The 130,444-nt window shown below is 44.2% G+C and overlaps 1 protein-coding gene, 2 long non-coding RNA genes and 1 pseudogene across 3 annotated transcripts; 1 reads left to right on the top strand and 3 right to left on the bottom strand.

The window, feature by feature from the left end:
* Positions 1 to 2,547: 2,547 nt before the first annotated feature.
* Positions 2,548 to 4,133, bottom strand: LOC143960571 (uncharacterized). The gene is made up of 2 exons (XR_013270344.1): positions 3,811 to 4,133; positions 2,548 to 3,466 (listed from the first exon to the last, which is right to left on the bottom strand). It is a non-coding gene; the product is annotated as an uncharacterized LOC143960571 (long non-coding RNA).
* A 144-nt stretch (positions 4,134 to 4,277) lies between these two features.
* Positions 4,278 to 5,187, top strand: LOC143963417 (uncharacterized). The gene is made up of 2 exons (XR_013270957.1): positions 4,278 to 4,447; positions 4,550 to 5,187. It is a non-coding gene; the product is annotated as an uncharacterized LOC143963417 (long non-coding RNA).
* Positions 5,188 to 49,726: 44,539 nt separating this feature from the next.
* Positions 49,727 to 129,634, bottom strand: ETFBKMT (electron transfer flavoprotein subunit beta lysine methyltransferase). Its single transcript, XM_077469296.1, has 3 exons — positions 129,361 to 129,634; positions 79,417 to 79,547; positions 49,727 to 50,210 (listed from the first exon to the last, which is right to left on the bottom strand). Exons 1-3 carry the CDS (start codon positions 129,615 to 129,617, stop codon positions 49,867 to 49,869), a joined length of 732 nt encoding a protein of 243 aa, XP_077325422.1. The 5' UTR covers positions 129,618 to 129,634; the 3' UTR covers positions 49,727 to 49,866.
* LOC143964912 (5S ribosomal RNA) lies at positions 57,628 to 57,746 on the bottom strand (annotated as a pseudogene).
* Positions 129,635 to 130,444: the final 810 nt, after the last annotated feature.

Below are 130,444 nucleotides of genomic sequence, written 5' to 3'. Positions count from 1 at the left end.
GACCCTTAGAATATATTTTCATTCGGGACAAGATCATCCGGTATGCTTACATCTATCAAGGTGGTGGTACCATCATGAGGGTGGTGGCTCTGTTGAATTATAATTGGACTGTTCCTTTAAAATCCTCTTCTTATATTTTGGATTTCATAGGACTGTTCGTTTTTTTGTTTTTCAGTGTTATTCATACACATGATTTATTCACTTATTGATGTATAAGTAATATTAAGCACAAATATATATTTGTATTGATAAGACCCCTTGAGGGGTAGATCAACGAAAACTACACGAGTATTTCACGTACACGTTTAACTAATTTAAAATTCTTTTCACACAGATTCAGGCATCATTTATTTTACAAAGCACCACACTTTACATACTTTTCACTTCCTGATTCCCTTACTGAAGATGCTAGGCGTCTGCACCCAGGAGCCGAGGGACAGGTCAGCTTCGGGTGAGGACATTGCGGGCGCCCTGGACAGGTAAGTGTCTTTATTTTAAAAGTCAGCAGCTGCAGTATTTGTAGCTGTTGACTTAAAAACTATTTTTTTCACCGGAACTCCCGTTTAAAGTACTTTGATTATGAAATTGTCTAAAATATCTCAGAACACTACAATTGTCATATTTCCCTTCAATACTCATTCTATCTTAACCTATGCTGGTTCTTAGAGGTCTTTTTGTTTTATCCAAATATAGTGAAATAGATATTCTATAGATAGGCAACTCCTATCCTCATATTGATTAGTGATTCCAAATTAATAACTACTGCAGTAGGGAACAGACACAAAAGATACTCAGCATCTTTCCAAATAACTGTTCTCCTTTATTATGACGCATTTGAAGGTTTTATACACATGATTACGTATCACATTAATATTACAATTGTACGTTTATGGTAACAAAGGGTGTTACATAGGCAGGCTAATTCTAATCAGGACTCGAAAGAATGCAAAACATGTACTGAAAACAATTATTAGTGCCGAGTGCACAGTGAGGGCATTGTGCAATACATATAAAATAGAATACAATTATATACAGAACTTACAAATTTCCATTACAGTCTCCTCTCTTTTGATCAATATTTTGATCACTAACCATACCTGCTATCACCTTTAACCTGGAACCTCCACATGCTTAGGTGGAGGTAGTCCTGGCCAAAGAAGCAAAAACTCCATTGTGGAGAAAATAATAGCTAAGAAGCTTTTTTCATTACAAAATGACTTTTCATTGTGAAAAACAGATGAGTAATAAGACATATTTACAGAGTACTGGCTATACACTGCTGTGGCCAGAATGGCATTCTAGCTTAATTGTTGGTATGCTGACTTATTGGCATAAGTAAACACAGACAATTCTACATAAAATGGAAGAGGTACAAAAGACAAATATGACTTCAACATGGCTAAACTACTTTTCAAATATATATATATATATATCCCTTACAATTACAGTAATTGAATCAAAAAGTACCCTAGACTGTGATTGCAAGAGGGAAACAAATCAAACAGAGATTTCTTTCATTTAGAAATTTTTCAGTGTCTGGTGTGGATCCAGGTGACTTTTCCTTCAAGTTTTGCAAAACTGTACATGAAATAGATGCTGTATTGAGTCTCCAAACATTTCCTCATATATAAATGTCTCTTAACAATCCACAAGTCACCTGGCTTTAGTTTTAGATCCTTCCAAACTTTTAGGATCTGGAATTGGGGAGAAAACACATAAATGTGTTTTGTCAAAAACCTTAAAAGGTCAGCAACATTCTCTGTGAGATCCAAATGGAGGACTTCAGCTGCTGAGACAAAATATAAGCAAGTGAGTAACAAACTCCCAAACCAATAAGGAGAGAGTCCAACATCCCATTAAGGGCTTGATAAAATATAAGAAAACATTTAGGCAAATGTTTTCTAGTTTCTTACCCTACTTTGTCCGCTACATTGTAGACAGTAGGGGGTGTACAAAATAAAACCTCAAAACTTCAAGGACTCTCCTATAAAAATGATTTCCTCTGTTACTCTGTAGATTCTGCACTTTGTACTTTAAAACTACTTCTGATAACACTTTTTACTGTGGCCTTTGCAGTAGCATTTAGCACTGGACTTCCAGAAAACATGTCCATACAAACAAAATACATACTCATAAGATTCTGACTTGGGCATCTGGATATATTTTTTTGTTCTCTCCTGGGAGGGATGTTTAGCTTTTGGTAACACCTTTGGTAACAGGTAAATAAAGAAGTGGTATGTTAAAAAAAAACAACTGTGGAGAACCCTGGCTCTATCCCACAATCATTTACTAAGGCAGCCATAACTGCTTGTGCCTGATGACACGGCCCATGTGTCAAGCTGGAGGGAAAAGAGTGGTTGGCAGACATAAATGATCACCTTTTCCAAAGTCTTGCTTCGGGAAGAAGTTGCCCTCTGTGGACCACTGCAAAAAAGGAGGGGAATTTTGGGACTTTAAATGAAGCACAAGTATGTGCCTCCATCCCGGTAATCGGTACGTAATAGAGGGAGTTTGGGACTTTAAAATGAAGCACTAGGATAATGGAGGTAGGTTTTAACCAAATTGAAAAAAATATATATAATTTTTTATTGATTGTTCGGTAACAGATCATAAAAAATAATAAAGATCAAATTCGTAAAGTATATAGGCGTAAGTACAGTAGAAGCATGATATATAGTATTCACATATAGCAGCACATAGTAGTAATAAATAAAATAATTGGGTAATATGGCATGGTAGTGCCTATGACAGCAAAACCGACATCAGCAAGTACATCCACATAATACATATGCATCCACTAGATGTAAAACAAAAATAAATTTAGTATATAGTTAAAAAAGTAAATTCATAACAAATTCATAAAGTATATAGGCGTAAGTACAGTAGAAGCATGATATATAGTATTCACATATAGCAGCACATAGTAGTAGTAAATAAAATAATTGGGTAATATGGCATGGTAGTGCCTATGACAGCAAAACCGACATCAGCAAGTACATCCACATAATAGATATGCATCCACTAGATGTAAAACAAAAATAAATTTAGTATATAGTTAAAAAAGTAAATTCATAATAAAATAAATATAGTTCCATATAAAGTATAACTGGGACATCATTTCAAAAGCTCGACGCGTTTCGTGGGTGTCTCCCCACTCATCAGGAGCTGATGCGACCAAAAAATTCCTATGGAATAGAATAAAGAATAATATAATATACTAACCATATAAATAAAAATAAATTAATGGGGATTTAATGCGTGTAAATGGTTAGCCAGGGCAGACTCACCAATCCGGATGGAAAGTGCAGTGTGCGGCAGTGGGCGTAGGGTGGGCCATGGGCAAGATCCCTCCCCGGGAACTGAGGCGGCATAGACATGGATGCGATATCAGGCGAAACCAAAAAGATACAGCAGTGTTGAAGAGTATCAGATATGGAATGTGTGGCAATTGTTGAAAACAACATATCTAAAAACAAAATGTTAATAGTATGTATGATTAATGAGAATAATGTGATGCAAAAGTAATTGAAAATTGATAGTGACCCTCAAAGAGTACAGAGAGAGTGCTGGCCATAAGCCAAGTATATACTATGTAGTAAGTATATGCAGATGAATGTAAACAGTGAATGGTGTACAAAAATTAAAGAAATGTAATAGTGTAAAAGAAAGTGTGAGTGTGCAGTTTAACAAAAAGTGAAGAAAATTGATGAAGGGGTGTACATAGACCATGATAGACAAGGAGAGTGACAGAATTACCAGTCAGCAAGAAAAGAAAAAGGTGTGAGTAGTAGGAGAAAAAAGATTTTTCACCTAAACATCGCTCCTAAAACACCAGCAGACAAGATATTAGGATGAGAGATCCGTCCAGCCGGCGTCCTGCCAATAAGGTCTGCAGACACCGGTCAGGGTGGCTCTGATAATAAAAGCCCCTTTAATTATCCACAGCTGATACTGATTGCACAACCAGCATGGAGAAAAAAAAAATAAAAAAAAATATAAAGGTAAACTTCAATGATAGTAATGGTAATATTTATAAAAGCTAGTATAGTGGCTTAAGACAAAAGGTAGTAACCATGAGCATAGGCAGGGTCAAGTACAATCAGACCAGAGATGAAGTGTGAGTAGAAAGAGAAAAGAGATTTTTCGATTTTTTTTGGCTTATGGCCAGCACTCTCTCTGTACTCTTTGAGGGTCACTATCAATTTTCAATTACTTTTGCATCACATTATTCTCATTAATCATACATACTATTAACATTTTGTTTTTAGATGTGTTGTTTTCAACAATTGCCACACATTCCATATCTGATACTCTTCAACACTGCTGTATCTTTTTGGTTTCGCCTGATATCGCATCCATGTCTATGCCGCCTCAGTTCCCGGGGAGGGATCTTGCCCATGGCCCACCCTACGCCCACTGCCGCACACTGCACTTTCCATCCGGATTGGTGAGTCTGCCCTGGCTAACCATTTACACGCATTAAATCCCCATTAATTTATTTTTATTTATATGGTTAGTATATTATATTATTCTTTATTCTATTCCATAGGAATTTTTTGGTCGCATCAGCTCCTGATGAGTGGGGAGACACCCACGAAACGCGTCGAGCTTTTGAAATGATGTCCCAGTTATACTTTATATGGAACTATATTTATTTTATTATGAATTTACTTTTTTAACTATATACTAAATTTATTTTTGTTTTACATCTAGTGGATGCATATCTATTATGTGGATGTACTTGCTGATGTCGGTTTTGCTGTCATAGGCACTACCATGCCATATTACCCAATTATTTTATTTACTACTACTATGTGCTGCTATATGTGAATACTATATATCATGCTTCTACTGTACTTACGCCTATATACTTTATGAATTTGTTATGAATTTACTTTTTTAACTATATACTAAATTTATTTTTGTTTTACATCTAGTGGATGCATATGTATTATGTGGATGTACTTGCTGATGTCGGTTTTGCTGTCATAGGCACTACCATGCCATATTACCCAATTATTTTATTTATTACTACTATGTGCTGCTATATGTGAATACTATATATCATGCTTCTACTGTACTTACGCCTATATACTTTACGAATTTGATCTTTATTATTTTTTATGATCTGTTACCGAACAATCAATAAAAAATTATATATATTTTTTTCAATTTGGTTAAAACCTACCTCCATTATCCTAGTGCTTCATTTTAAAGTCCCAAACTCCCTCTGTGGACCACTTGTTCTTCTCGTTCTGGGGTCCTTAAAGTTGAATTATTAATCCCAGCTATACTGGGCCTGAACTAGGGTGGAATCTGTGAGTTGCACAGACCCAGCAAGTGTCCGGGGCTGTAAATGCATCATCCTTAGGCACCTGGCTGCTTCCATGTGTGAGTTTTAATGTTAGTATGGCTACCTCAGCAAGAACCTGGAAGGCTGAAAACAGCCGATCAAATTAACTTAGCATGCTTGATTGGTTTACCTGCCGAAATAAAACAAACTTCTGGCCCTTCAAATGGAACCAAAAGCGCTCTATATCTCAACTATCTATATAAATATACTCTTTTTATAGCTCACAGGCTTTGCTAAAACGTGGAGCTCTGCTTCTTGAGCTGGGGAAAAAGGATCCAATGACTCTGAATACAGAGTATCCTTCTGGGTGATAAACTGCATACTCCGTATGGGTATTGCCATCCTCAGTATAAAACCGGGACTAACTCTGCAAAAAATGAAATACTCGGGTCTTCAGGGAGTGTGATCTGCACTGGGCTCACAGAAGCTGATTCCTACACCATCAATTTAACATATGTGTTTTTTCTTTGTCTCCAGCCTCCTCCAATAGAGGCAATAAGGTGGCTGGATTCAAATGTACGCATTTTTCATTGTTAGATTTGTACATAAACAAACTACTACTTAATTTCTCTTTTTTTTAATGCACTGTTTCCACTTTTACAGGATATTCAATTTGTGTAAGACACAGTTAAATGTAACCTTTGTTTTACCATGTTTGGAAAACAGATTCAAAAATAATAATAATTGTGATCACATTGTTCATCATTAGATTCGTTAACCCGGCACATTTTGTTATAAATGTTTTGTCTAAAACCTGAAATTGGCATGGTGTCCTTCCAGCTTATCACCAACCTCTCATCCTAGCCATATTCTTTAATGAGAGCACAAAGGAGGGGGTCACATCTGCGTACATGACACACACAAGAGATAGAACTAAAGGTTCCACCATTCACAAACATACACCAATATCTCTCTAAAATCGCTTACATTTTTCCCATTTGTACACAACACATGCATATCATTCTCTCACTTTCTTTTAACTTTTTTAATACTTCCTTGCTAAAACTTCAGCTTTCCTTATTTTGTTCTGATATCCTTTGCATCCAATGTATTGTAATACCATACTTCACATACTGTACCTTCTATAAACAGACAGGCAGCCATAGTGCTCATCCCATCTTCCCTCTCTGACAACATATAAAGCATTCTGTTTTAACTCTCATTACTGATTCTTGACTTTACTAGTTGTAGTGCCTGACCCCAAATTCATCCCACAATTTAACATCAAAATGTCCCTTTCTGTCTAGTATTGTCACCCTTGATCCATCCTGCTCACATAGATAGCTGTTTCTCTAGCTGAATACTCTGCATGATTCTTAGTCCCTGTGGACTTTGGTAGTAACCCAGTTACCCATTGTGGATTCTTGTCCACTTCAACCATTAATCTAGGGGCTCAGTATAGGCGGAATTGCACCTTGGGTTCATATATAGCTCTCCTCTTGCGCTGGGCATTTTTGAGGGTCTCTTACCCTTCATTCCCTCACTTAATTGAATGGCCATAATGACTGGCCAGTCTTCTCTACGTGTGCCTATACCCTCTTGCCTCTAAACTACTTTATCTAACAGATGTACTACATATACCTGTGAACAGCACTATTCTTCCCTTTATTATCTCTAACACTCCGATGGACAGTAGACAGTGACGACATAACATATAGCCACCAATCAATACAATTCTATTAAGGGGAGCAAAATAGGTACCCTTTGTCCTGAAAATGCCTTACCGATCAAGGAATTCTGATAACTCAAATGTAAGCAAAAGGCTTACCTCAGCCGGCTGATTATCAGAAATTCACGGATCGTCTCAAACTCCTCGTTTCGGATACTCAGGGTCACCTTGAAATCCCTCCTCAGCAAAGCTCGCCACCTGAAATAGATATTCTATAGATAGGCAACTCCTATCTTCATATTGATTAGTGGTTCGAAATTAATAATAACTACTGCAGTAGGGAACAGACACAAAAGATACGCTCAGCATCTTTCCAAATAACTGTTTTCCTTTATTATGACGCATTTGAAGGTTTTTATACACATGATTACATAGGTATCACATTAATATTACAATTGTACGTTTATGGTATTTAACCACTTTCAGACCGGACCATTTTGCTGGTAAATGACCAGAGGTCTTTTTACAATTTGGCACTGCGCTGCTTTAACTGGTAATTGCGCGGTCATGCAATGTTGTACCCAAACAAAATTTGCGTCCTTTTCTTCCCACAAATAGAGCTTTCTTTTGATGGTATTTGATTGCCTCTGCGATTTTTATTTTTTGCGATATAAACGTAAAAAGACCACAAATTTTGAAAAAAAATGATATTTTCTACTTTTTGTTATTAGAAAAATCCAATAAACTCAATTTTAGTCATACATTTAGGCCAAAATTTATTCAGCCACATGTCTTTGGTAAAAAAAAAGTCAATAATTGTATATTTATTGGTTTGCGCAAAAGTTGTCACATCTACAAACTAAGGTACGTTTTCTGGAATTTACGCAGCTTTTAGTTTACGACTGCCTATCTCATTTCTTGAGGTGCTAAAATGGCAGGGCAGTACAAAACCCCCCCAAATGACCCCATTTTGGAAAGTAGACCCCCTAAGGAAATTGATAAGTGGCATGTTGAGCCCATTGAATATTTTATTTTTTTGCCTCAAGCGATTGAATAATGACAAAAAAAAATTTTTTATTTTTTTTTTACACAAAGTTGTCACTAAATGATATATTGCTCACGCATGCCATGGGCATATGTGAAATGACACCCCAAAATAAATTCTGCTGCTTCTCCTGAGTACGGGGATACCACATATGTGGGACTTTTTGGGAGCCTAGCCGCGTACGGGGCCCCGAAAACCAAGCACCGCCTTCAGGCTTTCTAAGGGCGTAAATTTTTGATTTCACTTCTCACTACCTATTACAGTTTTGAAGGCCATAAAATGCCAAGATGGCACAAAACCCCCACAAATGACCCCATTTTAGAAAGTAGACACCCCAAGCTATTTGCTGAGAGGCATGTTAAGTCCATGGAATATTTTATATTTTGCCACAAGTTGCGGAAAAATTACAAACTTTAATTTTTTTTTATTTTTTTTTCACAAAGTTGTCACTAAATGATATATTGCTCACACATGCTATGGGCATATGTGAAATGACACCCCAAAATAAATTCTGCTGCTTCTCCTGAGTAGGGAGATACCACATGTGTGGGATTTTTTGGGAGCCTAGCTGCGTACGGGGCCCCCGAAAACCAAGAACCGCCTTCAGGTTTTCTAAGGGCGTAAATATTTGACTTCACTCCTCACTACCTATTACAGTTTTGAAGGCCATAAAATGCCAAGATGGCACAAAACCCCCACAAATGACCCCATTTTAGAAAGTAGACACCCCAAGCTATGTGCTGAGAGGCATGTTGAGTCCATGGAATATTTTATATTTTGCCACAAGTTGCGGGAAAATTACAAACTTTTTTTTTTTTTTTTTTTTTTCACAAAGTTGTCACTAAATGATATATTGCTCACGCATGCCATGGGCATATGTGAAATGACACCCCAAAATAAATTCTGCTACTTCTCCTGAGTACGGGGATACCACATATGTGGGACTTTTTAGGAGCCTAGCCGCGTACGGGGCCCCGAAAACCAAGCACCGCCTACAGGCTTTCTAAGGGCGTTACAGTTTTGAAGGCCATAAAATGCCAAGATGGCACAAACCCCCCCCAAATGACCCCATTTTGGAAAGTAGACACCCCTAAATTTAGGGGTACACTAGTGAGACTAGGTAATAAATGGCGGGTGCCCTGAAACTATAAAAAAATAACTAACCAACCAGCGTCACCTGTAACAGTTATATGGTGATCACTGGTGAAAGGGTTAACTAGGGGGCAATCAGGGGGCTTTATGCGGTAGTATATGGGGGTCCCTGGCGCTATAAAAAGCTGCGGCGAACCTAAATACCTACCTGCCTAACTAGCGTCACCTGTGACACTAATACAGCGATCAGAAAAATGATCGCTTATTAGGCTGGGTTCACACTGGAGCGATGTGGGAACGCCACGAATGCGGGTCGGGTTCCCGCATCGCATGCCTCCCGGCGGCAGTTCACACTGCCCTATGCGAACTGCTGGGAGGGTCAGTGAAATGTTAATGACACCCCCAGATCAGTTCGCATATCGCAGTGCGATCTGCAAACTCGGATCGCATGGTGTGAACACCCATGCGATCCGATTCTGCTGCGGACCAAAAAAAGGGTCCCGTGCGAGTTTGCGGCGGGTGCGGCGGGTGCGACACGAATTCAGCCATACTATCTGTATGGCTGAACTCGAATCGCACAGAGATCGGATGTGATTTGCACTGCAGTGCGGTGCGAATCACATCCGTTCTCATAAACCGCTGCAATGTGAACCCAGCCTTAGTGACACTGGCGACGGGGGGTGATCACGGGGTTAAACCTTTATTGGGGGGGTTAGGGGGGTACCTTAGAACTATAGGGGGCTAACCCTAACTGCCCTAACAGTTATTACAGTCACAAATGACACCCGCTGGGCGATCAGGGGGTTAAACCTTTATTAGGTAATAAATGGCGGGTGCCCTGAAACTATAAAAAAATAACTAACCAACCAGCGTCACCTGTAACAGTTATATGGTGATCACTGGTGAAAGGGTTAACTAGGGGGCAATCAGGGGGCTTTATGCGGTAGTATATGGGGGTCCCTGGCGCTATAAAAAGCTGCGGCGAACCTAAATACCTACCTGCCTAACTAGCGTCACCTGTGACACTAATACAGCGATCAGAAAAACTATCGCTTATTAGGCAGGGTTTACACTGGAGTGATGCGGGAACGCCACGAATCCGCGGCGGGTTCCCGCATCGCATGCCTCCCCGCGGCAGTTCACACTGCCCTATGCGAACTGCTGGGAGTGTCAGTGAAATGTTAATGACACCCCCAGATCAGTTCGCATATCGCAGTGCGATCTGCAAACTCGGATCGCATGGTGTGAACACCCATGCGATCCGATTCTGCTGCGGGCCAAAAAAAGGGTCCCGTGCGAATTTGCGGCGGGTGCGGCGAATGGCTGAACTCGAATCGCACAGAGATCGGATGTGATTTGCACTGCAGTGCGGTGCGAATCACATTCGTTCTCATAAACCGCTGCAATGTGAACCCAGCCTTAGTGACACTGGCGACGGGGGGTGATCACGGGGTTAAACCTTTATTGGGGGGGTTAGGGGGGTACATTAGAACTAAAAGGGGCTAACCCTAACTGCCCTAACAGTTATTACAGTCACAAATGACACCAATGCAAAAAAAAAAAAAAAAAAATGACATTGGTGTCACTGTGACTGGGGGGCAGGGGTAATTGGGGGGGTGATCGGGGGGGTGTGAGTGTGCCTGGCATGTTCTACTGTGTAGTGTCGTGTTGGTGCAACTCACCGATCCTCTCTCCTCGGTGTCGGAACGAAAAATACCGACACGGAGGAGAGATTACATCACTTCCTCTCCTGTGTTTACATTACAGGAGAGGAAGTGATGTCACGGAGCATTTTCATTCGTCGGGAGCGATCGCGAGGGGGTGGCCATGAATGAATGGCCGTCCCCTCGTCCGGGATCGCTCCCGAACGAATACCGACCGCCGTGGGCACCGGGCGGGGGCCCGATAGGGCCCCCGACCCGCGGGAAGGCAGGGACGTACATGTACGCCAATATGCCTGCCCGTGCCATTCTGTCGACGTACATCGTCGTGCGGCGGTCGGGAAGTGGTTAACAAAGGGCGTTACATAGGCAGCCTAATTCTAATCAGGACTCGAAAGAATGCAAAACATGTACTGAAAACATTATTAGTGCCGTGTGCACAGTGAGGGCATTGTGCAATACATATAAAATAGAATACAATTATATACAGAACTTACAAATTTCCATTACAATAGTAAACTGTAAGGACAGCTGAGCCCGTATACCACAATAAGGGTAGAGATAAATTCCTTGGTATGCCTTGGTATGCCCCTTTCCTGGTAAATCAATAATTTCTATCTTCTGCATTGAAATATTACTTTGCTTGCAAAAATTGTTCAAGTTTTTTTAACCATTTAGCATTTTATTCCCTGTATGCAAACGCATAGTGTATTCAATTCCGTACACATCTAGATTTTCAATAATTAATACCTGTTTTTTGAGATAACATATCCCATACCCATGATAAATGATAAACAAGTTTTGCCACAAAAATTTGTGGCAAAACTTGTTGGGTACACTTTAGAGCACTTTAAAATATTGTAATGGGACCTGAGCTATATTGAAGGAGATGGAGAGAAATTATAACAACAAGAAATAAATACAACATGATAAGTGGTTTAGAAAAACACATATAGCAATAAATATAGAAACAATAAGATAGAATAGCTAAAAAAACAGTATACTGTAGGTGAAGAGAGACACTGCTAGTAAAATTGTAATTGTAAAGTTCTAATTTTTGGTATACATGGTATGATTTATGTGCAGAGAAAAATGACATGGTGACCAATAGTAGTCAAAGTAAATTATTTTTTTTTAAATGTGATAATGTAACAGGGGTTGTCCAAAGAAATATGATAAAGTGTGGGCCAAGTGGCTGGCCGACCCAACCACAGCCTCAATTTTAAATAAATCATAATACTCCGGAATTCCGCTAAGTCACTTTCTGTACTCGATATGTATAATAGAGGCATAGGATGTTCTGGTGATTTTTTTTCTTCATATTATTTTTGTTAACATGTAAGAAAAGCTTTTTTTCTAAGATGTGAGCTACTTTTAGATCTTTGCATTTAGATCCTTGCTTTGGACTCATTGTGGTCACCTAGATCCTGGAGTTATGTTATGTTGTTTTTTTTTTTTAAATCAGAAGAGAAGTTTATTGGAAAACCTGATAACATTACATACATAGACATATTCACGTTGTTATGCCGCGTACACACGGGCGGACTGTATGGCGTACTTAGTCCGTCGAAACACATTTCAGCGGACAGTCCGCTCGTGTGTGGGCTTCAGCGGACTTTTTCAGCGTGCAGTCCGGGGTACTAAGAATTTCGGATTTTTCGAAATTCTGTCAGTCATACTTTGGTTTCAGCGGACAATCCGCTCGTCAGTATGCTAGTTCGACGGACTAAGAATGGCGCATGCCCAGAAAGGATTTACACGGCGGAAGGGTGCTTTGCTGTGTATTGGACTTCCTATTTCTAGTCCCGTCGTACGTGCTGTACACGTCATCGCGCAAGCTTTCGACGGACTGTTTGGGTATCCGTGTGTGGTCAAGTCCGTTCAGTGGAAAGTATGACGGACTGTCCGTCGGATTGTATGACGGACTAAGTACGCCATACAGTCCGCTCGTGTGTACGCGGTATTACAAGTACAGAAGGAGCAGTAACCACTACATATAGCATATAACATGTAACCTACTGTCATATCTACAGAATTAGCTTTTATATGCATAGCGTATGCGTAGGTATAATAGTAATGTTGCCGTATGTATCGAAAACCAATGGGTTAGCAGATTCTTTCTTTCCCTATCAGGGCTAATGTGACCCGCAGGAGGTCTCTTCTTCTAGGTCTGCATTTATTCCAAAAGAGCATGAGAACCTCAGGGTGCATATAATGGTCAAACCAAACAAACCACATCAAAGAAAAATAAAAGAAATCAACTTCCTCATCGTACTCGTTATGCATTTATAGTTGTATGCCATGATCCTCTAGGTATAGGTACAGCTATTTCATATAAGCAGATTACCCTCTCATAACCAATTCACCGGCCCATCATGTCTGCAGAAGCCTATCCATAATCAGTTGAGTTGGAGCCAGTCCAGGTGTATCCAACCAGGGTTGCCACATCGCATAAAATTTTTTAAGAACGTTTCTATGTTGGTAGGTACGTTTTTCCCATATAAGCATAGTATTTACCAATTCGACCCATCCTTTCCATTTTGGGACTTTCAGAGTTATCCAGAATGTCGCAATGGCTTTGCGTGAAAGATACAGTAAACGTAGGACTGCGGTGTGGCCACTGGGCGAGAGAGAGGGGATCTCCAGTGCGCCCAGCAGACACACCACCAGATCCTGTGGAATCGGAATTTGATATACCTGGGATATAGTCTTTAATGCATACTGCCAATATCTGAATAGTTTTGGGCGTTTCCACATCATGTGTAATAGGTCACCCTCGTCTCTGTTACATTATGGGCATAGTGGGGAGTTACGAAACCCCCATTTAAGCAACTTGGAAGGAGTTCTGTATGCTCTATGTAGTAAAAATAAGTGTGACAGCCTGTGCGAAGTAGAAACTGAAACTACTGGGGCCGATGTCAGACATAATTCCCACTGTTCTCCATCGATAGGGCCCAGATCCCGCTCCCACCCCCGCCTGCAGGGCAGTTTAGAAGCATCATGTGTTGAATTAAGTAATCTAGCATATATTCTCGAGATAATGCCTTTCCTGTCTCCTGACAACAATACATCATTCATCAGGGGATGCGTCACTATCGCCAGAGAGGACAGCCGAAGCTCGCTATGCACTGCATGCCGAAGCTGCAGATATTGATAAAACTGTGTATGTTATGTTGTTTGATGGCTCCTGCGTGGGTAACTATGACATTCATTGTAACCTTTTGTTTTGTTTTGTTCTTTTAGTATTGCTGACTATAAGTAGTGGTTACTGCTCCTTCTGTACTTGTAACAACGTGAATATGCCTATGTATGTAATGTTATCAGGTTTTACAATAAACTTCTCTTCTGATTTAAAAAAAAAAAACAACATAACATAACTCCAGGATCTAGGTGACCACAATGAGTCCAAAGCAATAACAATAACAATAAAAAAAATGTGTGTGTGTGTGTGTATATATTGTAAGGGATCTTCCCGGGGTAGGGTGTGTTTGGACACAGTTCACAGCAGACTTGGAATTTATAAAGCAGATCTTGGCGTTTATTCGTGGTACAAACAGTCCAGCAAACAAAATATACAGCAACACCGTGCTTTCTAAGTACAGCAAAAATAAAAGTCCTAGCCCGGCTGGGCACTTACTAACAGGTTCTGCTCACCTATCTGACACTTACAAACACAGCGTCTTTCGCCTGGATATCGCAGGGTGAGTTTTAGCTCCAGCAGTGGCTGTGCTTGCAGCTTCCTTCAACACACAGATTGTTCATTCCCTGGCTGAGAGCAATCACCTGCAGACCCTGCAGTGCCTTTAGCTTCCCAGGCTAATTAGGATCAAAGCTCACCTGATCCCAAACCCAGAACTGGATCGGGGGATGTGGAATGACAGGTCCCTCTACCAAACCTACCTGCCATTCCATATAAACCCAGGCCCGGCAAAATTAAATAACAACTCAGCAGCATATCGCTGCTGAGAAACTGATCCATCCTGGATTTACCATCTCACACTGTGTAGGAACCTAGGTGAGATGTACACCCCCTCGATCACTTCTCCAGTGACATGTCTACATATCCCCCCCCTCTTTTTCAGACCGGAGGGCTGAGCCTTTTGTCCCCACAGACAACTTACCCTTGACAATGCGTCAGCATTTGCCTGTAATTTCCCTGGCCTGTGTTCCACCGTGAAATTAAAGTTTTGTAGGGAGAGAAACCATCTAGTCACTCTTGTATTTCTCTCCTTGTTTAACTTCATCCATGTTAGGGGGGCATGGTCTGTCACCAACTTAAATTTCCTGCCTAGCAAGTAATACTTTAAAGATTCTAGGGCCCACTTTACTGCCAAACATTCTCGCTCCACAATGGCATAATTTTTCTCGGCCGGGGTTAGTTTTCTACTCAAGTACGTCACTGGATGCTCCTCACCATTCACTACTTGTGAGAGTACTGCACCTAAGCCTGTGTTAGAGGCATCTGTCTGGACCAGAAATTCTCGCCTGAAATCGGGGGTAACTAACATAGGTGGTTGGCACAAGGCAGACTTAAGGCTTTGGAAAGCCTTCTCGGCCTCTGGGGTCCACGTGACCATTGCTGTCTTTCCGCCCTTTGTCAAGTCAGTTAGTGGAGCAGCAACTGAGGCAAAGTTCGGCACAAATCTACGGTAATACCCCGTAATACCCAGGAAAGCTCTAACCTGTTTCCTTGTCAGGGGTCTAGGCCAATTCTGTATTGCCTCAATTTTATTTAGCTGTGGCTTAATCAACCCTCTCCCAATAATGTAGCCCAGATATTTGGCCTCTTCTAGGGCTAGAGCACACTTCTCGGCATTTATGGTCAACCCCGCATCACTTATGGCATCCAACACGGCCTGTACCTTACAGAGGTGACTTTCCCAATCAGGGCTAAAAATGACCACATCATCGAGGTAGGCAGCTGAGTAATCACGATGTGGTCGCAGAATCAAGTCCATCAACCTCTGGAAAGTTGCAGGCGCTCCATGTAACCCGAATGGCATCACTACATACTGGAATAGCCCATCAGGGGTGGAGAATGCAGTTTTCTCTTTAGCCTCACCAGAAAGTGGAATCTGCCAGTAGCCCTTTGTGAGATCGAGAGTGGTTATGTACCTGGCGTTACCCAACTTCTCAATCAACTCATCTACCCTGGGCATAGGATACGCATCGAACTTGGAGATCTCATTCAACTTTCTGAAATCGTTACAGAACCTCCAAGTTCCATTGGGCTTTGGGATTAGCACAATTGGGCTGGACCATTCACTCTGTGACACCTCAATTACCCCCAGAGCAAGCATACGTTTTACCTCGGCAGATACGGCTTCCCTACGTGCCTCCGGTATCCTATAGGGCTTAAGGTTTACTCTGCTTCTAGGCTCAGTTTCAATGTGATGATGGATGAGGTGTGTACGCCCTGGGAGGTCAGAGAACTTGTTTTTGTTTTTCTGTAAAAATTCCTGAGCCTCCTGTTTCTGTGACACTGATAGAGTATCACCTACCTTGACTGGAGGGATTGGTTGTGCCAAATCATTAACAGTATTTGTCGCCACCAAGGATTCCCTGTCTTTCCAGGGCTTGATCAAGTTTATGTGATAAACTTGGAAAGGCTTCCTTCTACCTGGTTGGTGCACCTTGTAGTTCACCTCACTGATCTTTTCAACAATTTCATAAGGACCTTGCCACTTCGCCAAGAATTTACTCTCAACAGTGGGGACTAGTATAAGGACCCTATCGCCTGGGTTGAATGTCCTGATTCTTGCGGACCGGTTGTAAATTCTACTTTGGGCCTCTTGAGCCCTCTGGAGGTGTTCCCTTACCAGGGGCATTACAGTGGCTATACGGTCCTGCATTTGTGCTACATGCTCAATAACACTCTTGTATGGGGTGGACTCATTCTCCCATGTCTCTTTTGCAATGTCCAGTAGACCCCTAGGGTGATGACCATAGACCAACTCGAATGGTGAGAACCCTGTGGACGCTTGGGGCACCTCCCTAATAGCAAACATGAGGTAGGGTAATAAATGATCCCAGTCACGACCATCTTTTGCCACCACTTTCTTCAACATATGTTTCAAAGTTTTATTAAATCTCTCCACCAATCCGTCCGTCTGGGGGTGGTACACAGAGGTACGGATGTGTGAGATTTTAAATAGTTTGCATAATTCCTTCATTACTTTCGACATAAATGGCGTACCTTGGTCAGTTAGGATTTCTTTGGGGATCCCAGTCCTAGAGAACATATAAAACAACTCACGTGCAATTGTTTTAGATGCAGTGTTTCTTAAGGGTACAGCCTCAGGATAGCGGGTCGCATAATCCAGGACTACCAAAATATACTGGTGTCCTCTAGCTGACTTTACAATGGGACCCACTAAATCCATGGCAATACGCTCAAAAGGCACCTCTATAATAGGGAGCGAAACCAAAGGACTGCGAAAATGTGACACTGGGGCACTAACCTGACATGTGGGGCACGACTCACAGTATTTTTTAATGTCATCATATATGGCCGGCCAAAAAAACCTCTGGAGAACCCTCTCTCGCGTTTTGTCAGTCCCCAAGTGTCCCCCAAGAACATGGTTATGTGCCATGTCAAGCACCTGACGCCGGTACGGCTTAGGTACCAGAAGCTGTTCCACAATCTCATCTTTAACCTTATTGACTCTATAGAAAAGATCATTAGTCACCGAAAAATGTGGAAATCTTTTTTCAGCATCTGGTTCCTGAGGTACCCCGTTCATAACAGCAACCTGCTCTCTCGCATTTTTGAGAGTGGGGTCCTGTAATTGTGCAGTCCCAAAATTATCGCTAGACACCTCTAAGTCTAGTATATTTTGCTCAGTGGGAGGAGCCTCCTCCTCCCCAGCCAGGACCTGCAAAGGAAAACAATCATTTTCATCCTGCACATTTTTATCATTCACAGTGGACAAGGCAACCCCCTTAGAGGTATCCTCACTCCTTTTGGGGATTTTTCTTTTTTCCCAAAGAGCCCAGAATAATGGAAAATCGCGCCCCAATATTACATTATGCATGAGGTTTTTAACCACACCCACTTCATATCGTACGGTGCCTTGTTCAGTCCCGACTTTAGCCAGCACTATAGGGTACACTTTTGTATCACCATGTATGCACACAACACTCATATGCTTTTTAGATTCTAAGTCCCCAGTCACCAGGCTAGCATGCACCAAGGTTACAAGGCTTCCTGAGTCCATTAACGCTTTAACAGGAAAGTCATTGATTGTGATGTTGCAGATTTGCGGTTCAGTCTCTAGTCCAGGAACTGCAGCACAAGATGGTTCCGCAAATAGCGACTGACGCCGGCTAGCGTCACATTCCATGGGTTCAGAGGTAAGAGGGCAATGGGCAGACACGTGTCCCGCCTCATGGCATCTCCAACACTGGATAGGGCCTGGTCTCTTTGGCAAGGAGTCCTTTTCAGAGCCCCTTAGCCACCCGGGACCATCACCAGTCTTTTGCCCGCATTCTCCACCAATTGTAAGGGATCTTCCCGGGGTAGGGTGTGTTTGGACACAGCAGACTTGGAATTTATAAAGCAGATCTTGGCGTTTATTCGTGGTACAAACAGTCCAGCAAACAAAATATACAGCAACACCGTGCTTTCTAAGTACAGCAAAAATAAAAGTCCTAGCCCGGCTGGGCGCTTACTAACAGGTTCTGCTCACCTATCTGACACTTACAAACACAGCGTCTTTCGCCTGGATATCGCAGGGTGAGTTTTAGCTCCAGCAGTGGCTGTGCTTGCAGCTTCCTTCAACACACAGATTGTTCATTCCCTGGCTGAGAGCAATCACCTGCAGACCCTGCAGTGCCTTTAGCTTCCCAGGCTAATTAGGATCAAAGCTCACCTGATCCCAAACCCAGAACTGGATCGGGGGATGTGGAATGACAGGTCCCTCTACCAAACCTACCTGCCATTCCATATAAACCCAGGCCCGGCAAAATTAAATAACAACTCAGCAGCATATCGCTGCTGAGAAACTGATCCATCCTGGATTTACCATCTCACACTGTGTAGCAACCTAGGTGAGATGTACACCCCCTCGATCACTTCTCCAGTGACATGTCTACATAATATATATATATATATATATATATATATATATATATACCATATTTATCGGCGTATAACACGCTCCAGCGTACAACACACACCCCAAGTTTAGGAGGGAATTTTAAGGAAAAAAACTTTTAGGAGGGAAGTTTAAGGAAAAAAAACGTACATTTAAAGGCCCATCAATGCAGCCTTATCAGTGTCCATCTGAAGCCTTGTCAGTGTCATTTGTAGCCTTGTCATGCAGCCTTGTCCATCATTGCACGTAGGGATGGCATTGCGGTTCGCCCGGCGGTCGGTTCGCGGCAAATTTTGCGTGTACGTGATTCACCAAACCGACGGACTTCTGGCGCAGTTCGTGTGGCGGACATATGCGTTTACATTATAAAAGAACTTTGACCCATGATGACACATCCACATTGGGATACAGGACAGCCAATTGAGACATTTCAGCACATGGACAATTGGACATTCCCCCTACCTTATAAATAGACCTGATCTGGCGGCCATTTTACATTCTGTCTTTTGTCAGTGTAGGGAGAGGTTGCTGTGTGGAGCAGGGACAGACTGTAGTGACACAAATCGCTAGCTATTAGGTCCACAAAAGTCCTTTTAAGGACTGGTATAGGTGTACAGTATATAGGGTTCTGATGCACTGCTGCTGACTGCTGTGCTACTGATTGCTGAGTGCACTGCTGACCGATTCTGCAGCTGTCTTTTGTCAGTGTAGGGATAGGACGCTGTGTGGAGCAGGGACAGTAAGTTTAATCACTAGCTATTACTTTTAGGGCCACAAAGGTCCTTTTAAGGACTGGTATAGGTGTACAGTATATAGGTTTGTACACATATAATATACTTTCTTTCAAATATAGAAAGTCTATTATACTTGACTGCTGAGCTGAGTGCTGACCTATTCTGCAGCTGTCTTTTATCAGTGTAGGGACTGAGAGACAAAATCACTAGTTACTAGGTCCGCAAAGGTCCTTTTAAGGACTGATATAGGTATACAGTATATAGGGTTGTACACATATAATATACTTTCTTTCAAATATAGAAAGCATATTATACTTGACTGCTGTGCTGCTGAGCTGATTGCTGCCCGATTCTGCAGATGTCTTTTATCAGTCTAGGGACTGAGGGACAGTTTGGTGTTTGGAGCAGGGACAGTCTGCAAATCACTAGCTACTAGGTCCACAAAGGTCCTTTTATAGGTGTACAGTATATAGGGTTGTACACGTATAATATACTTTCTTTCGCATATAGAAAGCATATTATATATCACGTTGCTGGTGTCAGTGCTCTCTATCTCGGTGCTGGTGTCAGTGCTCTCTATCTCGGTGCTGGTGTCAGTGCTCTCTATCATGGTGCTGGTGTCAGTGCACGCTATCTCAGTGCTGGTGTCAGTGCTCTCTATCACGGTGCTGGTGTGGTGTCAGTGCTCTCTATCTCAGTGCTGGTGTCAGTGCCCTCTATCACGGTGCTGGTATCAGTGCTCTCTATCGCGGTGCTGGTGTCAGTGCACTCTATCTCGGTGCTGGTGTCAGTGCTCTCTATCACGGTGCTGGTGTCAGTGCTCTCTATCACGGTGCTGATGTCATTGCTCTCTATCATGGTGCTGGTGTGGTGTCAGTGCTCTCTATTTCGCTGCTGGTGTCAGTGCTCTCCCTCTATCACGGTGCTGATGTCATTGCTCTCTATCGCGGTGCTGGTGTGGTGTCAGTGCTCTCTATTTCGCTGCTGGTGTCAGTGCTCTCTCTCTATCTCGGTGCTGGTGTCAGTGCTCTCTATCTCGGTGCTGGTGTCAGTGTGCTCTATCTCGGTGCTGGTGTCAGTGCTCTCTCTATCTCGGTGCTGGTGTCAGTGCTCTCTCTATCTCGGTGCTGGTGTCAGTGCTCTCTATCTTGGGGCTGGTGTCAGTGCTCTCTCTATATCGGTGCTGGTGTGGTGTCAGTGCTCTCTATCTCGGTGCTGGTGTCAGTGCCCTTTATCATGGTGCTGGTGTCAGTGCTCTCTATCACGGTGCTGGTGTCAGTGCTCTCTATCACAGTGCTGATGTCATTGCCCTCTATCACGGTGCTGGTGTGGTGTCAGTGCTCACTATTTCGCTGCTGGTGTCAGTGCTCTCTCTCTATCTCGGTGCTGGTGTCAGTGCTCTCTCTTTATCTCGGTGCTGGTGTCAGTGCTCTCTATCTTGGTGCTGGTGTCAGTGCTCTCTCTCTATCTTGGTGCTGGTGTCAGTGCTCTCTCTCTATCTCGGTGCTGATGTCATTGCTCTCTATCACGGTGCTGGTGTGGTGTCAGTGCTCTCTATTTCGCTGCTGGTGTCAGTGCTCTCTCTCTATCTCGGTGCTGGTGTCAGTGCTCTCTCTCTATCTCGGTGCTGGTGTCAGTGCTCTCTATCTCGGTGCTGGTGTCAGTGTGCTCTATCTCGGTGCTGGTGTCAGTGCTCTCTCTATCTCGGTGCTGGTGTCAGTGCTCTCTATCTTGGTGCTGGTGTCAGTGCTCTCTCTATATCGGTGCTGGTGTCAGTGCTCTCTCTATATCGGTGCTGGTGTGGTGTCAGTGCTCTCTATCTCGGTGCTGGTGTCAGTGCCCTTTATCACGGTGCTGGTGTCAGTGCTCTCTATCACGGTGCTGGTGTCAGTGCACTCTATCTTGGTGCTGGTGTCAGTGCTCTCTTATCACGGTGCTGGTGTCAGTGCACTCTATCTTGGTGCTGGTGTCAGTGCTCTCTTATCACGGTGCTGGTGTCAGTGCTCTCTATCACGGTGCTGATGTCATTGCCCTCTATCACGGTGCTGGTGTGGTGTCAGTGCTCTCTATTTCGCTGCTGGTGTCAGTGCTCTCTCTCTATCTCGGTGCTGGTGTCAGTGCTCTCTCTTTATCTCGGTGCTGGTGTCAGTGCTCTCTATCTTGGTGCTGGTGTCAGTGCTCTCTCTCTATCTCGGAGCTGGTGTGGTGTCAGTGTTCTCTATCTCGTGCTGGTGTCAGTGCTCTCTCTTTATCTCGGTGCTGGTGTCAGTGCTCTCTATCTTGGTGCTGGTGTCAGTGCTCTCTCTCTATCTCGGTGCTGGTGTGGTGTCGGTGCTTTCTATCTCGGTGCTCGTGTCAGTGCTCTCTATCACGGTGCTCGTGTCAGTGCTCAGTCTCTATTGCTGTGCTGGTTTCAGACAGTGAGGGAGATAGCAGCAGAGAAGCCAATCAACAGGCAGTGCCAGCACCAATGGCTGAGGATCAGCACTGGGCTGGCACCTCCGGACCACCGCAGTGGAGCCCTGCATAGCTGGGGGCTTAGGTTTGGCCGCGTTCGCGAAACGTCCCATCGGAATTTCGTCCATCACTAATTGCACGCTTGTCAGTGTCATATGCAGCTTTGTCATGCAGCTTCTCCATCATTGCAGCCTGTCTATCATTGCAGCCTTGTCCATCATTGCAGCATTGTCATGCAGCCTTGTCCATCGTTGTCCCCTTGTCAGTGTCATTTTCAGCCTCGTGTGTTTCATTTTCAGCCTTATCTGTTTCATTTTCAGGTTTTATTTTTAAAAATGGCGCTGCCGAGATGTCCTGTGTATCTCGGCGGCGCTCGGTAGTTCTCGGCCGCCTTCGGCCGTTCTCTTCGGCTTTCGGCCACCTTCGGTCCTTCTTGTCAGCTTTTGTCCGCTCTCGGGCGTTCTCAGCATTTTTCGGCCGCCGAGAAGGGCCGAAGGAGGACGAAAGCCGCCGAGAAGGGCCGAAGGCGGGCGAAAGCCGCCAAGAATGGCCGAAAGCTGCCGAGAGCCGCCGAGAAGGGCTGAAGGCAGCTTAAAGCCGCACAGAGGCTCCAAAATAGCGGAGGATCGGCGTATAACACGCACCCGCGATTTCCCCCTGATTTTAAGGGGAAAAAGTGCGTGTTATACGCCGATAAATACGATATTATATATATGTGTATATATATATATATATATATATATATATATATATATAAAATGTGATAATGTATTATTAGATTTATGTCCTTAGGTAAGGTGCTGTGTGCAATCAATTCAGTAACACTATCTTGTTTAATGTGCAGCACTACAGTCATTGGTTTGAATGCCAACCACAACACTACCTGCATGGAGTTTGCATTGATTTTTTCTGGGTACTCCAGTTTCGTCTCACACTCCAAAGACATGCTGGTAGGTTAACTAGCTCCTAGTATGTTACATAGTTGAAAAAAGACACAAGTCCATCAAGTTCAACCTATGTGTGTGATTTTAAGTCATTATTACATTGTATATCCCTGTATGTTGTGGTCATTCAGGTGCTTATCTAATAGTTTTTGAAACTATCAATGCTCCCCGCTGAGACCACCGCCTGTGGAAGGGAATTCCACATCCTTGCTGCTCTTACAGTAAAGAACCCTCTACGTAGTTTAAGGTTAAACCTATTTTCTTCTAATTTTAATGAGTGGCCACGTGTCTTGTTAAACTCCCTTCCGCGAAAAAGTTTTATCCCTCTTGTGGGGTTTCCAGTACAGTATTTGTAAATTTAAAATTATATCCCCTCTCAAGCGTCTCTTCTCCAGAGAGAATAAGTTCAGTGCTTGCAAACTTTTCTCATAACTAATATCCTCCAGACCCTTTATTGGCTTTGTTGCCCTTCTTTGTACTCATTCCATTTTCAGTACATCCTTCCTGAGGACTGGTGCCCAGAACTGGATAGCATACTCTAGGAGCGGCCAGACCAGAGTCTTGTGGAGCGGGATAATTTTCGTTTTATCTCTGGAGTAATCCCCTTTTTAATGCATGCCAAAATTCTGTTTGCTTTGTTAGCAGCAGCTTGGCATTGCATGTCATTGCTGAGCCTAGCATCTACTAGGACCTCCAGGTCCTTATCCATCCTAGATTCCCCCAGAGGTTCTCCCCCCAGTGTATAGATTGCATTCATATTATTGCCACCCAAATACATTATTTTATATTTTTCTACATTAAACCTCATTTGCTATGTAGTTACCAACCCCATTCATTTGTTCAGATCTTCTTGCAAGGTTTTCACATCCTGCGGAGAAGTTATTGCCCCGCTTAGCTTAATATCGTCTGCAAATACAAAGATTGAACTGTTTACCCCATCCTCCAGGTCGTTTATGAACAAATTAAATAGGATTGGTCCCAGCACAGAACCCTGGGGGACCCACTACCCACCTCTGAGCATTCCAAGTACTCCCCATTTATCACCACCCTCTGAACTCGCCCTTATAGCCAGTATTCAATCCATGTAGTCACCCTATGGTCCATGACAACAGACTTTATTTTGTACAGTAAACGTTTATGGGGAACTGTGTCAAATGCTTTTGCAAAATCCAGATACACCACATCTACGGGCCTTCCTTTATCTAGATGGCAACTCACCTCAAGGAAGGTTAATAGATTGGTTTGGCAGGAATGATTCCTCATGAATCCATGCTGATTACTGCTAATGATACCGTTCTCATTACTAAAAACTTGTATACAGTCCCTTATCATACCCTTCACGAGCTTGCATATTATTGATGTTAGGCTACCTGGTCTGTAATTCTCAGGGATGTATTTTGGGCCCTTTTTTAATATTGGTGCTACATTGGCTTTTCTCCAATCAGCTGGTACCATTCCAGTCAGTAGACTGACAGTAAAAATTAGGAACAATTACTCGACTGAATTCCCTAAGTACCCTCGGGTGCAAGCCATCTGGTCCCAGTGATTTATTAATGTTACGTTTCCCAAGTCAAATTTTAATTCTGTCCTCGGTTGATCATGGAGGTGCTTCCTGTGATGTGTCATGAGGATAAACACTGCAGTATTGGTTACTGAAGCCCTCCATTCTAAGGAGAAGAATAAATTCAATACCTTCGCCGTTTCCCCATCCTTTGTAACCAGATGTCCTTCCTTATTCTTTATGGGGCCAGTATGGTCTGTCCTCCCTTTTTTACTGTTTTCATACTCAAAGAATTTCTTGGGTTTTTCTTTTTGCTCTCCTCCGCTATGTATCTTTCATGTTCTATCTTAGCCGTCCTAATTGCACCCTTAAATTTCTTGTTGCATTCTTTATAAGGTCTGAATGCTGATGATGATCCTTCAACCTTGTATTTTTTTTAATGGCCCTTTCCTTTGCTTTTATATGCTAAGAAGAAGAATGGAAGGCGGCGGCGGCGACAGAAGACCGGGCCACCGCCTGTAAAAGAGCTATAAGAAGGCGCGGTGGCCCGGCAGAAGAACCGAAGAGGGGGACAAGACCCCCGAAGTCGGGAGAAGAGGCCGGCGGCGAGGAAGAAAGCTGGACTCCTCCGCTAGCAAAAGAGCTACAAGAAGATAGCGGAGGAGTCCGGCGAGAAGACCCCCGAAGACGGAAGACCCCCGGAGCTGTGCAATAAAGTATTTTATCTCGTGTGTTGTGTTTTTTTGTACTTTTATTTTACAGGTGAATGGGTAGGGGTACATTGTACCCCATACTCATTCACATAGGGTGGGGGGCAGGTATCCGGGGGCCCCCTTATTAAAGGGGGCTCCCGGATTCCGATAAGCCCCCCGCCCGCAGACCCCGACAACCAACGGCCAGGGTTGTCGGGAAGAGGCCCTTGTCCTCATCAACATGGGGACAAGGTGCTTTGGGGTGGGGGGGCCGCGCGGCCCCCCCTTCCCCAAGGCACCCCCCATGTTGAGGGCACGCGGCCTGGTACAGCTCAGGAGGGGGGGGCGCTCGCTCGCCCCTCCTTTCCTGGCCGGCCGGGTAGCGTGCTCGGACAAGGGTCTGTTGTGGACTTGGGGGGGGCCCCCACGCCGATTTTTTTCGGCGTTGGGGGTTCCCCTTTAAGTCCATACCAGGCGGCAGGGCCAGCGACGTCTCCTTCGCGGGCCCCGCTTACCTGGAGACGCGCTCGAAATGAGCGGACTTTCCTCCGCGTGTGTGGGCGAGTCCGTTCATTTCTAAAGTACGGCGGACTTAGTACGGCGGCCTTAGTACGCCGTATTAGTCCGCTGAAAAAGTGCCGTGTGTGGGCAAGTAGCCCGTTCGAAAATTCCGACGGACAGTATGGTGGTATATATTAGTAAATTATATTATATTAAATTATATATAAATATTAGTAAATATAAATTATATTATATTAAATTATATATAAATATTAGTAAATATAAACCTTAAATATATACCTTTTCTCTTCAGCAGTATATACTGTAGAGTCTTGTGATTTCTATCAGTTCATGGTGAAGCTTGTATGAGGAGTTTTCATACTGCACTGAGCTGTCCTATGAGGCTGCAGGGCTCCTGACCCCCTGTCTGGACATGTCTGGACAGTGCTGATTGGCTCTCTGCTGATCTCATGCACTCTCCCAAGAAAAAAAAACTCTCTAGCAATACACACCAAACTGACCATGTGCAGCTTGACTCCAAAGGCTCAGCCTTATCCAGACATGTTCTGGAGTCAGTGGAAGAGGAGGATCTGTGCATACAAGAGCAAGCAGACTTTTTACACAATTCAGAGGATTAACCCCCTTTGGTTCCACAGTGAGTATAACAAGCATGCTTTACTGCATATACAGACTGGTTTTACTGTTGTGGGATTAGTAACACTTTAAGATCAATATCTTTATTCAGAAAACACATATCTCATCAGTGTATGTTTTAATTTTCATTCTAATGCACAAAACAGTGTGTATACTTTGTATCTTTTACCTGAACTTTGTTTTACTATTTAGTTAGTAAGAAAATATTTTTTAACTGTTTTCATTGCTGCTATACTTCCTTCATTAATACCAGTGAGAGAGAAATCTTCATAATGTGTGTGTGTGTATACAGTATACTGCCCTAGGAACTACTGACCTCTGTACACTGCTGTACCTACTACTGACCTCTGGGCACTGCATTGCACACTACTGACCTCTGTATATTGCCGTACCTACTACTGACCTCTGGACACTATATTGCACACTACCGACCTCTGTACACTGCCCTACATACTACCAATGTCTGTACACTGCTCTGCGATTTACTGACCTCTGTACACTTTGCTACTTACTACTGACCCCTGTGCACTGCCCTACATACTACAGACCTCTATACACTGCCCTCTAAACACTGCCTTACATACTACTGACTGCGTTATACTGCTGTAGCACCCACTAGTGTGCTACTAGAATAGAGTAGGCAAATTTACTGGCTCATGGTAAAAATTTGTCTTTCAATCCGAGTCAAGAGTTTACTGCAGTTCAAACTAGATTACTCATACAGTCAGGTCTCTGGTGCCTCCCCCTGGTTCTGGAAGTGTGGAGAAATTTCTAGAAGCTGGACGGTTTAGGCCAGGAGGGTTGATCTGCATAGCTTGGGGAACCTAGCCAATCCCTAGCCAATGGGCCTGGCATGGTGGCTGAGCCAGCCCTTAAATATGGATGAGTAATGCAAGGAGGGGAGTTGGGTGGAAGATGGAGAACTGAGAAGACCGTCTAAGACCCTAGAGGAGGCCCCTGCCAGGGGTGGCTGTCTGAGGCTGGAGCTTGGGCTGTCTTGGAAGGATCCTGACAGCAGTGTGGTTTGAAGGGTGTGACGGAACCGATCCCACACTCCGATTGAGTGCTTCCATCTCTATACCGCTTTCTAAGTCCTGGAACACAAGTCCAATGGATCTGGCTATAGGAACCCCCAAGAGACTAGACGACACCAGTCTTGGAGGACATCAGGAATGACCTTTATTTGAGATCTCACACAAATATATATACAGCGGGGTGACTAAAACCTAACCTAATTAGCATGAACTAATTATCTAATCAACACTCAGACTAGCTCACAATTCAATGAACATTACTATAAACATAAACAAAGGGTTTATTAGCACAAACAACAACGTTTGGAATGTCCTTACAAGCCAGACTAGACTCATTTACACAACAGACAGGTGGCTAGAGTTCATGGCATTAGCATCTGACAGTGTGTGTCCTAACAGCATGAGACAACACACATCATATATACAGCATTGAATCTGACTAGCACAGATTATAGTGGGGTTCTCATTCACCCTGTGCCCCTTAAAATCCAGGGCCCATAATCGATCAGCAAGAGGCTCGCACTCAGTCCTCTCAAAAAGCCTGTGTCCCAGCTAGGTCTGTCACACATCTCCCCTTTTGGCAGGAGACTAACACAGGAGGAGACCCCAGACGGGTTGACTTCCGTAGTTAGTCAGGAGTTCCAGTACTCTAATGCTGGTATCCACACAGTACCCCAAATAAAGTGTCCCAAACAAAGTATTCCTCACCCAGCCAACCTCTGCCTCTCTCAGAGAACATGCTTGATGCTGGGGAGAGGTGTGGACCGGTCCTTCCCCCTGGAGTCCCTTTAGCCGCAGGAGAGAAGACAGGGTGGTTGGGCTTAGTCCGTCATGCTGTTGGGCATCTGGGCCTACTGCCCAGAATCCCTGGGGTATACAGGTGGAAACTGAAGTCCCATCCACCCTTACAAGAAATCTGTCTTCTGTTTGTTGTGGGTAGAGGCCAGCAGCGTTCTGTTCCATTGCCAGCAGTTCAGCGGGGTGTAGGAGCTTCCCTACATCATCTGCTCCAGCTAACTGTTGGGGAGAGAGGCTGACTGCCCCAGCTCCCTGAAACTCCGCAGTTGTTGCCGGTGCTGGGCAGAGGTTGGTAGCACTCTGCCCGGTTGCCAGCACTTCTGCTGATTTTCTGTTAGTGGAGACCACAGGCCCATCCACTGACACCAGATCAAGCTGCAGTTGTGAGGTGACTGCATTCTCTCCTTGGATCCTGATCTACAGCTCGTTATAGACTGCCACCTCCTCACCCTGGGCCTCCAGAATTGCGGCAGGTGTGGGGCAGAGGTCTTGGACCCTCTGTCCGGTTGCCAGCACTTCTGCTGAGGGTTTGCTAAGTGGTTCCTCCTCTACAGAAATGTCTATTAAATCCTCCGTCTCTGGAATTGCTAAAAGTGTGGGACAGAGGTCTTGGACCCTTTGTTCAGTTACCAGATCCTCAGCTGGAGAAGTTTGTTGTAACTCCATAGATGCTGCTGGCAGAAAATCACACGTTCCTGTCAGTGTTGTGGGAGAAAGGCCGACTACCTCTTCTCCCAAGAAGGCCAAAGCCACTGTTGGTGCTGGACAGAAGTTAGCAGAACTCTGCCCTGTTGTCAGAACTTCAGGTTTGGGGACGACAATCTCTGGAGTTGCCACTGCCGGTTCTCTGGCATGCTGCTGAACGTGTTCAAGCAGTTTCCTGTATGCCCTTTCCAGATGCTGTTCCTTCCTTAACAAATGGTCCAGATCAGGTTTAAGCTCTGAGACCCCTGCAAGACCGAGCATAGCCTCTCTATGTTCTCGCAGGTCCTCAAGGGTAGGTTGCCCTTCATTGCCAAACACAAAACGATCTATAAGGCTCTCCCACAGCAATACAGGGCCTCCAAAGTCATATCCCTCCGGAGAGGATTCTGTTGTCTCCCCTAAATATCCCTGCTCTGCGTGGCATTGCAGAGCCCGATAATGATTGTGCAGCTCTATCTCCTGCTGGACCAGCCTGTCCAACTCAGTCACCCATTACTCCTGCTCCAGGAATGCCATCCGCAATGCCCGTTGGTCACTGGCCCGTTGCTCTTGGGTTGGAAAGCACTTGCCCTGTTCTATACCAGCGAGCTGGAGGGCTCCAATCCAGAGCTCTACCCAAATCCGCTGCCTGAGCTCTAGGTATTCATCCTCAGACACAGTCCTGGCATATGCTGAAAGGACGATCCGCAGCAGCCCCAGGAACTCTGATACCAGGTCTATATCTCCGCTGGGGTGACTTAAGTCTGCTATCCTGATCTTGGATCCCAGTGGAGGTTTGAAAGTCCTAGACTGCAGGAAGCATCCCACTGCTTGCCACCAATGTGACGGAACCGATCCCATACTCCGATTGAGTGCTTCCGTCAGTATATCCCGCTTCCTCCAATCTGGCTATCAGAGAGCTATATTCTCATAGCTGCACTGAATACAAGTCTAGGCAAAAATAGCTTGTAGAATCTAGAATCCTTTATTGGACAGAATACAGACTTTTATACACATTTTACACAAGGGGGTAGATAACGAGGTAGAGCTGCTCATGGATACTCCCCCCTCCCCTATAGCAACAATTTAAAATACAATTACACAATTAACATGTTAATTACCCCAGCACTTAAGGCAGCCTAGGTGACCAGACAGTCCGTCTCCGGAGGTCAATGTAATCAGCTCTTTCAAGGATTGTGTATTCAGAATTAACAACCTAAGAATAGTCTTTGCATATATCCTGGGTGATACTGTGGATAAATATTACTTACTTACATTTTAAGTAATCCAAGATATATTTTCTCACTCACCCTGTACCAGGATGGCACAGGGTGACTAAAGCCCCATACACACTATCAGTTTTTCCTTCAGATTTACCAAAACCATATAATATAAGGTCAAACCTTAGGAGTTTCAATTTGAATGCAATCAGGCAGGCCCTTGCACTACATGGTTTTGGTAAACCTGAAGGAAAAACTCAGCAGGAAAACTGATAGTGTGTATGGGGCATTAGACATAAGAGTTGTGTGGGGAGCTGAAACATGGGGTTCCCAATGGTTTCCATTTGCCCTCTTGTCACAAAGGGAATCTTACTGAAGAAGTAGCAGGAGCAAGGAGGACAGTGTGAGTACACCAGTACAGTCAGGAACTTACAAGGGGAAAGACTGCAACATGTAGAAAGCCTTTCTGGAGGACAGCATTGTGCTTAAGCACTTGCTTACTGGGCACTTAAACACCCTTCCTGCCCAGACCAATTTTCAGCTTTCAGTGCTCTCACACTTTGAATGACAATTACTCAGTCATGCGACACTGTACCCAAATTCATTTTTTGTCCTTTTTTTCCCACAAATAGAGCTTTCTTTTGGTGGTATTTGATCACCTCTGGGTTTTTTTTTTTTTGCAAATATCTTTTTATTGGTTTTATATCACATGAATACAGAGATAGAAAATAGAGGATAGGCCCACAAATCTCGGTCCCAAGAGGTAGGTTACAACAACGTACATACAGAAAGCAGGTGACTTCTGCAAGCTAACACAAGTTATCCTCTCTACCAGCTAGGATACATTGGCATGTGAGTAATGCTGTCTATAGTACATATCTCTTGTGCTAGTTTCCCATATTGTTAGCATCCTTCTATCCCGCAGACCATAAAAGGTTGGCGATCCGTGGGCGTTACCAAAGAGGAAAGGAGAAAGAAAGGAAAAAGAGAGGGAAGAGGGGAAAGAGAGGAGATGGGGAGAAAGGGCAAGAGAGAAAGGAGAAGGGGGGACCTCTGGGGTTTTTATTTTTTGCGCTATAAATGAAAAAAGACAGAAAATTTTGAAAAAGAACGCATATTTCTTTGTTTCTGTGACAGAATTATGCAAATTATTAATTTTTCTTCATAAATTTTGGCCACTATTTATACTGCTACATATCGTTGGTAAAAATAACCCAAATTAGTGGATATTATTTGGTCTTTGTGAAAGTTAGAGAGTCTACAAGCTGTGGTGTGAATCGCACAAAATTGATCACATCTCATATACTGGTGGCCGATCTCACTTCTTGTGACCCGAACAAGCCAGGAAAGTACAAATACCCCCCAAATGACCCCTTTTTGAAAAGTAGACATTCCAAGGTATTTAGTAAGAGGCATGGTGAGCTTTTTGATGTTGTCATTTTTTTTCCAAATACCGTATATACTCGAGTATAGGCCGACCCGAATATAAGCCGAGGCCCCCAATTTATCCCCAAAAAAACTGGCAAACTTATTGACTCGTGTATAAGCCGAGGGTGAGACATGCCTGTCCATCCCTGTGTGTGTGTCCGTCCATCCCTGTGTGTCCGTCCATCCCTGTGTGTCCGTCCATCCCTGTGTGTCCGTCCATCCCTGTGTGTCCGTCCATCCATCCCTGTGTGTGTGTGTGTCCATCCATCCATCCATCCCTGTGTGTGTGTGTCTCCATCCATCCATCCATCCATCCCTGTGTGTGTGTGTCTCCATCCATCCATCCATCCATCCCTGTGTGTGTGTGTCTCCATCCATCCATCCATCCCTGTGTGTGTCTCCATCCATCCCTGTGTGTGTGTGTGTGTGTGTGTGTGTGTGTGTGTGTGTGTGTGTGTGTGTGTCCAGCCTACCTTTGTCCCGAGCCTCCGTCCCGTGCCTTGCCTCCTTGCCTCCGTCCCGTGCCGTGCCTTGCCTTGCATCCGTCCCGTGTCGTGCCTTGCCTTGCCCCCGTCCCGTCCCGTGCCGTGCCTTGCCTTGCCTCCGTCCCGTGCCCTCTTCGTCGGCGGCCATTGTAAAATTCAAAAGCTGCGCCGCCGCCTTCGCCTGTGATAGGCGGAACACTGAATTTCCCAGCAGCCTGTGTTCCGCCTATCACAGACGTCGTATCATCCTCGTCCGTAGTACGAGGATGATACGATGTCCGTGATAGGCGGAACACAGGCTGCTGGGAAATTCAGTGTTCCGCCTATCACAGGCGAAGGCGGAGCCGGAGGCGCGGCTTTTGAATAGAATGGCCGCTGTCTGTCTGCTCGACACGCTGATCGAGCGGGCAGACAGCGATGACTCGAGTATAAGCCGAGGGGGGCACTTTCAGCCTCAAAAAAGAGGCTGAAAATCTCGGCTTATACTCGAGTATATACGGTAGTCTTTGCAAAATTAAGATTTTTGATTTTTTACATTTTTTTCCACAAAATTGTCATTGTAATAGGTTATTTCTCTCACATGGCATGTGTATACCACAAATGACACCCCCCAAAAAATTCTGCTACTCCTCCTGAGTATTACAATACCACATGTGTGGGACTTTTTCACAGCCTGGCCACATAGAGAGGCCCAACATGCAGGGAGCTCCATCACATGTTCTAGGAGCATAAATTGCACATCTAACTTGTTGACTACCTATTACACTTTGGAAGGCCCTGGAGCACCAGGACAATGACAGGTGACACTGATGACACATGGCACGTATACGTGGCAATGATGACACGTATACGTGGCACTGATGACACGTGGCACTGATGACAGATGGCACTAATATGTGGCACTGATGACAGATGGCACTTATACGTGGCACTGATGACACGTGGCACTGATGACAGATGGCACTAATACGTGGCACTGATGACAGATGGCACTAATATGTGGCACTAATACGTGGCACCGATGACAGATGGCACTGATAAGTGGCATTGATGACACGTGACACTGACAACAGATGGCACGTGACACTGACAGGTGGCACTGATGACAAATGGCACTGATACGTGCCACTGATGACAGATGCCACTAATATGTGGCACTGATGACAGATGGCACTATGTGGCACGGATGACATGTGGCACTGAAGACAGATGGCACTTATACGTGGCACTGATGACAGATGGCACTGGGGACAAATGGCACTGACAACAGGTGGCACTGGGGACAGATAGCACTAACAGGTGGCACTGGGGGCAGGTAGCACTGGGGTGGATGGCACTGGGGCAGGATGGCACTGGGGGAGGATGGCACTGGGGCAGATGGCACTTTTTAATTTTTTTTTATTTTTTTCACACTTACGGCTGCTGCAGCCATTCATCTCTCCCTCCTCACACGCTGTCTGTGTGAGGAGGGAGAGCGGCGCTGCGAGATGATCTCATATGTTTACATATGAGATCATCTCACATTGGACACACCGATCGCGCTGAAAACGGCCGCTGTGATTGGCCGTTTACAGCGATCTGTGTTTGCCTGTCTCCGGGGGACACGGCAAACACAGAACTTCCCCGATGCGTGCCCGCGGTGGCGTGCTTTGCGGAAGTAAACATCAGGACATCCAGGGATGGCCTCTCGGACGAAAGCGTCTGCTCTATGGCCGTCATTCGGCTATAGGGCGGGTGGGAGGAGGTTAAATCTTTCCTTCCCTTTTCCCTGGGAGACCTACATTAGCAGGGCTGGTGAAAAATCAGCCAGTGGGCTAGTAGTTCCTGCAGTCAGTAGAACTAGGATCAGTGTCCACAGTGGACTTGGAGATACTCCCCTATGCAACCTACAACACCTTGTGCTTCTTTCCAAGGGACTGAGATTCCCTAGTAGTTAAGGGGCTTTGACATTATTTTTCTTCAGAAACTGTCAGTGTCCGGAAAGGAGGACAGTTCAAGACCTTGTACATATGTGAAACTTCCCTTAGAATGAAGCCCTCCAGTAGTGCGCTATCACCGCTGAAGACACTTTCTGAACCTATTTTCTGAGAAAAATCGTGCAGTGGAGTTTACTCCCATTTAAATGTGCAGGTAAGCCAGCTTCTACAGTTAAGTTAGTTTTTGCTATTTTGTAACTGTGCTTACAAAGTCACCATTTGTCTGTTTACATCTGTTTTTCATCAGTTCCATTTTTTTTAACCACTTAAGCCCCGTACCATTTGGCTGGCCAAAGACCAGACCACTTTACTTCGGCACTGTGTCGCTTTAACTGACAATTGCGCGGTCATGCGACATGGCTCCCAAACAAAATTGACATCCTTTTTTTCCCACAAATAGAGCTTTTTTTTGGTGGTATTTGATCACCTCTGCAGTTTTTATATTTTTGTGCTATAAACAAAAAAAGAGCGACAATTTTGAAAAAAACGCATTATTTTTAACTTTTTGCTATAATAAATACCCCCAAAAATATTTATAAAAAAAATGTTTCCTCAGTTTAGGCCGATACGTATTCTTCTACATATTTTTGGTAAAAAAAAAAAAAAAAAAAAAAAAAAATAAGCGTATATTGATTGGTTTGCGCAAAAGTTATAGCGTCTATAAAATAGGGGATAGTTTTATGGCATTTTTATTAATAATTTTTTTTTTACTAGTAATGGCGGCGATCAGTGATTTTTTATCAGGACTGCGATATTATGGCGGACACGCCGGATAATTTTGGCACATTTTTGGGACCATTGGCATGAATACAGCGATCAGTGCAATTAAAATTGCATTGATTACTTTACAAATGTCACTGGCAGTGAAGGGGTTAACACTAGGGGGCAGTGAAGGGGTTAATATGTATCCTAGGGAGTGTTCTAACTGAAGGGGGGTGGGACTGTGCAGGGAAACTAACAGATCGCTGTTCATACTCTGTATGAACAGACGATCTGTCAGTTCACTGCTCAGAGAACCGGAAACTGTGTGTTTACACACACAGCTCCTGGTTCTCAGTGCGCCCCGAGCGATCGCGGGAGCCCGACGATGATCGAGACCACCGGGCACTCGTATCAGCTCGGAGAGCGAGCAAGGGGCACGCAAGTTCCCCCCTAGTGGCTGTTTACGCTACTGACGTAGCATAACGCCAATTTGCGCAGCCGAGCCATGCTGCCGCAAGTACAACTTCAGCAGCTGGTCGGCTAGCGGTTAACAGAACAAAATAGGGCTTTGATCCATTTAAAAAAACGGATGTTGACAGATGCAGATGTAAACTGACGTAAATGGATGATCGTCCGTTTACATCTGTTCTTCCATAGAGATGCATTGATGTCCGTTTTTCATCCGTCAGACGGTTCAACGGATGGCTGAAAAACAGACAAGTCGGACATCAATGCATCTCTTTGGAAAAATGTATGTGAACGGATGGCTGCTGATAGGGAAATCCCTAAACTTAGGGGATTCCAATAACATGTTGACTGCTGAACCACAATCAAAAAGATGTATTTAATATTCAAGCCTATAGATTAAGCCATAGGCAGGGGAGCAAGCGTATACAGTACATGGTGAAGTAATTGCTCTCTGAGGCAGGGAGCCTAAAAACCTCTTTGTAAGCCTAATCAATTTGTTGGTTATTTACTTTCAAAAACAGATGGTCACTTCGCACCTAGACGTCACTTCCAGGTTCTCTGGGAAAATGTATTTTCACAGCTGGAGGTGTGAATGGCATTTGACCACAAACACAAGAACAGCTTACCGACATCCTATAACTAAACATTTGTAAAAAGTATCTCTGCTTAATCAGAATACATGTTTTGATCAACATAACTAAATGTTTGATAAATAAATGGCGATTCCATTTACCCGATCACCGTCCCATGTGAAATTGTTAATATGTAGCATATTTTGTGTAGATTTAATAGATTTTACTACCCACATGGTGTGCTAATCTAGGCTAGCTGGTTACTGTTCAAGCCTGTAAAACTTCTTAACATTTGTCAAGGCCTTTATCTGCTGGACGCTTTGTAGATTACCTAACATCAATATGGAAAAAATGTTTAAATATACATTTTTTTTTACAATAATAAAAAATAAATACAAAACTAATTTACATTTCAGTTAACAGTAAAAACTACAGTTTAGGTTTTTGGTTTCATGATTTCAAAAAGTGATTTTTGCTAAATTCTTTTCCACTAAAGGAGAAAATTACAAGAATGTAGGCATGTAAGATGAACAAAAATGCCTTAAATTTCTTTTCAGGGGTTGAAAACGAGGGGGGGGGGGGGGGGAATTTGATGTTTGACTGGAAATCAACTTCAGGATAATAAATGTTTTGCAAGAGTGGAAAAAACAAAAGGGTAATAAAAATAAAATAAAGAGAAAGTTTAGAGTGGATAAAGTAAGGTACGGAACTCAACTATTTTATTAGAAGTACACTAATACAACCACACATGGAGACAGTCAATTTCCAAAAGCTCACCTGTCTATTTCTGCAAAGGTTTTAGACTACATTCGTTTTCTTTTTTTAAATACAGAAAAATATCTTGATCCTACCAAGTGCTCCTCTATAGATACAATGCAGTGTGTGAGCAAAGTCACCCTAGGACAAGAAGTGTGTTACTGTCAGGATCAGTAGGTAAAAAAGGATAAATGTAAGTGTCTCTGGGATTAGATATGCATCAAAACGACATGACCATTTAGGATTATTGTATTCACAAGCTGACTACTCTGATGTGCAATTATTCTGCAGAACAAACAGCGATGTGAAAAAAAACAGACCTACTGAAAGGATGAACAATAAAACTATGTTACAGGGTGGTGGATACTCAGAACATCAAAAACTGTTATGTTAATGCTATTGAAAGAATGTATAATATACAGTATGCCATTTTTTAATCTTGCCTATACTGCTACTTCAACTTCTTCTTATGTGGTTTTTCAATGTGGTTTTTTTTTGGCTTGGTCATCTGTGAGTCTTGCAAAAAATACTCATTGCACATAACGTAACTGTTAAGCAACTTCCCTTTATCTAAACCACTTTTATCTAGACTGTGATATCTTACAAAACCTATGTCACAAGAACAAATACTTCCAGAATTGTATCTGTATTCTGTTGTTAAATAGTATGGCAGCCCATACGCTGATGTTTCTTTTATTCAATTTACTAACGGGTTGAAAAAAACGAAAAAAAAATAAAATCGGATTCCTCCATAAACACACTCGATGTGGTTGGGGGGAATATTCCCCGTTGTGATATTGTATTCTGATGGTAGGGAGTGTTCAGGAAAAGCCTGACAGGCTGGTTGTACACATGTCGAACTATAGATTGACGTGTGTACAAGCAGCCTGCCCATCAATGCTTTGAAATTTGGACAGTCCCAGGTGATATGGTCGAATTTCAATCCATGTATGGCCAGCTTTAAAAAGGGGGTTCTCTAGGCTGTTGGTTATGTGGCCAGTCGTGAGAAGTGAACAGCCCCTGAGGATCGAATATAGAGCTGCAACCCTGATCAAAGACCTCCTAGCTTCTTTCTAAACTCCTGTAACTGGAATTTGAGGCAAAAGGTCAAGAAGTTGCAGATTTGACTGTCATCCTCTGGATAGCACCACACTAATATTTTGCCACCAGAAAACCGTCAATGCTTAGAAGTGTTTTTAAAAAAGCCCAGTCCTTCCTTTTTTTTTAATTGTTGACCTAAACAACATGTTCATAAATCAGCACACTTATGAAACAGTAATTTGATATACCTGGATAGTTGTGTGGCAGCAAAGTTATTTGGGTTATCAATGGGCCATTTGTTGTCACAACTGAATACACTTTAAAATGTGTTTCCGCTTTGCACTCAAATTTGAGAAAGCCCCACTATATGTTCATATGTTTCCATTCACAGAATACTTTAAAAATATTTTTAATGTTTTACTTGTTTCTTAAGAGAAAGCTTTGTTTATAGCACGGATTCTGAAAATGAAAGATTTAATTTCCCGCATAAGAGTTCATGCTTTGTACCTTGCAGTGCTTTATGAGGATTATATCTGCCACAGAAAGAATGAGCATTACAGTTCCAGCAAAAAGAATCCAAATCAAAGCACCCTCAAGACACCCTACAGTGCTGACAAAAGACATCATCAAGCAATCAAAGGGCAGACTGTAACCTAATACTGACCTGGGTCATGAAACATGCCTGTAGTATAATGGTGCCATCTGCTGGACTTTGCCAGCAAGTACAGTAGAGTTGTATAGAACTTGTGGATAAGACGAGGGACCCTTTGGGAGGTTGGGAGACCAGTGTAATGGAGTTTCAACTTACAGTAGCTGTGTCTAATTATGAGTGGGATCTTGTGTATTATATATACAGTAGCCAATGTTTCCCTTTCGCTCTGATAAACCCCACCCAAGATACAGGACTTAGAAGAATAACCTTCTGTGCAATGTATTATCTATGCTCTTCCATTGTAATTATTCTGTAACATTAATTTAGATATACAAATTACAATGGAGTATATGGTTAATCAATGGAAGAATTGAGTCTGCACCACATCCTAATTAATATAATTCCACCAACAAATAAAGCTTTTTTAAGTGCTTATTTCACGAATTTAAATCACACCATGTAATAAAGTATTAAAAACATTACAAATTTATTGCAATATGCTTATTAAAATAATGACAATTTGAACAGTATTCTGCATCACATGGTAACTTGTCATCATTTCATAGCGGTAAAGATGATATTATTTCCAACATGTTTCACCTGAAAAGGCTTCTTCAAGGGGAGTACCACTAGCAGGATTGAAACTGTATAGAAAAAATACCAATCATGAGATAATATACACTGCTCAAAAAAATTAAAGGAACACTTTTTTTTATTGTGTGTAATCTTTTGTTTATATATGTAGCACTACCCCCGAAGGAGCTGCTGGTTAGATTTGGGCTTACCGTTACCTTCTGTTCCACTCGCTTCACATCTAGGGGTGTCCCGTGGTAAATGGCCCAGTAACTTGAGAGACTGACAACAGATCCACTTAAACTGATTTTATTTGCAAAAACATAGACAATGAGCAGTCTCTTAAATTGGGATCAGAGGGTTAGAAAGGAAGTTCAGGTACTCTAAGTGTCAAAGTCAAAATGTTGAAGAACTTGCTTACTTTGACTGCATTCAGAGAATAGCCATCCGCAACTGGATGTTCACTCAAGTTGGACAGTCCTTCTCTCACAAGGCCTAGCAGCCAACAAGGTGCTTACTCAGGAACAAGTCTCTGCCACAGACATTGTTGTAGAACATACAAGATAATGTCTCTGCCACAGACGTTGTTGTAGAACACGTAGGGAAACTAAACTTGAAGAACACTCGTAGGATACTTGGATCTTTCAGCCAGCTTGGCAATATCCACGAGACCGGATTCTCTTGGGTACTTCAGCCCTTCCAGGCTCTTACTAAGAAACCAACCCGTACATGGTCTTCTTCTGAAGAGTCCTCCCCTGGAATGCTTGAAGTCACTGGGTCTCTCCCAAACCGGAGACGGCACCCAACCACCTCAGAATCCTCCTTTAGTTTCCTTGCCTCGGGCTAGCCAGCCCCGAGACATCAAGATTGGGTGGATCTGCACCCCAGGCCATAGTCTTTCTGGGGGCTGGCCAGGAGGACCAGGACCATGAAGTCAGTACATCCTAATAGACCGGAACCCCCAACCACGTGACGTCCGCATCTTAAATACCCTCTCCCAGAAAGCACAGCAAGAGCGCCACTCCCACTGGGCAGGCTCTGAGAGAGAGTAACTTAAGCATCTAACCAGACCATAGTTCCATGCTTGCCAGAAGAGACAGTGCCCCCTGTGGCAGGCTGAACATCTCACAGTCCAGTCAGACTGATGCTGAAGTCCAAATTTAGACAATTGCACCCAAACCAAACTGCAGTTTAGGTATAACCTTAACTTTGAAAAACACATAGCTCTTCAGGAGCCGCCGCTACATATAGAACAAATAACATGTCGTATCAAACATTCTAGTGCAGCAGGAGCTATAAACGTAAAAAGACATGTATAATGAATAAAACAGTGATAGACATAGCAATACAGTAAGGAACATTAGTTGTAACCCGAAGCGACCATAGGGCCTGCCCCATGAAGAATACCCCAGGACACCATCCGTCTCATTAGGAGCATGCCCTGATGTTGTCAGGCATGCATACGAGCACATAGGGGCCATACAAACTACCATTTTGAGTTGATGCAATGAAATTTCAGCAAAATGAACTAGCCTATCTTTCACTTTGATTTTCGGGAAGTCCTTGAATTCAGCCCTCTGTAGGGTAATCATTTTCATTTCCATCAAACGATGTGACATCCTTTTGTTTCTAACACATTACCCAGTCTAAATCAGTATTTATCCAGCATGTTATTTCTCCCCATTGAGATCTGATATGTTTTCAAAGTGTTCCTTATCCGTCTTCCTATACGAGCAGTAGTCCAGGATAAGTGATCTCTGAATACAGATTTACATCATTCCACTCATGTACATGATTGAAGCCTATACATAACCACAGCACCATCCAGCCCAGCCTAATTACAGAGAGAACCGCCCGCTCCACAACATACATTGGAGCAAAGGACACTGGGACCTGTAGATAGCAGGTATACTTGTACATCACAGGAGATTACATCGATATGCGTACTACAAGTGCCAGTATAGAGATGTGGCATGCTGGCACAGTAGCAGAATCTGCAAGAGAGACATAAAAAATTAAATAAATGACGTCAGACACAGAAACTCAACTGAGTAGAATATAAAAAAAGGGAAGTACAACTTTGCTATAAAAAGGAGGGATAGTGAAAATGTGAAATGGATGCCAATTAGGCATTACAAAATACATTAATATTTAAAACTGCAGCTGAATTTCACGCTACATTTGTCTTGGCTGCCTCTGCTGGAAATGAAATGCAGATTTTGGTGGGATAAAACCTAAAGGAACACTTCACTTTTATAAAAAAAAAAAAAAGAAAGATTGCTAAATAAATTGTGGGTAGGGCAATGGACCTAAATTTCCAGTTTGATTTTGAGGGCTGGTTTCTGTTAAATGGGGTATCCGACAAGTCTGACAGAAGGAGAAGAGTGCCAAAAAACTCAAATATAAATCCATAAATAGTTTATTTCTCACAGCAAGAATTAAAAAAAATATATAGGGGGTCATTTACTATAGCGCAGCGGCGCTAATGCTTGGAAATTTGCGCTAATTGCCGCAAATTCACACTAAAACGGTATTCACTATAGCGCTGGTGAGAAAATACTCCCAAAATCTAATTTACTATAGTTCCCTAAAACCAAATAGCGCCCAAACCCTTACTCTGCTAAAACCTGGAGAATTGCACATCGAAATAATGTTTAGAGGTTGTAAGGTTTATGTTTACAATTAACCCCCCTAGCAGTAATCCCGAATCTGGCTCGGGTTAGGAATTTACTGATAGGAGCGGTAACCCCGAGCCAGACACGGGATCGCTTCGCTGGATGCAGGGGAGGACACAGGGAGAGTTACTTACCTTGTCCCCTGGATCCAGCGATGTCCTCCGCGCTGTGTAATCGAGCTGTCCTCCGCTCGATTCACAGTGCCGAATGCCGCCGAGCTCCGTTCCCTGTGGCGTTACGGCACACGGGAGCGGAGAACGGCGGCAAATTCAAAAAAGTAAAAGTACACAAAACACACACAGCACTGTAATCTTACAGATTACAGTGCTGTATTAAAAAATTACACACCCCCTTTGTCCCTAGTGGTCTGTGCAATGCCCTGCATGCACTTTTATATTATAAATACTGTTTTTTCTGCCTGAAATTTGGAGATTGTCCATAGCAACCAAAAACTGTCCCTTTTTCAGTGTTTTAGGATTTGATTACATTATTGAATATTTTTTATTATTCTTTATTATATTATAAACGTTATCATACCCGGGATGTCTGCTAGACTCTGGTTTGAACATATTTAAGAGAGTTATTCCTAAGAATTACAGGACTACAATATAAAATGCCAAATTTCCATGCAAAATAATTGTACCGCTTTCAGCACCTAAATCCAGACTGAATCACACCGCCAGGGAGGTTAATAAATAAAATTGTTTTGACAAATTAACCTACCTTCAAATACTCTCTTTTTAAGACACTAGTGATAGCCTCACATGTTTCTGGAATAATCCGGCCCAGTGCCTGTGCTGATATCCCTGTTGTGAACTTAAAGCGGGGTTCCATCCTAAAGTGGAACTTCCGCTAATCGGAACCCTCCCCCCCTCCGGTGTCACAATTGGCACCTTTCAGGGGGGAGGGGGGTGGAGATACCTGTCAAAGACAGGTATTTACACCCACTTCCGGGCATAGACTCCCGTGGGAGTCTATGCCTCTTCCTGTCCCGCCACGCTGTCTGCTGGGACACACGTGGGTCCCAGAGACAGCGCGGACAATTCCTATTGCGCTACGTGACTCGCGCATGCGCAGTAGGGAACCGGGAAGTGAAGCCGATTCGCTTCACTTCCTGATTCCCTCACCTAGAATGGTGGCGGCAGCAGCCGAGAGCCGAGCGATCGATCGGCCTCGGCATCGCTGGACCCCGGGACAGGTGAGTGTCCATTTATTAAAAGGCAGCAACTGTAGTATTTATAGCTGCTGGTTTTTAATATTTTTTTCCCCAGTACAGTCCCGCTTTAAGATCTATAAGCGTTCTTCCTGTTGCTAAGAAGCGCAGGGTTGCTATAAGTCTCTGCTTTGGGCTGATCGCTTTCCTCATTAAGGAATCTATCTTCTGTATGTGAGGACCAACTTGTTGAAGTAGAATGTTGAAAGCTTCTTCCGACATTCTTAGATAGTTACGGTAGTCGTCAGGATAACTTTCCCGCAAGTTGCTTAGAAAAGGCATATAGGATAATTCCTCTCTCCTCAGAAGCCAATCCTTACTCCAATATCTTGCTTTTCTTTGCTTCTTTTTTGTTGCCTCCTTATCCAATCCCATTATTGCTAGCTTTCTCTTCCTCTGAGCATCCATAGCTGGACCACAATCCATAACCAGGGCTGTCTTTAATATTGCTTGGACCCTGGACAAAAAAATGTTGTGCCCTCCCCCCATGCAATTTCACTCTCCAACTGCTCTGAGACATACAATAGCAGCTTGACTTAAAATCTATTTACTGTATCAGATCAGGCAGCAATTGCGATTGATTACCAGTGGTTACAGCATATCATTACTGCTTAAAGTGGTTGTAAACCCTTACAAACCACTTTGACCTACAGGTAAGCCTAGATTAAGGCTTACCTGTAGGTCCAAGCAATATCTCCTAAACCTATATGGTTTAGGAGATATTTGCCCGAAAACGGGCACCGCTGTCTACGGCGCATGCGCCGTAGACAGCGGCGCGCAGGCGCACTGAACGCGGCAGTTCCAAGAATGGAGCTGCCGCATTTGTCGACTCCCGTGCGCATGCGCGGGAGTGACGTCATCGCGGCTTCGCCGAATGACAGCGGCGGAGCTGCGAGACGCCACCAGCAAGATGGATGCGGCGGACTACAGGGGACAGCGGCGACTTCGTTGGCTCCTGTGTCAGGTAAGTGACACATAATGGGCTACTATGCGATGCATAGTAGTCCATTATGCTTTACCTTTGCAGGGAAAAAAAGAGGAAGTAAACTCATCAGGGTTTTACTTCCTCTTTAATGACTGATTGCTAGAGGTTACAGCACACAGTACGGCTCACCGATTAGTTGCTAGAGGTTACAGCAAATTATTTCTGCTTGTTACTTGGTTACTAGAGATTACTGTACAGTAATACTGCTCACTGATTGATTGCTAGAGGTTACAGCACATCATCTCCTCACTGCAGGGGAGCATGATACACATATGAATGCCACCTTTATTTACATATCAATGCTGCCGGCCACAGCTATTTACTTAGTAATGCCGCTGCTATTTACATATGAATGCCAGTTAGTTACATGTAAACTCAGGGTCTGCAGGTGAGTCATTTGTACACAACAATATGGCAGTGCTGGGCAGCATTAGTACCAGCACTTCACACTGAGATATCGGGACACAAAAACTTAAAAGGACAAGGGAATTTAAACTGAGATAGTGGGCAAGTATGAGGCAGCTGCTTTGGGTTCCACAACAATGACAGGGCCCAGGGCAGCTGCCCCTTTTGCCCTGCCTTAAAGACGGCCCTGTCCATAACTATTCCGACACTACTATAATGACACCTCCAACGACAGATGTGTCGTGCACGGCAGCGATATCTGACGGGTTTCCGTGGGAGGATTCTCAAAGGTCAAATCCTTGTTACATCATTTCTGCTGCTTATATAATCGATCGAGGACAGTTGTTGGCGATCGCTAATCCTCCCACGGAAACCCATCAGATATCGTTGCCATGCACGACACATCTGTCATTGGGGGTGTCGTTATAGTAGTGTCAGAATAGTCGTGGATTGTGGTCCAGCTATGGATGCTCAGAGGAAGAGAAAGCTAGCAATTGCTATGCTGGCAATAATGCCATTGGATAAGGAGGCAACAAAAAAGAAGCAAAGAAAAGCAAGATATTGGAGTAAGGATTGGCTTCTGAGGAGAGAGGAATTATCCTATATGCCTTTTCTAAGCAACTTGCGGGAAAGTTATCCTGACGACTACCGTAACTATTTAAGAATGTCGGAAGAAGCTTTCAACATTCTACTTGAAGTTGGTCCTCACATATAGAAGACAGATTCCTTGAATGATTTGGACCAGTGCACGAAGCAAGGTCCATAAAGACATGGATGAGCGAGTTTGGGGTGGAGGAACTTTACTGGCCTGGACAGAGTCCTGACCTCAACACAACAGAACACCTTGGGGATGAATTAGAGTGGAGACTGTAAGCCAGGCCTTCTCATCCAACATCAGTGCCTGACCTCACAAATGCACTTGGAAGAATAGTCAAACATTGCCATAGACACACTCCTAAACCTTGTGGACAGCCTTCCCAGAAGAGTTGGAGCTGTTATAGCTGCAAAGGGTGGGCCAAATGAATTTTGAACCCTACGGACTAAGACTGAGACTCCATTACAGTTCATGTGTGTTTAACCACTTGACCAATGGGCACCTTTAATAACCAGACCAATTTTCAGCTTTCGGTGCTCTCACATTTTGAATGACAATTACTCAGTCATGCAACACTGTATCCATATGACATTTTTGTCCTTTTTTTCACACAAATAGAGCTTTCTTTTGGTGGTATTTAATCACTGCTGGGTTTTTTATTTTTTGTGTTATAAAAGAAAAAATACCGAAAATTCTGTAAAAAAAAAAAAAAAGAATTTTTCTTAGTTTCTGTTATAAAATTTAGCAGATTAGTAATTTTCTTCATAAATTTTGGCCAAAATTTATACTACTACATATCTTTGGTAAAAATAAGTACAAATTGGTGGATATTATTTAGTCTTTGTGAAAGTTATAGAGTCCACAAACTATGGTGCCAATATCTGAAAATTTATCACACCTGAAGTACTGACGACCTATCTAATTTCTTGAGACCCTAACATGCCAGAAAAGTACAAATACCTTCAAATGACCCCTTTTTGGAAAGAAGACATTCCAAAGTATTTAGTAAGGGGCATGATGAGTTTTTTGAAGTTGTCATTTTTTCCCACAATTCTTAGCAAAATCACGTTTTTTTTTTTCATTTTTTGTCATATTATCAGGTTATTTCTCACACACAGCATATGCATACCACAAATTACACCCCAAAACACATTCTGCTATTACTCCCGAGTATGACGATACCACGTGTGAGACTTTTACACAGCGTGGCCACATACAGAGGCCCCACATGCAGGGAGCGCCATCAGGCGTTCTGGGGCACCCAGGACAATTCTGACATTTCTCTCCTACATGTAAAAATCATCATTTATTTGCTAGAAAATTACATAGAACCCCAAAACATTATATATGTTTTTTTAGCAAAGACCCTAGAGAATACAATGGTGGTCGTTGCAACTTTTGATCTCGCAAGGTATTTGTGCAGCAATTTTTCGAATGCTTTTTTTGCAAAAAAAAAAAAACTGTTTTGTGCTTTAAAAAAACAAAACAGTAAAGCTAGCCCAATATTTTTGCATAATGTGAAAGATGAAGTTACGCCGAGATACCTAATATGTCACCCTTCAAAATTGCACACGCTCGTGGAATGGCGCCAAACATCGCTACGTAAAAATTCCCATAGGTGACGCTTTAAATTTTTTTACTGGTTATATGTTTTGAGTTACAGAGGAGGTCTAGAGCCAAAATTATTGCTCTCGCTCTAACAGTCGCAGTGATACCTCACATGTGTGGTTTGAACAACGTTTTCATATGTGGGTGGGACTTACATATGCGTTCGCTTCTGCATGCGAGCACATGGGGACAGGGGCGCTTTAAAAAAAAATATATTGTTCATTTTACTTTATTTATTTTAGTTTAAAAAAATTATTTTTGGGGAAAAAAGTGTCAATCACTTTTATTCCTATTACAAGAAATGTAAACATCCCTTGTAATAGGAATATGGCATGACAGGTCCTCTTTACAGTGAGATATGGGGTCAATAAGACCCCACATCTCACCTCTAGGCTGGGAAGCCTGAAATAAAAAAATAAAAAAACGATTCTGGCTTTGATCGTATTGGCGAGTTGGTAGAAGCATCGGAGGGCGGCGGGAGGGGGGGTGTCCCCTCTCGCCTCCTGTAAGAACGATCAAGCAGCGGAACAGCCACTATGATTTTTCTTATGGTGTAGAGAATTTCCGGCTGAAAAAGCTGATATCTGAATGATACCTGTAGCTGCACAAAGTCCAGGAAGTCATATGACGGCTGGGTATTGCAGGGTATAACCGAGTATGGCTGGGTATTGCAGAATATGGCTGGGTATTACAGAGTATGGCTGGGTATTGCTGGGTATGGCAATTTATGGCAGAGTATTGCAGGCTATTGCAGATTATTGCTGGGTATTGCAGAGTATTGGCAGGGCATTGCTGGGTATTGGCAGGGAATTTCAGGGTTAATTGTCGGTGAGCAGCACTGTGGGCACTACAGATCCAGCCCACAGCACTGCTGACACCGATCTCTCCCCTCTCACTGTACCGATTGGTACAGAGAGGGGAGGGAGGAACCGGCGTCATGTCTGTTTACAAGTGATCGCTCCATCATTTGACGGAGCGATCACGTGGTGAACAGCCGCAATGAGCGGCCACTTACCTTGATCCGTGATGCTCTCAAGTGCGCGCCCCAGGGGTGCGCGAGAGCAGAATTCGGGGAGGACGTACTATAAAGTCCTCCCAGAGTTAAGCAACCACCCTGTAGCCGTCATTCGGCTATGGGCCGATTGGTAAGTGGTTAAAGGCAGGCGTCCCATTACTTAGGTAAATATATTGTATTTTGCTAGTGACACTGAGCATGGCCAGGGCTGCTGATAGAAATCATGGGGCCCCGTACAGCCTACCTGACGGGGCCCCCCTTCAGCTCCACCCTTGGTCCCTCCTTTAGCCCCACCCCTGGCCCTTCCCCAGATGGCATATTGTGCTGCAGACAATAGCACCAATGCCATGCCACCCGTCAATGCCATATTGTGCTGCAGACAGTGCCACTCATGCCGCCAATGGCATGGTGCCATTGGCAGCGTGTGTGGCACTGTCTACAGCACAATATGGCATTGGCAGCATGGGTGACACTGTCTGCAGTACATTACGGCATTGGCGGCATGGGTGGCACATAACTGCATTTGTTCGCAAAAGAAGGAAAACATCTAGGAATACTAATTGCAATATACATCAACAGATGCACACAAAGTAGAGAACATCTCACATAAAAATGTTTCTTTCACATACATGGATCATGGTTACAGTGCAGTGCTCTATAATAACTTGAAAAAATATGCAGTCGTGTATTAGCGCATTCGCGTATTAGCGCTAATTAGCGCAGATTTTCAAATTTGATAATGCTTGTTCGTGGCTAATAGCACTCATATTCATGCGCACATTCGCCTGTTAAACTTTTTTACTTGGCTAAAATGCGCGCTATTATTTGCAACAGTGCCCAGTATTTTTCTCCTTCACTGATGTGCACTGATAAGGCTGCACTGATAGGCTGAACTGGTGGGCATTGATGAGGTGGCACCTATGGGCACTGATAAGGAGGCACTAATATGCCGCACTTATGAGCACTGATAGGTGGCACTGATATGTGGAACTAATGGGCACTAATAGGTGCTACTGGTTGGCACTGATAGGTGGCACGGATAGGCGGTACTGATGGGCATTGATGGGCAGCACCGATAGCCAGCACTGACTAGCATCGCTAATGGACACTGATTGGTGGCACTTGTGGGCAATAATGGGCACTGATTGCTGCCACTGGTGGGCACTTAATTGTAATCAGGGCACTGATGATCAGTGCCCTTATTACATACATAGCTGTCCCCTGTGAGGAGATGCCGCTGATTGGCTCTCCTCTCCTCACACTGTCAGTGTGAGGCGAGGAGCACCGATTACCGGCATCTCCGTGTTGGACACGGCCGATCACATGGTTAAAGAGCCGAGGACGTGGCTCTTTACAGAGATTGGGGTCACGCTGTGTCCTAACAACACGGCACGGCTTCAATCACCACGCTGCAAGCCCCTGCAGGTACACCATACGACGTTGTCCTAGAATGAGAGCCTCACCACCCCGCCGGGGCGGGTGGCAACTAGTTAAACTGTTACTAAACCCACAACAGTAAAATCAGTCTGTTTTCACAGTAAAGCATGCTTGTTATACTCACTGTGGAACCTAAGGGATAATCTTCCACATTGTGTAAAAAGGCTGTTTGATCCTGTCCTCTCTAATCCTTCCCTTCTTCCACTGTTCCCAATCCAAATCTGATAAGACAGAGCCTTTGGAGTCACTCTACACATGCTCAGTTTGGTGTGTATTACTAGAGAGGTTTTTTTTTTCTTGGGAGGGTACATGTGATCAGCACAGGGCCAATCAGCACTGTCCAGACAGAAAGTCAGGGGTCCTGCAGCCTCATAGGAAAGTCGGAGTAGAATGAAAACTCCTCCTACAAGCTTTACCAGACATTGATAGAAGTCACAAGACTGCTATGCTGATAAGAAAATGTATTTAGCAGTTTATATTAACTAAAATAATTGCATTTCCATGTTCTGTGTACTGTGGGAGACCAGATATGGTGAACGCAGGGTCCTGGGTTTAGTAACACTTTAACATTAACAACACAGATGGCCTGTCTGACATTTTAAAAATTATGTAGTCTGCAGCATTACTTACACATGCCATTATGTAATTTGATGTTACGAAACATGACCTTTCACTTCCAGTCTGTAGTCAGCTATTACAAGCTGTAGCTGACAGACAACGTTTTTTTTTTCTTTCAGCAATAAGCAATGCTGCATGGCCATGCTTCACACCATTGTGACATTGCACAGTCTTCCTCAACTGGAAGTTGCACATTTGTAGCTTGTGCCTTAAAAGCCATTGTTGAAAATTTTCTGATCGTGAATCATTGATTCCCAAAATAAGTTTTGCATAAACTTTAAGAAAAAAGACCAAAAACCACACAAGACTCTTCTTACAGACTACACTATAGATAGACATAAATAAACTCAGAAGGAACAAAACTGTGGCATGGTGAGATTTGAAAACCAAAAAGTTTGCACAAAGGGAAAATAGTTCAACACTAATCATAACAAAAAAAGAGAAGCATCAGCTTGCACACTTCCTTTATTAGAAGAGAATCTTGCTGTGGGCACCTAAGTCACTTCTGCAGAGGAATGGCTGTACTGGCTTTCCTTTTCCAAAAGTGTCTGTAGACTTGCTCCACCCTATTTTGTAAATGAAGACAGTCAAGGTTGATACTTCCAGACGACAGCGCTGGTCAGTCCATAATTTTCTTCTTTGCTAGATTCCGGTAAAGGATATTCTGCCAATTTCTGCAGCTGTTTCTGTATTCTATGATCAATAAAATGTCCCCTTCCAGGGTCTCCAATGAGAACGGTAGTCCCGTGCTGGTCTATACAACGTCTGAGCCACTGGTGAAGGCCATCAGCCAACTGCTCATCATAAAACATGTCACCGAGGACAATCAGATTCCACAGACGTGTGTCCACACCGATCATATTCTCAGAGAAGAAGGGCAGAGGCTGCAGGCCATTCAATTGGCAGTTAAGTGTAAGCGCGGCACCTGCGACTGGAGAAAGCAAAGGAAATCACTATAAGAAACGCACGAAACAGCCACTCGTCTGGCCCAATTTAACATTTGAAGTTCAGATGACGATTTAGATGACGATATACGTACAGTATATAAAGCCAACTTTTTTGGGAGGATAGCATAAATGGGTTAATCTCCCTGTCAGATTTTGTTCTCTGCACTGGGGAGGTTTACATTCACTTTCTGTTCCATAGACACAACAGGAAGTGAGAGGAAATCTCTCCAATGTGATGGAAATCTCCTCTTATGCCATGTACACACAAGTGGAATTATCTAACAGAAAAAGTCCAACGGGAGCTTTTCATCATATATTCCGATCGTGTGTATGCCCCATCTGACTTTTTATGTCGAAAATTCTGACGGACCTAGAAATAGAACATGTTTTAAATATTTCCGACTGAACCAATTCCTATTGGGAAAACTGCTTGTCTGTATCCTGTTCCGACGTACCAAAAATGACGCATGCTCTGAAGCAAGTATGAGACGGAAGCGCTCGGTGTGGTAAAACTAGTGTTCGTAATGGAGCTAGCACATTCCTCACACAGCAAATTCTGTGATCTTTTAATGAAGCACATTCTTTTCTTCTTTTAGTGCTAGAATAATTAAGTTGTCACAAACATATTTCTTGATTATTTCTCCTGATCTCATGAATAATCTTTTACATTTTAAAAGCCCTATCTCCATAATAACGTTTAGAATTAATTTGTATAGTCTTTTTTTTTTTTATTTCATCAAGATCTCCTTTTTTTGGATTATTGAAAAATTATTTTCTAGTGATCTCCATATAAAATGTTATTTTTTGTGTGTCAACTTACCACAATAACATTATTATCTTGTATTTTTTTATTAACCACTAGGGATGAGCCGAACACACCCCCCCGGTTCGGTTCGCACCAGAACTTTCGAAAGGACCGAAAATCCGTGCGAACTTTAGAACCCCATTGAAGTCTATGGGACTCGAACGTTCAAAATAAAAAGTGCTAATTTTAATGGCTAATGTGCAAGATACTGTCCTAAAAAGGGTTTGGGGACCTGGCTCCTGCCCCAGGAGACATGGATCAATGCCTAAAATGTTTTTAAAAATGGCCGTTTTGGCGGGAGCACTGATTTTAATGACGATTAAAGTGGAAAAAAATTGAAATATTCCTTTAAATATCGTGCCTGGGGGGTGTCTATAGTATGCCTGTGAAGTGCCACGTGTTTCCCATGTTAAGAACAGTCCCTGCACAAAAATGACATTTAACGGAAAAAAAAGTAATTTCAAACTGCTTGCGTTTTTAATGTAATATCTGGTTTCGGCAATATGGATGAAAATCATTGAGAAAAATGGCATGGATAGCCCCCCAGCCCATTACCAGCCCCTTTGGGTCTTGTACAGATTTTAAGGGGAACCTCGTACCCATATTAAAAAAAGGAAAGACATGGGGCCCCCAGGCCCTATATACTCAGAACTGCAGTATACAGGCGGTGCAAACAAGACAGGGACTGTGTAGGTTTGTTGTGTTAAGTAGAATCTGTTTGTAATTTTGAACTGGTACATTTTTAAAGTGTAGCTCCAGTCAAAAAATCTATTTTTAAGCTTTTTGGAAAACATAGGGAAGGGTTATCCCCCCTGTATAATTTGTTTTGCCGTCCGTCTTTTTTAATCTCACTTCCTGTTGTCTCCTTCCATTTGCAAGTAGCAGACATTTGTAAGTTGGATGTTTGAAAGTAGGGGCCTGCCCTATACGCTCTGCAGAAATGGCAGAACAAGGTGTTGGTGTTGCAACAACATTGTAAGCCCTCAAAGTGACTCTTGGTGGGCGCTGGAGCTCCCTGCTGTGAACGATTATATCAAGAATTGTAATTACATGCTATTGTTGAACAGTGGTAGAAAAATTGGGCCTTTGGTGGTTGTGGTGCTGGTGCCACAATACTATAAGTCCTCACAGTTACTCTGGGTGGGCACAGGAACGGGCCCTGCTGTGAAATATTATATCAAGAATTGTAATTACATGTCCCTGTTAAACAGGGGCTGAAAAATTGGGCCTTAGGCACTGGTGCTACGACACTGCAACCTCTCCCATATACTCTAGTTGTAGTGCAGGAATGAGCCCTGCTGCAAAGCATTGCATCAAAAATTGTAATTAAATGGCCCTGTTAAACAGGGGATGAAAAATTGGGTCTTAGGCACTGGTGCTGGTGCCACGACACTGCAACCTCTCCCATATACTCTAGTTGTAGTGCAGGAATGAGCCCTGCTGCAAAGCATTGCATCAAAAATTGTAATTAAATGGCCCTGTTAAACAGGGGATGAAAAATTGGGTCTTAGGCACTGGTGCTGGTGCCACGACACTGCAACCTCTCCCATATACTCTAGTTGTGGTGCAGGAATGAGCTCTGCTGCAAAGCATTGCATCAAAAATTGTAATTAAATGCCCCTGTTAAACAGGGGCTTAAAAATTGGGCTGGTGGCATCACCCGGAACCGAAAATGTTCTTCCAACATATCAGCGGAGGAGGAAGAGGATAGACAATCAACATAACAGGACAGTCACTCAGCATCAGCATAGGCAGTCTTGAAGGGATGCGATATTTCAAAAAAAAATGGAATTACGTACCGGTAATGTCCTTTTCCAGGAGTCTTTCAGGACAGCCACCTTTGAGAGACACTGGCTCCTCCCCTCTTAGGAAACACCGCCTTCATTTTCATGATTTAAGCCTCCTCCTCCCTTCGTTCCTCAGTTCTTCCAGAGTACCTCCGGCCAACTGGGGAGACACAAGAACACGTCAAACAGATAAACTTTTAGTCTTACCTGACGGTCTCATGTGATGAGTTCCCGATGATCTGCAAAAAACTTGGGTGGGAACCGGTGCTGTCCTGAAAGACTCCTGGAAAAGGACATTACCGGTACGTAATTCCATTTTTCCCCAATCGTCTTTCAGGACAGCCACGTTTGAGAGGATAAGCGAGTACCTTGTCTTAGGGTGGGACCTACTGCTTGCAGCACCTTGTGACCAAAGGGCTTGGTCTTTGGCTGAGAGAAGATCCAATCTATAGCGCTTCACAAACGTAGAAAACTTGAACCACGTTGCGGCTCTACAGATCTGTTCAGGAGACGCACCAGCCCACTTTGTCTGCGGAGTTGCCGCTGTCCTGGCTGAGTGTGCTTTAATTCTAACTGGAGGCTTTAATACCCCAACCACACAAGTCTGCCCAATGGCTGACCTTAACCATCTGGTTAGCGTACGTCTAAAGGCTTTGGAACCCTTCCTAGCCCTTGGAAGTAACACTAAAAGTAAATCAGACTTCCTGAACTGACTTTGTGCCACCAAAATAATGAAGGACACATCTTCTAACGTCCAATAAGATGTGTTCCTGTTCTCTCACTGGTTTTGAACGAAAAATAGGCAGCATAATCTCTCGGACTCTCTGAGGATTAGAGACTACCATTAGGTAAAAAGGCCAGAATGGTCTTAAAAACTGAATGGTCTGGAAAGGGAGAGCCCTAACAGAAAGGGTTTCGAGTTTACTCACTTTCCTTGCCGTAGTGATCGCCACAAAAAACAGTTTTGAGAGTAATCAACCATAACAAGCCAGATTCTAATTGCTGAAAAGGTTCTTTGTGAGAACCTGTAAAACTAATGAGCGACCCCGACTGGGGAGGGGACGACCAAAGGCTTGGTCTTTGCCTACTTTAAGGCTCTAAGAACCTTACTATACCAAGGTCTGATATTAAATGCCCTTCCAGTAATATGCTAAAAGCGAAAACCTGACTCTTTAATGTTTATGGGGCTAAACCTTTATCTGCCCCTGACTGCAGGAACTCTAGAACGGCTACAAGGCTGTGCACATTGAAGGAGTTCTCTGAGCACCAGCTGTTGAACCGCCTCCATACCTTCAAGAAAATGGTCTGAGTTTCTATTTACCTGCAATTCAGAAGAGTGGCTATTAAACAGTCTGAGACCCCTTTGCCCTTTGGCAATTCCTTCTCAGTAGCCAAGCTGCAAGGATCCACCTGGGGACCGCAGATTGGACCCTGTGAAAGGAGACACTCTTAGACCGGGAAAACCCGGGGGGATTCCACTGACAGGCCCTTCAGAATGGAGAACCACGGCCTCCTGGGCCAAAGAGGTGTGATTAGAAAACAGGTAGTAATCTCCACCTGAAAACTTCCCTGACCCTGCAGGAATCAGAACGGGAGGGGAGAAAGCATAGCACTTAGAGAAACCCTTATGCCCCGTACACACGAGCGGACTTTTCGACATCCAAACTCCGACGGACTGAGTCCGTCAGACTATCCGATCGTGTGTGGGCTGCAACGGACTTTAGCTTCGCAAAAGTCTGACGGACTTTAGAAATGAAGCATGCTTCAAATTTTCCCGACGGAACTCCGCCGGACCCGGTCCCCTTCGAAAAATTCGCTCGTGTGTGTGCTACTCCGACGGACTAAAACCGACGCTAGGGCAGCTATTGGCTACTGTCTATGAACGTCCTACGTCGAATCCAGTCGTACGTCATCACGTTCGACTCCGTCGGAGTTTGGTGTGATGGTGTGTGGTCAAGTCCGTTCGGTCGAAAAGTCCGCCAGAACTCCGGCGGAACTCCGCTAGAACTCCGTCGGAAGTCTGTCAGACTTAATCCCTCTCGTGTGTACGGGGCATAACTCTGTGCTTTAGTATGTCTGCTCCCGACCTCCTCTCTCCCCTGTTCATGGAACAGGAGATGGCTTCCTTTGCGTTTTCCCTTGAGAAAAAAAGGAGGTCTATCCAAGGAATCCCCCAACTCTGGGTGATCCATTCGAAAAACCTCCTGCTGAAGAACCTGGTTACTCTGAGGAAATCTAATATCAGAATTTGCTCTCCTTTCAAACAGATCACTGGAAAGACAGGATTTTAATATTCGGCCCATCTGAGGATGGCCTTCGCTAGGACCCATAAGGATCCGCTCCAGGAGTCCCCGTCCTGTCGACGTAAGCCACTGCCAAGGGATTGTTTCCACGACTCTTACATGAAGTCTCCAGAGAACTCTCTGAAATGTCCTGAGAACCAGATCTACTGTTCTCAACTCCCTCCAATTTGAGGATCTCTTAGATTCCTTCCTTTCCCAGGTACCCTGTACCAAACAGGAGTCTAGGTGTGTACCCCAACCTAAGCCATTCGTATCGGTTGTAACCACCCTGGATACTGGCAAACTCCATTCTAGGTCTTGTAACAAACGTGCTCCCTTTCCCAAAGGGACCTCTTTACCTGAGTTGGAACCGAAACCAAAAAGTCCCAAGACCCCTGACTGTGGTCCCAAATCTTCAAGATAAATAGTTTGCAGAGGACGGTAACATGACCCCGTCCACTGAACTGCTAGGAGCGTGGCTGTCAGTAAACTCAACCTGCCTGAGTTTTTGACGGTTGCCCTGGAGAAAACAACAGTGCTTTGTCTATCTTCTGGATCTTCTCCAAGGAGGGAAGACCTTTTGTTCCGTTGAGCCCAGCACCTACCCCAGGAAGGTGACCCCCTGGTAAGGAATTTAGGTTGGGTTTCTCTAGGTTCAGAGGCCAACCCAGGCTCACCAACAGGTCTTTTGTTACCTGTGGATCCCAAATCAACTGCGCCAGAGAAGGTACAAACAGGAGAAGATCGTCAAGACACACGATCACCGAGACTCCCTTGAGACGCAGGAATGCCAGAACTTCTACCATCACTTTGGTGAAGATACGAGGAGGAAAGGGATAGCCCAAAAGGGAAGCCAGGAGTCCCCGTTCTGTTTTGAACTGAAGGTGTAGCACCCCTACAGAAGTTATCACTGCCAGCCTAAGGAAACGCTGGTGGTTCTCTGCGATGGGAATATGCAGGTATGCATCCTTACTATCCATGCCCTGAAACCGTTTTGGTGGAAGAGGTGCCCTCACCCAGTGACCAAAACCAACGAAAGCCGTCTGTAGGTGACTAAGACACACAGACGCTTCAGGTTCAGGATGAGCCTGAACTTTCTCCAAAGGCTTGTGAACCACAAAAATGTGAGAATAGGAGCCCTTCCTATCTATCCTGCTTGGACCTGTATTACCACTTCCTGTTCCTCTAACCCCTGAAGAGGAAAGAAGGGCACATTTTGGCGGCTCAGTGACAAGGAGTCTCAAAAAGGGGGAGTTCTAAAAACTCCAAACGGTAACCTCTTCTGATGATCCTCATTACAAACTAATTGGAGGTGATCCTCTCCCACTGGGGGAGGAAGGCCCCTTTTTATATATTTCCTCTTAAGGGAAACGGCCTTTATCTTATCAGCCGTGCGATCTCGCACTGCTTCAAGACCTGGCCAAAAACAGCAGGTCTCCAGTAAAAAAGGATTACACAGAGCTTTTGCATTGGACGCCTTGACCCCCTGCCATGTCTTCAGCCTTAAGGCCCTCCAGGCTGAGTTGGTCAGAGCCGAAGATCTTGCATACATTCGCCTGGATTGAATCGAATCAGCGTATGCCAACTCCTTAAGCAGCGTGGGAAAGGAGGATAGAAAGTCTCCTCTGCCGTCATTGCTTCATGCATTAATCTGGCTAAGCCGACACTTTATATTATGAGCCACCCCTGTGGCCGCTATGGCAGGCTTAGATATTTTCTTAAGAGAAAAAAACCCATGCATCCTTCAGAAGTGAGTCCATCATTTCAAACCATAGGGTCTGAAAGTATTCCCATGTCCCCGAGGACAGGTCAGTATGCCTGGACATCTGAAGAAAGGTAGCCTCTAACCTGGGAGATTCTATTCCAGACAAGAGCTTCCTCTTCCGCCCAAGAAAAAACCTTTGTTTTAATGCACCAGACAAGAAAGGTTTTCGTTCGGGACCCCGCCATTTCTGATGGCATCGATCAAGACGCCATGAACCGGGAACACCCGCTTCCCCCAGGCCCTAGTACATCTGATCGTGGGGCGACAATGCCTTCTTTTTCTCTTGTATGCCTAAAGTGGTATGAATAGCTCCCAAGAGCTTCTCCACTTCATACAGGGGGAAGTTTACATCGTGAGGTTCTTTTGGGTTCCCCACCCAAGCCCTCACCATCAGATTCCCTTGAGAGTCTGAGACGGCACTGTCAACTTCTTCCTCAACTTCCTCTCTGGAACCCTCTAGACTCTCCCTTAACCTGCAGGAGGAACATCCATCGGGTTAGGTGGAACACTCTGCTGTGCTGGTGAAAGAGTGCTCTGGAGCTGAGGCCACTGGAACTTTCACAGAAGCCGCCAGATATGCACCGTGTTCTGTTGCCTGTTTCCTGATGGCGCTCTGACCCTGAACCCTTAGGTTAAAGGTCTGACTGAGCTATCCGGTGCTTCAATACACTCTTTACCAAGTGCCCTGAACCAGGGATTCCCCCAAAGAGGCTCTATATGAAGGATGCTCCCTCCTAGAACCAAGGGGAGATTTGCTCATGTCCCCTACGGAACCTGGTATTCCCAGGCGGTCTCCCATCCAGGTACTAACTAGGCCCGACCCTGCTTAGCATCCGAGATCAGATGATATCGAGCGCATTCAGGGTGATGTGGCCGTAGGCTTCTGAGACATAGAGATAAAAGAGCAGCATAAAATCCTTAAAAAAAAGAAACACCAGCACTACTTAAGAGGACCACCGGGAGTGCCCTCCCCTAGGATCAATCTCCATCTGGATCCCAGACGCACTGCCCTTCCCCCCGACCACCTAGGGGGAAAAAACACCAGTGGAGCTACTGGTTGTAAGGTAAGGGAACCCCTCGCCAAGGCTTTTACCTTTGAGTGGCTGGTGCCGTTACTCCTGGAGCTCCTGAAGCCACTGCTTCGGACATTCTCCTGTTGAGGAAGAGTGGTACGAACGTGCCTCCAAAGCTACCTGTGCAACTTAGAAGAGAGGCTGCACCAGCCGAACGCTTGGTCCTCCTTCCGTCCGCGTCCGGAACCGGAAGACGCGGGTTCCACGAAGACGTCCGCCCCCACCAGAACTGACGTCGCCCGTCATCTGGTCCGGCCTCCAGCTCCAAGCCGACTGCAAACACAGGGGGACCTAGGACGTCCTGTTGCAGCGCCCCACTGGGCGAAAACGAATGGATGGACCTCCCTAAAACTTCCTGCTTTCCCCAAGCGAAGATTAGAGTGCGTGTAAAAAAGGTCAGTACAGAGTTCAGCTCCCCAGCCGACCGGACTGCCTATCCCGTTGAAGCACCCTCCTGCGGGCGAACGAAGGGATGAGCCTCTAAAAACTTCCTGCTTTCCCCAAGCGAAGTTTAGAGTGTATGGACAGTCCAAAAATTCAGCTCCCCAGCTGACCGGACTGCCTATCCCGTTGAAGCACCCCCCTGGGCGAACGAAGGGATGAGCCTCTAAAAACTTCCTGCTTTCCCCAAGCAAAGTTTAGAGTGTATGGTCAGTACGAAAATTCAGCTTACCAGCTGGCCGGACTGCCGAAAGTAGACCGATAGACGATCGGACTGCCGAGTGGGGCCAGAGCTCCGCTCGGATAGCTTCAGTCTCTCCAACTGATTCAGCTAAGGTTCCTTAGCGGTGTCTCCCCACCGGAGGAAACACCATAACTGAGGAACGAAGGGAGGAGGAGGCTTAAATCATGAAAATGAAGGCGGTGTTTCCTAAGAGGGGAGGAGCCAGTGTCTCTCAAAGGTGGCTGTCCTGAAAGACGATTGGGGAAAAATTATTCGGTTACATCAGCTTCAGGTGCTTGGTAACTGTGGGTGATCCAAGACTGATTCATCTGTATGAAGGTCAGTCGATCAACCGAGTCGGTGGACAGGCGCACCATGTGATCGGTAACAGAGCCACCAGCAGCACTGAAGGTGCGTTCCAAAAGAACGCTGGATGCAAGACAGGCCAGTAGCTCAATTGTATACTGTGCAAGCTCGGGCCATTGATCCATCCTCAAGACTCAGTAAGCCAGGAGGATTTTTGGTGGGAAAGGTGTCCAAGTCTGACCTTGCCCCTAGGTATTCCTGCACCATGTAAATCAGACGCTGGCGATGGTTTCTGGTACCGATCATACCTTGGGGCTGCGGACTAAAAAATTGTCTGAACGCATTGGTCAGACGGCCACCTTCTCCAACGCTCCTTCTGACCGATGCCTCAGCAACACGTTGTCCAGGACCAGGAGTTTGTAACAGCCCAGTCTCTGGGAACGCGTTGCACAGACCTTTCTGCAAGGCCTCCCGGAGATGTCTCATCCTCGGCTCCCTCTGAGATGGCAAGATAATGTCGGTAACCTTACCCTTGTACCATGGATCAAGGAGAGTGGCTAGCCATTAATGGTCCCTCTCCTTGATCCGAAGAATACAAGGATCCTTCCGCAGGTTTTGCAGGATCAGGGAGGCCATGCAGCATAGGTTAGCTGAGGCATTCGGTCCGGAGTCCTCTGGGTCACTAAGGACAACATGATCCGCAGCTACCTCCTCCCAGCCACGTACAAGTCCACGGGTTTATTGGGACTGTAAATCATCCCTACAAGACTGCTGCTGATGCTGAGTGCCAACCTCCACCTCCATGCTGACACAATCATCCTCCTACTCCTCCTCCTCTTCCTGTGTGATGGGTGGGACAGCAGGAACACTGTCTGGATAAAGGGGGCCTTGAGAGGCAAGGAAGTCCTCCTCTTCCTGCCTCTGTTCTGCCTCAAGTGCCCTGTCCATTGTTCCACGCTGCGTATGCTGCAACAGGTGGACAAGAGGTACAGTGTCACTGATGCATGCACTGTCACTGCTCATCATCCTTGTGGCCTCCGCAAAACGGTGTCAGGACAGTGCATGCATCCCTGATCATGCCCCACTGCCGTGGTGAGAAAAAACCGAGCTCCCCTGACCCTGTCCTGGTGCCGTAGTTGCACAGGTACTCATTGATGGCCCTCTGCTGCGTGTGCAGCTGCTGCAGCATGGCCAACGTTGAGTTCCACCTGGTGGGCATGTCACATATAAGGCGGTTCAACTCCTTTTGGAGCTCAGCCAGCCGAGCACAGGCATTAAATGATCGGAAGAAACGCACACAGACTTTCCTGGCCTGCTTCAGGACATCCTGTAAGCCTGGGTACCTGCCCAAGAACCGCTGCACCACCAGGTTAAGGACGTGAGCCACACAGGGCACATGGGTCAGTTGTCCCTGTCGGAGGGCGGAGAGGAGGTTGGTGCCATTGTCGCAAACCACCATTCCTGGCTTAAGCTGGCGTGGCATCAACCACCTCTCGGCCTGCCCCTGCAGAGCTGACAAAATATCTGCCCCAGTGTGGCTCCTGTTCCCTAAACAAACCAGCTCAAGTACGGCATGGCATCGTTTTGCCTGCGTACTTGCATAGCCCCTTGAACGCCTACGGAGCACCGCTGCTTCTGAGGACAGAGCACTGAAAGAGGCCATGGAGGAAGAAGAGGAGGGGGTGGAGGAGAGAGGTGTGTCACAACCAGTAGTAGCATTTTGGAGGCGTGGTGGCGGAACAACCTCCAACACTACTGCACCTTGTCCTGCATCCTTCCCAGCTGCCAAAAGAGTGACACAATGGGCCGTGAAAGACAGGTAACGTCCCTGTCCATGCCTGCTGGACCATGAGTCAGCGGTAATATGCACCTTACCGCTGACCGCCCTGTCCAGCGAGGCAAGGACATTGCATTCCACATGCCGGTAGAGCGAAATCGCCTTCCGTGAGAAAAAGTGGCGTTTGGGGACCTGCCACTGAGGAATCGCACATTGCACAAACTCACGGAAGGGGGCCAAGTCTACAAACTGAAATGGCAGCAGTTGAAGTGCTAGCAATTTAGCCAAGCTAGCATTCAACCACTGGGCATGTGGATGGCTGGGAGTGAACTTCTTTCAACGGTCCAGCAGCTGGGGCAGGGAAATTTGCCTGCTATAAATCGGACGTGGGTGTACTGCCAGCAGAGTGCCCGCAAGCACACACCTAATTCTACACCTTCATTCCTCTCAGAGCAGGTTTCAGAGAGGACTGAAGGTCTAGTGGGGTTGGAGATCCCAGCTGATGAGGAGCAAGGAGAGGTCCGCTTTGTTCTTTGGTGTGGGTCTTTGAGGTACGCTTGCCAACGAGCTGCATGGCAGGTCAACATATGTCTGGTCAAGCATGTGGTGCCCAAGTGGCTGATGTTTTGGCCACGGGAGATACGCTTGAGACATATGTTGCAAATAGCAGTGGTGCGATCTGATGCACTCGTCTCAAAAAAGGCCCCCACCAAAGAACTTTTAGAATAACACGCAGAGGCAGCGCCCTGCACAGGCAGAGCTCTGCGGTGTAATTCAGTCGGTGTGATGCCCCTAAGCTGGCCCCCGGAGGGCATCCTGCCTCGTTGGACATGTGCCTCCTCCTCCTCCTTCTCCTCTCTCTTACCAGGCACCCACATGGAGTCAGTACCCTCATCATCCCCTCCATCTTCATCGCTGGAGCAAACCTGGCAGAATGCTGCAGCTTGTGGAACATGACTGCCAGATTGCTGTCCTTCTTGAGCATCCCCTCTCTCTGCGCTAATGCTACTGCCTTCCTCTAGCTGAGTATCATCATCAGAGCCTACAAAACACTGGGAATCCTCCTGGAGCATGTACCCAACACTGTGCTCAAAGAGTTCAGGGGACTCCTCAGGAGGACGTGGTGTGTCTAGGGAAGGAGTCACTGATGATGACATTGAGACGAGGGAAGACAATGCGTTGGCAGCTGCTTTGCTAGTACCCTGAGCCTGGGTGAGAGAGGATGAGGAGGATGAAGAGGGCTTGGTCATCCACTCTACCAAGTCTTCGGCATTACTCAACGCGTCCAGCTGCCGAAAATAAGGACAAGCGTGTCCCATGGCCACGTGCTGATGATGACGATGCACCGCATCCACGAACAGCACTGTTGTCTCTAGACACAGAGCCTGCTTGCCCTCTTTTATCGGCTTGTGCCTGTCTGCCTCTCCTTGTTGGCCTTCCAGACATGGTAATGGCCTGAAGGGAGATGGGAAAACCAGCAATTGGGTAGTGTATATTGTGGTGGAGGCACACAACACCCACTAACTCCTGCAGATGCCTTTATTATAGAACAGGAATTAAAGGGTAGATACCGGTGTATACTGTGCTGTGCTGGAGGCACACAACACCAACTAACTCCAGCAGATGGCAGATGGTTCAATTAGAGAAGGGCTATATAGGTGGATAATGGTGTATACTGCGGTCAGGGCACACAGACAACACCCACAATCTCCTACAACTGACTGAAAGCTCTATTACAGAAGAGCAATATAGCTAGCTATATAGGTGGATATAATGGTGTATACTGCGGTCAGGGCACGCAGACAACACCCACAATCTCCTACAGCTGACTGAAAGCTCTTTTACAGAAGAGCAATATAGCTAGCTATATAGGTGGATATAATGGTGTATACTGCGGTCAGGGCACGCAGACAACACCCACAATCTCCTACAGCTGACTGAAAGCTCTATTACAGAAGAGCAATATAGCTAGCTATATAGGTGGATATAATGGTGTATACTGCGGTCAGCGCACGCAGACAACACCCACAATCTCCTACAACTGACTGAAAGCTCTATTACAGAAGAGCAATATAGCTAGCTATATAGGTGGATATAATGGTATATACTGCGGTCAGGGCACACAGACAACACCCACAAACTCCTGCAGATTGCTAAAAGCTCAATTACAGAAGAGCAAGAACGCTAAATCGGCCGATAACGAACGGTGTATACTGTGTTGAAGGTACACAGAGAACACCCACTGACTCCTACAGACGCCAACACACTACACAAGGCCGCCGCGCTGGCGGCCTTATATAATGTGGGGCGTGTACTACACAGCCTGAGCTATGATTGGCCACAGGCATCCTGCCTGGGGCCAATCATGGCTCTCCTCGCTGCTGGCGCTGTGATTGGCCAAGCATGCGGGGTCACAGTGCATGCTTGGCCAATCATGAGCCAGCAATGCACTGCGATGGCGCAGTGCATTGTGAGCCGTGAGCACCACACGAATTTGGCACGAACAGCCCATAAATTTCGGCATTCGCCGAACGTGCGAACAGCCAATGTTTGAGTCAAACATCAAGCTTATCCCTATTAACCACAAGGAAGTTAGTGTCCCTTGTTAATTTGACATTGTCTTTTAGAAATTAATTTTGTAGAAAAATACATAGGTAAGTATTTTCAGAAAATAAAATCTCCATTTATTCTGGCTGATAACAAAATAAAGAGGAAGGCAATGCTGGAGAAACATTTGGAATGTGTGAAGCCTTTTGGCTCCCAGGGCACACATCAAGTCTGTGGAAAATAAAATTGGTAGCTTGAGAAGTCCATATCATTTGGAGCACAATCTGGCCCAGGAATCCCAGAGATTAGCAGATGACATATCTGTCCCCAGGCTGTGGTACTACACCAGCCTGCATTAATAAAAAAAATATTTACTCATTGTCTGGCATAGCAATGGCCCCCCTACCCGTAAAATAATCTACATATTTCTGCCAAACTTCACGGGTGCTTTGGGGTGCCAAGCCAGGACAGCCAGTATCCAGGCCCGTCAGGGGATTCTCAAGAAGTCCCACCTCAGGCCCAACTGAGGCAATATAATGTTGGGCATTTTTCCTTAAAAAATTGTGCAATATGCAGCAGGATAAGATGATGTAGTAAATTTTGTACTCCGTCATATGGACTGCTGTCAGAAACAGGTGGAACCGGCTGGCCATTATCCCAAAGGTATTCTCAATGACTCTTCTTGCTCTGGCCAGCCGGTAGTGAAAAACTTTTCTCTCCGGGGTGAGGGTCCTTTGGTGGAATGGCCTCATCAGGTGCTTGCCCAGACCGAACGCTTCATCAGCAATAAAGACAAACGGGAGTCCTTCCACGTTGTCCACATCGGGTGGCAATGCCAGGCCACCAGTCTGGAGACGTTGGTAAAACTCTATCTGGGCAAAGACTCCTCCATCTGACATCTGCCCATTCTTCCCCACATCCACATAGAGGAACTCATATTGTGCCGACACCACCACCATTAACACTATACTATTAAACCCCTTATAGTTATAACAGTAACTCCCTTAATGGGGTGGTGGCACAATGTGGACACGCTTCCCATCTATAGCCCTCCACAGTTGGGAAAGTGCCAACGGTCGGCAAAATGGGATGCCACAGTTTGCCATTCCTGTGGCGTTGAAGGGAACTGTGGAGTCAAAACAGAAAAAAAAAAAAAAAAAAGATAAGTACTTTTGCACATAACATTGCAAGATTAGACACAACCATTCTTGGCCGACATCAGTATAACATTTATTTTATTTATTTCAAGACAAAAATGTAAGGTCCACTTATCAGATTCCTCAGGACACACAACATTTGTACACATTTTATGGGGGGAGGTTTGGGTAAAGCACTACAATGGAGCTGACAAAATACATTGTTAAGGGACTAGGCTATAGGTGTATATGCACCCAGGATAGCATGCTAGGGAGGCTAGTAAAGGCAAATAAGTATGTAGGCCAAAAAAGGAGCATTTTAAAAGCTTACAGCATGCATGAGAATGAAGGGGATAGTCACAGCATATTACAATCATGGTAATTAGGTAATGATGAAATAAATACAATATATTAGCAAACATTGAATACATATAATGTAATGTTAAAGGAGAAATCTTACCTTAATATAGTCTTTCTGCAGGACCTGAATGATGGCAGAACAAGTATCTGGAATAATGATCCCCAGAGCCTGGGGGGAGATGCCTGTAGAGAACTTGAGGTCCCGTAGACTTCTCCCAGTTGCCAAGTACTGCAGGGTGGCGACAAGCCTCTGCTCTGGAGTGATGGCTTGCCACATGCAGGTGTCCTGCTTCATAATATAAGGGGTGAGCAAAGCCAACAGTCGGTAAAAAACGGGGTCCGTCATCCAGAGAAAATTCCTGAAATCATCAGGATTATTCTCCTGGATCTCACACAGCTGAGGCATATGAGAGAATTGGTCACGCTGGAGTAACCAATTCTTGGTCCATGAACTCCTCCTCCTCCTGTTAATGGACCGGGCTTGGGTCAAAGTATGAACCCAAATACCAAGCCCCCACACAGCACGAACTGTAACCGTGACATGGTTTCAAAACGGTTGGCTGGTCAGAAAGAACTTAACAGAACGCACTGAAGAACAGCAAGGCCTGTGAAGAGAGAGCTGAAAATCAGCAAGAACGGACAAGAACACACTGAAAAACAGATACGAGCTAACTGCACGCACTGAAGAACAGATACAAACCCACAAGCACAAACTGAACAGCAGTTCAAACGATCTGAAAAGCAACAGTCTGAAAAGCGCAATTTGTCTCTAACCAAACTTCTACTAACACGAGATTAGCAGAAGGAGCCCAAAGGGTGGCACACTGGGTATTGAACTTCTTTTTCTAGTCCCGTCGTACGTGATGTACGTCACCGCGTTCTTGACGGTCGGACTTTGGTGTGATCGTGTGTATGCAAGACAGTTTCAGCGGAATTCCGTTGGAAAAACCTTCAGAGTTTATTCCAATGGGAAAACCGGTCGTGTGTACATGACATTAGCAACTGTCACTGAAAATGGTTTCCATGTTGAAAGATTTCCCCTCTATTCATGTTCTGATAACAAATCAAAATCTTTGATTTTCCTTCACTTTTAATCGCAGTGACAAGGGTCACCAGGGCAAATGGAGGGAGGGATGCTGCATCGCTGGGACAGGCAGCAAAAATATGTGACAAGGTTGCTAACCCTTCCCAATTCTATCCATAACCCCAAACAAAAGTTTTTGCTTTAGATGCACTTTAAGGCCCCCCCCAACAGTAGTGTCCTCTGCCCACCTTCCACACACACGGGGTAGTATCATCTGCCCTCCCACATATGGTAGTGTCTGATCCCCCCAACAGTAGTATCCTATGCCCCCCAAACCCCCCCGTCACTCAGTTGGCCAAACCCCCGGACCCCTTCGCTCGGTCAATCGTCCATCAACCCTGCGCTTACCCCACTTACCCCTTCAAGGCAGATGAGGTACCAGCATGTCTTTAGAGTGTAGGAGGAAACCCAGGGAGAACATGCAAACTCCAGGCAGATGGTGTTGTGGTTGATATTCGAACCAGCAACGCTTTTTGCTGCTAGGTGAAAGTGCTAACCACTACACCACTGTGCTTCCCACTTCCTGATTGGCTGGGAGGAGATGCAGGAAGACAATAGCAAATATGTCCCTAGCCCACCCTTTTTTGAAAGCAAACGAGGCTCTAATTACATGCTTAAAAAACAAACATTGAAGTCCATGTGGCCACCACAGGTCACAAGACTGCTATATACTGCTGATGAAAAAAGGTATTTAGCAGTTTATATTTACTAAAAGAATAGCATTTCCATGTTCTGTGTATTGTATGAGACTAGTGAATGCAGGGTCCTGGGTTTAGTAACACTTTAAGATGTTCTGAACAATACCTGCTTCCTATAGAGCCCTATGTACAGTTGTGCTCATAAGTTTACATACCCTGACAGAGTTTATAATTTCTTGGACTTTTTCAGGAAATATGAATGATAACACAAAAACTTTTCTTTCACTCATGGTTAGTGTTTGGCTGAAGACATTTATTATCAATCAACTGTGTTCACTCTTTGACCTGAACATACTGCATTCATCTTGCCAACAATTTTGACCCAATTTCCTGTGCCTTTGTAGCTCTCACATCCCCAAAACATCAGCGATCCACCTCCGTTTTTCACAGTGGGAATGGTGTACCATTCTTCATAGGCCTTGTTGAATCCTCTCCAAATGTAGTGTTTATGGTTTTGGCCAAAAAGCTAAATTTTGGTCTCTTCACTCCAAATTACTTTGTGCCAGAAGGTTTGAGGCTCGTCTCTGTGCTGTTTGGCGTATTGTAAGCGAGATACTTTGCATTTGGCATTTGCAAAGTAACGGCTTTCTTCTTGCGACTCAACCATGCAGCCCATTTTTCTTCAAGTGCCTCCTTATTGTGCGTCTTGAAACAGCCACACCACATGTTTTCAGAGAGTCCTGCATTTTACCCAAAGTTATTTGTGTGTTTTTCTTTGCATCCCAAACAATTTTCCTGGCAATTGTGGCTGAAATTTTAGTTGGTCTACCTGACCGTGGTTTGATTTCAACAGAACCCCTAATTTTCCACTTTTTGATTAGAGTTTGAACACTGCTGATTGGCATTCTCAATTACTTGGATATCTTTTTATATCCCTTTCCTGTTTTATACAGTTCAACTACACTTTCCCGAAGATCCTTTGACAATTCTTTTGCTTTCCCCATGACTCAGAACCCAGAAATGTCAGTGCAGCACTGGATGAAAGATGGAAGGGTCTGTCAGGAAGCGACAGAAACACATTGACCTTTTATACACAGTGCACACTAATTACAAGCAAACAGATCACAAGTGAGGATGGTTACATTTAAAATACATTCAAACCCCTTTTTGTTAACTTGTGTACATGTTATCAGGCCAAAATCACCAGGGTATGTAAACTTTTGATCAGGGTGATTTGGGTAGTTTTTGTTGCCATTATGATTTAAAGAGTAAACAGTTGAGTGATAATAAATGGCTTCAGCTAAACACTAACCATGAGTGAAAGAAATGTTTTTGTGTTATTATTCATATCCTCTGAAAAATGGCCAAGAAATCATAAATTCTGCCTGGGTATGTAAACTTCTGAGCACAACAGTATAAACCTGCTCAAAAGAAACAACTCGAAAGGTAAGCAATATTTGTAAAAATAATTTTTTGATAATTTGAGTGAATAAGAATACATAATGAAGATACTTTATAGTGGAGGATTCTCAAAATTCACTGCAGATGTGGAAATACACTTTAAAGTTGTGTAAAGTAATACTTTTGTTCACATCTGGAAAGCTGTAGTGTAATCAGTTTCAGAAACTGTGTGCATTATGGTGCTTTACACAAAGGGCTATTCATCACTGGATCCTTTGGGCATCGCCCCCTAACTGCCCACCACCATCCCACTGGAGGATGGGCTTGTCCTTATCTGTGTTTCTTTGTGTTCAGAGAAACTTCACTTTTGCTGAAAAAAAAATCCCCTTTGGGTGATCTACATACAGTAGAAGGATTTTAAAAAACTTTGTAGCAGATTCCTACCTTTTGTTATTCTGTAGAAAAAGATGTTTGTCTGTGTCCATGTGAAAAATGAATCTAATGGGGGTGTTTTTTTAATTATCAATCAGCTGCTGAATATGTAGAATCCTAATGAGGAAAGTAGCAGTGTCTGCGTCCCTTTATATTAGATTTCCCTTTGGGAATATCTCACCAAAAATAAAATTTTTGTTACAGGAGATGCCCAAAATCTCACATGTATTTTAGTGCAGACGACTTGGAAAATCGGTAAGCCAATCACACAAGCAGGAAATTACATGGGGGGGGGGTTCTGTACACCTTCTGTGTACAAAATGTCTCCAGGCTGCCATATTGCATTGCATTTTATGGAAAATGACAGCACTGTAGAAAAGCTAATTTTTACTATTTACAATTACAATATGACTTGTGTAGCAGTTATGCATGTTGTAATATTTTTTTTTATTTGACATTTTTTCCCCATGAAAATGGAATTACCCTTTAAAATTTCAAGAGCGGAGAAAGTTTCCTACAAACAAGAAACGCACATTGGCCACACACTCTGTACACACTATATGCAAATCCCCACATACTTTCAAATACAAATGTAACTACTACAGCCCCAGAACATTTGGCTGCTCAATGACCAGGCCATTTTTTGCTATACAGCACTGTGCCGCTTTAACTGACTAATTGCGTGGTCGTGAAACTCTGTACCCAAACAAAATTGACGTCCTTTTTTTCCCCAAAAAGAGAGCTCTCTTTTGGTGGTATTTGATCAACTCTGCAGTTTTTACTCTATAAACAAAAAAAGCGACAATTTTGAAAAATAACTACAATATTTTCTACTTTTTGCTATAATAAATATCTCAATTTTTTTTTTTTTTTAAAAGATAATTTTTTTCCTCAGTTTAGTCTGATATGTATTCTTCTAAATATTTTTGGTAATAAAAATTGCAATAAGCGTATATTGATTGGTCTGTGCAAAAGTTATAGCGTCTATAAAATAAGGGAAATATTTATTGCATTTTTATTTATTTATTTTTTTACTAGTAATGTCTGTGATCTGCGATTTTTATCAGGACTGTGAAGTTATGGTGGACAGATCGGACACTTTTGACACATGTTTGGGACCATTGACAATTATACAGCGATCAGTGCTACAAAAATGCATTGATTACTGTAAAAATTTCACTGGCAGGGAAGGGGTTAACACTAGGGGCGATCAAGCGGTATTCCCTAGTGTATGTTCTAACTGTAAGGGGAGGGGACAGACTAGAGGAGATGACTGATCATTGTTCCTAGCTAGTAGGAGCAGACGATCTGTCTCTCCTCTCCTCACAGAACAGGAATTTGTATACACATGTCCCTGTTCTGGCTCTCATGCCTGCAACCACTGGCCACGTGCATCAGCACCCACGCGGTGCTGTGGGAGCGCGCATGCTATCTCACTTAAAGGAGCCAACGTACAGCTACGACGGTTTTTGGGAACATACTGACCTGCTGCAGTATAATGACGACTGCTGGTTGGCAAGTGGTTAAGAATAAAAACAATTTTATATTCAGCATTTATACCATGACTTAGCTTTTCTTTCATTTATACTTGTGTGATAATATGTTGGACTCAATTAATTTCCTGGGTGACACTTGTTGCAAACTAACTAGAATTAGAAAATTAAAGCTGAACTTCAGACAACCAGGTAAATATACGGATAAAATACATATACAGGATCTTCTTTCATTTCTGTCCACCCTGTTCTGACATTTACACAGCTCTGCTAAACATCGCAGTCCTACCCGACAGGAGAGGGGCCTTGATCTTTGAATTCTGCAGTGTGACTTTCACGTACTGGTCCCCTTCCCACCCTCATTCTGTTACTGGACAATATAAAGGGAACAAGCTGATGAAAGTATCTTTCTCTCACTCATCTCTCCTCCCAGATAGCAAGGAAAACTTGTCACAAATTTGTGGCAGTGTTGAATTGTCTGACTGTTTAGATGTTGAATTCTAAAAGCAGCGGCAAGCCTGCTCATCTCACATGTTTGCTAATCTGACAGAAGTTGGCTGCTTTTAAAATTCAACATCTAAACATTCAGACGGAGTTCTAAGTACTGTATATAACTATAAACTTCAGTTTACTGTTATAAATAATTGTAAAATGCAATATTCGGGTGGGTGTAACGAGATGTCCATTTGCCCCCTTCTCACTGTATCCTTACTGTGGGCGGGTGCGGGGTGTAGCAAGATGGTGGCAACGGAACGTCACCACTGGGCTTTGACTAATGACTCATCTATTGCAGAGCGCGGCAGAGGGAGCCAGTGCTGGAAATCTTTCTTTGCTGTCACTTTCTGTTTACTGGTCTAAGAAGTAACTGCCCAGGCATCCCCAGCATCCCTCCAGGAGTGCCAGCCTGGCCACAGGAAAAGTGATACCGCTGTCACTTCTCCTGTCAGTGGCAGCACCCCCTTCTCCCTTCAATGTGGCTCCCAGGGCCCTTTGGATGAAATGATGGGCCCCCACCACTGCAACGATCATCCCTGAACACCCTGGATGTATCATGAGTGTAGGATGGGTCAGGGCACAGTGGCCCCCCCCCATAAAGGGCCATGTGCGGTGACCACCCTGCACCCATGGATGATACGCCACAGCAGAGGGGAGCACTGAGCATGATCTTTTTGCTTTGCCAAAGTAATACCAGACATACAAGGGGAAGCCAATAAGTTCTTTCCCTCACCATGATCTAGAGGTGCTAGGGATCTGAAATTTTGCAGGTTTATAAGTGGATAGTGTAGTACTATGCATGCAGTTGAATACCAAGCCGTGATTAATGGATGAATGTTGCACCTTTGCCTTTTTGGGGGTGGGTGATGAAGCATGTTTTACTAATTTCTTAAGGCTGCTTTCACACTGGGGCGGTATTCAGGCGTTACAGCGCTAAAAATAGCGCCTGTGTAGCGCCTGAAAAAAAACGGCCCCTTTCACACTGGAGCGATGCGCTGGCAGGACGGTGAAGTTGAATACCAAGCCGTGATTAATGGATGAATGTTGCACCTTTGCCTTTTTGGGGGTGGGTGATGAAGCATGTTTTACTAATTTCTTAAGGCTGCTTTCACACTGGGGCGGTATTCAGGCGTTACAGCGCTAAAAATAGCGCCTGTGTAGCGCCTGAAAAAAAACGGCCCCTTTCACACTGGAGCGATGCGCTGGCAGGACGGTGAAAAAAGTCCTGCTAGCCGCATCTTTGGAGCGGTGAAGGAGCGGTGTATTCACCGCTCCTAAATCGCGCCTACCCATTGAAATCAATGGGACACCGCGGCAATACCGCCGGCAAAGCGCCGCTGCAGCGGCGCTTTGCGGGTGGGTTTAACCCTTTTTCGGCCGCTAGCGGGGGTTAAAACCACCCCGCTAGCGCCCGCAGACCGCCGCTAAAACTACGGTAAAGCGCCGCTAAAAATAGCGGCGCTTTACCGCCGACGCCGCTCCCGCCCCAGTGTGAAAGCAGCCTTAGTCTCAGGATCATATAGATATACCCAGCTTTCATCCATAGTCACTAATCTGTTTAAAAATTACTCCTCATCTTTGTGGTACAGGTCCAAAATGCTTTGTGTACATTCCACTCATTGCTGTTTTTGGAATCATGGCTCGGTATTCAATTTTGTCTGGCATCCATTTCTTTTGGCTCTTATTAAAGGGGGCTCCCAGATTCCGATAAGCCCCCCGCCTGCAGACCCCGACAACCAACGGCCAGGGTTGTCGGGAAGAGGCCCTTGTCCTCATCAACATGGGGACAAGGTGCTTTGGGGTGGGGGGGGCGCGCTCCCCCCCTTCCCCAAGGCACCCCCCATGTTGAGGGCACGCGGCCTGGTACGGCTCGGGGGGGGGGGGGGCGCTCGTTCGTTCCCACCCCTTTTCCTGGCTGGCCGGGTAGCGTGCTCGGATAAGGGTCTGATATGGACCTGGGGGGACCCCCACGCCGATTTTTCGGCGTAGAAATTCCACTTTAAGTTCATACCAGGTGACGGGGCCAGCGACGCCTCCTTCGCTGGCCCCAGCTACCTGGAGACGCGCTCAAAATGACCAGACTTTCCTCCGTGTGTGGGCGAGTCCGTTCATTTCAAAAGTACGGCAGATAGTCCGGCGGACTTAGTACGCCGTATTAGTCCTCTGAAAAAGTGCCGTGTGTGGGCAAGTAGCTCGTTCGGAAAGTCCGGCGGACAGTCCGCAAGACTAAGTCCGCCGGATAGTCTGCTACGTGTGTACGCAGCATAACAATAATTCCCCACAACCTACAAAAACAAATTGGCATGCATATTACTAAGATATCCACTTATAAACTTACAAAATTTCAAATCCCTAGCACATCTAGATCATGGTGAGGGTTAGAACTTATTGGCCATACCTCCATGCTAAAATAAACTATATTGATATGAGAAAAAATAGGATTTTTATATACAGCTTACCTGTAAAATCCTTTTCTTGAGAGTACATCACGGGACACAGGAGCTCATTACATAGTGGGTTATATAGTCACCTCTGGTGATTGGACACTGGTTAACCCCAATTAAGGAGAATTCCTCCCCTATATAACCCCTCCCATATGGGAGGCACCTCAGTTTTGTAGCAAAGCAATAGGAAACCACGTAAAACCCAAGAGGGGCGGGAGCCCTGTGTCCCGTGATGTACTCTCAAGAAAAGGATTTTACAGGTAAGCTGTGTATAAAAATCCTATTTTCTTGATCATACATCACGGGACACAGGAGCTCATTACATAGTGGGATGTCCCAAAGCAATGCTCAGATTGAGGGGAGGGAGACACAGATCATAATTATAGACCGCCATGGGCCGGAGGACCTAAACTGCAGCCTGCCTGAATTTGTCCAGTTTTCTGTTGAACCTGGACGCAAACAGATCTACGTCTGGAGTACCCCACCTGCGACATATGTCCAAAAACACGTCGGGGTGCAGAGCCCATTCTCCTGGGCACAACTGCTGGCGGCTCAGAAAATCCACCTGCCAATTTTCCACTCCTGGAATGAAGACTGCAGAAAGGCATGGAACATGCTTTTCTGCCCAGACAAGTATGCGATTCACCTCTTTTTGTGCTACCAGACTCCTGGTACCGCCCTGGTGATTGATATAGGCCACTGCTGTGGCATTGTCGGACTGAACCCAAACAGGGAGACCCCATAGTCTGGAAGACCACCTTATGAGAGCCATATAAACTGCCCGGATCTCCAAGACATTTATGGGCAATAGCCTCTCGATCGCAGACCATTTCCCCTGTGAGCATGTCTCCTCTAATACTGCTCCCCAGCCTGTCAGGCTGGCATCTGTCGTAATAACCATCCATGGAAGAGGAAGAAAGGTTTTGCCTTTCAGCAAATTTTTGGTTTGTAACCACCAGACGAGACTCCTGCGTGTCCCTGGGGATAGACGCATAGGAAGATCCAAGGATTGGGGCTTCCTGTTCCAGGCCGCAAGGATGCATCTTTGCAGAGGCCTTGAGTGGAACTGGGCAAATAGAACGGCCTCGAAGGAGGCGACCATTTTCCCTAACAGTCTCATGCATAACCGAATGGGGGAAGATCTCCTGCCCAGAATTAGGCGCACCAGATCCCCTATGGCCAAGACTTTTGGCCTTGGAAGAAACACCTTGCCCTGAGCGGTGTCGATAAACATACCCAGGTATTCCAACCTGGTAGCAGGCTGTAGGGACGACTTTTCTAGGTTTATAATCCAACCTAGGTGTTCCAGGTGTTCTAGTGTTCTGGAAACACTGTGGTTCAGGAACGCTACTGTTTTCTCCATGAGAAGCCAGTCGTCTAGGTAAGCCATGACGGCTATACCCTGAGCTCTTAGGTTTGCCAAGAGAGGGTCCAGAATCTTTGTGAAGACTCGAGGGGCCGTAGCGAGCCCGAATGGCAAGGCCACAAATTGAAAATGGCGCCACTCTACCGTGAACCTTAGATACCTTTGGTGTGCGGGAAAAATTGGCACATGGAGATATGCATCCTTGATGTCTACTGATGCCATAAACTCTCCCCCTTGCAGGGAGGAGACCACAGTGCGAATTGACTGCATTCGGAAGGACCGGATGCGTAAAAACCGGTTCAGATCCTTCAGATCCAGGATAGGTCTGACACTTCCATTTGGCTTTGGAACGGTGAAGAGATTCGAGTAAAACCCTGAACCCTGTTCTTTTGGGTCCACTTCTACTATCACCCCTTGGGATAGCAAGTGATCCAAGGCCAGAAATAGCGGTTTTTGCTTTACTGGATCCCTGGGGATCCTTGACCTTAGAAAGCGAGAAGGTGGAATCTCCTGAAACTCTAGCTTGTAGCCCAGACACACCGAAGAGATCACCCACTTGTCCCGGATCTCTTCCCGACAGGCTTCCGCAAACTGCCGAAGCCTTCCCCCCACTCGGGCGAGCGGGGGCGCCCCTTCACAAGGAAGCTTTCGGGCTCTGCTTCTGCCCCCAAGTCTTTTTCTGCCCTTGGGCCCGGCCCTGAGCCTTTCCTGTAGAGGAGGGTTGAGAAGGCCGTCGCCACTGCTTAGAGCTTGATGCTCCGGGAGAGAGAGAACGCCTAAATGATGGACGTTTGCTCTTTTTGACTGGAAGGAGAGTAGATTTACCCCCTGAAATTTTTTGGACGAATTTGTCTAATTCTTCTCCAAACAGACGTTCCCCTTTAAACGGGAACCCAATCAAATGCTTCTTTCATGATAGCTCAGCTGCCCAATTCTTTAGCCATAGGGCCCTTTGCATGTGTACCAACAGGAGAGATAAACAAGATGCTTGTTGGACAGAATCCAAAATCGCATCAATCATGAAACACAGAATTTGAGGTATTTCTGCATAATTCTCCACTTCCTCACTGGGAAGGAGGCCAAGCATCCGCTTAACCTGTTCCTTGAGGAACTGACACAACCCCACGGCTGCGACTGTAGGTTGCACAACATCGCCAGTCATGGAAAAGGAGGCTTTTAATAATGTTTCCAACCTCTTATCAGTTGGATCTTTAAATACCTGAGCATTATCCAATGGACAGGTCAGGTTTTTATTCACACAAGAAACAGCCGCATCGACAGATGGGACCCCCCATTTCTTGGTGAAACTTTCCTCCAGAGGATAATGCATAGAAAACCTTTTAGGAGGAGTAAACAGTTTATCGGGATGTCCCCAATCCTCGTACATCAATTTATCCATTAAGGGATGAATTGGGAAGGAAAAAGCAGTCTGTGGGATTTTCCTGACTCCTAGGGAAGAAACAGAGGATGTAGCGACTTCAGCAGTAGGCATTCTGAATGTGGTACGCACCAATTCAGTATAATACTGCACCTGTTTTCTGAGCGCCTGGGAGGAGGGGACTCTCTCATCTTCCTCTGATCCCTCCGACTGCTCAAGATCCCTGTCCCAAGATAGGGATCTCTCCTCATTGTCAGAAGAATCATCTGAGAGAGGAATCTCAGCAGAGAGGGGGGGGATCTACCCCTTTTCCTGCTATCTTTCAGGGAAGCAGAAATAAAATTCATGATTCTCCATTCAAAACCCTACAAAGTAGCCCTAAGGGAGTCCTCAGTGACATATACCGGGGCTGGGACATTAGGAGAGGCTGCAAAACCTGACAGGGGCACTGACTCATCCTGTGAGGCTGGCTCCAGTCTTGCAGGGGGGGATGGTAACTTACAGGCATTTTTAGAACCCCTGGACCTAGGAGGTGATTTACCAGTGCCCTTGTTACCTCCCCCTGAGACCCTCTTACGAGGAGACATAGTCCTAAGCTACAAAGCAGAGGTACTAGTACAATCACTGTTGTGCTAAAAGTCTCACAATAACATATATATGCTTAATACTGCACAACCTGATGCTGAGTAGGTGCCTAAGGTTTGCCTGGATCCAATCCCCTGGGATGCTTACTGCCCACAGCTCCTGTGTCTCTCACTTACAGTCCCCTGACGCTCTGGGCTTTTAAAAACTGCCACCTGGCGCCTGCGCAGTACAGCGCTGTGCGCACCAACGTGCACGGCTCACAACCACACTCCCCCCTCCTCCATTAGCCCGGGAGCGCGCGCGGCGCGCTTGCATGAGGACCTCCGGAATCCAGGGGGGGAAAAGGAGTCTCATCAGAGCTGCGTGAGACACCCAGACTACGAGGGACCCCTGTATTACCTTGTTGTGGCAGGGACTGCAGTGGAGACATGAGACCTCTGGAGAACCAGGCTTCAGTGAGCGTGTGTACTGAAAGGCATGTAAGTATGCATCAGGCTGCTCTTACTCCCTCTAGTGGTGGAAATCAGGTAAGACATACAACTACTCAAAATGAAGAAATCCATCATATAATTATATATATAGGATTAACTTCCCTTACCTGTCCTCGCCGCAGGAATTGCTGAAACAGACAAATTCCAGCCTTCACCCATCACGGCGGGCAGTGTTAACCAACCTTCAGGTTTATCTGGGGCTCTTTTTTAGAAGAGCCTCCTACGTGGATCTTGTAAAAGACTCTGCCAGAAACTTTTGTGCGCTCTGTGTAAACAGTACACCAAGTCTGGTTTTCCCAGAGCCCAGTCTTCCAATAGGAGAGGACTTATAGGCCAAACCTCGTTTCTTCGACTGACGAGGCCCAGGTACCATACTATCTTGGGAGTCAAATATCGGCCCGAGATATGGATCCGGTTTGTTGTAGCCCTTAGGCCCCTGCAGGGACCTGCACAGAGCTTTCTTCATAGCACATGTTTTACATGACCAACCACCATAGACACTGGCGAAAAAACTGAGGTGCCTCCCATATGGGAGGGGTTATATAGGGGAGGAATTCTCCTTAATTAGGGTTAACCAGTGTCCAATCACCAGAGGTGACTATATAACCCACTATGTAATGAGCTCCTGTGTCCCGTGATGTATGATCAAGAAATATGATTCTATGGATTGATTAAATTAAATTCTGATGCCCTGTACACACGACCGATTTTCCCGTCAGAATAAACTCTGAAGGTTTTTCTGACGGAATTCTGCTGAAACTGTCTTGCGTACACACGATCACTCCAAAGTCCGACCATCCAGAACGCAGTGACGTACAACACGTACGACGGGACTAGAAAAAGGAAGTTCAATAGCCACTGCGCCACCCTTTTGGCTCCTGCTTATCTCGTGTTATTAGAAGTTTGGTTAGAGACAATTTGCGCTTTTCAGACTCCTGCTTTTTCAGATCGTTTTACTGCTGTTCAGTTTGTGCTTGTGGGTTTGTATCTGGTTTTCAGTGCGTGCAGTTAGTTCGTTTCTGTTTTTCAGTGCGGTCTTGTCCGCTCGTTGATGATTTTCAGTTCTCTCTTCACAGGTCTTGCTATTCTTCAGTGTGTTCTGTTAAGTTTGTTCTGACCAGCCAACTGTTTTAAAACCATGTTGCAGGTATATACTTGTCCTACAGTTCATGCTGTGGGGGAGCTTGGTGTTGGGGTTTATACTTTAACCCAAGTCCAGTCCATGAACCGGGTGGGGAGGAGTTCATGGACCAAGAATTGGTTACTCCAGGGTGACCAATTCTCGCACATGCCTCTGCTTTGTGAGATCCAGAATAATCCTGATGATTTCAGGAACTTTCTCAGGATGACGGACTCCATTTTTCCCCGTCTGTTGGCATTGCTCACCCCTTATATTATGAAGCAAGACACCTGCATGCGGCAAGCCATCACTCCGGAGCAGAGGCTAGTTGCCACCTTGTGGTACTTGATGACTGGGAGAAGACTGCTTACCATGATTGTAATATTTTGTGAATGTCCCCTTTATCCTCATGCATACTGTAAGCTTTAATGCCTCCCCAGCATGCTATCCTGGGCCCATATACACCTATAGCCTAGTTCCCTAACAATGTATTTTGTCAGCTCCATTGTAGTGCTTTACCCAAATCACCCCCTAATATGTGTAAAAATGTTATGTGTGTCCTTAAATTCATTTAAAAACCTCCCCCCCCCCCAAAAAAAATGCGTACAAATGTTATGTGTGCTCTTAACTTCAGGCAGAGTGCTGAAGGCTTTTTTCTTTGGCTCCCAAAGTCACCTCAAACCCCCCCCCCCTAAAATGTTTACAATGGGCCATCAGAGGGGGTGAGGAATCTGATAAGTGGACCTTACATTTTTGTCTTGAAATACTCATTAAAATAAATGTTATACTGATGTTGGCCAAGAATGTTAGTGTCTAATCTGCTTGCAATGTTATGTGCAAAAGTACTTATCTTTTTTTTCTGTTTTGACTCCACAGTTCCCTTCAACGCCACAGGAATGGCAGACTGTGGCATCCCATTTTGCGACCGTTGGGACTTTCCCAACGGTGCAGGGGCTATAGATGGGAAGCACATCCACATTGTGCCACCACCCCATTTGGGGTCTTACTATTATAACTATAAGGGGTTTAATAGTATAGTGTTAATGGCGGTGGTGTCGGCACAATATGAGTTCCTCTATGTGGACGTGGGTAAGAATGGCCGGATGTCGGAGCATTCGCCCAGATGCAGTTTTACCAATGTCTCCAGACTGGTGGCCTGGCATTGCCACCTGATGGCGACAACGTGGAAGGACTCCCATTTGTCTTTATTGCTGATAAAGCATTGGGTCTGGGAGAGCACCTGATGAGGCCATTCCCCAAAAAGAATTCACTGCATTAAAAGATCACAGAATTTGCTTCGTGCGGAATGTGCTAGCTCCATTATGAACGCTATTTTTACCACACCGAGCGCTCCCGTCTCGTACTTTCTTTAGAGCATGCGTCGTTTTTGGTCCGTCGGAACAGTATGCAGAGGAGCAGTTTTTCAGATAGGAATTGGTTCTGTCGGAAATATTTAGAACATGTTCCAATTCTAGGTCCGTCAGAATTTGACGTAAAAAGTCCGATGGGCCATACACATGATCGGAATATATGATGAAAAGCTCCTGTGGGACTTTTTTTGTCAGACATTCCGCTCGTGTGTACGCGGCATGAGTCACAAACCGGCAACAAGCATTCAGCAAGTGAAGCCAAACCTCTGTATCAAGTCAGAATATAAGAAAGCACTGATGCCGATGGTCAGCATTAAATCCAAAGACAGTTTTCATCTAGGGGTTCTCACATGGGTATTTGGCCCTATGACAGTTTTTCACCACATCTCACCTGGGTCGATGTCATTAGCTAGTACATAAGAAGCCCCTCCCATTTCTGCAGCAATGGCCGCTGCGCCACAACCACTGCCAAGATCTAAAATCTGTTTGTGTCGCACAACTTCTGGGTTATCCAGCAGGTATCTGTAAAGTAATAATGAAAGAAAATTTAGCATCTGGAAGTGTCATGTTGAAGAGATTATTATCACAGGTGCCATCTCTCCAGATGACCAAGTATGTTCTGTGCCAGAATTGTATCCATTTAGAAGGTGCTTAGCCCTTTTGCTGCCCAATCAATTTTTTTTTTACACATGTTAAAAGTCATGTTTTAGGCCTGAAGATTACCTAAGGCATTATATATTTTCTGATAGCAGAGATCCCATAGAATAAATGGTGGTAGTTGTATTTTTTTATGTCACAATAATTGCAATACAGTTTATCAAATCTATAGTGTCAGTGCACTATACATACACTGAAATTCATTTTAAATTCGCACAAACAGAATATAATGCAATACCCATTTTTTTGTGAAATATAAAATATAATGTTCTTTTAAGTAACTAGATAGTGAAGTAGAATAATAACATATAGAACCAGGCAGGACTTCATTGATGCAGGTGTATTAAAAGCTGGGAACATACAGCTTTATGTTCAAAGTATTACAAGATGCAGGTCAAATTTAGACATTTATATCATGTTGTATTAGGTACAACATAATTGGTTGCTAAGATCTACATCAACGTAACTAACCATAAATTTGACACCTGTAATCAGGGCCGGATTAACATAGGGGCTATTGGAGCTGCAGCTCCAGGCCCCTTTCTCAAGATAGGCCCATTTGCCCAAAAAAAAAAAAAAAAAATTATAAAAAAAAAAAAAAAAAAAAAAAAAAAAAAGATTGACTTCTAGGATTGTAGCTCGGCGATCAGGAGTCACAGAGACCCCATATTGGGGGGTAGGTAGCCGGAGACCCACTCCAGCGCTGGTTAAAATATGGGGCTGCTATCATCTATGGTTCTGGAGATACGGGGCTGCTTGCACAGCCTGTCAGAAGCTACATACAGAGCGGCAGTATAAATACAAGCTGGAACACTGCAGCAGACTGAGAGGATGACCTCACAGTGCTTATAATAATTATTTGTATATTACTTATGATAATTAACCCCTTGGCAACCAGGCCCATTCTGACACTTCTCTCCTACATGTAAAAATCATCATTTTTTAATGCTAGAAAATTACTCAGAACCCACAAGCATTATATATTGTTTTAGCAGACACCCTATGGAATAAAATGGTGGTCTTTGCAACTTTTTATGTTGGAAAGAAACTGTTTCATTCATAAAAAAAACACTAAAGTTAGCACGATTTTTTGTTGTGTACTAAGCCATGCTTTACATTTTTTTTACAGGTTACATGTTTAGAGTTACAGAGGAGGTCTAGTGCTAGAATTATTGCTCTCACTCTAACGATCGCGGCTTATGTAACCTGTGTGTATCTGGCTCTGATACTAACCAGAGCCTACCCAGGGACTGACTAGTATCTCTCCCCAGCCTGTCCCCACACACCCTCTCACCTGCTGATCTGTGAATGGGGCAATCACTCCCGCAGTGTTATTGTGTTCTGCCAGTGAATACAATGATTAGTGTTGCTAACTATAGCTGGCAGCACTGATTGTTTTGGGGAAAACCTGACAGGCTGGTTGTACTCAAGTCGGTTAATAGGTTGACTTGTGTAAAACCAGCTAGCCCATACATGGATGGACTATGGGTGGTCTCTGCTTAATTGGTGTAATTTCAATCCATGTGTGGCCCGCTTAACCACTACGCAGTCCCTAAACATCCTTCCACAAACCTTTACATTTTTCCTTCCAAGATTACTTCATCCTCCTCTCCTATTCATAGTGCCCACTGTCATACTCTCCACACTCCTCTCCTATACATAGTGCCCACTGTCATACTCTCCACACTTCTCTCCTGTACATACTGCTCACTGTCATACCCTCCACACTTCTCTCCTATACATAACGCCCGCTGTTATATCCTACACACTCCTCACCTGTACATAGTGCCGGCTGTCATACACTTCTCTCCTGTACATAGTGTCCACTGTCGTACCCTCCACACTCCTCTCCTATACATAGTGCCCACCACCATACCCTCCATACTCCTCTCCAGTACATACTACTCACTGTCATACCCTCCACACACCTCTCCTATACATAGTGCCCACTGTCATACCTCCAACACTTCTCTCCTATACATAGTGCCCTCTGTCATACCCTCCACACTCCTCTCCTGTACATACTACTCACTGTCATACCTTCCACACTCCTCTCCTATACATAGTGCCCACTGTCATACCTCCAACACTTCTCTCCTATACATAGTGCCCACTGTCATACCCTCCACACTCCTCCCCTGTACATACTACTCACTGTCATACCTTCCACACTCCTCTCCTATACATAGTGCCCACTGTCATACCTCCAACACTTCTCTCCTATACATAGTGCCCACTGTCATACCCTCCACACTCCTCCCCTGTACATACTACTCACTGTCATACCCTCCATACTCCTCTCCTATACATAGTGCCCACTGTCATACACTCCTCTCCTATACCTAGTGCCCACTGTCATACCCTCCACACTCCTCTTCTGTACATACTACTCACTGTCATACCCTCCATACTCCTCTCCTATACATAGTGCCCACCGTCATACCCTCCCTCCACACTCCTCTCCTGCAATTACTGCTTACTGTCCTACTCTCCAAACTTCTCTCCTGTACATAGTGCCCACTATCATACCCTCCACACTCTTCTCTTATACATAGTGCCCAATGTCATACCCTCTACACTCCTCTGCTGTGCATACTGCCCACTGTCATACCCTTCACACTCCTCTCCTGTACATAGTGCCTTCTACCATACCCTCTGCACTCCTCTCATGTACATAGTGCCCACTGTTAGACCCTCCACATTCCTCTCCCTTACCTGCACATACTTCCCACTTTTATACCATCCATACTCCTCCCCTATGCCTCTTACCCACAAAAACTGTTCTTTAAAATTGTACTGAATATCCTCAATGTTACCAGCTCTAGAATGGGCACTTTTGTCAGTTCAACTAAAGGAAATCGCACAGTCCTCATATTTGTTCTGCTCCATTATTAGTACTTATTTCATTTTGTAATTACTATTGTGATGTATAGAGGAACATAGGGGGATGTCAGCTACTCTAAATATAGCACTTGTAAAAAAAAAGCCTCCCTGAAAATATTTTTGAAATGTTGACAACCATGTACTTAGGCACTGCCCAAGGGCCACAGGGTCAGTAGGAGCCCATGAGAGGCTCTGGTGATAGTAAAGCGGTAGTAAACTTTTCTAACATTACTACTTTTTAGAGGCCCTGGGGTAGGTTATGCCATAATGTACAAGTATGCCCAGCATATTAGCACATTAGGGTACACTTAAATTGTCAGACTGAGCCCTCCAGTGCTGTGCTGTGATCAGTCCGGCGGGGCCCGGGCACTTCCATCTTCACCCAGTCTTCCTCCTGGGTTCTGTGCCTTCCGTCACTTGCCTTGGCCAGGCTGCGTTGATGTCATTCCCACACATCCTCATGTGCATCCTCTCTCTCCCACCCCCCCCCCCCTTTCTCGCTCATCCTCCCTCCCTTACCCCTCACACCTCTTTCATCCCCTTTCTCTCTCGCTCTCATCCTCCCTCTCTCTCTTTAATTTGTTAGAACAAAAAATAGTTTGCATTTTTATTTATTGTTTATAAAAGGCCCCCCCAAAATCCTCAGCACCAGGCCCATGATGTTCTTAATCTGGCCCTGGCTACAAAAAGTGTTGAGTTAAACATCTTGTGATCATAAGTTCATCACAATTTATCAAAAGAGGATGTTTATTACTGCGACTTTATGCTGCACATTAAAAATAACGTCCAAAGATTATTTTTCAGGAACTTCTTGCCGCAGGTTCTCCAAACATAAATCATGAGTTTCAATAAATCATTAAAGTCCAGAAAGCAAAGCCTGCATTCAAAGGAAAAAAACAAGTGCAGATTAAATTCTTATAATGCAGACATCTTGTTCATGAAACAGACATTTTATTTGCCACCTCATGGTTGAAAGGCTGAAGAATATTTTATTACTATTCCAAATGTTTAAATTGGTCTTATATTTCTGATTAATGCAAAGATATTTATTTTTATATATATATATATATATATATATATATATATATATATATTTTTTTTTTTTTTTTTTTTTTTTATATCTACCATTTTGGCCCAATTTACCTTTGATAATAAACTGAAAATTAGAAAATAACCAAGATTTAAGATTTACCACCAAATGGTGGCCCAATTAGCAAAAATATGTTCAGGCACTAAGGGGTTAAAGGTATAACCCCCCGAGGGGGGGGGTTTGAAAGGCTAATTGGCTTCATGTGTGTTAATTACCTTGGAATTTGAGAAGCAAGCTAAAGAAAGTAGCCTGAGGGAATTTCAGTCAATCAGAATAGAGTCCATTGAAGTAGAATAATTATGTATTGAATCAGACAGGACCTTCAATGATGCAGGTTTATTAACCACTTCAGATTTTACATCCTTCATGACCAGGCCATTTTTGCTATTCAGCACTGTGCTACTTTAACTGGCAATTGCAAATTTAATTACATTTATATATTTTTTCCCACAAATAGGGCTTTCTTTTGGTGGTAATTGATCACCATTTTATCCCCTGCATATTTTGTAAGTTTGCCCACTCACATAGAAATGAAGAGTCTATCATTTTTTATCATAGGTGGATTTTAAATGATAGAGACAGATTATCAACCAAAAATAACTAAAAATCCAGAAAAAAAAATAAAACACATGATGCAAATGTTATAAATTGAGTTGCAGTTCAGGGAGTAAAATAAGTATTTGATTCTCTACCAACCAATAACACATTCTGGTTTCCACAGCCTGGCTACAGTATGTGCTTATGTGGTACACAGATTAGTCCTGTCAATTTAAGACAACTCGTTATGTGTATAAAAGACACCTGTCCACAGAATCTCTTTCTTCCATTCAAACCTCACCATCACAGACAAGACCAAAGAGCTGTCAAAGGATATCAGGCACAAGATTGTAGAACTGCACAAGGCTGGAACGGGCTACAAGACCATCAGCAAGAAGCTTGGTGAGAAGGAGACAAAAGTTGGAGCGATTATTCGTAAATGGAAGAAATACAAAAGAACCATCAATCACGCTCGGTCTGGAGCTCCATGCAAGATTTTGACTCATGGGGTAAGGATGATCATGAGAAAAGTGATTGATCAGCCCAGAACTACACGGGAGGAGCTCATGAATAATCTCAAGGCATTTGGGACCACAGTCACCAAACAAACCACTGGTAACAATACACCGCCATGGATTGAAATCCTGCAGCGCCTGCAAGGTCCCCCTTCTCAAGCGGGCCACCCATGCCAAAGTGGGCAATCGGGGAGAAGGGCCTTAGTCAGGGAGGTTGCCAAGAACCCGATGGTCACTCTGACAGAGCTCCAGCGTTTCTCTGTGGAGAGAGGAGAACCTTCCAGAAGAACAACCATCTTTGCAGCATTCCACCTATCAGACCTGTATGGTAGAGTGGGCAGACGGAAGCCACTCCTCAGTAAAAGGCACATGACAGCCCACCTGTAGTTTGCATAAAGGCACCTGGAGGACTCGCAGACCATGAGAAACAAATATTGAACTATTTGGCCTGAATGGCAAGTGTCATGTCTGGAGGAAACCAGACAGCATTCATCACCTTGCTAATACCATCCCTACCGTGAAGCATGGTGGTGACAGCATCATGCTATGGGGCTGTTTTTCAGTGGCAGGAACTTGGGTATTGAGAGAAAGATGAATGCAGCAATGTACAGAGACATATATGATGAAAACCTGCTGCAGAATGCTCTGGAACTCAGACTGAGGTTCATCTTCCAACAGAACAATGACCCTAAGCACACAGTGCTACAGGACAACTCTGTGAATGTCCTTGAGTGGGCCAGCCAGAGCCCAGACTTGAACCTGATTGAAGAGATCTGAAGAGATCTGAAGAGATCTGAAAATGGCTGAAAATGGCTGAAAATGGCTGAAAATGGCTGTGCACCAACGCTCCCCACCCAACCTGATGGAGCATGAGAGGTCCTGCAAAGAATGGGAGAACCTGCCCAAAATAGGTGTGTGAGCAAAGGCTGTGAATACGTCTGTGCATGGGAATTTTTGTTTTTTTTATTTTTAATAAAACTGAAAATATTTCAAACAAACTTCTTTCATGTTGTCATTATCTGGTGTTGTTTGTAGAATTTTGAAGAAAATAATGAATTTAATCCATTTTGGAATAAAGCTGTAACATAACAATATGTGAAAAAAGTGAAGTGCTGTGAATACTTACCGGATGCACTGTAAGCACAGAGGTAGAAACATTATGCTTTGGGCTGTTTCTCTGCTAAAGGTACAGGCTGACTTTACCGCATTGAGGGGCCAATGGACGGGGCCATGAATTATACAATTTTGGATTAGAATCTTCCCTCAGCCAGAGTACTGAAGATGGGTCCTAGGTGGGTCTTCTAGCATGACAATGACCCAAAACATACCGCCAAGGCAACAAAGGAGTGGATCAAGAAGAAGCACATTAAAGCGTTTTGCAGGTGCTATAGCGTTAGAAATAGCGCCTGCAGTCCGCCCTCAAACTGCTGCTCCATTCATTCCAGTGTGAAATCCCAAGGGCTTTACACTGGAGCGGTGCGCTGGCAGGACATCAGGAAAAGTCCTGCCAGCAGCTTCTTTGGAGCGGTGAAGGAGCAGTGTGTTTACCGCTCCTCCACTGCTGCTCCCCATTGAAATCAATGGGGCAGCGCTGCATTACCGCCGGCAAAACACCGCTATTGCGGCGTATTGCGGGCAGTATCAACCCTTTCTCGGCCGCTAGCGGGGGGTAAAAGCTCCCCGCTAGTGGCCGAAATGCGATGCGAATCCGACTGTAAAACACTGCTAAAAATATCTGCGTTTTACCACCGACGCTATGGGTGGCAGTGTGAAAGGGGTCTTACTAAACCTAAAAACGTTTTTTACCTTAATGCAATATTTTTGCCGGAAATTTTTTTACATGGCAGCCAGCTTTCTGGTCCCCTCCTTGGCAACCAGCTATATACAGTGTGTTTTACAGTGCGTTTAACCACTTCAGCCCCAGAAGGATTTACCCCCTTCCTGACGGGGCCATTTTTTGTGATACGGCACTGCACAGTTTTAACTGATAATTGTGTTGTCGTGTGACTTTGTACCCAAACAAGATTGACATTTTTTTCCCCCCACAAATAGAGCTTTCTTTTGGTGGTATTTGATCACCTCTGCGGTTTTTATTTTTTGCTCTATAGGCAAAAAAAGTGACATTTTTGAAAAAAAATATAAAAAAAAACAAAATTTTTTTACTTTTTGCTATAATAAATATCCCCATTTTTTTTATTATTTTTTCCTTAGGTTAGGCCAATATATATTCTTCTACATATTTTGGGTAAAAAAAAATAGATAAAATCGCAATAAGCGTATATTGATTGGTTTGCGCAAAGGTTATAGCGTTTACAAAATAGGCATAGATTTATGGCATTTTTATTATTTTTACTAGTAATTGCGGCGATCTGCAATTTTTATTGGGACTGCGACATTGCAGCGGACATATTGGACACTTGACACTTTTTTGGGACCACTGACATTTATAAAGCGATCAGAGCTAAAAATAGCCACTGATTACTATATAAGTGTCCTTGGCAGGGAAGGGGTTAAATGTGTTTCCTCAGCGTGTTCTAACTGTGGGGGGATGGGACTGCCTGGGGGGGAGGAGCCCAATCGGTGTTCCTATAAACTAGGAACTCACGATCTGTGTTTACACAAACAGATCCTCGTTCTGGTTGTGTCACAAGCAATTGCGGGTGCCTGGTGGACATCACGACCGCCAGGCACGTGCATCGCTCCTCCGTACCCCGGTGGGCCTATTTGGCAATTCGCACAGGGAAGTCATGCTGCTATCAAACGACGATGGACGGTCGGCGAGCGGTTAGAGAGAAAAAAAGAAAGCGTAAAAACACAAAATGCATGAAAACTGCATGCAAAAACGCATAAAAAAACATTGATTTAAAAACGCAAAATGAACTGAAAAAACATGCCTGAAAAACATACCACTCGCAGCCGCATAGATGTGAACCTAGACCTAAGGTCATGGAGTAGCCTAACCAGTCTCCAGACCTTAATCGTATAGAAACATTTATAGAGGGAGCTGAAACTTTGAGTTGCCAAGAGACAGCCAAGAAACCTTAAGGATTTAGAGATCTGTAAAGAAGAGTGGACCAAAATCCCTCCTGAGATGTGTGCAAATCTGGTCACCAACTGCAACTACCTCTGTGCTTGCCAACAAGGGTTTCTCCACGAAGCACCAAGTCATGTTTTGCTTGCGGATTGAATACTTATTTTACGTCCTGAACTGCAACTCAATTTATATCATTTGTATCATGTGTTTTTTCTGGATTTTTGATTAATATTCTGTCTCTGTCATTTAAAATACACCTATCATAAGAATTATAGAGCCTTCATTTCTTTGTAAGTGGGCAAAGCTAAAAAATTGGTAGGGCATCAAATAACCATTTTCCCCACTGTATACTGAAATTTTTATTTATCTATTTTTTTATACTACTAATTACTAATTACTGATCATTGACTTGTAGTGGGACTGTGCTAGTGCAGCGGGAAATCTGACACTAACTGACTTTGTGGGAACTGACTAACTGCCACTACATCTCCAGTGACACTAATACTAATATCAGGGCTAATAATACGTTCATTGTACTAATGACACTGGCTCGGAAGGTGTTAACATCTAGGTGCAATCAAGGGGTGAATTGTGTGCTTAACAATGTGTATTGTGTGTATTATTTGCTGCTTTTAACTGCAGATTGATTTGTTTCTTTTCCATACTTTGCAGGGAAAACAAACAAAGTGATTGTTCCCTCTGTACAGAGCCCAGCGTTGATTATCAATACAGGGCTCTTGGCTGTGATTCAACACAACCGATCAGCAGGTCCCGGCCATGAATCATTGGCTGGGATCTGCTAACAAACTCCTGCTGTATCAAATCACAGAGGAGTAGGTGGGTGGGGGCATGCACGGATGCCCAAAACCTGGAAACAGGCAGGAAATGGGTACGTCGCTGTGCTTGTACGAGCCACCCCGTTGCAGTATATGTACTGTGACGAGTTGGCAAGTGGTTAAAGCGGAGTTTCACCCAAAAATGGAACTTCTGCTTTTTGGAATCCCCCCCCCTTCCGGTTTCACCTTTGGCACCTTTTTTTGGGGGGGGGGCATAGCAGATACCTGTCTAATCCAGCTATTTGCTCCCACTTCCAGGCATAGATAGCCTCAGTATCTGCGGATATCTACGCCATGTCTCCTCCGCCCACCCCGCTGTCTTCTGGGAGACACATGGGTCCCAGAAGACAGCAGGGTCCAGTGGGGTCGTGCAGCACGACTCGCGCATGCACAGTAAGGACCAGGCTATGAAGCTGCAAGGCCTCACTTTGATTCCCTTACTGAGAACCGACAACTCCTCCACCCGAGAAACTGATCGGCTTTGAGTGCCAACATCGTGGGCGCCCTGAAGAGGTAAGTGTCCATATTTTAAACATCAGCAGCTGCAGTATTTGTAGCTGCTGGGAACAGACACGATCATGTTCAAAGCATAGGGGCATGCAAGCTCAATTTACATAGTTTCTTACAATGCAAGCATATTAGGTACAATATGCTTGGATTCTAAGATCTACGTAATTGTAACTAACCATACATATCACACAACCAGACAAACTTATTAATTCCCCAAATTCCTATAAATTTATTAAAACATTTTAGTAACAGTCATTGTCTATATTTTCACCCAATTAAAATCCTTATCTACAGACAGTATGACGCCCAATGTGTTTGTTATTAAATCAAACTCTTCGTCTCTTGATAAGACTTCTCCATACCAAGGACAATAACATATTTACAACTTTGAGAAAATTAAATGTAGTTCACCCAACTGTGTTAAATGTCTTACCATACAAATCTATATATGTACGTATTCATATATTGGTTACATGTATATGCACTATAAAATAATAATAATAATAATAATAATAATAATAATAATAATATATACATACATACATACACACACACACACACATATATACATACACATACATACACACAAACACAATATTGTCAAAACTTCACTCTTCTGGGAAGGATGTCCACAAGGTTTAGGAGTGTGTCTATGGGAATGTTTGACTATTCTTCCAGAAGTGCATGTGGGGGCCATGCACTGATGTGGACGAGAAGGCCTGGCTCGCACTCTCCGCTATAATTTATCCCAAAGGTGTTCTTTCAGGATGATATCAGGACCAGTCAAGTTCCTCCACCCCAAATTCGCTCATCCATGTCTTTGTGGAACTTGCTTTGTGCACTGGTGCACAGTCATGTTGGAACAGGAAGGGGCCATCCCCAAACTGTTGCCACAATTTTGGGAGCATGAAATTGTCCAAAATGTCTTGGTATGCTGGAACAAGTTCAAACGGACCAATCACTTCCAAATGCAAAAATATGCAAAAGTAACCCACTGTGTATACATAATTAACCCTCCAAGAACACTAGTCATGATATCACCATCACACATACACTATATTGTCAAAAGTATTGTGACACCTGCCTTTATAGGCACATGAACTTTAACCACTTCAATAGAGGGCACTTAAACACCTTCCTGCCCAGACCAATTTTGAGCTTTCAGCGCTGTCGCACTTTGAATGACAATTGCGCGGTCATGCTACACTGTACCCAAATGAAATTTTTATCATTTTGAATATAATGTTTTTTTTTGTTTCAGTTTCAAAACTTTGTAAATAAGTACGTTTTCTCCTTCACTGATGGGCACTGATGGGGCTACACTGATGGGCACTGATAAGGCGGCACTGATGGGCACCAATGGGCACCAATGATGTGGCACCAATGAAGTGGCACTGATGAGGTGGCATTGATGGACACTGATATGTGGCACTGATAGGCGGCACTGATGGGCGACACGGATGGGCGACACGGATGGACACTGATAGGTGGCACAAATTGGCACTGATAGCTGGCACAGATTGGCATGGATGGGCGGCACAGATGGGCATGGATAGGCGGCACAGATTGGCATGGTTAGGCGGCACAGATTGGCATGGATGGGCGGCACAGATGGGCATGGATAGGCGGCACAGATGGGCATGGATAGGCGGCACAGATGGGCATGGGTGGGCACTGATAGGCGGCACAGGTGGGCACTCATAGGCGGCACAGGTGGGCACTCATAGGCGGCACAGGTGGGCACTCATAGGCGGCACAGGTGGGCACTCATAGGCGGCATTGGTGTTATACTGTACTAATGGATGCCAATCAGTGCCAAACAATAATGGATGCCAATCAGTGATGCCCATTGTGGGCACTGATTGGCATCCATTATGGGCACTGATTGGCATCCATTGTGCTGACTGGCATCCCTGGTGGTCTAGGGAGGATTACCTTTTCCCTGGTGGTCTGGTGGCGTCCCTGGTGGTCCAGTGTGGGCATCCTCGGGGGGTCTGTGCTGATAATCGATCAGCACAGACCCCCCCTGTCAGAGGAGCAGCCGATCGGCTCTCCTCTACTCGCGTCTGACAGACGCGAGTGAGGAAAAGCCGATCACCGGCTCTTCCCATTTAAACTGTGATCAGCCGTGATTGGACACCGCTGATCACGTGGTAAAGAGTCTCTGTCGGAGACTCTTTACCGAGATCGTAGTTGCAGGGTGTCAGACTGACACCCCGCAACAACGATCGCCGCGATGCGCGCCCCTGGGGGCGCGCAGCGGCTCATAATCCTGATCACGTCATATGACGTCCGATCAGGATTATGAAACCACTTTGCCACCGTCAATTGCCTATAGGGCGGGCGGCAAGTGGTTAATGGCATCCCAGTTTTAGTCCGTAAGCATGCTGACGCCTTTAGAGTTCCCTTCACTGGTACTAAGGGGCAAAGCCCAACCCCTGAAAAGCAACCCCACACCATAATCCCCCCTCCACCAAATGATTTGGACCAATCCACAAAGCAAGGTCCATAAAGACAAGCATGAGTGAGTTTGGCCTGACCTCAACTCGATAGAACACCTTTGGGATGAATTAGAGCGGAGACTGAGAGCCTGACTTTCTTGTCCAACATCAGTGCCTGAGCTCACAAATGCCCTTCTGGAAGAATGGTCAAACATTCATATAGACACACTCCTAAACCTGAGTTGAAGTTGTTATAGCTGCAAAGAATGGGCCAACTTAGTATTGAACCCTACGTACTAAGACTGGGATGACATTAAAGCTCATATGGGTGTAAAGGCAGGTGTCACAATACTTTTGACAATATAGTATATTGTATATATTGATGCAAAGTTAAATGTTTCAATATTCTAAATATGAATATGTACAGTATATATACACTGTATCTCACAGTGTACAGCTTGTATAACAGTGTAAATTTGCTGTCCCCTCAAAATAACTCAACACACAACTATTAATGTCTAAACTGCTGGCAAAAAAGTAAGTACACCCTTAAGTGAAAATGTCCAAATTGGGCCCAAAGTGTCAATATTTTGTGTGGCCACCATTATTTTCCAGCACTGCCTTAACCCTCTTGGGCAAGGGGCTCACCAGATCTTCACAGGTTACCACTAGATTCCTCTTTCACTCCTCCATGACAACATCATGGAACTGGTGGATGTTAGAGACCTTGTGCTCCTCCACCTTAAGTTTGAGGATGCCCCACAGATGCCCAATACCTCTTTACGTCTTCTTTGTCCTGACCCGACTGGGATTCGGAACTCATTTCCTATCCATGCTCAAAACTCTCTACAGCTCCCCGATGGCAGCACTAATGGTAAAAGTTTATTTTTCAGGCCCAATTAACATCCAAAGAGGGACACGCCAGGGCTGCCCATTATCCCCGCTACATTTTGTACTGGCACTAGAACCACTCGTGATACTGATACAAACCTCCTTAGATGTCAGGGGAATAGAATGTGGGAGCATGGAACACAAATGCATCCTTTTTGCGGATGATATACTGATGGCAATCTCATCCCCTATTACTACCCTTCCCAACCTATATGCCATACACAAACCATTCTCCATAATCTCAGGCCTTAAAATCAATCATGACAAATTGCAACCCATGAACATCTCATTAGAGGACACCATGATCTCCGCCTTAAAAGGATCTTACAAATTCATATGGAAAACTGATACCCTCCCATTTATGGGAATAAATCTTACTCCATCTTGGAACACACTATATGCCCAAAATTACCCCTCATGGTTTAAAACCTAGGGGCTGATCTGACAAGATGGTCCACCCACCCGCCGTTGTGGTTTGGCAGACTAAACTCAGTCAAAATGAATGTGTTGCCGAGAATTTTGTATCTCTTTAGGACGCTACAAGTGTCACTAGCCAAACTGGATCTGAAATCAAACTAAACTCCTATCTTTTATCTGGGGGAACAAGAGGCCTAGGGCATGTTACACGCCCTCAAGAGAAAAGATGGATTGGGCTTTCCAGATTTATTAAAGTACTACTATGCCGCACAGTTGGTACACATTACCAGATTCCATAGCTCACAACAACATCCAATTTGGATGCAGATAGATGCCGAAAGCCTGTAAGACACACCCAATCTCATCTATTCTTTGGTTGTCTCCTAAGTAGAGACCCCCGATTCTATGTCCGGCACTTTCTATCTCCCTGAGCATCTGAGACAGACTACTTAAATCCCACAACTTCCAATCCTTGCACAGTCCATTAGCCCCTCTATTGGGGAATGCACGATTCACCCTGGGCCTCTCTCCCAAAACGTTTGAGTGGTGGACGAACAAGGGTCTACTGAGAATAGCAGATATCTGCGATCATAGGGGGAATCCTAACGAGAAGGGCACTAGAGGACAAGTACCATTTACCAACCTCAGATATCTTTACATACACACAAATAGCGCATTTCTTGTCCAAAATATCACAAAATTCAGATATAGTTACGATGACTCCTATGGACTATTTCTGCACGCAATACGACAAGATCAGAGGCCATATCTCTAAATTTATATTCTGTCCTCACAAACAGTACTGAAAAGTTGGAATATATGAAGAGATGGGAGGCCGACATCCAGGGGAGCATTGGGCTGGACCAGTGGCACAAAATAGCCCAGGGGGGCACAAAATCCATCATAAATACTTCACTAATAGAAGCAAATTTCAAAGTTTTAATGAGATGGTACATGGTCCCAGCAAGACTGGTGACCTTCATACCCGAGGCATCCCCTAGAAGCTTTTGGGGCTGCGGACAACTGGGGACGATGTACCACATATGGTGGCAGTGCCCCAAGGTGAGATGCTATTGGATCAGGGTGTATAATTGTATATACACCCTCACCCAGGAAAACGTAATTAAATCCCCAAAACAGGCATTGCTAGGTGCCGAGATAGATTCAGCTTCAAAATCTCAAAGACGTCTTATAACGTTTATATTTACAGCAGCAAAAATAACAATAGCTAAATCATGGAAACTGGCAATGGTGCCAACGAATGACTGCAATCTTACATGATAAAATGCAACAGTTCAAAAAAATATGGAACCCCTGGACCCGATACATAACAGAAGATCCCAGAACTATACTGATGTAAAGGGGCTGGCGGGGGTGGGAATCGAGGTATGGGGGTCACTTTCTAAAATTTCTTAAACCCTTATGCCCTGTACACACGGTCGGACATTCCGACTGAACATGTGCGATCGGATCTTGTTTTCGGAAAATCTGAACGCGTGTGGGCTCCATCAGACTTTTTCCATCGGAATTTCGGACACACAAAGTTTGAGAGCAGGATCTAAAATTTTCTGACAACAAAATCCGATCGTTTAAATTCCGATCATGTGTAGACAATTCTGACGGACAAAGTTCCACGCATGCGCAGAATAAATTAAGAGACAAAAGCTATTGACTACTAGCCCATTTATAGTCTCATCGTACGCGTTCTACGTCACCGCGTTCTGAACAATTGGATTTTCCGACTCCTTTGTCCGACCATGTGTATGCAAGACAAGTTTGGGCCAAAATCCGTCAGAAAAAAAAAATCTGATGGATTTTTTTCGTCAGAATGTCTGACCATGTGTACAGGGCATAACTCTTTCCTTCTTCCTTTCCTTACCTATCTCTTTAAGGTACAATTACCTCTTCTGCCCATCTCCAAATGGTCTAAACTATAAAAATATATAAATGAGGCATAATGCATTTCAGCAAAATAATGCTGAAATCTAAAAATGTCAATTTGACCTAGGCATAGACCTCACTCGTAAACACGAATGTAGCAATAATATCATAAATGACATCTCAGGAGACAAAATGTCAGTACCACATTATAGGAAGCTTATATTTGTTCCAGATTATGATGAGGTAAATACCACTATAAAACTGTTTACATATATTGTTCTTCTGTTGAGGGGTGTACTCACTTCTGTGAGATTGAGATACACATACCTAATATATATATATATTACATATAGTGTATTCCTATTCAAATATATTTTAAAGTATTAGTCAGGTCCATACATGAGGGTCTGCATGTATCCTATCAACTCAATTACATAGTTTTCCCACCTTTTATTATAAGTACTACAGACGGTCAGTAACAGGTTCTAATTCATTTTTTTGTCAAGGTGCAGACTGATGTCAACTTTAGCCACTTGCCGACCAGCCGCCATCATTATATTGCGGCAGGACAGCTCTCCTGTGCAATCCGCCGTAGGTGCATGTCAGGCCAATTTTCAGCTTTCAATGCTCTCACACTTTGAATGACAATTGCACGTCCATGCAACACTGTACCCATATGACATTTTTATCATTATGTTCATACAAATAGAGATTTCTTTTGGTAGTATTTAATCACCACTGGGTTTTTTATTTTTTGCTAAACAAAAAAAACATAGTTTGTTAAAAAAAAAAAATTGCAAACAGGTAGTTCTCCTTTACTGATGGGCACTGATGAGGTGGCACTGGTGGGCACTGATTAGGAGGCACCGATGAGCACTGATAGGTGGCACAGAGAGGTGGCAATGATAAGTGACACTGATGAGGTAGTGATGGGCACTGATTGGCAGCACTAATTAGCAGTACTGATGGGCACTGATAGATGGCACTGGTGGGCACTAAGGGAACAGATGTCCCTCTAACAGAAGCAGGTTAACGGCTTTCTTATTTTCATCACTCTGATAGCGTGAGGGAAAAAAAAAATACCAAAATTTAGAAAAAAAAGCAGATAACCAGCTTCTGTTTACTTCCACGATCAGCTGTCATTGGCTGACAACTGACCACGTAGTAAAGAGCACGCTGTGATTGGCCCTTTACCCCAATCAGTGATCAACCGAGTCCGAAGGACAATCACACAGCGTGGGCAGCACGAGCATGGGAGGATGTCCATGTAAGCCCCCCCCAGCATTTTAAGCGGGCACCAAGTGGGTAATATCACATGCAAATGTATATGAATAATATGAAATACATGGGTTTATATGAAATCCTACTACACCATCAAAATGAAGTTTTCCTGACCCAATGTTTGGCTGAACATTCAATACCGGTAGTTAGGCTGTAATATTGTCATAATTCTTTAAATAAATGCATAGTGTTTTTCTTTTCTTTAAATATGTATTATATACTATAGTAATTTTATATATATATATATATATATATATATATATATATATATATATATATACTTAAAAAAAGCAAAACAAAGAGAGTACAAGTATATATACATAAAATGTAATACTGACAATATAATCACAGTTGGGCTTGATGGACTTTTTAAACCTCACCTACTATGTAACTATATGAAAACACAATAATTGTGACTATAATGAGGTTTGAAGAGCCTCAAACTACATATTTTTCAAAAATTTTCTAAAATTTGAAAATCAGCAACAAATTCAATACGATTATCAATACCAGAACATTGGGAAGGTTAGGAAATAGAAAAATAGGAAATAGAATGCACTTGCATGAGAATGTCGTAAAGGGCTAATTGGCTGTTGTTACCTGCTTTAAAGTGGTAGCTACACATAATGTAGCTGCTGCCTTTTAATATTAGGACTCTTACCTGTCCTGGAATCCAGCAATGTCGGCACCCCAACCGATGTTTCCATTGGCTCTCGGGCGCTGCTGCAGCCGCCATTACCTGTAAGGCTGTGGGAGAAGGAGGAGGGGGGCCGAAACTTCCTTTCTCAGAAGTGGGGATGGGTACCTGTCAAAAACAGGAACCAGATAAGCAGAGTGTCAGGTCATCTTGAGGCGAGGTGACAGGTGCACACCGTAGGGATCCGGAGTGCACCGCAAGGTTGTGGACCCTACAGCTGACTGCTGCAGACGGGGGACAGATCCCACTGGGGATAGAGCGTGAGATTCCCTGGGGCGCGTAGTCTAAGAGCCAGCAGGTGTTCACCAGAGCCTCCAGTGGTGAGGATGGACTTGGCTGCAATTGGCTCCAGGTCGCGACCCCCAGGGTCCCCCAGCTCATACCCACAGTAGGCAACAGGAGGATAGGGATGGTGAGGGACAAAGCCAAGGTCGGGGCCACAAGCAGACAAGGATAGTCAGGTACACGCCAAAAGGTCAGGGTCACAGGCAAGCAGGGATAGTCAAGACACGCCAAAGTCGGTAACGGAAACCAGTAGCAGAGCACACGGCAGGAAACAGGAAGCTGATACACAATGGTTGATCAGCACTGAGGCCTGCAGTGCACAGGTTAATATAGGCTCCCTGATAGGGCTTGGGGTGGAGCCATGCTTAGAGGAGAGGTTATAAAAAAACCCAGGTGGAAGTGGCTGGCTTAGTCTGAAGACATGGGGGAAGGTAAGCAAACACAGGAAGATCACAGCATAACCATGACAGTACCCTCCCTCTTACGAGGCCTCCCCCTCCCCCGCCTGGGTCCAGGCTTAAAGGGAAACTCCAGATGGAACCTCCTAAACAGACAGGGAGCAAAGACCTCAGATGCAGTGATCCAAGCCTTCTCCTCAGGACTCAACCCTTTCCAAAGTACGAGGTATTGAAGAATGCCTTTACGGAGCCGGGAATCCAAAACTTGACTAACCTCGAATTTTAGATTATCCTCAGAAACCAAAGCAGAGGTAGGGAGAGGACGAAAGGACTTGAGGACTAAAGGCTTTTTAGGAATGGGTAAGGGCATGAGAAGATCAGGAGTCTGAGCAGGGACCCCCACACCCTTAAAGTTGAGTTGGGCATCCATAACAAGACCACCAGACTGGGCAGAGGTCAGTGGATCCCTGAGGTCAGGTTGGTTAGAGGGTGACATGTCGCAAGAGTCAAGCTGGATAGCTGAAACACAAACAGAACCCTGAGAAAAAGATCGAAAACCCCTCCTGGCCAAATGAGGTATTCTATCCAAAGGATGGATTGAGCCTCTTAAATGGGTTTGAACGGACATAGTAGTAGTAGGGTGAGGCTGGGTCACAGAAGGTCCTGAACAAGAAGCAGGAAGCTCATTGGGCATGGGCTGGACTGGCATAAGTGGTGTGGAGGCCGACTGAATAGTATTGTCAGATGTAGCGACCATCTCAATCGCATCACAAGGCATAGCGACTCAGGAACTTGCAGACAAGTTAGCCTGGCTGTGCGTCCAAGGGAGATTAGGGACAGGCAGAGGTAATTGGTTATGCGAACTGGAGCGAATGATCAACTCAGGTTCATAGGTGGGCTCCTCATCCAGAGTACCACATGACCCAGAGAGTGCACCAGTCCGACTATTGCAGGACGCGTCCCAGAGATCGCCATATACAGCAGAAAAAGCAGAAGATACTGGGATGGTGGTAACGAGAAGTCTCTCCTTTGGGGTACCCTTGAGTAGGCAGGAAGAAGAACAGGAGGAACCCCAAGCCAGGATCTGTCCAGCAGACCAGTCAATGTGTGGAGAATGGAGCCGAAACCAAGGAAGACCTAATATGATAGGAGATGAAGCCTTAGGTAAGACAAGGAAGGATATCCACTCCTGGTGGAGTGTCCCTACTGACATCTTAACAGGAATAGTCTGGAAGCGGATAGGACCCCCTGGGAGAACCGTGCCATCAATCGCCAAGACCACCAATGGTGTTGTAAGGGGCAAAAGGGTAAGTCTCATGGAGGATGCAGTTTCCCAATCCATGAAATTGGCAGCAGCTCCGGAATCCAGATGTGCTGAGACCGAACGAGAGGAAGCACCGACATGAAGCAACACAGAAAGGAGAAGACGAGAAGGTGAAGGTGATATTTCAGGGTCTAATACTCCACCTTCCAGATGTATTAGCCCTGAGCGTTTTTCCGGACGAAGAGAACAAGTGTCACGGAAATGACCTTTGGCCCCACAATAGAGGCATAGGCCCAGAGTTATCCGCCTAGCGCGTTCTTCGGGAGATAACTTAGTCCAGCCCAACTGCATAGGTTCCTCGGTAGGCAGGGGGTGCTCCTCGGATCGAGGAGAAGGGACTGGGGACTCAGGCTGCCTAAAGAATGGGGAGTGCTGGCGTCTTTTTTCCAGGGCCCTCTCCTGAAAGCGAATATCGATCTGGTTACACAAGGTGATGACACTGTCCAGATCAGCAGGAAGGGATCTTCCTGCTAATTCATCCTTCACTCTATCAGAGAGGCCATGTAAAAAGGTTGCAACTAGGGCCTCATTATTCCAGCTCAATTCAGCTGAGAGGATACGGAATTGAAGAGCATACTGTCCCACAGAAGCGGACTCTTGGCGGAGACGTAAAAGAGCGCTAGCCGATGAGGAGACACGACCCGGTTCCTCGAAGATATTCCGAAAAAGTTTCAAGAAATCAGACAGGCTAGAAACCACTGGATCATTCAGTTCCCACAGAGGGGCGGCCCAGGCCCATCGCCTCGCCGGACAGGAGGGATATGATATATGCGACTTTTGCCCGATCGGACAGGAAGTTTTGGGGCTGAAGTTCAAAATTAATTGTGCACTGGCTAAGGAACCCCCTGCAAGCCTTGGAGTCCCCAGAGAAACGGACCGGAGCTGGTAGTTGTAATGAATGTGTGGCTGCGACTGATGCGATAGGTGCAGTGGCAGATAGCAGTTAAGGTTGTTGAACCGGGGGTCCTAATGAGGCCTGAACCTGTTCAAAACGGGACGCCAAATCCTGAAGGAATTGCATCACCTGGGTCTGATGCGATTCTTGGGTCTCAAGTCGCCGAACTAAGCTCTGCAATGGATCATCTGCAGGAAGCGGCACGTCAGCCGGGTCCATGGCTGATCAAACTGTCAGGTCACCTTGAGGCGAGGTGACAGGTGCACACCGTAGGGATCCGGAGTGCACCGCAAGGTTGTGGACCCTATGGCTGACTGCTGCAGACGGGGGACAGATCCCACTGGGGATAGAGCGTGAGATTCCCTGGGGCACGGAGTCTAAGAGCCAGCAGGTGTTCACCAGAGCCTCCAGTGGTGAGGATGGACTTGGCTGCAACTGGCTCCAGGTCGCGACCCCCAGGGTCCCCCAGCTCACACCCACAGTAGGCAACAGGAGGATAGGGATGGTGAAGGACAAAGCCAAGGTCGGGGCCACAAGCAGACAAGGATAGTCGGGTACACGCCAAAAGGTCAGGGTCACAGGCAAGCAGGGATAGTCAAGACATGCCAAAGTCGGTAACGGAAACCAGTAGCAGAGCACACGGCAGGAAGCTGATACACAATGGATACACAATGGTTGATTAGCACTGAGGCCTGCAGTGCACAGGTTAATATAGGCTCCCTGATAGGGCTTGGGGTGGAGCCATGCTTAGAGGAGAGGTTATAAAAAACCCCAGGTGGAAGTGGCTGGCTTAGTCTGAAGACATGGGGGAAGGTAAGCAAACACAGGAAGATCACTGCATAACCATGACACAGAGCTTCCACTTTTGGGTGGAACTAGTCTCCGCTTCAAGCCAGAGCACTCATTAAGCCATTGTAAAATGGACATGTCATTAAATTCCATTAAGGCAAGCATGCTAATGGCTATTATAACAGCAAGTTGGGGAACCAGGAAATGTATAGTTCGCAGCCTCACACCAATGTGGCCATGTCATTATGAAGTCAAAGTAGCCCCGGCTCACTTCATCAGAAGCCGTGTCCCCTAATGAGTTTTGTCTTCACCCACAGCCTGGACCCATCCAGTGACTTCCACCTCACTGGACTTTGGACGCCTGGGCGGGAGCCCCTAAGCTGCATTGAGGGTAATTGAAATCATTTTTCTATATCGGTTTAATAAATGCAAGCAAACTGCTAATCCTGCCAGAAATACAGTGAGCTTGTAAATTTCTGTGCATTCTCAAGTGTTCTCAAGTCAACGCCTTCCCTCTATGTTATGGAGATGAGGAGAGGAGGGGGAGAATATGTTCTGTGTCCCAAAACATTCTGTCCTAAGATGACTACGCTGCTCCTCCATAGACAGAGGCGGCTCTAGACTTTGTGAGGCCTTAGGCAAAACTTAGACATGAGGCCCCATTCACGCCCATAATGGGAAAAATATTATAAAAACGATAAAAATGAACTGTATAAATGTGCATATATTAACTTAAATCCTATGAACTATGAATTTACAGTTTCTATAAATTTCTCTAACCAATTATTCTAATGATACAGGAGACAGTCAGAGACTGTGCAGACAATGCTCCAGGAGACGGTCAGAGACTGTGCGGACAATGATACAGGGGATGGTCAGACTGTCTGGCCATGATACAGGAGATGGTCAAAGACTGTGTAGACAATGATACAGGAAATGGTCAGAGATTGTGTGGACAATGATACAGGAGACGGTCAGAGACTGTGCAGCCATGATAACAACAGAATGAGCATAATTGATAACTTAACAGTCTAATGCTTCTTCATCGTCAGCAGGTTTATGGAGAGGGTAACACTGCTGTATTACTTAACTGTAATAGAGAAGGTGGTACTGGTAAACCATTCTGGGTGTACTGTCTGGCAGAGGAATATGAATGACAAAAATATCTGCACAGAATTATAAATCTTTTGGTAGAGTAAACATTTCACATATGTGTGTGAATAGATGTTTGCCTGGCGTTAATTTTGAAAGCAGAATGAGCAAGATAAGCAGCAAGATAAATAATTGAAATAAAAAATAAAATAAGCCCTCCAGTTTGAACGACATCCTGTCTCATTAAATGGCATTCAACTGAAATGTACATGCCCTCAGCCTGTCATTCAACAAGTGGTGGCTGGTGCTCAAAATTTTGGGGGGGGTGCAAGCAAACTGTGCCATCAATTGTTGCCACGGTGCCATCAAACGCAGCCACTGTGCCCATCAAACGCAGCCACTGTGCCCATCAAACGCAGCCACTGTGCCATCAAACGCAGCCACTGTGCCCATCAAACGCAGCCACTGTGCCCATCAAACGCAGCCACTGTGCCCATCAAACGCAGCCACTGTGCCCATCAAACGCAGCCACTTTGCCCATCAATTGCTGCCACTGTGCCCATCAATTGCTGCCACTGTGCCCATCAATTGCTGCCACTGTGCCCATCAAACAAAGCCACTGTGCCCATCAAACAAAGCCACTGTGCCATCAAAAGCTACTAAAGTCCAAAGAGAATAAGAGAACCAACCTTCAGTATGGTGGAACTATTTTAATCCTATTGATCCAGGCAAACCAAAACCTCAGTAAAGCAGATGACAAGTTATTTTTACAATGTGGGAAAATAAAACTGTACAATTATACATGAACTATTATTAATTTGAGAAAAGAAGCACTTTGCCATGAATGAAGAAGCCCCTCCAAGAATTCATAATATGACTTAAAGCCGGGTTCCACCCTAAAGTGGAACCTCCGCTGATCGGAACCCTCCCCCCCTCCGGTGTCACAATTGGCACCTTTCAGGGGGGAGGGGGGTGGAGATACCTGTCAAAGACAGGTATTTACACCCACTTCGGGGCATAGACTCCCGTGGGAGTCTACGCCATTTCCTGTCCCTGCGCGCTGTCTGCTGGGACACACACGGGTCTCAGAGACAGCGCGTAGAATTCCTATTGCGCTGCGCGACTCGCGCATGCGCAGTAGGGAACTGGGAAGTGAAGCTGATTCGCTTCACTTCCTGATTCCCTCACCTAGAATGGTGGCGGCAGCAGCAGACGAGAGCCGAGCGATCGATCGGCCTCGGCTGCCGGGATCGCTGGAACCCGGGACAGGTGAGTGTCCATTTATTAAAAGTCAGCAGCTGTAGTATTTATAGCTGCTGGCTTTTAATATTTTTTTTGTAGGTGGAATCCCTCTTTAAAGCCCATGCAGAGATAATATGGTCTTTGACTTGGGGGTGCATTGTTGTAGTAATAAATATATATATATATAAAATATTGTGCTTTCGACAAGTCAATGCTGTATTCTAACAAATTCTGACATTACATTGGAGCAAGTACAATTTACATATTATATATATATATATATATATATATATATATATATATATAAATAAATAATAGTAGTGCTTTATATAATATATATATATATATATATATATAATAGTGCATATATATATATATATAATATCGTGCTTTTGGCTAAGTAAATGCTATATTCTAACTTGACATTACATTGAAGCAAGTACAATTTACATAATAAATAAATAAATAAATATATATATATTTATATATATATATATTTATATAAATATATATATATATATATATATATATATATATATATATATATATATATATATATATATATATATTATATATATATTACAGTTATAGACACTACCTGCTCCTGCTCCTCGCCTTGGTGACTTTGGTAGCAGGACTCAGAGAAGCAACACACAATGTTCTCTCTCTGCCCTGCAGTGCACTCTGGGAGTTGTAGTCTCTGCAGAGCACAGGCACCAGACGGCCATGTTGAAGTCTGTGTGCCTGTGCTCTGTGGGAGAACTACAATTCCCGCCATGCACTGGGGCCGCCGTCGCCGACTTTAGGGGAAGGGCTAGGACTCGAAGGACGGCGCTGCAGCAGTCGAGCCTGCTATTGGACGCAGGCAGCATGACCATGCCCACACCATCCACCACCATGATGTCGAGCGACTGTGCACATTAGTTTTATCCCCCCTACTCGTCCACCACCGCGGAGCGCGGCGGTGGATCAGCTCACTCTACACCGCAGCTGTGTGCAGCGTGCCCGCCGCCCACTCACCCCACCACTTGCGAGTCCCAGTGCCCCACATTGTACACAACAACAGCACAACACCTGAAAGGCAAATTAGGCAATTGCGCAACGGCGAGGCCCTTTCTGTGGGCGAGGCCTAAGGCAATCGCCTAATTTGCCTAATTAAAGAGCCGCCTCTGTCCATAGATACAGTACAGTGAGTAAGCGTGCTATTAGCAGGATCACCAGGTATAAATAGGGGGGAAAAAGGCTAAAGACTAAAAAATGCAGCCATCACATCTCTCTTTTAATATATTGCATTTTTGTTTTTGGATTTAGGCAAGAATCAGACCACTCTCACACCCAAAGGATAGGGATAGATAGCACTTCTGGAATGTAAACAGACCCCGATTAATAGTTTAAAACATCCTGTTATACACATCTGTGTCACATTGTGAATACAATTCTCAGATGTAAACAACGTATGAAGATATTACCTTACATCAGGGGTAGGCAACCTTTTGAGCACAGTGTGCCAAAAAATGTTTTCAAAGAAATTCAACTTGACACTGTCAATTACGAAAAGGATTTTTATAAAGTAAATGCTTTAAACTACTTGAGTGGTGAGAAATTAACATCCTGCACTCTCCTGCCTCAGATCAGCCCCGATTCCTGCACCTTCACACCTCAGGCCACTGTCCTCCCTGCAAAGCTGCCCCACCACTGTAACCCCCTGCTCATCTGCCCATCACAGTACACCCTGCTCTTCTGTCCCACTGCTGAACCCCCTTCTCATCTCTTCCACCACAGTACCTCCCTGCATATTTGCCCCACCACTGAACCCTCCTGCTCATCTGCTCCATCGCTGTACCCTCTTCTCATGTGTGATAGGCAGAGTGGTGAAAGGAAGCAGAGATGAAACATATTAACCTGTCCTGGCACACTCATCCTGCTGATCCACCTCTCACATCCAGCCCACGTGCTCGTATGGGATGTATGTAACGTCACGTACAAGCACATGGAATGAATGCGCAATGATGAGCTCAGGTCAGGGGCATTTTCTGAAAGCAGTGGGCCTTTGTGCAGGATCATAAGTTGGGCCCCCACAGCTGAGAAAAGTGCGGCGCTCTGTGCAGCAGCAAAAGTTGGGTGTGATTTTCATGGCGCTTAATACTGGCTATGGCTTAAAGGGACACAGAATGCCAGGGTTCAGTAGTAAGTGACGCAAAGGTTCAGGAATAATTTCAACAGTTCCCAGAAGCTCAACAGTAATTCCACAAACTGTCACCTGATTGTGGTTTTCTCAATCACAGTGAAATCCCTTCTTCTGAGATTGGTAGTGGCAATCAAGGGAGTCACCTTCTTCCAGATGGTAGGCGGGGCTAGCAGGACTGTGATTGGCTCTAGTAATGGCCAAGACAGTCCTCCTCCTTCTGGAAACAGGGACCACCCCCCTAGTAGAACTGCACCCAATCTCTTCCCCATCACAAAAGCTGACGGTTGCAGCTACAGCAAAGTTAGAGAACCAAACAATGTTTCCCATCTATTATAATGTGTGGGGGCACAGTGCCTCCCCCTCAGTGCAGGTGCGGCATTAGGAATTCTAAAATTGGAATGCATTAATGTCTCACTGACACTTACCTGCACTGCTCTGCTTATGGGGAGGGAACCAAGTGCCGGCAAAAGAGGGTTCGTGTGCTGCTTGCGGCACCAGTCCTGGTAGGGGTGCAATCGATCGTCACTGATGCGTGATCCGAACGGGTCACCCTGCTCGGATCGGCACACACCGCAATCCACAGAGAGATCCGTAGGCCTCGGCATTCGGAAAGGCTGTGGCTTCTGCCTAGTTCTGGAGAAGCGGCCGTTTACAATGTGATCTCTTCATCAAATGACGGAGCGATCACTTGTAAACAAACCGGCGTCATGTCATGACGCCAGTTCCTCTCTCCCCTCTGAGTATTGATCTGTACAGTGGAGGGAAGAGATCGGATGGAAGCAGCACTGTGGGCTGGATCTGTAGTGGCCACAGCGCTGTTCTGTGACAATTGCAGTCACAGTCATCCCTCCATACTCTGCCAATACTCAGTGATACCCAGCCATACTCTGCAATACCCAGCTATGCTCATCTGTACCCAGCCAATATTACAGTGGGGGAGATGACATAGATATTACAGTGGGGACTATATGGTGGTGGAATTTTTACAGGGTTTTGTAAATTCAATTATTTGCTGATCCAAAAAATGATCCGATCCGTGAAACGATCCAATCCATGATTTTTTTGATCTGTTGCACTCAAGTCCTGGGGTTGCCTACCCCTGGTTTAGGCCAATATGTATTCTTCTACATATTTTTGGTAAAAAAAAAATTATATATCGCAATAAGCGTATATTTATTGGTTTGCGCAAAAGTTATAGCATCTACAAAATAACGGATATATTTATAGAATTTTTAGTTCTTTTTTTTTTTTTTTACAAGTAATGGCAGCGATCTGTGATTTTTAGCGGGACTGCAACATTGTGGTGGACAGATCGGACACTTAACACATTTTTTGGACCATTGACATTGGCACCGATTACTGTGTAAATGTCACTGGCAGGGAAGGCGTTAACACTAGGGGGGCAATCAAGAGGTTAAATGTGTTCCCTGGGAGGTTTTTCTAACAGTGGGGGTGATGGGAGAGAGAGATCGCTGTTACTAATCACTAGGAACAGCAGATCTCTCTCTCCTCCCCTGTCAGAACGGGGATCTGTTTACATTGACAGATACCCGTTCTCGCTCTCTGTGGAACGTTCGCGGGAAGCCGGCGGAAATTGCGGCCGCCAGCCACTCGCATCGGTTTCTGTGTCACACCGCAGTGCCCCCTATCGCTCTTAAAGCGACTGACGTACACCTATGGCGGTTTGCCCAGGAGAGGCAACCTATTGCAGTATAGTGGTGGTGGCTTGTCCTTAAGCAGTTAATATCACTTTATTGCTGAAGATTCTGTATTTAAAGCGGGAGTCCGCCGGGAGTTCCGCCGTTTTTTTTTTTAAAAGCCAGCAGCTACAAATACTGCAGCTGCTGACTTTTAAAATAAGGACACTTACCCGCCCAGCGTGCCCGCGATGTCGGCACCCGAAGCCGATCTCTCGATCATCTCTCGGGTGCTGCCGCCGCCATCTTGGGTATGGGAATCAGGAAGTGGAGCCTTTCGGCTTCATTTCTCGGTTCCCTACTGCGCATGCGCGAGTCGCGCTGCGCAATAAGGATGGTCCCGCTGCCTCTGGGATCTGTGTGTTTCCCAGCAGGCAGCGGGGCACTTTCGGAAAGGGGCGTAGATCTACGCTATCTGCAGATAGCCATGCCGGAAGTGGGTGCAGATACCTGTACTGTACAGGTACCTGCACCCCCCTCCCCCCTGAAAGGTGCCAATTGTGGCGCCGGAGGGGGGGAGGATTCCAATGAGCGGAAGGTCCACTTTAGGGTGGACCTCCGCTTTAATAAACCCACTGCTTCTGATATATGATGTCACGCTGCCATTATCCAGCCTTCTGATCTGATACATGGTACTGAAAGGGATAGATTTCTGGACAGCCGACTATCCTCTTATCTTGGTAAATCCACCGAGACCGCAATCAGAATTCTGGAGACCTCAATGACACACACACACACACACACACACACACACACACACACACACACACACACACACACACACACACACACACACACACACACACACACACACACACACACACACACACACACACACACACACACACACACACACACACACACAGGCAATGTGCAAAGCAAGTCTGAAATATTTATTAAGGGCTACAGTTTATAAAGAAAACAAGGGGAAGGGGTAGACCCACTCCTAGATATGATTGGTCGCTAAGATCTACGTCAATGTAACTAACCATAAATCTGACACCTGTTCTACAACCAGATAAACTTAATTATTCCTAGAATTCCTATATGTTCATTAAAATTATTTATAACTGGTTTTGTCCAAGAACACCTGTGTAGAGACCGCTTGGCACCCAGCTGTGTTAGATAAACCTTATCAGGATGACCCTGTCAAACTAAATAACTTTCCGAAGCCACCTGTTGTAATGAGTTTTTATTGCTTGTCCTTGAAGACTTTTTTTATCTTATCTCACCAAGCTATATTTCAACTATTGTCAGAATGTTCCTTGTCTAATTAGTGAACCTACAATGGACTATCTTAAAACATTTTCAAGAACACCTGTGTACAAGTACTTGTCATAAAGCAGAGGTAATTTAAAGTTCAACACTTACAAGACCTGTACAATGGAAGACAAAAGACAAAATGGAGTTATACAAATACAGTTGATCATATTATTATTTTTCAGGATTTATATAGCGTCAGCAATTTGCGCAGCGCTTTACAATATAAAAAGGAGACAATACAGTTACAATGCAATAAAATACAAGAGGATAAAGAGGACCCTGCTCAGAAGAGCTTACAATCAAATAGAGTGGGGCAGGTGGTACAAAAGTTTATAACTGTCGGGTAGGGCTGCAACTAACGATTATTTTCATAATCGATTAATCGGCTGATTATTTTTTAGATTAATCGATTAATCGGATAAAAAAACGAAAAAGGGGAGAAATATATATATATATATATATATATATATATACGCACACGCACACGCACACACACACACACATACACGTGTCCCCCCCAGTATAGATGACACATTCCTCCCCTCTCACATGGTGTCACTGCCCCACCTCCTCTCAGTGCTCCCCTCCCCCCCCCCCCCTCCGGTGTCTCGGGTTTTCTCACCCCTTCATGGTGACAGCAGCTCCTCCTCGGTGTGACGGGGTGGTGTGGGGCGGAGTCTCAGTGCGGACCCGCCACACGTGACTCGGCCGACTCCTCCAAATGGAGCGAAGGGCACCCCGAAGCCGGGAGATGGATGCACGCATGTGCAGAGCACAACCTCCAATGCAGCTTATTACAAGCATAAAAACATAGTCAGCATATCACTGATGATTTGCGCCAAGCTCACCACTGATCAAAGTTCCTCCAAACAGACCGCCGTGATGAGTCCCGGGATGCTTATTGGCGCAAATTGTCAGTGATATGCTATGTTTTTATGCTTGTCATAAGCTGCATTTTATTGGGGGGGGGGGGGGGGGGGGAGAGATAGTGTTGTGCCTTTTTATTTAAATCAACAATGTGGCTGTGCCAAGCAAGTGGAAAGGCATAGATAGGATTAGATAATAACTAACTACTATCTAATAGATAGTAGTTAGTTATTAGGTTAGATTAGGTAATAAATGTAGTGGTACCTGCATAAAAGAAGTTTTGAATGAGGGCAGGCAAGGCATCCAGCGTGACTCCTCCAGAATTCCTTCACTTGGGCTGACACAGGCTGAACGCCGCGCTGGGGGTGACGTCAGTGCGCAGCTCGCCGCCGCCGGGTGTACCAAGATGGCCGCCAGCTCCGGAGCTAGGCCGAAGCCGCGGTCTTTCCTAAGGCCACGGCCCGCTCCGCGGATCACATGGTGCGGACCAACTAATCGATAATGAAAATCGTTGACAACGATTTTCATTATCGATAATATCGATTAATCGTTTCAGCCCTACTGTCGGGAATGAGCTGATGGAAGTGGTAGGAGATTTGTTTGAGACGTGATAGGCTTCCCTGAATAGATGAGTTTTCAGGAGGGGATAGCCGGACCAGTGGAGGTAGCGAGTTTCAGAGGATTGGAAAGGCTCTAGAGAAATCCAGGAGACCAGTATGGGAGGAGGAGATGAGAGAGCTTGAGAGTAGGAGTTCTTGAGAAGAACGGAGGGGACGATTTGGATAATATTTGGAGACAAGATTGGTGATGTAGCTCGGGGCAGAGTTGTGAATGGCTTTGTATGTTGTGGTTAGTATTTTGAATTGAATTCGCTGGGTGATTGGGAGCCAGTGTAGAGATTGGAGGAGAGGGTTGGCAGACACTGAGCGGTTGGTAAGGTGGATAAGTCTGGCAGTAGCATTCATGATAGACTGAAGAGGAGATAGCCTATGGAGTGGCAGGCCAATGAGAAGGGAGTTGCAATAGTCAAGGTGAGAGATAATGAGGGAGTGAATGAGGAGCTTGGTGGTTTCATTTGTTAAAAAGGGGTGAATTTTAGAGATGTTACGGAGGTGAAATCTACAAACTTTTGACAACGATTGGACTTGGGGCTGAAATGACAAATCAGAGTCTAGGGTTACACCTAGTACCCTGGCGTGAGGGGAGGGCCTGATAGTTGCATTGTTGATTTTGATGGAAAAGTCATGGAGGGGGGCATGTGCAGGGGGGAATATTAATAGCTCAGTTTTAGAGAGGTTTAGTTTAAGGAAGTGGTGTGACATCCATGCTGATATGTCAGTTAGCAGGTTAGTAATGCGAGAGGAGACTGAAGGAGTGAGGTGAGGAGTAGACAGATAGATTTGGGTGTCATCAGCGTATAAGTGGTATTGGAAGCCGTGGGCAGTTATCAAGTGACCAAGGGAGGAAGTGTAAATAGAGAAGAGAAGGGGTCCAAGAACAGAGGGGACGTCCCCCCTCCCGCCACTTTCCGGCGCTCTTACTGGGCCTCCCGTCCCACTGGGAGACGCGATCCTCGATCCGCCACTTCTGGCGGCTAGAGACAGACTGGCACGAAGCCGGAAACGGCTTCGTACCAGTCTTCTCTCTGTTAGCACAGAAGTGCAAAGGAGGGATTTGGGGTCTTTTAGATCCCCGATTCCCTCCATAAAGAGTACCTATCACCACCTATTACTGTCACAAGGGATGTTTACATTCCTTGTGACAGCAATAAAAGTGATCAAAACATAAAAAAAAAAAAAACACAATGTAAAAAATAAATAAACGAAATAAAAAAATATATATTTAAAGCGCCCCTGTCCCTGCGCCCACATATGTTTAAATCACACATGTGAGGCATCGCTGCGATCGTCAGAGCGAGAGCAATAATTCTAATACTAGACTCCTCTGTAACTCTAACCTAGTAACCGTTATTTTTTTTTAAACGTTGCCTATGGAGATTTTTAGGTACTGTAGTTTGTCGTCATTCCACGAGTGTGTGCAATTTTAAAGCGTGACATGTTTGGTATCTATTTACTCAGCGTAACATCATCTTTCACATTATACAAAAAAATTGGGCTAACTGTACTGTTTTGTTTTGTTTTTTATCCATGAAAGTGTCTTTTTCCCCAAAAAGTTGCGCTTAAAATACTGCTGCACAAATACCGTGTGACATAAAATATTGCAACAATCACCATTTTATTCTCTAGATTCTCTGCTAAAAAAAATATACATAATGTTTGGGGGTTTTAAGTAACTTTCTAGCAAAAAATATTTTACATTGTAAACACCAAATGTCAGAAATAGGCTTAGTCATGAAAGGGTTAACATTGGTGACTCCAACATGTGGGCCAATACAAAGCAAAGTCTTGTAGTAACAGAGCTCACAAAATAGTGGAAATAGTGGAAATTGTTGTTATGACTGTGGTCTTGCAGTGACATCTAGTGGCCAAAGATGAAATAACAGTAGCACAACTGCTGAAGTCTCTGTCAAGACTTCCCTTTACTTCTGTTCAGGATCTACAACAGAAAGCGAGAGAACATCTTTCCAAAACCCCTTGGACATGTATTCCCTTTGAAAGATTTCCCTCCAAATCCTGTTCCAGCAGTAAAAGCAAAATGTCACCTTTTCAATTACCCCAGGAGGGACACGCAAGCAGTAAAAAAAAAAAAAAAATGCAAGAGGTTCTAATGGTTAGCTAACCTATTCATAAAGTATGGCCCATTCAGACTGTTGCAGTGCATTAATGAATGTGTGCTATGCTGGGCACTAATGTACTTTGCATTAAAGTGTTGCTAAACCCAGGACCCTGCATTCTGTAACGTACAGCCTTGGAATAAAGGACATCTACGAAGTAGCATTCGTCTTAATGTATGTTTACTTCAGAATACGCACTGTACAGAGGATCACACCTTCCAAGGGGTTGTGATACAAATACAATTTGGTACAGCTTTTTATAAGAAAATGGTAACATCACAGTGTATGGCGAGTACAGGCCCAAGTTACAAAATACGCAATACATTCCCGAATAATGTCCTTCACACCACATATGGTCACACTGACCCAACCACAATAACAAGTAAAAGGTCAGTTTGACAGAATATAGATTAATTAAGTAAGGGGAGAAATTATATTATAAACAGGGACTTTCCATTTCAACATCATTTCTATACTATACTATATGTGGTCTCCCACAGTACACAGAACATGGAAATGCAATAGTTTTAGTAAATATAAACTGCTAAAAACCTTTTCTCATTTCTTATGACTTCTATCAGTGTCTGGTTAACCACTTTCCGACCGCCTCATGCAGATATACTGCGGCAGAATGGCACGGGCAGGCAGAGTAAGGTATATGGGTATGTTACTCCCCTCCCGTGAGAGAAGCTTCCTCTGCTTTTCTAGTGTAAACAGAAGCAGAGGAAGTGATGTCATCTCTCCTCGTGAAGCCTTTTCGTTCTGGCTTCCGAGGAGAGAAGACATCACAGTGAGTTTGCACCAACACTACACTGACACTAGTACACTGCGATCACAAACAGTTATTTTGGTAGCGTTTGAATCAGTCACTAACAGTCAGGAACTTTTTTACCTGTAAGTCTCACAAGTGTACCAGTAAATTTATAGCCCAAAATGGCAAATCGAAGGTACACTAGTGAAGAGGCCTACACGTTTCTGAGCCTGACAGATAGTGAAGAGGAAGTCACTCATCTGTCAGATTCAGAATACGATCCTGTAGACGACAGCGGCTCCATGACAGATAGCTTTGACAATGGAGTTGTGGTCCCTGCCAAGGTCAGGTGTACCAGGCTCTGATCTTCTTCTGCTGTTGAGGTGCAAGAACTGCAGGGCTCTCGTATGGAGCAGAGAAGTACTAGTATTCCTTCTGGTGAACTGGCAAGCACCAGCGGCCTAGTATATCCTAGTCATAGTCAAACCAGCACTGCAGTAACACGTGGTGATGTGGCCAGTCCCATAAGTGCAGTTCAAGCTGGTGAGGTGGCAAGCACAAGTAGTGTCCCGCTGCCACCAAGAAGAAGACAAACACAGGCCCATAGTGCCGTTCCTGCTGCATTCGCCAATCCTAATTGGGAACCCACCACTTCTGCAGCACCCGTACTTTCCCCATTCACTGGCCAACCCAGCATTCATGTGGAAACAGTTGATTTTACGTCACTTGATTTTTATTCACTGTTTTTCACCGAAGATCTCTATAGACCTATTTTGGACCAAAGAAATTTGTATGCTGTTAAATACATTGCCGCTATTCCCCAGTCCTCCCTTGCCAGAGATTGGAAACCAATTACGGTTTCCGAATTTAAGACCTTTCTGGGCCTATCCCTCCTCATGGGCATAACCAAAAAAAGTGTGAGTTGCGGTCATATTGGTCCACTGACCCAATTCACCATATGCCAGTGTTCTCTGCCTCCATGACCAGTGCATGATATGAGCAGATCTTGCGGTTCATGCATTCTCCTCGTGGAGACCCTGGATACGATCGGCTCTACAAAATTCGACCCCTCGTAAACCACTTCAGCCAACGTTTTGCAGACTTGTTTACTCCCCATCAAGTTCTCTGTGTTGATGAGTCCCGGATTAATTTTTCTGGCCGCTTGTCTTTCAAACAGTATCTTCCCAGCAAGCGAGCCAGATATGGGGTCAAGATGTATAAGGTCTGTGACAGGGCCACATGCTATACATATAGTTTTATGGTTTACAAGGAAAAAGATAGTCACGTAGAGCCGCCAAACTGCCCTGATTACATAGGGAAGATTGTGTGGGACTTGGTGTCACTCTTATTCAGAAAGGGGCACCACTTGTACGCGGACAATTATTACACGAGCGTGCCACTTTTTAGTCACTTGTTTGATCATCAGATTGGAGCATGTGGCACTGTGCGATCTAATCGTCGGGGCTTACCCCAGAGGCTTGTAGATTCCAGTCTTAGGCTGAGGTAGAGAGCCTGCTTCAAGTGTAATAATTTGCTCGCTGTGAAGTGGGGGGATAAGAAGAATGTTTTCATTCTTACCTCCCTTCATGCAGAGACAACAGTTCAGATTCCTATGGCGACTGGCGTTTTGGAGAAACTCCTCTGTGTCCATGAATATAACCTTAATATGGGAGGGATGGACCTCAACGACCAGTTGTTGGCGCCATACCTAGTTGCCCGTAAGGCCAGACGCTGGTACAAAAAAGTGTCTGTTTATTTCAATTAGCTTTGCTGAACGCTCATGTGCTATACAGAGCTTCAGGACAGACTGGATCCTTCCTTAAATTCCAGGAAGAGATCGTCGGAGCCCTTCTGTTTCCAGACGGTGCTCCACCTCACCTTCCCAATCCAAATGCAGTAAGCCGGCTGCATGAGAGGCATTTTCCGTATGTCCTCCCCAAAAACCCCTACCCAACAAGCCTCCCAAAGAAGATGTCGTGTCTGCAGCAAGCGCGGATATCGGTGTGACACCCGCTATTATTGTCCCTCCTGTCCTGCCAATCCTGGTCTTTGCATTGGTGAATATTTTGAATGCAAACATACACTAGTTGAGTATTAGTGTAGGGCAGTGTTTCTCAATTCCAGTCCTCATGGCCCACTAACAGGTCATGTTTTCAGGATTTCCCTCAGATGAAACAGCTGGGGTAATTACTAAGGCAGTGAAACTGATCAAATCACCTGTGCAAAATAATGGAAAGCCTGATTAGTGGGCCATGAGGACTGGAATTGAGAAACACTGGTGTAGGGTAAGGCACTGCACAGACTAGGACACACTTTCACAGGGTCTCCCAAGATGCCATCGCATTTTGAGAGACCTGAACCTGGAACCATTACAGTTACAAAAACAAACAAAAAACTGTAAAAAAACAAAAATAGTTGTCCTTTTATTGTTCTCTCTCTCTATTGTTCTGCTCTTTTTTACTGTATTCTATTCGGCAATGTTTTACTGTTATGTTTTAACATGTTTGCTTTACAGTTATGTAATTTTTTTATACTTTACTGTTTACTTTGTTTTATGGTTTCATTTTTTTGTTTTCAGGTACGCCATTGACAGCAACAGCATTTGCTTCCACGATACATAAAGCCGTTACTCCAGCGCTGTAGGTGGTGAGTTAAAAAAAAGAGCATATATGCTGAAGCATGGGGGCAGCAGGGGTGGAGGAGCTCCCCCCCTCCAGTGTCACATTTGGCACCTTTCAGGGGCAAGCAGATACCTGTCTAATACAGGTATTTGCTCCCACTTCCGGCGATAGATCTCTGCAGAATCCGTAACGGTCTACACCATGTCTAGCCCCTCCTCCACCCCCTGCTGTCTTCTGGGAGACGCACAGGTCCCATAAGACAGCAGGGACCAGTCAGGATGCGCAGCGCGACTCGCGCATGCTCAGTAGGGAACTGGGCTGTGAAGTCGCAAGGTGTCACTTCCTGATTCCCTCACTGAAGATGCCGGCGCCTGCACCCGGAGCCAAGGGACAGGTCAGCTTCGGATGAGGACATTGCGGGCGCCCTGGACAGGTAAGTGTCCTTATTTATTTATATCCAGTATTTGTAGCTGCTGATTTTTCTTCTTTTTTTTTTTTACGGCAGAACTCCGCTTTAACCCCATGTCTGGCTCAAAGCTGAGGATTGGGTACTGTTTAGGGCTGCAACTGATGATTAATTGGCCGATTATTGCTTCGATTAATCAGTTAATAACCTTAAAAAAAAGTGTGGTGTATCATTTTAAGTTAATATGTAAAGTTTTAAAAAAAGGCAATTTATTCCTAAATAATCTCTATGCAGTGGTAAATATAAATAACCAACTCTATGGTTAGGGAGAAAAATATCGAATCCACTATGAGAATAACATACAGAAGAGATATACTGTATATACTATTAGAGGAGATATACTGTATATACCATTAGAGGATATATACTGTATATACTATTAGAGGAGATATACTGTATATACTATTAATTATTATATATTATTATTACTATTATACTATTACTAAGGGTGAATCTGGTAAATATCATCAGACTCAGAGATTATCTTTTTTTTTTTTCTTCCTTCAAAGAAAAAATAAAATTTTAAGAACGTTCGATTTTCTAATCGTTAGTGGGGTCAAATCGATGTTCATTTTCAATCACAGTGATGGAAAAATTTGGAAATAATTGAAAATTCCTTTGACCAAGAAGTTTTCTGACAGTGGATGTGGTTGTGAAGATATGAAAATACATGAAGCACATATCGTTACTTACTCAGAGTTCCCCTTCAATATAAAAATGATTTCTTAGCAAAATGTTTCTGAATTCTTTTGGTATTTGTTAAGTATTGCAACACATATATTGATTGTGTCTTTTGCTCTCCGGATGACATGAAATGTCCTGCCAAAGAAATGATCAAAGATAATATTCCCAGAAATGATGTTGAAATGGAAAGTCCCTGTTTATAATATAATTTCTCTCCTGACTTAATTAATCTTTATTTTGTCAAACTGACCTTTTACTTGTTATTGTGGTTGGGTCAGTGTGACCATATGTGGTGTGGAGGAGATTTTTCAGGAATGTATTGCGTATTTTGTGATTTGGGCCTGTGCCCGCCATACACTGTGATGTTATAATTTTCTTATAAAAAGCTGTACCAAATTGTATTCTGTATCACATCCCCTTGGAAGGTGTGATACTCTGTACAGTACGTATTCATTCATTTTAAAAAAAGGATGTTAAAAACAAGTGAAAATTTCATACAACATTCTTTCATTCATTCCTTCAATGTACAAAGATTTTTTGTCTGAATATTCTCATCTGAAAATTGATCCGTGTAGCCAGCATAAGGCTTGGTACACACCTATGCAGTTTACTTTTGTGCTGTTCCCGCAGTGCTTTTTCCTGTGCGTTTTGATTTTAGCGCACGTGATTTTGCTGCGATTTGCGTTTTTGCTTTTTTTTTTGGCCAATTTGTTGTTGGGCAGATTACAAAAAAAATAAATTGCTGCAAAAACACATGACATGCCATTTTGAAGCTTCTCCATTGAAGTATATTGAACCAAAAAAGCACCGTTTCGCGTTAAAGAAAGTCCCTGACCCTCTCCAAATACGCAGCGGCTGAAAAAAGCATAGATGTGAACGTGTCCTTTAGGAAACCATGTAAATGAACTGTAGTGCGTTTCTGCAAAAAGCACCAAAAACATATAGATGTGAACCAGGTCTAAGACGTTTAGTAACATAATGGGGTAAAAAAATGAAAATGAGCCCTTTATATTTATAGTACAAAAAAAAAGAATCGCTAATGTAAGGGGTTAATTTTTTTACTGTAGAACTGTGAAAGTAATATTTACAGTAGTGATTATTTGCTATTTTTGTAAGGGCTCATTTTAGTTTTTTTTATGTTACTGGCCGATTAATCGATTATGAAAAATAGTAATCGATTAATTTCATAATCGATTACTGTATTTATAGGCATAAAAAACTCGTTGACGTATAACACGCACCCCAAGTTTAACCACTTAAGCCCAGGAACATTTTGCTGGCCAAAGACCAGAGCACTTTTTGCGATTCAGCACTGCATCGCTTTAACTGACAATTCCGTGGTCGTGCGACGTGGCTCTTTTTTTCCCCACATATAGAGCTTTCTTTTGGTGGTATTTGATCACCTCTGCGGTTTTTATTTTTTGCGCTATTTTCCAAAATTCAAATATAATCAATTCAAATTTGAATAGAATAAAAATGAATAGAGTAGAATAGAATAGAATAGAAAATAACACAATAGTATATATTAAAAAAAACACAACAAAATAAAATGCCATAGAATGAATGTAACCTTCCTATTCTAATCTATTCTTTGCTATTCTATTCAAATTCTAATTGATTCTATTTGAATTTTAGGAAATGGTTATATCCTTTCTATTCTATAGTTTTTTTTATTGTATTGTTTTTCTATTTGTTTATTCTATTCTATTCTTCTCTGTTCATTTTATTATCTATTCTATTCAAATTTATTCTATTCAAAATTTGATTTTCGGAAGATGGTTATATTCTTTTCTGTTTTTTCTATACTATTCTGTTATTTTTAGGGCTGTTACTGATTAAAAATTTTGTGTTCGATTAATCGATTTTTTTTTAAATCGATTAATCGACTAATTTCGATTAATTATAACGCACATACAGATCCAACTACTTTTATATGATCTCCTTGCATTGCAACTCTGCATTAGCCAGTGGTAAATGTGGTATACACTATATACAATCACCTGACACTAGTTCGTTTCCACAATCCATGACTTAACTTCACAGTTCACACAACCGTTTTAAATTCAAACTGTAGCACTGACGTAAGTAATTTTTTTTTTCCACAGTAGCGCGACAATCCCTCCACCTCCGGTCTAACTAATCACTCTCACCTTATGGCATGGACCCCTGTGCAAACAGGTGGTCATGCATGCGGGTATCAAAAGGGTTAACATGGACCATAACCTTCTCTCACAATCTCAGGTCATGGGTAGAAAGAAAATATCAAAGTGCTCACCGCTTAAGTATAAGATTACATTTTTGTGTTCAAACACAAACTACTCACATAAAGATGATCAAAAACACAGCATGTAAAGCCGACAATTGTGTTAGTTCCATAGGGCAGCAGCAGGTGGCGTCATGCGTAGCTTCTCCCCCGTACACGTTACGTTCAATCAGAAACTTCAACGTCACCGGACTCCTCCCCCCTTCCCTTCGTTAGCAGACGGAGGCACTTGGGGAAGGGGGGAGGAGTCCGGTGATGTCACCGGATCTCCTGCGGAACTCCCTGAAGACTCGGGAAGTCAGCGGAGAGGTGAGTACCGGTCAAAAGAATTTTGATCGATCAAAAAAATTTTGATCGGTCAAAAAAATTAACGATTAATCAAGGAATTAATCTTTAATTTTCACAGCCCTAGTTATTTTCTATTCTATTCTGATCCATTAGTTTCGATTCTATTCAAATTCAAATTGATTCTGTTTGAATTTTGGGAAATGGTTACATTCTTTCTATTCTATTGTTTTTTTATTATTATTTTATTTTCTATTCTATTATAGTCTGTTCTATTCTAGTATATTCTTTTCTATTCTATTCTTTCCTTATGTATTCAAATTCAAATTTAGTCTATCTGAATGTCAGAAGGTGGTTATATTCTTTGTTATTCTATTCTATTTGTTTCTATTATATTCTAGTCTACTCTATTCTTGTATTTTCTATTCTATTTTGTTCTGTTTTACTCTATTATATTATATTCTTTTATTTTATGTTAATAGTTATCTGTTCTGAAAACTATTCAAATTCGAAAACTAATCAAATTCAAAAGTATTCAAATAGGCCCTTAGACGAAGTCGGAAATGACAAAAAGCGTCAGGGATGTAACCAACCAGAAGTGACGTTTGCGCCTCATCTCTGCGTTCCAAGGAGCCCGGGAAGCAGGAAGTAACTCGCTGGTGTACACAGCGAATGCCTGCTAGGCTTCCGGCGGTCTTGGATCAGGATAAAGGCAGAGTACACATATATTTTAAAAACGCTGTCTTTATATACTATTTTTGGTACGCATATTTTGTATTGAGGGGCTATTGGAATAATAAAGGGTATAAAATGGAATTACGCTATGGTTGCATATTTTATCCCTTTTATATGGTACACCGGAGCCCCATTACAGTAATAGAGACATCTAGTGGCCAAGAAGGAGTTCACTTATGACTGATGTTATACTGAAGGCTCTATTTTTCTGGCGTTTTGGTGAGTGCATCCCCATAAAGTGTACGTGGGAATCACGAGTGGTGAATCGCTTGGTGGAAGCTGTTCCTTCATTTAATCACGATAACATCTGTTGAATCACTACTGAGCACCGCTGTTATAAACTCAGAAAGAAATTTACTATCTCTCATTCAGAGGAAAGTGACAAAGAGCTGCAATATATGAGAAAGTGGACTCTTTATTGGGACAATTTTTTTGTATATTCTTTTTACAGGTTCTTTTACTAAAAAGCAGCAGCTACTTTTGATTCAATTATTTTATAGTATTGATCCAATTAATTATTTGACCAGTTTTATTTGTTTTTTATCCGTTTGTTTATTTATTTATTCATTCCATTCATAAGCGCAGAGAAGTGTGAAAACAGGGCGGGTTTATTGATTGTTTTGGCATACTTATTAAAAAGTATTCAAAAAGTGTTCGAAAACTATTCGAATTGGAATTTCTTCCAAATTTTTTTTTGCTATTTTGGATTAGTTCGGTTCTATTGTAATTCAGAAATACGGATACATCCGAATTTCCTAAAAACGAAAATTCGGCAGAATTTCCATTTGGAACAAAACGAACAGCACATGTCTATATATTATATCATTTTGGTATCTCTAAAGAAGATTGTACAATTAAGGCCCATACACAGGATACGAAAATCAGTAATTCGTAGGGACGAGCTGTCTGGCGATTTTCGGATCGTTAGTACGGTGCTTTCGACAGCCGATTTTGTTTTTTTTGGCAGACAAAAGCTGGATGTGTAGACTAAAATTTGTCAGATGTGAACTTAACATCTAATTTTCATTTCATTAGTACAGCTTTCGTATAAAAAAAAAATCATAAGAGCAAGACTACGCATGGTCAGAAGCGAAAGAATACATACAAATCTATTCAACACATTACGTCACTTCTGACGTTGTATTCTGTCATACGAAAATTTTCCTATCGTGAGTAACCGCTTCACTTTTGACAATAGCATGCCACAGAACACGGACATTCGGTCATCCGAAAATCTAAGCATGTGTACGAGGCTTTAGATTGCATAGTGTATGGCCAACGTTAGACAGATTTGGGAACTCTGAGCAGATATCTTCATTGACCTCACTCACCTTCAATTCTATAACCCTTACATATACCAACTCAAGTGACAAACCTCAGGTGGTACACAGAGAAAGAAAAGCCTCCTACATAACTTGTACCTGTTTATCTGAAGCCCTCTCTTCTTTACAACCTTCTAAAACACACAGATCAAAGGCTATTGCTCAGTTCCACAAAGCAGGAGGTGGGGTCCAATGGACAGGTGGCACTGAGGACAGATGGCGCTGACGGGTGGCACTGGGGACAGATGGCGCTGACGGGTGGCACTGGGGGACAGATGGCGCTGACGGGTGGCACTGGGGACAGATGGCGCTGTAGGCACTTTGTTGTGAGATTTTTCACTCACTGCTGCAGCTGTTCAGCTCTCCCTTCTCACACGCTGTCTCTGTGTGAGGAGGGAGAGCCGGCGATGAGAGATGATCTCATATGTTTACATACAAGGGCATCTCTCATTGGAAGCTCCGATCGCGTGCTAAATGGCCGCTGTGATTGGCAATTTAGCACGATCTGTGATGGTCTGTGTCCAAGGGACACGGCCAACGCAGAATTTCCCCGATGAGTGCCCGCGCGCATTGGGGAAGTAAACAGGAGGACGTCCAGGGACGCCCTCCCGGCAATTGGCGTCCACGCTGTAGATGTCTTTCCTCTATAGCACGGGCGTGAAATGGCTAAGGGGGCGTTGCAGGGGGTGTGTCCTATGCCATCTCAGAAAGTTGGACGGTATGCCTGTGCACTATTTATTTTTCATGTCAGAAAAATATATTGAACCCTACGGACTAAGACTGGGATGCCATTAAAGTTCATGTGCGTGTAAAGGCAGGTGTCCCAATACTTTTGGTAAAATAATGTATGTTTTTGTGTCCTGTATTTATTATCTCACATAAAGATTACCCCTGGCAATAACGTCATCCATTGTTTTCTCCAGGAGAGTGACCTGTCAGTGACATGTCTGGTCATATGTAAACAGACTTGCTGATTATCAGCATTCCTTTCCTCACACACTGTCTCTGTGAACTGGCAAGTCTAACAGGGCACAGCGAGTACATTGTGTACACCGATTATCAGTGCAGCCCCATCAGTGCCTATCAGTGCAGCTTGCCAGTGCCCATCAGTGCTGCCTATTAGTGCCACCTCATCAGTGCAGCCTCATCAGTGTCTCGTCATCAGTGTGGCTTATCAGTGCAGATGCATCAGTGCAGCTTCATTGCTACATATCAGTGCAGCCTCATCATTGCACATCATTGCAGCCTCATCAGCGCATATCAGTGCACATAAGTGCTGCCTATTAGTGCCACCTCATCAGTGCAGCCTCGTCAGTGTCTCATCATCAGTGTGGCTGATCAGTTCCCATCAGTGCCGACGCATCAGTGCAACTTCATCAGTGCACATCATTGCAGCCTCATCAGCTCATATCAGCGCAGCCTTCATCAGTGTAGCCTCATCAGTCCCTGTCATTGAAGAAAAATTACTTATTTACAACATTTTATACCAGAAACTGGGAAAAACTTTTTGTTCAAGTATTTCGGTCTTTCATTCTTTCATTTCTTTAGCAAAAAAATAAAAACCCCAGTGGTGTTTAAATATCACCAAAACAAAGCTCTATTTGTCTAAAAAAAAAAAAAAAAAAAAAAAAAATGTCTGAAATAAAGTGCCAACTATTGAAGTGGTTAAAGGGAACTTCACGCCACATAAAAATGGTGTGGGGGTCACCCCAAAATTCACACCAAACCCTTTAGCCGAGAATGCAGTCTGCCCATGTAAATCCAGCATCAATCACAAGAACGCCAACCGGCAACCTGCAAGAAAAAAATCCCACTGCCGGCTGAACGCGGCCAGTCCCGTCCAGAGACACTCGCCGAGTGACAACTTTTCCCCTCCTGCCAGTGGTAAGTAAACACGGGGGCAGGGTCCCCTGGTGATGTCCCCAGGTGATCACACCCCCTTGACATCACTGAGAGACCCCCATGCAGGATGTCATATTCATGCACATGGACGGAAAAAGTGATAAAAGTATTAGTTAGTAATTGAGATATTAGTGATTTTGTTTAGATCTACTTTAATGCCTCTTAGGCCGCGTACACACGCGCGGACTGTTGGCCCAACTTTGTCCGTCCAACAGTTTGAGCGAACAGTCCGCTCAAACTTAGCATGGACGGACATGGCCACACACGACGGACGAACAGTTTGCTGAAACCGTGCGCGATGACGTGAACGGCACGTACGACGGGACGAAAAATACGACGTCCTATACACTGCAATGCAACCTTCCGACGTGGAAATCCTTTCTGAGCATGCGCGAGACTTAGTTGGCCGAACAAGCCTACACACGAGCGAACAGTCCGCTGAAACCTTGTTTCAGCGGACAGTTTTTCGGAATTTCCGTAAGACCTTGTTCGGCCAACTGTCCGCTGAAACTGTCCGCTGAAGCCCCACACACGAGCGGACTGTCCGCCCAAACACTGTTCAGCGGACAAGGTTGGGCGAACAGTCCGCGCGTGTGTACGCGGCCTTACACAAAACCGGACTTTCCGGCAGACTAGGTCCGATGGTCTTCCTGAGGGACTTTCGGTTGAGTTCCGACGGACCTTCCGAACGAACGGACTTGGCCACACACGTACAGACTAAGTCTGTTCGAAAGTCCGTTGGTTTTGAACGTGATAGCGTACTATGGGACTAGACAAGGAAGTTCAATAGCCAGTAGCCAATAGCTTCCCTTGCGTCGTATTTGGTCCGTCGGACTAGCATACAGATGAACGGTTTTCCCGATAGGAATTTAGTCTGTCGGACAGATTCGAAACATGTTCTATTTCTAGGTCCGTTGGATTCTTTATGTGAAAAACGATCGGATTATCCCACACACGATCGGATTGTCCGACGGACTGATTCCATCGGACCTAGTCTGCCGGAAAATCCGGTCGTGTGTAACAGCTGCTGATTTTCAAACAATGCCCTGATACCTTTAAACCTCAGATCGTCTCTAACAAAATGAAGGCAGTATTAAACCCAAAAACAAGAATGCAATATATTGCAGCTTCCCAATTATTAGAAGTGGCTGCATTTGTTTTATTTTATTAGGCTTTTTTTTTTTTTTTTTTTACTTTATTGCACCTGGTGATCTGGCCAGTAACACACCTCCTGTATTAGAGTGCCTCCACTCTGGATGAAGGAGCACAGGGGGGCACATTTGGACAGAACCATTGTCAGTCTGGGGCCAGAGCATTATTAGATGTACTAGCAGATTTAGATGGACTTGATTATCAAATTTAAGCTGAACTCCAACTAACACTTAACCACGTCAATACAGGACATTTATACACCTTTTCTTCCCAGACCAATTTTTAGCTTTCAGTGCTCTCACACTTTGAATGCCGATTACTCAGTCATGCAACACTGTACCCAAACAAAATTTTTATCATTTTTTTCATACAAATAGAGTTTTCTTTTGGTGGTATTTAATCACCACTGGGTTTTTTTATTTTTTGCGACATAAGTGAAAAAAGAGTGGAAATTTTGAAAAAAAAAAAAAAAAGTAATTTTTGTTCATAAATTTTGTCCAAAATTTATACGGCTACATCTACTTGGAAAAAATAACCCAAATTAGTGGGTATTATTTGGTCTCTGTGAAAGTTATAGAGACTACAAGCTATGGCTCAAATCATTGAAAATTTCTTGAGGCCCTGAAATGTCAGGAAAATACAAATATCCCCCAAATTACCCCTTTTTGAAAAGTAGACAGTCAAAGGTATTTAGCAACAGGCATGGTGAGTTTTTTGAAGTTGTATTTCTTTCCCACAATTCTTGGGAAAATTAAGAATTCTTCTTTAATTTCTTTTTTTTATCACAAAATTGTCATAATAACAAGTTATTTCTCACACACAGCATATGCATACTTCCAATTACACCCCAAAATACATTCTGCTACTCCTCCTGAGTATGGCGATACCACATGTGTGAGACTTTTACACAGTCCGGCCACATACAGAGGCCCAACATGCAGGGAGCACCATCAGGTGTTCTAGGAGCATAAATTACACCTCTAATTTCCTAACGACCTATTACACTTTTGAAGGCCCTGGAGCACCATGACAATGGAATTACCCACAAAATGGCCCCATTTTGGAAAGCAAACACCCCAACGTCTATTCTATGAGGCATAATGAGTCTTTTGAACTGTTCATTTTTTTTACACAAGTCTTCAGAACACGTGGAGAGAAAATGAAAATCTATTTTTTTTTTTTTTTTTTTTTTTTTTTTTTTTACACAATGTTGTCAATTTATAAGATATTTCTAACACATAACATGTATATAGCAAAAATTACACCCCAAAACACATTCTGATACTTGTCCTGAGTATGGCGATACCACATGTGTGAGACTTTTACACAGCCAGTCCACATAGAGAGGCCCAACATTGAAGTAGTACCTTCAGGCGTTCTAGGAGCATAAATTACACATCTCATTTCATTCCTACCCATCACACTTTTGAAGGTCAGTGGAATTGCCCACAAAATGACCCAATTTTGGAAAGAAAACACCCCAACATATATTCTATGAGGCATGGGCTGCAGATAGGTACTCGGGTAATATGATGGGCTGGTGACTGGTACTCGGGTACTCTGATGGGTGCTGACAGGTACTTAGATGGGCAGTGACAGGTACTCAGATGGGCTGTGACAGGTACTGAGATGGGCTGTGACAGGTACTCGGGTACTCAGATGGACTGTAACAGGTACCCAGGTACTTGGCTCTCTACCCTGATCTTTGATGGGCTGTGTCCAAGGGACACACCTCATCCACGATCGCTGCTCTGCGGGCACCCGGGGGCTCGCAGGAGCGGCGAGATCCCATCTGCGGATGTCATATAACTATAGCCCGGTATTGAAGTGGTTAATAAGCAGTTATAACAAACTTTTTTTTTTCTTTTTGGATAAAGGTTTTACCCAAATGAATAAAAGCTGCTTTGCTGTCTGGACAGCTTGGTTTGTTAAAGGAAGTTGAAAAATATCAGACTTACTGGCAGGATCACCAGGTAAAAAAAGCCAAATGAAATTGAATGCAGCCACCACATCGAAGAATTTGTAAGCTGCAATGTAATACATTTTTTGGTTTTGGGCTTAATAACACTTTAAACTGGTTGTAAACCCGGGTAAAAAAACAAAACAAAACAAAACAAAAAAAAAAACCTGAAAGACAAAAGGCATAATGAGCTAGTATTACTTCCGGTGTATCGTGGCTGTGAGCCGTGATGATGTCATTGGAACGACACAGTACAACTGAAGCAACGGCACGTACGTGCCATTGCTTCAGTTGGCTTAATACAGCGATATCTCCAAAACCATTCCGGTTTTAGGAGATATCCAGTGCAGCTATACTTAAGCCTAATTATAGGCTTGCCTGTAGTTTAAAGTGGTTGTAAAGGGTTTACAAGCACTTCAACAGTGAGGTGCCATTTACATCTGTGCAGTACATTAATGCATGTACGCTTGCATGCTTTATGCTATGCATTAAAGCAGTAGTAAACCCAAAAGCAAACATTTATTATTTTGCAGCTTACCAATTTGTAGATGTGGTGGCTGCATTAGTTTTTTTTAGTTTTTTATTTTTTTATTTATTTTTTTTAGGCTTTCTTTCCCTTATTTTCACCTAGTGATCTGGCCAGCAAGTCTGTTTTTTTTAAACAGAAAATGCTGTCCTGGTGATGTAGCAGTTAGAAGGCTGAGACAAACTATAAACACTGACAGGGCTGTTTACAATGTTCAGCTTTTATTTATGTAAAACCTTTATCCCAAAAGGAACAAAACTGTTAGGGCTCCTTCACACAGACGTGTCCATGTACGGTGCCCGTTCTGCTCAGCAGGGGAATCGCTCCGCCGATCCCCTGCTGAGCAGGCAGATGACAGGTCTGTCTCTGCACACTGTGTAGGAACGGACCTGTCAGAGTGCCGCTCTCCCCTATGAGGGAAATCGGATGAGGACGGACCGTAGAGTCCTTTTTCACCCGATCCGATGACGGATGGAAAAGTAGGTTTTTCCTCCTTCACACTTTTTTTGGATCGGAGCGGATCGGATGTCAGCAGACATGTCACCGCTGACATCCGTCGCTCCATAGAGGTCTATGGAGCGTCCGTTTAGGTCCATCTAAAACTGACAGGGGGACCTGAATGGACAGTCCATGTGAAAGAGGCCTTATGGTAACTAGTCAGAAAGTGTTAGTTGGATTTGGGCTCGAATTTGTTAGTTTATGTAAATTTGCTAGTACAGCTAACACTCCCCTCCCCCCAGACGGACAATGCTGCTGTCCAAATGTGCTCCCTGTGCTCCTTCATCCAGAGTGAGGGCACTCTCAAGGCCCCATTCATACCTGAGCGTTTTGTAGCTTGAAGCTACAAAATGCTGGAGGAGGAAAAAAAAAAAAAATCAATTATTCTCTATGGAGATGGTTCACATCTCCACTCCAAGTAGCCTGAAGCCAAACGCCTGAAGCTCAAAAAAAGTTCTGAAACTTTTTTTGTAGCTTGAATTGGGCAGATTTGGGCATTTAAACGCGCCAAACGTGTGTTTTTGTGCACATTCGCGCTTTTTGTCATGCGTTTTTGCACAATTTTCTGCTCAAATGAAGAAAAAAAAAATTCTAAATAAAATAGTAATATATGAATAAATAAATACACAAATAAAATAAATAAAACAACATGTTACAATACATAAATAAATAATAGTTATTAACCCCTAACTTTAAAAAATAATACATTTGTATTATTATTATTATTATTATTATTATTAATAATAATAATAATAACAACATAACAATAAATAAACACCCATACCCACACAAAACAAAATATATATATATATATCGTTAGGGTTATTAGTTATTTATTTATTTTTTAAAGGTTAGGGGTTAAGGTTAGGGGTCAATTCTTTATTTATTATTACTTAGTATTAATTTATTAAATATATTATTTAAGTAGTGCCGGGCTCCTGAGGAGCATGCGCTATGTTTTTGTCAATTTAGTTTTCCTAAGACCATAGTTGGGTTTTAGGGTTAATTTCAGTAAATTATGGTCTCAGTATCAGTTTGGCTGGACGGTAGTAATATGTTCTGCCTGGTCATAGGTGTTGGTGTCACCTTTGGCAGGCATTGGAACGCAGTCTGGTTGGACGCATTGGGAACCAATCACTCTCCCGGAGCCAATCAGTGGGTGCGTTTTCTCGCTGTGTATTCCGGGAGAGAGTACTTAAGGTGCTGAGATCACGTGATTCGAGGTTCCGGTCCAGAAGTACGTTCTGACTCCCTGGTCCTGGTCCTCCTGACCAGCCCCCAGAGGCCTTCATGGCCTGGGGTGCGGATCCATCTGTTTCCGAGTCTCGCGGCTGGCTGGCCCGAGGCACAGTAACTGGAAGGAGGGTTCCAAGGTGGTCCGGTGCTGTCTCGGGTATGGAGAGGCCCAGCAACTGAGAACGCAACCAGGGGAGGACTCTTCAGAAGAGAGCCACGCACGAGGCTGGCTGCTCGGTAGTAGCCTGGAAGCTAAGCTGAAAGGACACCAAGTGAATCCGCATTCTTACGGTATCGCCAGACCGGCTGCAAGATACTGGTACTGTAAGAGAGTTCCTAATTTCATCCTTCAGTTACAACTACGTTTCTGTGAGAGACATTCTGTTCTATTCTAAAGTTCTACAATCAAGTCTGTGGCAGAGACTTTGCTATACTTAAATCACCTGTCGGTTGCTAAATTTACCAAAAGGGGATTTATCCGATAGTTGAAATATCCAGTTGCGAATGGCTATTCCCTGGATCAGTTAGAGAGAGACATTTCTAGTGTCAGCAGTTCCGAGAGTACCTGAGCTTTACTACCCATACCCTCTATTCCCAACTGAGAGACTGTGTTCTGTTCAGAGTTTTGCAAATAAAAATTCCTAAAAGGATTCAAGTGTCGGTCTCTACAGTTTATTGGGCCATCAACCTCGGGAAACCCCTAGACGAGCACGAGGTGGAGAAAGTAACGGTAAGCCCAGCAAAACCAGCCGCTCCTTCGGGGGTCAGTGCTACATTTATTTATGATTATTTTTATTATTGTTTTATCATTTTACATTTATTTGTTTATTATTATTATTAGTATTAGTAGTAGTAGTAGTAGTATTAACACCCTAAACCTAACAAAAAATAAATAATAAAATAAAAAACCTTAACCCCTAATCATAAACCTAACCCCAACTCCTAATCCTAACCTAACTTTAACTCTAACTCCTTACCCTAAAGAAAAAAAAAATATTAATAATAATAATAATAATAATAATAGATAAAAGCTAATGCAAAAGCTAAAAAAAAGCTGAACTACCTAGCAACAAATGATGCAACAGTTTTCTCTATTGGCTAATAAAAAAAGCCAAAGCTCAAAAATGCTGTATAAAAACACAAGCACCAACGCACCAAAATTGTGCAAAAATGTAAAAAAATAAAAAATAAAAACGCAGCAGAAAACGCTACGCTCAGGGGTGAATGCAGCCTAACACAAGACATGTGGTATGGGCGTATGCCAGGACTTAGATATGCTTTGCTTTTCAGCGCATTCAGTAAAGTGACAATTCCCATGCAAAGTGAGCAACGTGCACTTCTAGTAAATCGGTCACACTATGACACAAAACTAAACAAAACTATTCCAACGTCACATAGGAAAACACAATTGCTGTAATATCAATCCGCGGCCACTAGATGGTGCTCTGCCCCCACTAATCAAGAGTTCTATATTGTTTCTATACACTCACCGGACCAGCGCTTGTCCTCCAGGCCAGTAGATCGCCCAGTAGGGGTCGCCGTAGGGCCAGTGTTCGGGGCGGAGGTGCCAGTACTTACAGCGCGGGGTGAGCAGGAGAAGTCTGAGCTCCGGAGTGAGGTGACTAGTGACCACCTCTGTGTGCTGCAGTATGAAGCTGTGCAGATAGGTGGCGCTGGCCTGCCGCCTGACACAGGGTGTAATGTGCACAGTGAGAGAGCGCAGCAGAGATCGACATGCTGGGTGCATGATGTGACTGCCTTCTCATATCCCTCCGCCGCTGTGCAGTTATAAATCCTTCCGCCGGCTGCTCGAAATCTAGTCCAGGGCAGATTGCATAAAGCCGAATATTGAACTGAAAGACCGATTTAACCTAAGCAGTTCAAGCCCAACTGCGATTCTAAAAAAAAAAAAAAAATTCTTGCCAACTAAAAATTATAAAAAAAAAAAAAGACTACGGGGCTGTCCATTACTCTGAGACCGTGCAATCATGGGCATCTGGTTGGAGGAGCAAGGTGTGTGACCACGCAGCCCTCAAAATTTCCACTCGCCTGCTCGCATGTGGCCAGTGGAAATGAGGTGAGGGCGAGTGTGGGGCAGGGCCGGCCTGGGCTGACAGGCTCCTGGCTGATTGCTTCCAAAACCATGTAGTGCAAGGGCCTGCCTGATTATATACAAATTGAAACTCTTAATGTTTGACCTCCATATTACATGATTTTGGTAAATCTGAAGGAAAAAAATTGACAGAAAATTGTGTATATCCAGCTTTAGTTTTTCATAGACTGGAGAAGAATTAGAACATTTGTCAGATTTTTAGTACTGTCAATTTTTCCCTTGGATAGAGTCCATCCCTCTATTTGTCCTGTTTAACCACTTGCTTACTGGGCACTTAAACCCCCCTCAGTCCCAGACCAATTTTCAGCTTTCAGCGCTGATGCACTTTGAATGACAATTGCGCGGGCATACAACACTGTACCCAAATGAAATTTTTATCATTTTTTTCCCACAAATAGAGCTTTCTTTTGGTGGTATTTAGTTACAGCTCGGAGTTTTATTTTTTGCTAAACAAACAAAAA

The sequence above is a fragment of the Lithobates pipiens genome, unplaced genomic scaffold, assembly GCF_037356315.1.
Source record: "Lithobates pipiens isolate NorthernLeopardFrog02 unplaced genomic scaffold, aLitPip1_a1.2 Scaffold_8, whole genome shotgun sequence".
In the NCBI taxonomy this organism is placed as follows: domain Eukaryota; kingdom Metazoa; phylum Chordata; class Amphibia; order Anura; family Ranidae; genus Lithobates; species Lithobates pipiens.
This window is presented reverse-complemented; position numbering and strand designations above follow the sequence as displayed.

Excerpts from the sequence above, each read along its gene's own strand:
- ETFBKMT (XM_077469296.1), bottom strand. The coding sequence starts at position 129,617 with ATGCACCCAGCATGTCGATCTCTGCTGCGCTCTCTCACTGTGCACATT. Across the intron at positions 79,548-129,360 it reads GGAGGACAAGCGCTGGTCCG|ATACCTGCTGGATAACCCAG; the intron begins GTGAGTGTATAG and ends ATTACTTTACAG. Across the intron at positions 50,211-79,416 it reads AGCTAATGACATCGACCCAG|TCGCAGGTGCCGCGCTTACA; the intron begins GTGAGATGTGGT and ends TGCTTTCTCCAG.